This window comes from Bactrocera oleae, chromosome 6, assembly GCF_042242935.1.
Source record: "Bactrocera oleae isolate idBacOlea1 chromosome 6, idBacOlea1, whole genome shotgun sequence".
Taxonomy (NCBI): domain Eukaryota; kingdom Metazoa; phylum Arthropoda; class Insecta; order Diptera; family Tephritidae; genus Bactrocera; species Bactrocera oleae.
The window spans coordinates 35,247,196-35,391,374 of record NC_091540.1 but is presented as its reverse complement, the minus strand read 5'-3'; the positions used below and the strand labels follow the sequence as shown (position 1 = coordinate 35,391,374).

The window sequence follows — 144,179 nt, the reverse complement described above, 5'->3', positions numbered from 1 at the left end:
TCCACGAATTACTCCAGCTCCCATACTCCACATATCGTCAACTAAAATTCAAAACAATTTATCATCAAAAACATGAAAATGAATTTTTCATTGATTACAATTCACTTCATCATATAACATATACATATGTACGAAATTTTGAGCTTCTGCCGTCAGACCAAAATTCATATATTATTTTGATATAAGTAATTTTTATGTTGTGTATATTGTTTTTTTTTTTCTTTATACTGCAAGTTTACGACACAAGAATTGGCGTTATTCCAACGGATTTTATGCCGATTATATCGTTCAATATGTGTGTTATCTTTCCGAAATTTAGTGGAAATATGTTCTTGAGAAAATTTAGTAATGAAGAAAGTGTATATAAAGAATTTCAGCTAACTTTATACCTTTTTGCTTTAATGTTTTTCTTAAACAAAGTGAGGTTTAAAACTGAGTTTGAATAAAATTGCTCTCAACCTCGTATTATGCATACCTCATAAATATTTAGTTATGACATAATTTAGCTCTTTGTTGGCACACAGGTCAACAAACTTTTTTTTTTTGTTTTGCGGATGGGTTTTACTTAATGTATTCTGATTACATAAGCAAATATATATGGGAAGGAACTTTTACTAATAAAATATGTTAGCTTTTTACGCAAAAAAGAGGGAAGAGCACGGGAGATATTGTCGCTTGCATCGCTCGTTGTGTACGACAGTATGTGTTTGCAAATTACAAAGAAATGTGTCATGTAATGCAATCGGATGTATGTATATATCATATATACTTCTACAACATGTTGCTACATAATACTTTTGTTCAAATAATGGTTGTATGCATCACCTAAAACTAGTCGAGATAGATATAGGGCTATAACGGATGAGCCAAGTAGAGGAGCTTTTTTTCAATAGACCTTTCTTGAGAGATCACGCGTGAGTCGTGTCAAGCTGTCATGTTATTTTGGTTCAGTATTGTTTGAGCGTGCTATTCGTAACGCTATTCGCATGTGGTCTGTATCCAGCACGCAGAAGAAAAGATAGCGACTGTAGCTGAGAGTGCACGAAGACCGTGGAGAGTCGATTCGGTACCGTTCGCAGCAACTCGGACTGAAGTATGGACAAGAACTAAAGCCGTTCGACCTTCCCAAGCGACATCGCTTCGCTCTTGAAAAGTATCAAGAAAATCCGACGTTTTCGAGCCAAATTTTGTTCAGCGATGAGGCCCATTACTGGCTCAATGAGTATGTAATCAAACAAAATTGCCGGATTAGGGACGCAGAGCAACCTGAAGAGATTCAAGAGCTGATATTTCATTCAGAAAAAAATAGTGTTTGGTGTGGTTTGTGGGCCGGTGGAATCATCGGTCCAAATTTCTTCAAAAATGAAGCCGATGAGAACGTAACCGTGACTACCGTTATCACACCATGATTACCGATTATTTGATACCTGAAACTGAAGCTCGTGGTCTCAGCGACATTTGGTTTCAACAAGCTGTGCCACTTTCCACACATCGCATCAATCAATGGATTAATTGAGAGAACCCTTCGGTGAGCATATAATTTCACGTTTTTTGCCACCAAGATGAAGTGATATCACACTGCGACTTTTTCCTGTGGGGATATGTACAGTCTAAAGTATATGTGGACAATCCCGCTTCTATTCAGGTCTTGAAGCAAAACATCACGAGTGTCATTGGTACAATGGGTTTTATAGGTTTTAAATTCCATATGATTCTTACACTTTCCAGTATACAAATCAAGTACCGAAGAATACATATATCGTGACGTAAGTTTGCACAAATAGTGCCTTTGATGTATACTATCTCAGGTCTAAAAAATGTAAAAATCGGGCTATAACAGTTACCGATTATAGGGACCCCAGTGACTGATGCCGGAAATAACGATCGATCTATGGGATTTCGAACTTCCGGTTTACTTAATATCGCGTATATTGGCCAATATTTGAGCTATCTTAATGAAATTAAGAGGATATATTTTTCTTATAGTGGTGCATTCTTGTGTCAAAAGTGAGTAAAATCGTGTGAAAACTTGCCTTAGCACCTATATAACTAATCACAGAATTTTCAAATATCCGGTTGCTTTTACTCCATACATATATGTTGGTGATAATATAAGAGGTACCTTATTGAAATTCAGTGATCATTTGATTCTGTTAATAGCATGTTGTATTGCCCCAAATAGATAAAATCGATACCATACTTATATAGGGTGTCTTTTTCGAGGCATAGAACTTTAAGTTGGCATTACTGTTCAAAATGGCGACCGATTTAACAGCTGCCAAGATGTTTTATTTTCATTGGTTTCTTTTGTTTTGGGAATAGAACGAAGTCGCAGGGAGCCAAATCTGGTGGTTTGAGCAAACCCAGATCGTTGTTGACGTCAGTCAACAATTCTTGAGTGACACTAATGCGACATTGCTTTTGCTCAAAATTTAGCAATTTCGGAACAAAATTTTCTGCCACACGTTTCATGCCCAAAACATTCGAGAAAATTAAATGGCATGAGCCGATTAATATGCCAATATCCTCTGCAACTTCTCTAGTAGTGATTCGACGATTTTCAATAACAATTTTTTTCACTGTTTCGATGTTTTCTTCGCTTGTTGACGTGGTCGCACCTCAAGATTGCTCATCGTGATAAACATTTTCTCGGCCTTTTGTAGACCGCTTGTACCACTTATAAACACTTTTTTGAGACAAAGCTAACGCACCGAATGCCACAGTCAACATTTCAAGTGCCTCCATTTTTAACGCAAAATTTAATAAATATTCTTTGCTCCAATTCTTTCAAAAATTTAAGATCGAAGAGCACACAAAAACGGGATTAACCTTTTCTGTTGTCAAAATTAAATTACTAATCGAAGTTGGATCCTAATGCAAGCACATGAGAAACATATGTGCACAATTATAACAAAAACAAAATATCAATAATCGAATGTTCTGTGTTCTTACAGTAATTATAAAATAAAATGGTTAAACAGGACAGCTTTTTGGGAGGGACACCATCTCCTAAGCAGACGAAATCGTTCTTCGAAAAGGGAGGTGCATTGCTTACCGTCGCAAGGGGCGGCAAGACAAGGGGAGTCGGTATGATTCTGCCCACAGAACATAAAGGTAGGGCGAACTAGTATAGGAACCTCTGCTAAGTTCATGGATTGCACGGGGTTCCCAGAGAAGGCTAAGGGTCTTGTGTCTGAATTTAGACCGTCGGTTCGCCACCGCCTAGCTGCGAAGAACGGTCGGCAGCCTTTTATAAATAGGTAAAAGACAATGTGGAGGAAGTAGGAAGGCTCTACCCATCCAAGATGGGAGCGTTATTATGCTAGAGAAAACCGAGGAGATATATTGCAAGCGCTGTTACTGCTTAACAAGAAGTCCCTCGCTCCTCTCAGTGTCGCAAAGGGCGCCATAAGCTCTGGCTTTAAAAGGGCGGTCCTAAGGATACTCTCAACGGAAGTCAGGGCGGATATCCCGCTGCTTTCAGTGGAGTTGGAGGAGAAAGGAGAGGGGAGGAAAATGGAGATCATCTCTATCCTCTTGGGCGCGCTGAGCACTGGGGAGGAATCCATCTTTAATCTCGAGCGTTTGTTCGTAGAGGGTCAGGTCGGTAATGACGATGGTGCAAAACTCGCAGTGCTGGAGAAGAGTTTGGAGAATGAAGATCCTTCAAATTAATCTCCAGCATGCAAAGGCGGCCTCCGCTGATTTGTAACTTTATCGAGACAGCCTATGAGCTAGCCGGATGGGGCGTCCTTGGCCTGCTCATATCGGATTAGGACCGAGGTGAATCTCCATTGGCGTATTGCGTTCTAGCACTAAACCAATGGACTTCACGGGCGCTTAGCATTCGCTGGTCAAAGACTAACTCATGTACGACTTCTTTGCTGATCGTTTAGACTTCACTTGCTTTTTGCGCGCTTTTGCCATTTTATGGTCGTTTTGGTTATGACGAGTGGTGCCTTAAATAAACAACCCTGTCGATTTTGGTGCGAAGAAAATCCCCAAATTATTCATTCACATTCACTCAAATTAATTTATTAATATAAAGTTTTGCCAACATCCGAAGGTATTTCCTCGGTTTGATAATTTCAAGTTGCAACAGTTTGCGCTTCTTACTTGCTTTTTACTTCATTTCTTCAACTTGCTCCTCCTGAGTAGCTGTGTTAATCCACTTTCATTCAATTAATACAGGTCACCCGGCTAATTTTACCATAAATGGTGTTTAAATGAGATAAGCCTCCCCTACATATACACACCACTATACTCGTTAAAAACAGGCGCACCCTAATGAAACACACTACACTTTTAAACACTCAAGGAATTTCACCCCACACGACGACACCAACACACTCAATCTCTGAAGGCACAAACAGTCACCGACGCAAAACCGTGTCCCGAATCAGCTGATACGACCTATCTTATGAGAGCGCAATGTAAATAATCAGTCACTACCGCTTCTACCGTCCGCTTCAACAGACCGTACGGTAGGATATCCGCGAAAATTGGATTTTTCCTGTAGAAACGAATGAGCTGAGAGGGCAATCTCTTGCAACGCAGGGTTGCCAATCTCGATATTTTTTTGTAGAAAAAAAAATAAAATTGAATATATTTGAAATATTCTTGAAATAACTCAAAATCACAGTCGAATACATTTATTTATAAATAGGTAAACGATTTTTAATAGTTGAATTTTAGTTTTGAGCTTTTACATTATGAAGAATTATAACTAAAAAACTAAATGCGTGAGAAATTGTGTATACAAATAGAACAATAGCAACATTGGTGAAATGAAAACACAAGAGAACAACTGATTTCTGCGTTGCAACTACGGGTATAACTTTTGACAAATTTGGTTTGATACGGGCTGTAAGTAAGGAAGGGAAGAATGTCGGTGACTGTTTGGGCACTAAGAACAACACGCACGAAGACACCTAACAAAAAGGACGGGATCATCAATAAATCGACACTTGCTTATTAGACAACTGATACAGCGATCCTACAAATTTGCTTATCACCTACGGGCTTGAGCGGCACTTTCAACTTTCGCAAAAAGTACGCAATTTTATTGACATCGGCCTCCGGATTCTACATTTATAATTTGTACTTGTATTAAATTAATACTAAAAACTAAGTCAAATTGTGCATTCCACAACGCTGGCTTTTTATTTTAAATTTTGAATGCTAAGTTATTCAGATGGAAATGCCTTACAACTGAAATATAATCATCTTCAAGTACTCCAAACTTAAAAACATAGTTGTGTTCCTCTAGCTACAACATATGTACTTACTTATTGTAACGAGACGTCAACAACATCAGCTTATACTGGTAATGATACAGTATGTTTTACGAATCCATACGATCGAATTGAATAACATTTTCAGGATATTAGAAAAATTTTAAGTGATTTTGTCAACTCAAAGAGTTTCGACCTATTAAAAAACTGTTGCATAAAGGATTTTCCGCTTTGTTTTTTCTTTCATATTGAAACAATTTTGACGAAACTTTCAATATGGTATTGATTAATGCTTGATACATATGTTGTAAATCGATTACGATATTTACTAGAAAGATAACTTAAGTCGAATTTGCTTAGTATCAGAAATATGTAAAAACAAAAGCTGAGTAATTACCAAGAATTATATTCGAAGATATTTTTAACGCTACCGTGAATTTTCGTGTACAAAAAAGTTTGCATTTAGGGCTTATTAATAAAAACGATATATACAAAGTAATTCATAAAACCATCCCTGAACTTAATACTTATTGACGTAGCTGATGGGTGCCTTGGTCCTAAGAACGCTGATATTCATACTGTGAACTCAGTCCCATTAAAAGCCGCTAGCGAATTAAAAAGCCTTCACGAATATAACATAAATCTTGCTTGGTGACGTTTATGATTAAAAATTTAACGTCAGTTACGACGGCTTAGTTTCTAGGAAGTGACCCCTTCCCTTTGTCGACGTAAGCAGTTGGATGGAAAAGTAGTGTGGTGTGTCTGTTATATTGTTATAGCTGAAAAATCTTATCAAGTATGGTATAATGTCGATGTATCTTTTAATGGAACACTTTTTCCGTTTGTTGTCTTAATGCGTCTCTTGGCTACACTAAAACCTTAGATATGCTAATTTTATTGCAGCATCACTTTGTCACAAATTGAAATTGCATAAGCAAACATTTATCCTGGTCTGGTGGTGTATACATATTTGTGTATCGAATAAACAACAATATATAGTGACAACGAATTTAAGAATTAGTGGCAAAGTATTGTATGTAGGGTTACATTTGCTGGCCTATTTAAAGAGCGATCTGAAAAGTTCGTGGCGTGAAAATTAAAATTTTAATTATTAAAAAAAGTCGATTATAGTAGATTCCCAACTTTCGGCCTAGTCTATGTGATTTCTTTTTAGCAACGATTCTCTTGAGGTTAAAGAACAAAGGAAAACAAGAAAAAGGTTTATCTTCGGTGCACCGAAGCTTTAATACCCTTCACACATACAAAATATTCCTTACAAGAACTTGAAATAAAATAAAATATAGTAATAAAACTAAGAAAATCTATGACCTTCAAAATAAGGTAATATGATACCAAATTTGATTGTAATCCATTCATCATGTCGTCATACAATGAAGTGGAACCTATGTACATACTTACCAATTTGGTCCAAAAATCATGACCTTATATGGCTATGAGGAAATGTTAAATGGCCGATATTCATTTCTATGCCACATGATTTACCTATAAATTACATATGAATAATTGTCTAAAAAAATCCAGCTTTGGTTGAAAATAGGTAAGGAGGCTAAAGTTCATGTGTAACCGAACATTTCACACTCTCGCAATTTGCAAAGCTCAAATCCGGAGTTTCAGGTTTGGCGAAACTTTACAGTAAACAAGTGAGGAAGGGCTAAGTTCGGGAGTAATTTGCAAGGATCAAGGCCGGGAATATGAGATGTTTGCAAAACTTTATTTTAACAACAGTTGAAAAAGAATTAAAATGCTACATTACAATCAAATTTAGTATATTTTTGAGTTATTATTATTATCGGTCATAGGCTCACTTAGTTCAATTAAAGGAAATATTGTCCAGACTCGGGAAATCACGCCGCCATCTTCTTCCCAGCGGAAGTCACCGCAATTAAAGGAAGCCTTTTTGTACTGACAAGAAGTGTGATATCAACAAGAAATATATTTTTATATTAGGTAAAGTAAAAAGTTCGTTCGGTTTTTTATTGATTTTTCAAAAGATGATAACTTTGTGTACATTTGTCCGATTTAAGTCAAATATGCGCCGTTTTGTTCGTAAACTTGTTGTCAACGAGATGCCAACTTCATTATACCCTTTTCGTAGAAGACTGCGTCCCTATTGCCAAAAAACTCGGAGAGCCAATTTTCACAGGCCTCTCTTGAAGCCAACTTCTCACCATTAAGCGCGTTCGCCATGGACAGGAAAAGATGGTAATCACTTGGTGCCAGATCCCTCCCATCCGAGCTTCTCACGCGTCACCAAAGACGTGTGTAGCCTGGCGTTGTCCTGATGGAACACAATTCGGCCTCTGTTGATCAAAGATGGCCTCTTCTGGATGAGTGCTGCCTTCAAGCGGTCCAGTTGTTAGCAGTAGAGGGCCGAATTGAGCGTTAGGCTATAGGGGAGCAGCTCGTAGTAGATGATTCTTTGTCAATCCCTCCAAACACACAGCAAAACCTTCCTGGCCGTCAATCCGCCGCTTCCCCGAGCTTTGACCACGACCGTTTGCGCTCGATGTTGTCGTAAGTGACCCATTTTTCATCGCCAGTCACAATCCGCTTCAGAAACGGGTCGATTTTGTTGCGATTCAGCAGCGATTCGCAGATGGAAATTCGGTCCATCATGTTTTTTTGCGTTAGTTCGTGTGCCACCCAAACATCGAGCTTCTTTTTGAATCCAAGGTTATGCAAATGGTTCCAAAGGATTTTCTTGCCTATCTTTAGTTTCTCATCAATTAAATAAGTGCTCACGTGATGGTCTGTTTCCACTAATTCCATGATTTTATCGCAATTTTCGACGACAGGCCTCCCGATACGTGGTGCATCTTTGACATCGAAATTACCGGAACGGAACCTAGCAAATCACTTTTGTGCTACACGTTCGTTTACAGTATCGGGCGCATAAACTAAATTAATGGTTTCAGCCGCTTTGGCTGTTTTTTCGCTTTGATCGAAGAAAAATTGTAAAATATAGCGAATTTTCTCTTTGTTGGTGTCCATCTTTGACGAGCGCTCACAACGTACTGAGTAAATCAATCGAAAAACTGTCAAAGACAAATCGTTAGCGCGAATAAACACGTTTTCGGCGCCGTATAGTATGACATGATGCGACACGTAACACTAGTACTATGGACAATAACGCCATCTCTTAGATAAAAACCGAACAAACGTTTTACTTGACCTAATATATAAACAGCGGCTTTGAAATCTCTGATGTCTCATAGGATTTCTTCGAAGACTAGCGGATCTGACATCCTATTTCACGGTAAACCTGCAATGGGTCCCAGGACACAGTGACATCCCCGGGAACTGTGTAGCAGATGAACTAGCCAGAACAGCCACCCTATAATTATATTCTGGTAAGGAGGTCATATAAAATATTTGCCTCTGGCTACTTATAGATACTTAATCGACAAACATGTATTAAAATAGCCGAGTGTCAGTGGAATCAGTCCCTGACTTGCTCAACTAGCAGGCAAACGTGGCATGAATGGAATATGAGCCGCACATGTCGACTGTTAAAATTCAAACGGAATGATATAAGAACTCTAGTAGGAGTACTAACAGCCCACTGTCTAATAGGCAGACATGCAAGTAGACTTGGTACGTCATATAACGACTATTGTAGAAGCTGTTAGAAATTAGAAGAGGACGAGACCTTTAAACATCTTCTATGCGATTGCGCGGCTCTATATAGGGAAAGAATCGCAGCCATCGGACCATAGTCCCGGTGATATCACAATGGGCCTCCTAAAGGCCTAGGTGTGTCGTAAGACAGCCACTCTACCTACCTACCTACCTGTGATACAAACAACCGTTAGGTGAACAAAACTATTATCCTTTGTAGCTACATGATCAGAAAGTTAAAAATTTTTTCGTAAGAATTCAGCAATCAAAGGGCTAAATTTAATATAATATGTTGGGTATTCAGCAAATGGACAACCATAAAACCATTATAGGTTCTTTGACAAGGAAATTTTGTAGGTAGGGTGATACCCACATTTTTATTGTACCTAGAAACATGTGTACCAAGTTTTGTCAAGATATCTCAATTTGTACGAAAGTTATCGCTTGGACAGACGGACGGACAGTCCCTCACTCGGATTTCAACTAGGTAGAAACAAAGTTTCATACTCACACACTGTGGTTTTTGGTTTGGTCTCGAAGTGTCTCCTTCATCCCAAATAATATTATATTTTGTGATATGTCACTATATCATAACGGCGTTTTCTATCAATCAAAATGCTTAAAGTAGTTAGTATAAGAAGCCAATGACCTCTCGCTAAATCGCTTTAAAAGTACTAACATTTTTCCAGGAGTTGAAGCGATTTCTGAGTTAATAACAGTAGCCCCCTAATATTAGCTATGCATTTAAAAAAAAATTATATATTATAAATTTATAGACGGTGTGGGGCTAACTCGGTCACCTGATGATGTCCTTGACATTGTTCTGAAAATGCTTATTTTCTTCACCTTTTAGCGAGATAATCTTTTATAAGAGATTTCGCCGCCCCCTTCAAGCTAGCGCGCTACGTTTTTTAAGTCTCTTGGCGTATTGAGATGTGGCGCATGGGCTTGGAAAAGTAAACAATTTCTTAAACATAGCCTGTCAGTGTCACGTTTAATTTTGGCACCCATGTAAATATTTAAGCGAAAAAGCGACGTATTTCATTGTCAATGAGTTATAACTTAATGCAGTATTCAAAACTTTTTGACTTTTTGTTGTGCTCGAAAATGTTTTGTTAACGATTTGTATAAAACTTTAAACAGGTGGAAAGACGTAAATCATTATATAGGGTACATGGGCACAATGTAAGGGACGGGCTGATTGCATTAATTTTGACATTGCTAAGGTATACTTGAGAATATATTTTTAAACATATCAATACACACTGAACTCCTTGGGTTTTATTAAGGTAACTCACATACCATCACCAATCTATATGGATTAAAGTTAGCCGGGTGTTCGAAAATTCTGGCATTAGTTATGTAGGGGCTAGGTCAAGTTTGCACCCAATTTTAACTCACATATTGACCGATATATGCGGTTTAAAGTTCAAAATCTTTATATTACTTTATATTACCGCGAGAAATTAATAACTAAATGCGCCATTTAAGAGATATCTCCGTTCCTACTCGACCAATTTTAACCAAATTCGGTACATAACATTACCCGGACGATCCTTTGTTACGCTGTGAAAATGGATGCATGAGGACTACAACCACGCCTACTTCCAATACAGCACAATTTTAAATTCCATCTGATTCTTGCACTACCAGTACACAAATCAAGCACCAATAAATATACCATAAAATTGTCAAAATCGGACCACAACTGTTCAAGTCCCCAAATACCGAATATGTGGACCCCAGTGCGTATGGTTGGCATTTTGTCGGTCAATCTGTTATATATGATATTGAAATTCGCGGAAAATGTTTCCTTGAAAATATATACCCTTGAGTCAAAATTGAGATGATTCGGGTCAATACTTTACTTAGCCCCCATACACCTAATAGAAAGATTTTAGGACATGTTTTCTTAAAAGTTACCATATAAGATTATATTTTATCCCTAATATACTGAATTTCGATCCTCTGGTTGACGTTTTCCACATCAATTCAATATATTAATTTTAGCTCCTTCGGTGGAGTTTATATCCCATACAAGTATATCTCATTCGAACAATAAGTGTTGAATTATTTTGCAACATTTGTTAATATACAGTTTTGCCAATACCTGAAGGTATTTCCCCTGCTTCGATCCTTGCAAGTTGCAAGAGTATAAAATAATCGGTTACTCTCGAACTTAGCCCTTCCTTACTTATTCTTCTATAGAAATTTTAATGTCAAGTGCTCACTGGGAGGTCAACTCCTTTTATCCATAACTTTGGTTCCCAGTCACAAGAACGAGTTAACCAAATCAGAAGCCTGTCTTGACGAATCTTAGGCACAAATAATACCATGCCCGCTAAAAAACGATCAAGACGGAGCTCAATACACATGTTAAAATAGCTCAGAACGGACTAATATCTATAACAAATGCAGGATAGCGTAGCAGATATGAACTGACTCCTACCTACCTACCTACCTTAATGTCAATCAAGGAGATTGCTAACGATGGCATAAAGTGGTTTTTTATAATTAATTAAAGAATTCAATCCATATGTTCCCCTAAGCCTTTTAGTTAATTGTGCATCAATGCCAAAAATAGAAGTACATCAATTGGATGACTATCAGATCAGTTGTTGGTTGTATAAATGCATATGGTAACAGCGAAACTTCAATTCACTGACAAAGTTTTTATAATAAAGAACTTCAGTCTTCAGAATTATGAGCACTTAGTCCTTTCTTACTTGTAATGCAATTACTCCTTAAGTTATTTTGCCACTCATCCCTATTCTAGAGTCTAGACAATACATAAATCAAATAGAAGGAAGAGGGATGTCGCGGTGTAAAAATTTTCCTCATATTTAATACAAAAACCATTAAGTTCAGCTGCATCGAAGCTCTAATAGCATTCACGGGTGCATTTCTTATAACAACTATATGAAAACGTAACCGGCAAAGGGCTTATATCTAATGGAAAGCTGGTTGTTTGATATAAACACTTTTTAAGTCGAATCAAGCTTTATCTTGATTTTGATCGATCAGTCTGTATGCCAATTATATCTTATAGTGATCTGATCTGAACACTTTCGGAAAACCGTTGGATCTATGTATACCGAATTTCTTGAGGGTAATATGTCGAATAAAAAAAATAATATCCTATATTGGTCCGACGAAGTGAATAGCTTTTAAGCTAATTTCAGATCAATATATCAAAAACCAAGAGATTACTTCGCGTAGACAGAACGGCGGACATACTAGCTAAATCGACACAGCCCGTCACGATGATTATTTATATGAAAATAATTTCTTTATAGAATTTGCAACGTTTCAATATGGGTGTGTACAATTTTTATTTGTGAAGTATACAAATTTACTAAATTTATCATATGACCAAATTTGACTCGGGCTGAGAGTTAGCAAAGGTTCTCAACATTTTTTATGGAAACTGAAACCGAAAAAACTACGTAATATTCGGTAAAAAAAGGTGATGTGGTTCATCATGAATTCGTTCCACTAGGTCATATAGTCAATAAGTAATACTACTTGGTCCTTTTGAGGCGCCCAGTAAATAAGTTCGTCTTTAATGACTGGGCTGAAAATTCATGGCTTTGGAAATGGTGAAATCTCCGAAAACAATATTCAGATCGGATCCTTACATCATATAGCCAAAATACAAGCTAAACGATCCGAATCAAGTGCTTGTATGGAAAATTTTTTTATTTGATCTTCATCAAATTTAACATGGGGTATTGTTCAAAGTAACTTTGTAATATCCAAAGAAATTGTTTAGATCGAGTCACCATAGCATATACCTAGCTGCCATACAAACTCACGAAATTTGGCATGGGTTGAAATTGTTTAGATCGGATCACTATTGCCTATAGCTGGTGAACATCGTGTTATAACGTTCGCTATTGAAGGTAACGGTAATGATCTGCCTCATTTCGAATGATATAAGGCCCGATAATGCCGGTAAATCACAATCAGCACCAAACGGTAAATTTTTGGGGTTTCCTGAATCACACGAAGATTTGACTCATCCCTCAATATGAGAATATGACTTTTCGATGAACATGAATTTATAAATTTTTCGGAGAACCTGAATTTGCGTAATAGTCTTGCACAATTTTCACACGCGGACAAAATTTGACACAAATTCGTTAACAAACATGCCCGCCACGAGCTGTCAAAATCACGTCATGCCTATTGGTGGACACGGTAGGAGTATATAGAACTGAATGATTACAGCCAGCTTACTTTATTTAGTAGTAGATCTCGAGATATGGGTTTTCACCTAAAGGTGGGCGGGGCCACGCCCGTTTTCTAATTTTTGTATTGCCGTCTATAACCCTTATATCCTATGTGTAAAATTCTAAGTCTCTGACCTGTTTATGTAATGAGTTATCGCAGTTAAAGTAATTGTAATCAAAACCGATATATGGGGAGTGGGCGGGTGATCCATCCATCCATCGGTAAGCGTGCTAAAATGATTTGTTCAGAAGGAATTTGGTGGTTATAGCTTTAGTGGTTTAGGAGATAAGCACATTAAGCCTATTACAGGGCGGGACACTTATTCAAAATTTTTTAAATTGAAGATGCCCCTCCCTATTGCGTTTAGTTGAACCAAATAACAGGAGCTTAGTTATGGCAATTTGTTGGTTTTCGATGAATGGCATTTTGTGGGCGTGGCAGTAGTCCGTTTACGCCCATCTACATTACCAAACTTCTTATGGTGCCAAGAAAGATCCGTACCAAGTCACCCGGATATCAACTCGTCTCTTCATCCTGTTTTTTTGTATATATACATAACAATATATCTGACTCGAGATCGAGTTTGAGGTGATACAAACAACCGTTACGTGAGCAAAAATATTATACTCTGTAGCAACATGTTGCAAGATATATATCGTGGTTAAAATATTATCATACATGCATACATGTTTACACCGGTATAGTGCAGAACTTAAAATCATACTTTTCAAGCTCGGACTCAAAAAATTTTAAACTTTGAAAATAATGAGTTGTGGCTGGTTCGTGAAATTTATTAAAAAAATGGACTTATTTATGAGGAGATGTGCTGTAAACTTACTAAACAGTGCTCAATGAACTAGGGATAGACGGCATACAAATGAATTCATGTAAACATTTACAATAACTGACTCGTAATGAAAAAAATGTATAAAAAAGTAAGAAAAATCCAAACCCATAAGAAGGATTACAGCTTCTTTTTAATTATCGTACTTCTTGTGAACGTTGTAATATTCACTTTGGAGTGCGACGAGGGCAAATGCATTACATAAGTATACGTGGAGAGACAGGACTAAGGTGCGAGGGTGTATGTAACAAAGTACGCTTTGAAATGCGGCGGCGTAGGTCAATGCAACCTAAAATGGCAAAACAAGTAAGGAAGAGCTACGTTCGGGTGTAACCCAACATTTTATACTTTTGTAAGGATCAAATCCGGGAAAATTCCTTCAATTAATTAATTTTATGAATATACAAGTATAACTCACACACCGACCGACATATTGCGCGTTGGGTTTGTTAGAAAAACGAAAATTATTATATGTGTATATAAGGCTTTGGGTAATCTGTACACCAAGATCAAATATTTTCGGTATTAAACTATAGTATGCCCAATATTATCCGTCCAGTAAGTTTTGTTAAGATATCTTACATATCGACCGATATATACGGTATAAAGTCAGTCAGCTGTTTGAAAATCTTATATGTGGTATATGAGATACATTAATATACATATTGTAAAAAAAAACACGGTATTTTAATTTCATTAAGATAACTCGCATATTGACCGATATTTGCGGTATAAATTTAACTGGAATATATATAGAAAATTTTTCTATTAGGTACATGTGGGCTAAAGGAATCATTGATCTGATTCAGCCCATTTTTGCCACACGGGCATATTGATATCAAATAAAGATACTCTTTGAGTTTCTATAATATATCCCACAAATTGACCTATATTTTCGATAAAAAGTTCGCAATAGGAATTGGGGTCCATATATTCTTTATCTGTGGGCTTCAACAGTTTCGTTTCGATATTTCGATCATTAGCTGGCATACTACACTGTCCGCATTCGTGCAAAGTTTTATTCCCATACATTTATTGGTGCTTAATTTGAATACTGAAAAGTGAAAGAATCAGATGCAATTTAGAAATATGTAATATGGGATGTAGGCGATAAAGGCTGTGCCACATGAATCTTCTAATTTTGACCACGGCTTCTATTGAGTAAACTCGTACCATCTCTATCTCTCATCTAAAATTTCATGTCTCTGGCGTATTTATTTTTTGATTTATCATCCGATTTCATCCATTATTAAAGTGTTAGTAGTGGTGCTTAAGCAATGTATACTGAGTAAATTTGGTTATTATAGCAATTTTGGTTAGGGAGATATAAACATTACACCTCTTAGTGAGTGGGGCCACACTCTTTTTTTCAAAATTTTTTGCCCACAGGTGCCTTTGCTTCCGCGATCTCTTGTACCAAATTACAGTTCGATATCTTAATTAAGTGCTTAGTTATGACACTTTATAATTTTTAGATTAATGGCGTTGTGTGCTCGTGGAAGTGGTCCGATTACATCCATCTACGAACTAATTCGCACTCTTTTGCCAAGGAACACGTATACCAAGTTTCATTGCCATATCTTAATTTTTACTCAAGTTACATCTTGAACAAACAGACAAACGGACGGACGGGCAGACAGTCACTATAAATTATACTCGTCTTGTCATCCTGATCCTTTATGTACAAGTATATAATATATATAACCTTATATCTATCTGGATTAATTTTAGGTAGCCGAACATTTATACCTTCGCAAGGTAAAGCGATATACAGGATTTTCGATATTTTTAATTAAAAGTAGGCAGTATTGTATCCATTATTTACTATCATATGCAAGAATATACACTGTTATTATAAAGAGATTCTTTCGGAATTTAAAAAAAATTGCTTGCATATGGACCGATAGATGTGGTATATATATTAAAGTCATCCGCAAGATCGCACATATAAGGTTGTCATATATCTCCCTTCCGCTTTCTTGTCTTTTGAATTTCGCGGCTATGTACAAAGTGCTACAGAGCTCGTATCTGGCAACACTGTACGCTATGCATGATTAGTTTGGATATTGCGTTCAACAGTTATAGACGTGTAAACATGGAGTTCACTAACGCCGAAATTCGCGCTATTTTAAAGTTTTCCTTCGTGAAAGGCAAATCCGCTAGAGAAACGTTCCGTGAGATTAATGGTGTTTTGGGGGATGGTACTCTATCACTTCGAACTGCGGAGGAATGGTTTCGACGATTCAGAGCCGGTGAAAACGAAACCATGGATAAGCCAGCCGGCGGAAGACCTGTGACGACAAATACCGATCAAATCATGGAATACATCGAGTTAGACCGGCATATGGCATCTCGTGACATCGCCCAGGAGATGGGAGTTAGTCACCAAACCATTTTGAACCATCTGCAGAAGGCTGGATACAAAAAAAAGTTTGATGTTTGGGTGCCGCATAATTTGACGCAAAAAAACCTTCTGGACCGAATCAACGCCTGCGATATGCTGCTGAAACGGAACGAACTCGTCCCATTCTTGAAGAGGATGGTGACTGGCGACGAAAAATGGATCACATACGACAATATCAAGCGAAAACGGTCGTGGTCGAAGGCCGGTGAATCGTCCCAAACAGTGGCCAAGCCGGGATTGACGGCCAGGAAGGTTTTGCTGTGTGTTTGGTGGGATTAGAAGGGAATCATCCACTATGAGTTGCTCCCATATGGCCAGACGCTTAATTCTACTATCTACTGCGAACAACTGGACCGCTTGAAGCAGGCGATCGACCAGAAGCGTCCAGAATTGGCCAACAGGAAGGGTGTAGTGTTCCACCAGGACAACGCCAGACCACACACTTCGTTGATGACTCGTCAGAAGCTACGGGAGCTCGGATGGGAGGTTTTATCGCATCCACCATATAGCCCGGTCGTAGCGCCAAGTGGTTATCACCTGTTCCTGTCCATGGCGAATGCCCTTGGTGGTGTGAAGTTGAACTCAAAAGAGGCTTGTGAAAAGTGGCTGTCCGAATTCTTCGCAAATAAGGAGGGGGGCTTCTACGAGGAAGGTATTATGGAGTTTCCGTCTAGATGGAAACAGATCATCGAACAAAACGGCGCATATTTTAACTAAATCCGATCACTGTAACACTTTTTATAAAGCATTGAATGAAGAGCAAAAAGGCGGAAGGGAGATATATGACAACCATATTTATGCTAGGTATATTGAGGCTAAGGATAAGTATTCGTCCGATTTTACACATGGCACAAGGCATGCTGTTGTCACAAAAATATTATTCTTGAATTACAATATAAGAACCAACAGACTGACCGATATGTACGGGAAAAAATCAGCCATATGCATTGCCATATGTGGACATTTCGTGTGTGTGTTCTTGAAAAGATTAAATACTTTGAGGACACTATTTGTGCAAAGTTTTACTCTTATAACTTCATTGATGTTGGATCTTATACTGTAAAGTGAAAGAATCATAAGGAAAGTTTGTTACATGATAAGAAGGCTATTAATTGGATAACCTTATACACCAATTTTGGTTGAAATTCATCATTGTTCAATTTTCAATTTTTACACCTAAAAGCCAGTCCCTGCCGTACTGGGTGGGAAATTGAATGCTTAAGCTCTTTTATTCAGTGAGTTAATGCAATTTTAGTAATTTTCTTTGGTTGAGTTAGCTTTAGTAGTGTAGAAGATATGTACATTTAACTATTCAGAGGGCGGGGCTATGCGCCCACAAGTGCCCCTCACAACTGCGATTCCCTGTACCAAATCACAGTTTTATATCTTAATATAGTGCTTAGTTATGGTACTTTGAAAGTTTACATTTAATGACGTTTTGTGTGCGTGGCATTGGTGCGATAACCCTTCTTTGGTGCCAAGGAACATATGTACCAAGTTTCATCAAGATATCTTAATTTTTACTGAACTTACAGCTTACATGTTCAGACGGATAGTCAATCACCCGGATTTCAGCTCGTCTCTTCATCCTGATCATTTATGTATAATATATACCCGTTTAACCCTATATTTAACTCGATTATTTTTAGGTGATACAAACAACAGTTAGGTGAACAAAACTATTACACTCTGTGCAACATGTTGCGAGATATAAACATGTTGCGAGATATATTATGATTTTAAAAGTCTGAGTATATGGTTATACATCTGAAATTCTGTTTGTACAATATGAAATTCAAATATAAGGATTGCATCATAATCGAAAAATTGAAGAAACGAAATTAAGCATTGTTAAAATTAAATTTGCAAATTGATAACTTGTTGTGAAGTAAAACGTGGAAATAATTTAACGCTTTCTAATACTATGACGAGATAGATGGAGAAACTTTTAGTAAAATTTATTGCGCTGATAAATTAAACATAGGGAAAGATATAGGATATTCGAAGCATTTGGCGTAAGAAGGTGATTCAAATCTTGTGGATACATTTACAAAATATTCGGATTGTTAAGTAATTTGCAAATTGCGGGAGCATTGAATGTTCAGATAAACCCGAGCTCAGCCCTTCCTTACTTGTTTAATATAAAGTTTTGGAACACCTGAAAGTATTTCCCCGCCATTGATCTTTTCAAATTGCGTAAGTATAAAATGATCGGTTACACCCGAACTTATCCATTCTTTATTTGTGCTCTTCTGACTGTCCCGGTTGCTGGCTGGCTTCTTAGTGACTTGAGTGGCCTCCTTAGGGGTCAATGAGAGTGACCCGCAGACGCCATATTATTCCTACTCTCTACTGGAATGACTGTTGTTTTGATAACACCTGTTACTTTTGCAATTTCTCTGGTTATTACCGTTTTCAAATTCTGGGAAATTTTCTTAATTTTTCCAAAATTCAATTCTTACTAAAAATGCCACAGTCAAAATGAGAATCTACGAACTGCACTCTTCGGTATGCCAAACAAAACTAAAAACTCGCTCTATTAATATGTTTCCTTTTCTATTTTTTATACTCTCGCAACTTATTGCTACAGAGTATAATAGTTTTGTTCACCTAACGGTTGTTTGTATCACCTAAAACTAATCGAGTAAGATATAGAGTTATGTATACATAAATGATCAGGATGAAGAGACGAGTTAAAATCCAGGTGACTCTCTGTCCGTCCGTCCGTGCAAGCTGTAACTTGAGTAAAAATTGAGATATCTTTATGAAACTTGGTACATATGTTTCCTGGTACAGTAAGACGGTTGGTATTGCAGATGGGCGTAATCGGACTACTGCCACGCCCACAAAACGCCATTGATCAAAAACAAATAAATTGCCATAACTAAGCTCCGCAATAAGATAAAAGACTGTTATTTGTCACACAGGATCACATTAAGGAGGGGCATCTGTAGTAAAATTTTTTTTTAATGTGGGCGTGGTCCCGCCCCTAATAGGTTTAATGTACATATCTCCTCAACTGCTAAAGGTACCTCTCTCTACAGTGTAAAAATTGCCCGCCCACTCCCAACATAACAGTACTGTTAAACAAGTAAGGAAGGGCTAAGTTCGGATGTAACCGAACATTTTATACTCTCGCAAAGTCAAATAGTATACTCGTTTGAGATTTCTTTGTGGATTGACTGATATTTTCGGTAGAAGGTCAACTATAGGCAATGGGGTCCACATATTTAGTACTTAGGGGCTTAAACAGTTTTGGTTCGATTTAGATAATTTTTGGCCACAAGATGGCATACTTTAATCGCATTATTCACGCAAAGTTTTATCCCGATACAGTCATTGTTGCCTTATTTGCATAGTGGAAAGTGAAAGAATCAGATGGAATTTAAAATGGTGTTATATGGGCAATAGGCGTGGTTGTAGTCCGATTTCGCCCATTTTCGCACTATGACATAGAAACATGAAAAGAACGTTATGCACTGAATTTGGTTGAAATCGGTTAAGCAGATCTCAAGATATGGGTTTTCACCTAAAAGTGGGCTGTGCCACACCCACTGACTAATTTTGAACGCGGTTCCTATAAAGCCAATTTATACCATCTCAGAGATAAAATTTAATGTCTCTAAACCAAGCACTAAACAAGTCAGAGACATTGAATTTTATCTCTAGGATGGTATGAGATGACTTTTTAGGAATCGCGTTCAAAATTAGTCAGTGGGCGTGGCACTGCCCACTTCTAGGTGAAAACCCATATATTGGGATCCACTTAACCGATTTCAACCAAATTTGGTACATAACATTTTTTTGCGAAAATGGGCGAAATGGGACTACAACCACGCCTATTGCCCATATTACACCATTTTAAATTCCATCTGATTCTTTCACTTTCCACTATGCAAATCAAGCAACAATGATTGTATCGGGGTAAAACTTTGCGTGAATGATGCGTTTAAAGTATGACACCTTGTCACCAAAAATTGTCTAAATCGAACCAAAACTGTTCAAGCCCCTAAGTACTAAATATATGGACCCCAGTGCCTATAGTTGACCATCTACCGAAAATATCAGCCAATCCACAAAGAAATTTCAAACGAGTATACCATTTGACTTTGCGAGAATATAAAATGTTCGGTTACATTCGAATTTAGCCCTTCCTTACTTGTTTTCGCTAATTTGATAATTTAATAAATTTAAATGGACAGTGTTTCTTAAAAATAATGTGGTATATCGCCGCATTTGAATGAAACTGGTCTAGACTTTGGTACAACAGCAACCTCATATACCCCACATATTAAATCTAACCCCTTTGGTTCAGTATATATCACATATATTATGCTTGAGTTAAATAGCTTAAAGTTAACATTTCGGAGAAAAAATTAAAATTGACACTAAATAAATCTATGATCAATAACATAAGTTAATAAGATACTAAATAATAATCGAATAATGAATGTTGAACTCTTTCGCAACATTTTTATACTTTCGCAACATGTTGCAACAGAGTATAGTTTGGTTCACCAAACGGTTGTTTGCATCACCTAAAACTAATCGAGATAGATATAGATTTCTATATACATATATCTCTTCTAATATTTGGTAATAATCAGTGGATAAGTATATTTTCTCAGCCATCATGTTGAACTTATAACAAAATATACCAGACAACAATGTAAAAAAGTTTCTTAGAGTGCTGGACTTTGTTAAGAGCAAAAATATCTTTCTAGAAAAAATCCCATGAAATAAATATTAGTAATGTAGTATCAAAAGGGCTAAAGACCCTTTTTATTGGTTATAGATAAACTGCAACCCCATCGGTTTAAGTTCTACTGTCTATTATTATTTTAATATGAAGGTCATGAGGTGAACTGTAAACTCAAGAAAATTACATTAGTACTTTTTAGGATTTACCCAGCGCCGTTGGCAGCTTATGAAAGGTTTAGATATTAAGACAAAAAGAAGAAAATCTAAATACCTGCTCTACATATATGTGTACCATACTTAATTGTATGTAAGGTATTGTTCATTTAGCATTTATGAGCAGACTTTTCCAAATAGGTACCATAGATCCCTGTTTTAAAAAGCGTTAGACAAAAGCAATTTACGGAGGGGTTTTCCGAGCACTTGATTTTAATACAATGAAATAAACTACTAATTTCTAAGATATAAATATAACTAAATATTATGTATTATTACGTTAGTGAATATCTAAGTAATATATAAGTATGCAAAAGTACGTAAGCTGTGTGTACAAAAATATACCATCACAAAACTATTATACTCTGTAGCAACATGTTGGCAAGAGTATAATAAATATCAGTACACTGTGTTTGTAGTTTCAGTTAAACTAGATTTCTTGAACAGCAAAGTGCTGTATTCAAACTAATTTCAGTTTATTAGTTATATAGTGTTTAAAGTATTATTATATACAGCGTCGAGAAAACCCATATACATACATATGTGCACCAGTATACCAGTATACCTATACACCGAACAGGAAAGGAGTCATAGCAAGGACTCAATTACAGTGAAAAAGAGCAGAACCTAGGATCCAACTTTTCAGACCCGGACGGACGGAATTATATAAGTATTATATATAAGTATTTTATACATTAATTCATTTATTATTTATTAATCATGCCTAGATTAAGTAGAAAATCTGTATTACTAAGTGTCTTCAAAATAGAAGACGTATGAGAGCAAATTATCAATACAAATCAACATAGAACCAGGAAAATCGCGAGGTACCGTCTTTTGAACAAAATTTAAATACTGTTTAGGATAAGACGTCTAAATAGGCAAGTCCGCTCTGAAGAGCAAAGCAGAAATACTCGGGGACATAGATTTCGGCGCGAAAATCCCGAGGCATGATATGTTGAGCAAGTTTTAAATACTGTTCAACATAGAACAAGGCGGCAAGATCCCTAAATTCGCTCTGAAGAGCAATTAAGAAATACTCGATCATAGATCTCGTCGAGAATGAACAAAGTAGGAACACTAGGGATCATAGAGAACTTCGCGCAAGAAATCCTGAGTATAGGAGTTTAGAGCGCATTCGTGATCAAATGCAAAGGGAACATGCAAGAAGAAATCCTGAAATAAAAAGAGGGGAGCCTGATAGAGAAACACAACGTCGACAGCTTAGTAGGAGGGTATGAAGGAAGAAATTTTGGATCAGAGACGTCTTAGACAAGGTTAAGTTCGCCTTCGAAGAGATAACCCACTCAATAGGCAAATTGAAAACCAAAGGCAGTCCCAACAAATCCGATTAAAGAGAGAAAATAATGTTATAGAAACTGATAATAGTGGCAATTTAACAGATTTCAAAAACATATATTTCCAAAATTTAAATAAGGGCCCTACTGAAATATGTATTTGCTGCGGCGGCTTATGGTTTTCACACCAAGTTCGCAAATTAAATTTCGAAACTATTGCGCAAGGTCACCCGAATGCTGCATCCGCCTTCTTTTTAATGCAAAAATTTTCTTCAGAAGATGGAAATTACAATTTTTGTGCTACTAGCAAAAATGCGATTGTTAAAAAGAAAGTTCCAAAAATATGTTTGGCTAACGGTCTAGACTTTCCTGAAATAACGGATTGTTTGAAAGGTTTAACCCCAATTGAAGAACGTCTCATAATGCCTAGATTGCCTTTTATGACAATCCGTCCGTTAGGATATCAAGATCAGAGTTTGCTCAAAGGGGCTGTTGTTAATATACCAATTTCTGTTAACAATATTGTGAGATCTCTACCAAGGTCCTTTGATGAGGCTCATGTTATACAAATTCACTTAAGAAGGCGTTTGGAATGCAATCATGATTACATAATCGATACCATACGCCCCGCAAAGATTATGGAAGCTTTGCAGTTCTTAGTGAATACTACAATAATTCAGAATTTAATAACCAAGAAGAAGTTCCGTTTGTTGCATCTGCAGAGGATTCCCGATTGGTTCAATCTTTTCATGCGGCACAAACTTCTCAAGACTAATTGACATAATTCAAGATAATGATTCAGAAGAGTTGTCATTTCGAACAATATACGTTGGGCTGAAACGTACATGCTCTGAAACGTACATGCTCTGAAACGTATAGCATGATAATACATTCTGAAATTCGCCGTTTTGACAGAAGAGCGTGTACTATTCCAAAGTTGTTCTATGATTACAAAAAATTAGAACTGCTACAAATTAAGAATAGTACATCCATTTGCCTTAGAAAGTTTTCAGCTCACAATCGAGTTACGACCCAAAATCTATTAAACGAAAACCTTGTTCAAAACTTGATTCAACACGATGATGGTTACAAGGTTTTGAAAGGCGTTAGATCCTCACCTGCTCACTGGGAAGCTGAGAAGAAAAAGGCAATCGCTATGATTCGCCAATTTGGGCTTCCAACCTTCTTTATCGGCTGCAGAATCTCAGTGGGTTGAGCTTTTGGTCATCCTCTCTGAAACTGTTGATTCTAAAGATATTTCGGAAGAGGAAGCCAACAGTTTAACAACCCAAAATAGATATCGTTTAATTCGGTCAGACGCGGTTAATTGTGCTAGATATTTTGACTACCGCTATCGACAAAGTCTTAAGCTTTTTAAAGATAACGCCGGCATTTTTGGAGAGCATTTTGTTACAAATTTCTACTGGAGAGTGTAGTTTGAACAGAGAGGTTCCCCGCATGTACATGGCATGTATTGGCTTAATAATTCTCCCAGGATCAACCTTCAAGATCCTTAGACATTCCCTGATGTCATTAGTTGTATTGACAATTATATTTCTACCGATGGTTCGATCAGTCACTTAGAAAATTATTTGGGTTATCAAAAGCATAACCACAGTCGGTCTTGTACTAGGGAAATAAGAGGACAACAGTTTTGTCGTTTTGGTATTCCATATCCACCAATGCCTTCAACGCAAATACTGTTACCTCTTACAGAAACAAGTCAAAATTCAGAAAGACACAAGGAAAACTTTTTCAAAATTCAAAACGTTTTAAATTCAAATATGACTACAGAAGACATTTCTAATTTAAACGATTTTGAACACTTCCTGTCTGATAGTAGAATAAATATGTCTTTTGATGACTATTTGTTAGCCCTTAGGTCAAGTTTAACAAAACCCAAAATTTTTCCAAAAAGAAAATTACAGGATCGTTTTATAAACGCTTATAATCCTCCGATTTTGGAACTCCATAGAGCAAATATGGATATCCAATATATACTGGATGCATATGCTTGCTGTTCATATATAATTAATTATATTAACAAGTCTAACAGTGGAATTTCTAGGCCCTTAAATGAAGCTATATCAGAGGTAAATGCTGGAAATTATAATATTAAGCAAAAACATATAGGTCACAAATTTATATCAGGCACAGAAATATCTGCACAAGAAGCAGTATATTGCTGCATTGGGCTCCATCTTTCGGAAGCAAGTAATGCAGAAATATTTATAAATACCTCTCGACCTGAGGAACGTGTTCGAATGGTGAAACCTAGAGCAGAACTTCCGAACCTTTCTTCAGGTTCGACTGAAATATTCGTAGCCGGTATTTTAGACCGTTATGTTCAAAGATTCGATCAGTTAGAAACTCTTTGCTTAGCAGATTTTGCATCTATGTATAAATATGTTAAATCTAATAGAAGAGCACAAGACAGTGATCATGAAGAAGAAGAGAGGGAAGACGATAATTTACCAGTAAGCGGGGTTGTCATGCCTCTTAAAGATGGTAGCGGTTTTGTTTAAAAACGTACCAAACCTTGTATAACTAGGTATAGAAGTTTTAACCCAGATTTGGCCGGAGTTGAGTATTTCCGAAAACGATAATGAGCAGACTTACATAACACATCGTATTCTAATTGAGGAAAATCAAAGAAAATATGATGTTTTAGAGGAAAGAGAACTTGAAAATGTTCTAGAAAGTCTTTATAACAAAATAGACTTAGAGGAAGGTGCTAAAAATGAACTACCTATCGTGGAAAATGAGTTCAGAGTGTTGGCACTTGTTGGTGAAGATTCACCAGATAATGGCACTGAATCTGGTTGCAATATTAGACTTATTAAACTACCTCCTTTAATTCCAGTTGAGAAATTATTTTATTTATAATTTCAATTTACCGTGTGCTTCGTGGAAACCTTTCGATGACTATATCGTGCCGATTTGCAATCGGTCATGTTTTAATGAGTTTTTCGAAAAAATGTCCGAGTTGGGTTTGAACCAAATTAATTTGATTCCGAATAAATTTGGTAAATGCTTAGATTTAGTATACGTTGGTACCTCTGCAAAGTGTTCCGTTATTCAGAGTAATCCTCTTGTTCTACCAGAGGACTAATATCATCCTGCTTTGGAAATATCTGTCGAAATCTCAGGCATTGTACGGGATAATAATCATCAAACTTCGTGCTTCTGTACTCGGTTTAACTTTGCAAAAGCTGATTTAAAAAAATTAAATACAGAACTTTCTACAATAACATGGCCTAATTATAATGGTGACATTGAATTGAGTGTCTCTCATTTTAATAACATTATTATGAAATTATTTGAAAAGTATGTTCCAATAGCAATTGTTAATAAAAGCAAAAGTATAAGTCCGTGGTTTTCGAAAGAGTTATATAAATTGAAAAACAGAAAAACTCGAGCCTTTAAACATTTCAAAAAAACCGGTTCACTTGTCGACTGTTCTAAATATTCTCTATTGCGTCGACAATATTTTGACCTAAACAAAAAATGTTATAATAATTACTTAAATAAAGTAGAAAAGAATGTTGTAAGTAATCCACAATCGTTTTATGCTTTCGTCAACTCCAAACGCAGGATTTCCAAATTCCGTCCGCGATGAAATACAAATCTATTATTTCAAGTGGCAATGATTTTATATCCAATATGTTTGCAGAATTTTTCTAGTCAAACTACTGTAATAATTCTTCCAAAACTTTTTCTTATCAGCAAGTGCTGTGTTCGAATACTTTAATTAACGCTCCAATTATTTCTGAAGAAGACGTCCTACTTAATTTATATAAGTTAAAACCATCTTTTAGTTATGGCCCAGACATGATACCCTCATGCTTCCTAAAAAATAGTGCCAAATATATTTACTTGCCTTTGACAAAGATATTTAATTCCTCTCTTAAACACGGTATATTTCCTTCAATATGGAAACAGTCATTTATAATCCCTTTGCATAAAGTGGATTTAGATCCAACATTGAAAACTATAGAGGTATCGCAAAACTATCAGTTATACCTAAACTTTTTGAAGCTATCATCACTGACCATATTACCTTTTCGATTTCTCCGTTAATTTCCTCATCTCAGCATGGATTTCGTAAAGGGAATTCGACTATAACAAACTTACTTGAATTTGTAAACCATGTATCATTGGGTTTTAGGGAACATAAGCATATGGATGTTATATACACAGACTTTAGCAAAGCTTTCGATAAAGTAAATATCTCGATTCTCATACATAAACTTGATCTGCTGGGCTTTCAGCCAAGATTCCTTCAATGGGTATCTTCCTATCTTTATAACAGAACACAACGAGTGATATTTGAGGATACACCTTCAGATTCAATTAATGTTTCTTCAGGTGTTCCGCAAGGTAGTCATCTTGGCCCGATTCTGTTTGTTTATAAACGATATCCCTTCAGTAATTGAATTCTCAAAAATTTTATTATACGCTGACGACGTAAAGCTTTTTAAATCATACGCTTCAACTGAGGAAAGGTGTCTGTTGCAAACAGACTTAAACAATTTGATTGCATGGTGTGATAGAAATGATTTGCCATTGAATCTCAATAAATGTAAGATGATGTGCTTTTCCCGTAGATCTGTGCACCACTCTTCTTATGTAATAAAACACCATATTCTAGAGCAAGTTTTTAACTATGTTGATTTGGGAGTTAATATGGACCCTAAGCTTAATTTCAGTCTTCATATTGATACCATGGTCTTGAAAGCAAAAGCTGTCCTCAGTTTTGTTAAACGTTGGTCTAAAGAATTTAGAGATCCGTATATTACTAAAACACTTTATACAACTTTGGTTAGACCTATATTGGAATATGGCTCTGTTGTATGGAACCCTAGCTACTAAATCCATTCTGACAAGTTAGAGTCGGTTCAAAAACAATTTTTACTTTTCGCCTTAGCGTAAGTCTACCTCCATACACTAGTCGTTTAAAACTTATTAATCTACCTACACTTTCTAGTCGTAGGGAAATGCTTGGCATAATATTCTTAGTGAAAGTTTTGAATGGAACTGTTTGCAGTTCTTTTCTCCTGTCTGAAATTAAATTTAATATCCCGGTTCGCCTTTCGAGGCAATTTAGACCTTTACTGCTAAAATCCTGTAGATAAAATTTTGAACTAAACGAGCCATTCCGCCGTATAAGTCATGATTTTAATTCTCATTCCAGCACATTTGACTTATCTGACTCACTTTTCAAAATTAAAAAGACTTTATTGTTTTCTCTTAATAAATGAAAATGTAACAATTTATTATATTGTAACTTTAGATCTTAGCTGTTGAAATTTTGGTTTCTGTAGCTGAGCAGTTTTAGATCTCAACACTTAAAAAACTCTCTTGCCTTTTCTGACTCGGCTAATTACGCACGTATGCGGATTGCGCCCCTCGCGTCGGTTGGGCGGGAGGGGGGTAATCGTTGGGTTATTATTATTATTAGTTCAAAGTCTAAATACTAATCAAAGAACCTATTTGACACATTTTATGCATCAGCAAAAACAGATCGCTCATTTTATTTAGTACATTGGCGGCGGTGCAGGTGTAGGAAAGAGTCGTTTGATATCTGCAATATATCAAGCTCTTAACCATCGTTACAATTCTACACCTGGATCCAATCCCAGTTCCTTAAAAGTTCTTCTTTGCGCACCTACGGGTAAAGCAGCATTCGGAATAGGTGGAATGACCCTTCATTCAATATTCTCTTTACCTGTTAATCAGTTGAATAGAGAGTTGAAGCCACTTAGCAATGACACAGTGAATTCATTGTATTCCAGACTTATCGATTTAAAATTAATCATAATTGATGAAATTTCGATGGTATGTGCTCGTATGTTTAGCTCTGTTGATGCGAGATTAAAACAAATTTTCAAAACAGACAGCCCCTTCGTTGGTATACCGATCATCGTGTTTGTTGATTTGAAGCAACTCTCACCTGTTGGAGATAGGTGGATATTCTCTCCTAATCCCAATGATGCATACAGCACTTTAGTTGGTTCCCCTTTGTGGGAGTTATTTAAATACTTCGAATTAACGGAAATAATGAGACAAACAAGAGGATCAGGCCATTGCAATTGCATTAAACCATATGGCATCTGGTACTATGACAAATGAGGACATATCACTCATTGAAACTCGAGTAGTTAATTTCGAAGAAGTTCCCGATGATGCCATACATTTAGTTTAGTCCAATGAAGAGACAAATAAGTGGTTTTGTTTAAATGTTTCTGTATTAATATTCTGGTTCCATACAGAAATTCAGCTTTCTCTATCAGACATTTAATTGTAGAAATTTAGGAAGTCATTACTTCTGAGTTATGCAATCAAAATGCACTAATTGTTGGAGATTTTAACATTTGTTTAATGTCTACAGGGACTGCAATAAGAAATCTGCTCTAAGAAAAAAACTTTAGTTCCGTGCTTGGTGCAGAATATTCAACTACACCTGCCGGTACACAAATTGATTGGGCATTTTCAAACATGGATCCTTCCCGTGTAAATGCAATTACTTTTGAGACAGTACACAGCTATCATGACAGTATTTATGTCTCTATTTCGAACTAAAGTTTTCAGACTTAGTGCAATAGTTCTTCATTTTTTTTCCAAATATAATCGAATTGGAATGGTATAGGAGTTTTGACAGTAGTTTTTAAGACAATTTTAAGAAAAATATGTAAATAATCTGATTAAGAAAATTTAAATTATATATATAATTTGTTATTTTATATGACATTATTGTATAAATATATGATAGAAATTAAATAGTATGAGGAAAAAAGAAATATAATTTGGATATATGTATAAGAATCTCTACAAAAATTTATGTTTAATATTGTAAATATTATATACAAATTAATATAATAATATTATATCATTTTTAAAGTTGTTAATATTTATTATTTTTAAGATGAACATGTATAATAATATTGATATAATAAATAAAAAATGTTATTCATTGTCCAAAAACGATTTCTTTTCATACTTGTCAATACAGTTGTAATGCATTCTATATAAAATCAATTATAAGCGTATACAAAAAGCACAAGAACGATTTCTCATAATTTGAGTAAATTTAGTTTACAAATTGCTCTAATTATTTTCACTGTGAGTGAAAAGTAAATAACTAAGGCAACAATTCCTACTTCTAATTATTAAAATATATAAAGAAGTATCAAACGAATATACCATTTAACTTTGCGAGAGTATAAAATGTTCGGTTACATCCGAACTTAGCCCTTCCTTACTTGTTTTAGTTAGTTTTTTGTCAGTGGACTTGCAGCTTCAATACTCGTACTCCATCTCGTGACAGACACACCATGGTGAGATAATTCCGCTGTTTCTAATCAAATTTTCCACTTGGCTGGATTGAGAGCGAAAATTTGTTGTTATATTGCCAAAAAAGTCTTCGCCTTCATATTTGTTTCCATTGCATGTGCATCACACAAATTTAAAGTGTGTGCACTGCAAGACGTGTAATAACCTTGAGGATTGTCTTGTAAAATAAGTGATTTTACTCCAATTTCCAGCCATATTTGGAGCGTTGTCGTAACCTCGACCTCTGCACAAGTCCATATTATTAGGGTATTAGAATCTCGAAGCACTTCTTTGATTTTCGATGCTATTTCATTTCTTCTGGTTCATAATATCTGGTGTTTCTAACATCATTAAGTAAGTATTTAAGAATGTTATTGCCACACAATTCCAAGAATTCCTTTTGTATTTTCCAAACAGTACAAGACTTTACCCTCTTAGCTCCAAACTATCCAATCTCTTTGGATTTTCTCCTTGTCTCAGGTCTCGGGGAAAACTGGTGGATTTTAAAGAGGCCCTTTAGAAGTTATCAGGTCTCTGTCTGGTCTTCATTGATCGTTATTTAATTGCCAGTAAACTCAAATCAGCAGGACCCAGGAATGGCAGTTCAGTAGTCCAACGTCGACAGTTCTTCTTCCTGATTGATCACAGAGTTCCTTTGTCTTTTTATACTCTCGCCACCTGTTGCTACAGAGTATAATAGTTTTGTTCACCTAACGGTTGTTTGTATCACCAAAACTAATCGAGTTATATATAGGGTTATATTAATATAAATGATCAGGATGAAGAGACGACGAGTTGAAATCCAGGTGACTGTCTGTCCGTCCGTCCGCCCATCTTTATGAAACTTGGTACACATGTTTTTTAATATATAATTGGGTTGGCTAAGTCTTCCATTCAAAATAAGCTAATCATGGTTGCCGTTTAACTTTTTTGTGGACCAAATTGGATAAAAATGTACCAAACGGAATTCGAATCGGAAGAACAGAAGTTGTAGGGGATGGAGGATAAATGTTTTTCGGTGTGTGGTGTGAGTGTAATTAAATACAAATATTACTTTTTTATTTAACATATTTTTATTTCTTTTTTTTTCACAACTAAACAGTAACAGTTAAAAATTATGTTTGCACGCCGCGTAATTTGTCCAGTGTTGCCAGAAAATTTTCATGAAAAATCTGTCATGTAAAGATTAAATCTTCAAAAATCGAACAAATTTAAGAAGAGATAACTTGGAGAACAGTCGGGAAACTATTTTGCAACGCTGCCACTGAATATTATTGTGGCGATAATGGAAAAACCCTGTTCATTAATTGGATAAAGAAAATTTCCTAAATCATTGCATTCAAAATGGACCATTTCACAAAGTGATGGACCAATATCTCAAGAGAAAAAAATGGAAAGGGTCAATTTTTCGCGGTTTTATCGGCTTTTTGCAAATTGAATTCTCGAAGAAAATTTTTCCCGTTCAATTTTTTCAATTGCGCTATTGCTCATTTGGAGTTTATTTCTTTCGTTTTTGGCTTTTCATGTGTCAACGTTAGATGGCAATACGGCAGAGGATGAACGGTGTAGCAAGGCAGACAACGAGTACCCAGTCGAAACGAGACACGACAGGCAACGTAGCGCGAGTTGCGAGGATTATTCAGTTAAATAAAATGTATACTTTGAATAAACAAAATTTAAATAAACAGACTTAAATAAACAAAAGCAATATTTATTTTGGTCATTTACACATGTAAATGGGAATCGACATTTTTTTGTTTTCGTCGATCGATTGCTAATATTTTCAGATTTATTTCGGTTTTCAAAATGTCTCGATTTTTCGTGAAATTTAATTCAAAAAGCTAAAATAAGCAAGCCAAAGCCAACTATCGCCAATCTCTCTCCAAGCAAGGAGTATACAGACTTACAGTCATTAAAGTCTCAAAGGACGGTGGCGAAAAGTAGCATTTTGCGAATAAAAAGCAAGTCGTTTGATCCAATTGAACTGGAGTCGGACGACATATTAAATTCACACAGTGAAAAGTTTATGAAATGCCAATTAAAAATTGAGGAGATTGATGAATATGACATAGAGGACATAATTGTTGAAACTAAATCAGATGAGTTAGTGCCGTTTCACATTGGGACGCAAAAGTCCACATTCTTGTGGATTAGGGAATTCCCGTCTTTAGTATTTCTTTGAAACTATTTAGCGGGTAGGTACTTGTATTATGCATATTGTTCTACCATATTCATGGTAATTCATTGCAATCAAAATGTGTGACCATCATCTCAACATACAAATGAAATACGCAGCACGCAGTGTTGCGCGGTGTTGCGCAGTCGAACCGCACAAATATTTACGAAAATTTTGTGAAAAGGAATGCAGAAAAACTAGACTCGAGTTGCTGGACTCTTTTTGACCGTGTGAATGCACAGAGCGACACCAAAAGAGAATTCGAAAAATATGAGGGTCAAAAGAGTCCCAATGTAAAAGCCGACTAAGAAATTACGAGTATTAAAGCAAACTGCGGAACTGCTCAGCGCAAAAAAAAATTTTTTGTCTTACTCAAAACCAAACCACTCGTTTAACTGGGGGTTCAACTGCTCTTGAAGCCTTTTTATCTTACTTCATCAAGCTCGCGGAAAACAAAAAAACAAGAACCCTTTGGTAATAATAGGCAACTTAATTCGAGAAGCAAAATGGAACAACAAATGACTTTACTTCAAGCCAATTTCTACACTGACGGAAATGCGAAAACAGCAAAAGGAATTCACTCAGCGGCTGACGTCGGTAGAACAACAAAATCTTTAGCAGGTGATTTCAATTATTGGGATCCGAAGGAAGTCGACATAGCACCTCCCCCAGTACAAAATAAAAAAATCAATAAAAATAAATCCCTTTAAATCTTAAACGTTGCATGGCTACTCAGTCATTGATTCTAAAAAAATAATAACTATGTATGGAGCATCATTTAACTTCTTTGAAATTAATGAACTTAATGAATTTGATATACGAAGGGCACCGTTGACCAAGGTAAGCCCAAAAGACGGATGGTTGTGGACTTCCAGAAAATTATCGCACACACAATTACTGGCAGATATCCTATTCCTGATGTTAATAAATATAATTTTACAAAACTTGTTAAAAGCAAAGATTTTTTCCACAAGAGTGCCCCATCCATTTTTCAACGATGCGTCGACGACATCCCTAGAGAATACATTGGCAAATTTTAATGTGTTTATATTGACGACGATTTAATCCATTCCACCACATCCGAAGAACATATGGAATACCTGCGGACTATAATCAACGCATTGCACAATGCCAACATGAAAATTTCGACGAAAAGTAACATTTTTTCCGTTGAATACCTCTGACACATTGTCAAACATAATACTTGTAGGTTAACATTCGATCCTGAGAAAATAGAAACTATTAAAAACTACCCCCAATCTAAAAATTTGAAAGAGTTGAGATGTTTTCTAGGGCTTACCAGCTATTATAGTAAATTCTTCAAAAATTTTGCTAAAATTAGAAAACCACTAACCGTTCATTTAAGAGGAGAATTAATATAATTAATTTGGTTTCAAAACACCAAAGTGCCAAGACAATTGTGCATTTAGACACAGTAGCAATAGAGCTTTAGAAAAAATAAAAAGTACATGTGGCACTCGGGGACTGCCGCGGTAAAGCTATTGCATAGCATTTTTTATCAACTTATGCAATTATAATTATTTCTTTATTTTTGATGCAATATTTTTTTTTCTTTGATATTAATTAAAGTTTTTTCTTTGATATTAATTCAAGTTACCCTTTTTGAGCGTGGTTATCGATAAGAAAACAAATTTTTTCCTTCTATTGAATAAATTAGAAGTTAATATCATTCAAAATATTTTTATTATCTTACAATACATGTAGGTTATTCAGGAATTTTTATCATTGAAACTATAGGTTTATGACAACTGAAATAAGAAACATAAGTTTGAGACTTGATACCCCTAAATATCTGGAAAATACCGCGTCAATGGTTATCCATTTCCAAGATAAGTGGAAATTTATTACCAATGATAATCCGATTGAAATACCTAATTTCAATTGTATTGTTCAATGTTAATGTTACTAATATTATGACTCCGAATATTGAATAATTTATTTTTTATTAATTAAATTTTTATTAATTTCTATATTTATACTCTCGCAACCTGTTGCTACAGAGTATAATAGTTTTGTTCACCTAACAGTTGTTTGTATCATATACAACTAATCGAGTTAGATATAGGGTTATGTATATAAAAATGATCAGGATGAAGAGATGAGTTGAAATCCGGGTGACTGTCTGTCCGTCCGTCCGTCCGTGCAAGCTCTAACTTGAGTAAAAATTTAGATATATTTATGAAACTTGGTAGATCTGTTTCTTGGTACAGTGAGACGGTTGGTATTGCAGATAGGCGTAATCGGATTACTGTCACGCCCACAAAACACCATTATTCAAAAACAAATAAATTGCCATAACTAAGCTCCACACCAAGATACAAGGCTCTTATTTGGTATACAGGATCACAATAGGGTGGGGCATCTGCAGGTAAAATTTTTTGTTTAAACTGAGCGTGGTCCCGCCCCTTATAGGTTTAATGTGCATATCTCCTAAACCGCTAATGCTATAATAACAAAATTCACTAGAAGCAAATGTTTTTAAAACCTCTACCGACAGTGTGAAAATGGATGACATCGGGTGGCAACTCCGCCCACTCCCCATATAACGGTACTGTTAAAAACTACTAAAAGCGCGATAAATCAAGCACGAAACACGCCAGAGACTTTAAATTTTATCTCTGGGATGGTATGAGATGACTTTATAGGAACCACGTTCAAAATATGCAGTGGGCGTGGCACCGCCCACTTTTAGGTAAAAACTCATATCTTGGGACCTGCTTAACCGATTTCAACCAAATTCGGTGCATAACGTTCTTTTCATATTTCTATGTTATACTGCCTATTTCCCATATAACACCATTTTCAATTCCATCTGATTCTTTCACTTTCCAGTATGCATATCAAGCAACAATAATACGTTTAAAGTATGCCACATTGTGACCAAAAATTGTCTAAATCGAACCAAAACTGTTCAAGCCCCTAAGTACTAAATATGTGGACCCCAGTGCCTATAATTGACCTTCTACCGAAAATATCAGTCAATCTACAGAGAAATGTCAAACGAGTATACCAGTTTACTTTGCGAGAGTATAAAATGTTCGGCTACATCCGAACTTAGCTCTTCCTTACTTGCTTTATTTGCCATTAAAAAAATTGTATTTTAAATATCATTATTTTTGGATCACCCTGCTCTTCAATTGATTTGTTCCGCTTGAGATATGTGAAACTACGCCTACAAATATGCAAACATTTTGCGCAAATTTTTTGATCGTGTTAGGTTTATTTTCGTTACGGAATTTCTTGATTCAGTCCCCACACTCAAAGCCCGCGATAGAAGCTATGCCATAGCTTAAAAAACGCTTTGCTATAACCTTTTAGTTTGACAACAGATGCAATTCGATATTGTTGCAGTCCTAGCCCAAAATCGTCAACCAATCACACTTAGTTTACATACATATAAGGTTGTCAAATATATCGCTTTTTTGTCTTTTGAATTTCGCGGCTATGTACAAAGCGCTACAAAACTCGTATCTGGGAACACTATACATAATTTGAAAGGTCTTGACATAACCTACAAAACAACGCTATGCATGATTAGTTTGGATATTGCGTTCAACAGTTATAGACGTGTAAACATTGAGTTCACTAACGCCGAAATTCGCGCTATTTTAAAGTTTTCCTTCGTTAAAGGTAAATCCGCTAGAGAAACGTTCCGTGAGATTAATGGTGTTTTGGGGGATGGTACTCTATCACTTCGAACCGCGGAGGAATGGTTTCGACGATTCAGAGCCGATGAAAACGACACCATGGATAAGCCAGCCGGCGGAAGACCTGTGACGACAAATACCGATCAAATCATGGAATACATCGAGTTAGACCGGCATATGGCATCTCGTGACATCGCCCAGGAGATGGGAGTTAGTCACCAAACCATTTTGAACCATCTGCAGAAGGCTGGATACAAAAAAAAGTTTGATGTTTGGGTGCCGCATAATTTGACGCAAAAAAACCTTCTGGACCGAATCAACGCCTGCGATATGCTGCTGAAACGGAACGAACTCGTCCCATTCTTGAAGCGGATGGTGACTGGCGACGAAAAATGGATCACATACGACAATATCAAGCGAAAACGGTCGTGGTCGAAGGCCGGTGAATCGTCCCAAACAGTGGCCAAGCCGGGATTGACGGCCAGGAAGGTTTTGCTGTGTGTTTGGTGGGATTGGAAGGAAATCATCCACTATGAGCTGCTCCCGAACAACTGGACCGCTTGAAGCAGGCGATCGACCAGAAGCGTCCAGAATTGGCCAACAGGAAGGGTGTAGTGTTCCACCAGGACAACGACAGACCACACACTTCGTTGATGACTCGTCAGAAGCTACGGGAGCTCGGATGGGAGGCTTTATCGCATCCACCATATAGCCCGGACGTAGCGCCAAGTGATTACCACCTGTTCCTGTCCATGGCGAATGCCCTTGGTGGTGTGAAGTTGAACTCAAAAGAGGCTTGTGAAAAGTGGCTGTCCGAATTCTTCGCAAATAAGGAGGGGGGCTTCTACGAGGAAGGTATTATGATGTTGCCGTGTAGATGGAAACAGATCATCGAAAACGGCGCATATTTTAACTAAATCCGATCACTGTAACACTTTTTATAAAGCATTGAATGAAGAGCAAACAAGCGGAAGGGAGAGACAACCTAAGGTTGCCAAACACACAGCAAAACCTTCCTGGCCGTCAATCCCGGCTTGGCCACTGTTTGGGACGATTCACCGGCCTTCGACCACGACCGTTTTCGCTTGATATTGTCGTATGTGATCCATTTTTCGTCGCCAGTCACCATCCTCTTCAAGAATGGGACGAGTTCGTTCCGTTTCAGCAGCATATCGCAGGCGTTGATTCGGTCCAGAAGGTTTTTTTGCGTCAAATTATGCGGCACCCAAACATCAAACTTTTTTTTGTATCCAGCCTTCTGCAGATGGTTCAAAATGGTTTGGTGACTAACTCCCATCTCCTGGGCGATGTCACGAGATGTCATATGCCGGTCTAACTCGATGTATTCCATGATTTGATCGATATTTGTCGTCACAGGTCTTCCGCCGGCTGGCTTATCCATGGTGTCGTTTTCACCGGCTCTGAATCGTCGAAACCATTCCTCCGCGGTTCGAAGTGATAGAGTACCATCCCCCAAAACACCATTAATCTCACGGAACGTTTCTCTAGCGGTTTTGCCTTTAACGAAGGAAAACTTTAAAATAGCGCGAATTTCGGCGTTAGTGAACTCAATGTTTACACGTCTATAACTGTTGAACGCAATATATAACACAATCATGCATAGCGTTGTTTTGTAGGTTATGTCAAGACCTTTCAAATTATGTATAGTGTTGCCAGATACGAGCTCTGTAGCGCTTTGTACATAGCCGCGAAATTCAAAAGAACAAAAAGCGGACAACCTTATATGTAGGAAGGGTGCATACGAGGGGACTGTACAATTTCTGCGGATATTCCATTATTGCCTTAGATAATGATCCGTTCGAAATAAGGTGAAGATATATCGTCAAATTAAAAAGTTTTCCATACAAAAACTTGATTTCGATCGTTCAGTTTGTATGGGAACTATATGCTATAGTGATCCGATCTGAACAATTTCTTCGGAGATTCCATTATTTCTTTAGATAATGATCCGTTCCAAATTTGGTGAAGATGTCTCGTCAAATGAAAAAGGTTTCTAAACAAGAAGTTGATTCTGATTGTTCAGTTCATTCCGACAAATGAGCAGCTTCATGGTGAGATATGGCCATATGCTAAATTTAAGATCGATATCTCAAAAAAGGAAAGACTAGTTCGCGTATATACAGACAGACAGACGGGCATGGCTAAATCAACTCAACTGATCATATATGTGTATACTTTATAGGGTCTTCGACGTTTCCATATGGGTGTTGCAAACTTCCTGGCAAACTTAATATACCCTGTTCAGGGTATAAAAAAAAGTTCAGTTGAATAATAACTGTCGTCGCGAGCGAAGTGCAAGATCTAAAATATTTCTAAGCAACTAAAACTATAAACTAATTGATTCTAAGCTAAAATGAAAATTCTGATATTTTATATAGGGGCTAGGTCAAGTTTTCACTCACTTTTATCCATTTTAGGCACAAAGATACACTGTTATGCGGTATAAAGTCACTCGGAAGTTCAAATATTTATATTAGGTATATGGGGGCTAAGGGAAGTATTGACCCGATTCAAAACATTTTTGACATACAGACATACTATTATCAGGAAAGGATTCTCTCTGAATTTCACTATAGGTACTGGGGTCAACATATTCGGTAGCTATGGTCTTGAAAAGTTTTGGTTCGATTTGGATAATTTTCAGTCACATATTAAGGTGGCTTACTTTAAATGTTCGTGCAAAGTTTTATCCCGATAGATTCATTACTGCTTGATTTACATACTGGAAAGTGAAAGAATCAGATGGAATTTAAAATTGTATTTATTATATGGGAAATAGGCGTAGGTGTAGTCCGATTTCACCCATTTTCACGCTGTAAAATAGGAATATGAGAAAAATGTTATATACCGAATTTGATATATGTATATATACATATATATATCGAGATGTGTGATTTCAACTCAAAGTAGGCGGTGCCACGCCTACCGGCCATTTTTGACTCTGGCTACTATGAAGTCTTCTCATACCATTTCGGGGGTTAAATTTAATGTCTCTGGCGTATTTTATCATTGATTTATCAAGCTTTATCTAATTTATAACCATACCGTTATATTGTGAGAGGGCGGAGCTATTATCAGATTTTATCCATTTTTAGTGTCGGTATCGGTACTTAAGGGATTTTTACTGAGTGAATTTGGTTATTTTAATTTGAATGGTTTGTACATTAAACGTTTTAGAGGGCGGGGCTAAAATTTTTGCCCACAGGTGCCCCTTGCTACTATGATCATCTGGGACAAATTGCAGTTCTAAAGTCGATGTCATTACGTTATTACCAGTTGGAATGTCTACAATATATAAGATATATAGAGTTGGATCTAGCCCACTCCCTTGAGGAACACCAGCCCTTATCGATCGTTCAACTGATATGAAATTAGCCACTTTAACAGTAAATCTCCTATCTTTTAAATAAGGCTCTAATGTTTTATATAATTCGAAAGGGAATCAGTTTTTACATTTAGGCCTTCATGCCACACCTTATCGAATGCCTGAGCTACATCAAGGAATATTGCTGAACTATACTCTCTATACTCGAATGCACTTTGGATAAAATCCGAAACTGAAAATTGTATTAAAAAGCAAGGAGAGCATTACTACAGCAATATTTCATAGCACCATTAGCATTTTTAGAGCGCTTTTGATGAATTTTTTTAATTTTTTTTTGTTATGTTTAATTTCAAAAGTTGAAGTCTTAATAGACAAAATCGGCTTACTACCAGTGTCGGGCAAAGTTGGCAGATTAAAGTTGTTTTGTGGACAATTAGGCTGAAATACCTTCTCTAGGTGGTTTGTAAAGCAAATAGTTTTTTTTCATCATTTCGAGCCCAATTCTCACGTCTCTTATGGGCATATTGGAATCTAGCGGCGGCTTAATGTGTTTTGGGGCTTTTCAAAGGGAGTTTTGCTTGTTGGTTGAATTTGGGCTCAATTTCGTTATATAATTTTTTGTGCTGTATTCTTCCGCGCACTTCAGCACTTTTCTCTGTTTACGTACTGAATCCTTCAATTGCTGCTGAGTAAAAGGAGATCGATTTGCTTGCCATTCACATCTAGCTCGCCTTTTTTTAATTACAAGCTTTTCTATTTCAACATCAGTTATTTTTGCTTGGTGTTGCTAAGACAGCTGCTTTAGCTTTTATTTCATTAAATTCGTTTATGCTTTGATCAATATCTCTTTCTGAGTTTATTCTGTAATCAATATTAATATGGCTACTGATATATTTTTTAAATCTTAACCAGTTCATTTTATGGGATGTTAAACCCACTTTTGGTGATACAATCAATGGTTGTTCTCGTATTATTATTAGAACAGGAGGATGATTAAAAATAATTCAGTACATGTAGCCAGCCTGCACCATTTCTCGCAACACGGTGCTTACAAATGGTCAGCGAGAATAATACAAATAAGTATCCTCTCGGTTCATTTGCCATTAAAAGAGACTTTTTTGTTGATGACTTATTGACAGGATTTGAAAAGTTTTAGTTTCTTGATCTTATAAGAAATTATTTATTTGGATCCAAAAACCAGATTGGGATGAATCAATTCCATTGTGGCTTGACGCTAGCTGGCAGAATTTCAAAGCCAACCTACTGCAGCTCTCATAAAGAAGCAATGCTCGGTACGTAAACTTAGAGTCCAGTTCTGTCTGCCAAATACAAGGCTTCTCCGACGCTTCAATAAGAGCGTACGGATGTTGGGTATGTGGTACATACGATGCAAATCTGCTAGTGGTGTTAAATGAATACTGCTTACTGCAAAGGACCGCTGAGGACCACGTCCTTTCCGCGTCTCAAGCAATCGGCGGTACACCTTCTTTCATAATTATGGTCAAGAGCAGCGCCTATGTTGAGTTGACGATTCAAAAATATTACATTTTGTCAGTCATTGAAATAGTATTGCATTGGATATATTTAAAAATACTTTCACACTAGCTGCAAATGTAAAACAAAATGCGATAATGGACCTTAGCGAAAAATTCTCTTTTCGTCACATATTTATTACGATGGATCAGACGAATACAAATGCCTACTGCGGAAAGGGATCTGACATCAGACGAATTAAACTTGAGTTTTTTGGAAAGTTGTTTAGGTGGTTCAACATTCGGGATTTGCGAATGAAATCCTAAAACTGACTAAAGGCAACATGCTACCTGCAAACTTTCAAAAACTCCACCCGTTCTTGCATGACTACTAGGATATGTCGCTTTCATTCAAATTAATCCGAGTAGGATGTCGCCTTTTAAATGCATCTCTCCCATACAATGCCAAATTACGACGATGCCCATTATTACTAAATAATATTCGCAATTCGTTATCACTTATTTACGGTTCCTGCACATTTGAAATCACCACGCAGAGACAAAAGCGTCGGTTGCGCTTCTTCGAGAACACATATGACTACAAGTAATTAATGCCAGAGAAGCATGCAATAGAACCGTAAGAATGTACAGTCACTGCTAATGGGAAATTTACCAGTGGAAATACTTCCAGCGCTACAACCCTTTCTTATGTATACGTGGCGTACATTGTGGTACAATACTCGTATATACAACTTTAAAATTACGCAGTCCCTACCCGTAAAAACATATATAGCAGCCCGGCGATCTCGTAGTCGTTCAGTTCAATTAACCGCCCTATACATAAATGAGACAAGACCAGTTTCATTTCATATAAAGGGCAGCGAAATGGAAGCTGATTGCATTAGTTTTTGACATTGTTCAGATAAGCGGCCTTTACACGGTCATTTTTGTATGCAAACATGGTATGATGCAAAAAAAACTGGTTTTCGTTTAAACGGTCGAACATGCAATCATACTTTATTTCTCTGTTAGTGCCGTTTCAGACAGGGATGCAAAAGAGTCTGATCTTTTTCAAATTTTCTTTTGGTGTCGCTCTGGGCATTCACACGGTCAAAAAGAGTCCAGCAACTCGAGTCTAGTTTTTCTGCATTCCTTTTCACAAAATGTTCGTAAATATTTGTGCGGTTCGACTGCGCAACACCGCGCAACACTGCGTGCTGCGTATTTCATTTGTATGTTGAGATGATGGTCACACATTTTGCTTGCAATGAATTACCATGAATATGGTAGAACAATATGCATAATACAAGTACCTACCCGCTAAATAGTTTCAAAAAAATACTAAAGACGGGAATTCCCTAATCCACAAGAATGTATTGAATATCCGCAACTAATAGCAATTTCCTAATCTTTAAGTATTAAAAACTCATAATTTCTTTACTGCGTATTAAAAATTCATAATTTCTTTACTCCATAATCTATATCTTAATTTTCTCCTTATTTACAATTTGTCATAATATTTCTATTATTCTATGCATACATATTTGCATATTACATACAAAAATAGATAACAGAACTCAAATTTGCGATCGAATTCATTTGAAACCGAGCGCTCTTGCAACCATTCAAAGGATTTGAAAGTGAAAAGGAATGCTGAGAAGGGTAGCAGCGAGCTGTTACGAACAAGAACACAAAGCGTGCCACCCGAACACGAGTGGCACGGTCCCTTCGTCTTTCCTCGTCGTCCCCTCGCCCACAATAAACTGGTATGAGACTCTTTTGAGTCCCTGTGTGAAACGGCACATACTTGAGAACTTATTGTCAAGCAATTACATATATAACAAGTAAGGAAGTTCTAAGTTCGGGTGTAACCGAACATTTTATACTCTAGCAACTTGCAAGGATCAAAGCCCGGGAAATTACTCCAGGTGTGGCAAAATCTTATATTAAAGAAAGTATTGATCCGATTCAACCCATTTTTGACACAAAAACATACTATTATTGAGAGTTTCGTTTATTTAATTTACTATATGAATTTCAATTATGTGTAAGATATACACTGACCGCTATTTTCGGTAAAAAGTCAACTATAGGTACTGAGGTCCACATATTCAGTACCTAAGGGCTTGAACAGTTTTTGTTCGATTTAGACAATTTTTGGCCACAAGGTGGCGTGCTCCAAATACAATATTCACGCAAAGTTTTACGCCGATACAAACATTGTTGCTTGCTTTGCATAGTGGAAAATGAAAGAATTAGATGGAGTTTAAAATAGTGTTATATAGGAAATAGGTGTGGTTGTATTCCGATTTCGCCCATTTTCGTACTATAACATAGAAATATGAGAAAAATGTTATACACTGAGCTTGCTTGAAATCGGTTAAGCAAATCCCAAGATATGAGTTTTCACCTTAAAGTGGGCGGTACCACGCCCATTGTCTAATTTTGAACGCGCTTACCATAAAGTCATCTCATACCATCCTAGAGATAAAATTTAAAGTCTCTAGCGTGTATAGTGCTTGATTTATCACACTTTTAGTAGTTTTTAACAGTACCGTTGTATGGTAAGTGGGCGGGTTTGTCACCTGATTTAATCTATTTTCACACCGTCGATAGAAGTGCTAAAAATATTTGTTCTATGTGAATTTTGTTATTATTGCTTTAAGGTTTTAGGAGATATGCACATTAAACACTTTAGAGGGCGAGCCACACCCACTTTAAAAAAAAATTAAACTGCAGACTACCCTCCCTAATGTGATTCTGTATACCAAATAACAGTCTTGTATCCTATCGTGTAGCTTAGTTATGGCAAGTTATTTGTTTTTGATTAAAGGCGTTTTGTGGGCGTGGCAGTGGTCCGATTACGCCCATCTGCAATACCAACTGTCTCACGGTACCAAGAAACATGTGTACCAAGTTTCATAAAGATATCTTAATTTTTACTCAAGTTACAGCTTGCACGGGCGGACGGACGGACAGACAGTCGCCCATATTTCAATTCGTTTCTTCATCCTGATCATTTATATAAGTATATATAACCCTATATCTAACTCGATTAGTTTTAGGTGATACAAGCAACCGTTAGGTGAACTAAACTATTATACTCTGTTGCAACATGTTACAAGAGTATAAATACAAGCAAATACATAAATGGAGTAAAGTCATTCGGATGTTTCAAAATGATAAATATCAGTTATATAGGGGCTAAGACAAGATTTTGTCCATTTAAGGCACAAAGATAAATTTCTCCATTTAATTAAAATAACTTCCACATTGGCCAATCTTTTTAGGTATGTTGGGGCTAAGGGAAGTGTTCCGGTTCCATTTGTTTATGACACAAATATTATTCTCAAAGAAACGTTTTCTCCAAATGTCAATAACATATCTTACAGATTGACCGATATTTTCGGCAAAAAGTCAGCCGTATTATTAAGTCCGATTTTAACAATTTTAAGACCTGAGTTGGCATACCTTAAAGGAAATATTAGTACTGCAAATTCTTATTCAAATATATTAATTTGTGCTCGAAATAGAGATACAAATACTGTCATGATAGCTATGTACTGTCTCAAAAGTAATTTCATTAACATGGAAAGGACCGACAGGTGTAGTTGAATATGCTACACCAAGCAGAGAACTAAAGTTTTTTTCTTGGAGCAGATTTCTTATTGTAGCCCCGGTAGACATTAAACAAATGTTAAAATCTCCAACAATTAGTGCATTTTGATTGCATAACTCAGAAGTAATGACTTCCTGAAGTTCTACAATTAAATGTCTGACAGAGAAAGCTGAATTTCTATATAGAACCAGAATATTAATACTAAAACATTTAAACAAGAGCGCTTCTAAAACTTTGCGGCCTGAATAAATTTTCTTTACAGCCTTTGACTCTATAGAGCTAGCAATACTATGCTTTGCATATATTATAATGCCCCGTTTATTTCTGTTGGTTGTTTCCGTGCTATCTATCCTCAGCTCGTTAATTGAAGTAAATCCTGGTATATCAAAATTTTCGCAAAGACAACTTCAAGTTTCTACAAAACATAAAATATCTGAAGATAACATCAAACAGTCGCTTTTTATATCACTAATGTGAGCGTGAAGACTCTGAACATTATGGAATAAAATTTGATGTCCTGATGTTCGGGAAATCATACAATTGAAACTTGTTGTCAGAGCTTTATTTGTGCTTAATTCCCTTAGTTCCCTAAATACAGGATCCGATTCAGAAAATTTGTTAGAAAATAATAAAATTTCCTATGATGAATAGACCGTACGCGGAAATAGTTCAACTACAAGCGACATATATTGAAGCTCTAGGCATTCTTGGTCGAGTATGAACTACAACTTTATTACATCTGGCACCCTGACTTTTATGAATAGTTATTCCCTCAGCCGGAACAACTGGAAACTGATTTTTTTCAATTCAAATTAGTTTATTTCTTTTAAATTTGAAAGATTTTAGAACTTTTTTAATTGGTGTTCAAGAACTTTCTAAAGGATGAGGCTTTTTTGATCGTGCTATCAAACCAACGGAAGGTTCCAAAAATTTAATCCACAGAATTGTTGGAAAAGAACAATGGAAATCAATTTGCATAAATTGTCCAGCTTCCCCATTAACCAAGCCATCACACGTGTTTATGTTCACTGTAATCATATATTTGGCGGAGGTTTTTAGTGTCAATTCATAGGGCAGTCCCTGCGTTTCAGAAGTTTTGAAAAGTTTAACTCTTTCCGAAATATTCTCATTTTCACTTATACCAATTCCTTTAACTAAGTCTTTTGCAGTTGAAAGGATAGCTTCAGTTGGGATTCGACTAAGGTTAAGGGCATTGAAATTATTTGTCTTTTCATTGGAGCAAACTAAATGTATGGCATCATCGGGAGCTTCTTCGAAATTAACTACTCGAGTTTCAATGAGTGATATGTCCTCATTTGTCATAGTACCAGATGCCATATGGTTTAATGCAATTGCAAAGGCCTGATCCTCCCGTTGTCTCCTTATTTCCGTTAATTCGAAGTATTTATATAACTCCCACAAAGGGGAACCAACTAAAATGCTGTATGATTGGGATTAGGAGAGAATAAACACCTATCTCCAATAGGTGAGAGTTGCTTCAAATCAACAAACACGATGACCGGTATACCAACGAAGGGGCTGTCTGTTTTGAAAATTTGTTTTAATCTCGCATCAACAGAGCTAAACATACGAGCACATACCATCGATATTTCATCAATTATGATTAATTTCAAGTCTGGAATACAATGAATTAACTCTGCCATTGCTAAGTGGCTTCAACTCTCTATTCAACTGATTAACAGATTAAGAGAATATTGAATGAAGGGTCATTCCACTTATTCCGAATGCTGCTGTACCCGTAGGTGCGCAAAGAAGAACTTTTAAGGGACTTGGATTGGATCCAGGTGTAGAATTGTAGCGATGGTTAAGACCTTGATATAGGTATTGCAGATATCAAACGACTCTTTCCTACACCTGCACCGCCGCCAATGTACTAAATAAAATGAGCGATTTGTTTTTAGCTGATGCATCAAATGTGTCCAATAGGTTCTTTGCTTAGTATTTAGACTTTGAACTAAATAAAATAATTTCTCAACTGGAATTAAAGGAGGTAGTTTAATAAGTCTAATATTGCAATCAGATTCAGTGCCATTATCTGGTGAATCTTCACCAACAAGTGCCAACACTCTGAACTCATTTTCCACGATAGGTAGTTCATTTTTAGCACCTTCCTGTAAGTCTATTTTGTTATAAAGACTTTCTAGAACATTTTTAAGTTCTCTTTCCTCTAAAACATCATATTTTCTTTGATTTTCCTCAATTAAAATACGATGTGTTATGTAAGTCTGCTCATTATCGTTTTCGGAAATACTCAACTCTGGCCAAATCTGGGTTAAACCTTCTATACCTAGTTATATTATACAAGGTTTGGTACGTTTTTTAACAAAACCGCTACCATCTTTAAAAGGCATGACAACCCCGCTTACTGGTAAATTATCGTCTTCCCTCTCTCCTTCTTCATGATCACTGTCTTGTGCTTTTCTACTAAATTTAAAATATTTATACCTACATGCAAAATCAGCTAAACAAAGAGTTTCTAACTGATCGAAACTTTGAACATAACGGTCTCAAATACCGGCTACGAATATTTCTGTCGAACCTGAACGAAGATTCTGAAGTTCCGCTCTAGGTTTTACCATTCGAGCACGTTCCTCAGGTAGGTATTTATAAATATTTCTGCATTACTTGCTTCCGAAAGATGGAACCCAATGCAGCAGTATACTGCTTCTCGTGCAGATATTTCTATGCCTGATCTAAATTTGTGACTTACATGTTTAAGTTTTTGAAAAATTCTCCTATTAGACTTACTTATATAAATAATTATATACAAGTATGAACAGCAAGCGTATACATGCAGTCTATCCATATTTGCTCTATGGAGTTTCAAAATCAGAGGATTATAAGCGTTTATAAAACGATCAATGGGTAAGATATATAATTGAAAGTCACGTAATAAATAATAAATAGATGAAACTCTCGATAATAGTTTGTCTTTGTGTCAAAACTGGGTTGAATCGGATCAATACTTCTTTTAATATAAAAAGTTGCCAACATCTGAAGTAATTTTTGGGGCTTTGATCCTTGCAAGGAGCGAGGGTATAAAATTTTCGGTTACACCCGAATTTAGAACTTTCTTACTTGTATATTTCTAATTTTTTTTAGAATGAATTTGGGAATTTCGCCGCCTTGTCCTATGTTGAACAGTATTTACAACTTGTTCAACAGATCGTACCTCGGGATTTTCACTCCGAGACCTATGTCCCAGAATATTTCTAATTTACTCTTCAAAGCGAATTTGGGGATGTTGCCGCCTTGTTCTTTGTTGAATAGTATTTAAACTTTGTTCAACTGTTCTACGTAGAACTATGTACATTTTGCTCGGACAGACGTACTTCGGGATCTAATCTACGATTTGCGTGACTTTCAGTGTCTGGTGATTGCTCAATAACTCTATAGAATGAATATGTCCGAGGAATTTGCATACTCGTACGGCTTCTATTTTCTAAACGACTTAGATCAACCTAATTAAGCAAAATTAATTAATAATAAATGACTTACCGAAAGAATTAAAATTATTATTTTATCGGTTTTTATAAAATTTTTTATCTGAATCTTTATTATAGTTGTGATGCTGATATGCTAATTTAATAATTGAATCCTTTTTATAATTCTGCTACAGTTCGGTTAACATATCTTTCAGACGTTTTTCTAACCACAAACAAAATATATTATATATAGTTTGTTCAAAGATAATTGCTTCTTCACTGTTCAAATAATATAGCGTAACTGAAAGTTTAGAAACAATGTACTTGTACATATAATAAAAGGTTGTCAAATATCTCCCTTCCGCTTTTTTGTCTTTTGAATTTCGCGGCTATGTACAAAGCGCTACAGAGCTCGTATCTGGCAACACTATACATAATTTGAAAGGTCTTGACATAACCTACAAAACAACGCTATGCATGATTAGTTTGGATATTGCGTTCAACAGTTATAGACGTGTAAACATGGAGTTTACTAACGCCGAAATTCGCGCTATTTTAAAGTTTTCCTTCGTTAAAGGCAAATCCGCTAGAGAAACGTTCCGTGAGATTAATGGTGTTTTGGGGGATGGTACTCTATCACTTCGAACCGCGGAGGAATGGTTTCGACGATTCAGAGCCGGTGAAAACGACACCATGGATAAGCCAGCCGGCGGAAGACCTGTGACGACAAATATCGATCAAATCATGGAATACATCGAGTTAGACCGGCATATGACATCTCGTGACATCGCCCAGGAGATGGGAGTTAGTCACCAAACCATTTTGAACCATCTGCAGAAGGCTGGATACAAAAAAAAGTTTGATGTTTGGGTGCCGCATAATTTGACGCAAAAAAACCTTCTGGACCGAATCAACGCCTGCGATATGCTGCTGAAACGGAACGAACTCGTCCCATTCTTGAAGAGGATGGTGACTGGCGACGAAAAATGGATCACATACGACAATATCAAGCGAAAACGGTCGTAGTCGAAGGCCGGTGAATCGTCCCAAACAGTGGCCAAGCCGGGATTGACGGCCAGGAAGGTTTTGCTGTGTGTTTGGTGGGATTGGAAGGGAATCATCCACTATGAGCTGCTCCCGAACAACTGGACCGCTTGAAGCAGGCGATCGACCAGAAGCGTCCAGAATTGGCCAACAGGAAGGGTGTAGTGTTCCACCAGGACAACGCCAGACCACACACTTCGTTGATGACTCGTCAGAAGCTACGGGAGCTCGGATGGGAGGTTTTATCGCATCCACCATATAGCCCGGACGTAGCGCCAAGTGATTACCACCTGTTCCTGTCCATGGCGAATGCCCTTGGTGGTGTGAAGTTGAACTCAAAAGAGGCTTGTGAAAACTGGCTGTCCGAATTCTTCGCAAATAAGGAGGGGGGCTTCTACGAGGAAGGTATTATGAAGTTGCCGTCTAGATGGAAACAGATCATCGAATAAAACGGCGCATATTTTAACTAAATCCGATCACTGTAACACTTTTTATAAAGCATTGAATGAAGAGCAAAAAAGCGGAAGGGAAATAACGGCCAACCTTATATATATTTATACACAGAACATTCATACTTAATTTTGAATGTATCATGTAGACATATAATAGTTACATTAGCATAATATATGTAATATTTAATATAATATATATGTATTTCTTAGAAATTAATACTTGATTTATTTATTAGTATTGAAGTTATTTGCTCGGCAAACTCGAGTACTCTGTTTATTCCTTTTTAAAACAATGGGGACTTACTTGGGTTTATGAAAATAGATTTAGTTAGAAAGTTTGCCGTACATACATACACACATAACATTATTTTTAGACCTTTGCGGTAGGTAAATCTCCATTGTTTTAGAGAATATAAAGCAAAAGCAATTTACGGAGAGGTTTTCCGTGTAAATACTTTCAAGATGATTAAACTAATTACTAGTTTCTTACTATGTACATCTGACTGAATACCTAAACCTTTAATGCGCTATTACTAGTACTGGACAACAGCGGCTTTTTCGTAAATCCACAAAAAACTCTATTTATATAGCAGTTTACATAAACCTATTTATAAGTAGGTACTTAAAATTCATTTTGTTGAGGTTACAGTGCTCCTCCTAACGTTCTTAATAAAATGTGTAGCAAAACAGAGATAACTGACACTAGAATTTAAGTGGATGAACGAAGTTTATATATTATCAGATTTTACAATAAGTGCAGGATCTTCATTACTTTTGATACTACACGACTTATAAAGGGTGTCCTAAAATTAACGCAAGATTGGAATTGAATAGAAAACACAGTATTTAGTTTTTCGATTGTAATTTTTTGATTGAATCATAAAGTACATGGGATAGGGCTATTTATGGAACAACATATCGATCAAATGGCCTTCACGATTTTCCATACACATACGCACTCGGTTGTTGAAATTTTCCATTACTATTCTGCATAAATGTGGCTGAGTTTCATTGATGCAAAAAGAAATGTAATGGTGATGGTGATGGGGGCCTATTATGACCACCAAAACTAGAGAGTACACCACCTGGAAATGCTCATGCATTAATTGAAGTGTATCACAGGCTATATGACATGTGGCACCGTCTTGTTGAAACCACATATTGGCCACATCAATATCATCCAATTTTGGCAACAAGAACTGAATCATGTCCCGATATCAGGCACCAGTAACCAGAGATAAATAGATGCCCAACTGATCTCTCAGTGGAAATGAGAGCGCAATTACTAAACGTCAAACCTCCTGAACTCAGGTAACTGTCAAAATTCACCAGGTCTGACGTTTAGCAATTGGAAAAATAGGGACGGCCAGATTGAGATTTGTTGCTGCTGTTGAAGATCACTAACAAAAATTGGAAAACATAAAAATGGAAGAAAAGGCGAAATTGGAATGTATGTGATGAAATCTTTTGTGATGCTATGCTTAGTAGTATTAATTTTCGATTGAAAATTATAAAAAAAACATTTAGTAATTGAGAGCTAATACATTAATTTTTTTGATTAATTATTGAAAGTTCAAAAATCGATTGGATTAATACCTATATAACAAAATCACAATAAAGGGACAGATCACATGTAAAACAGCGATACTAAGAATCCCGCAGAAAAAAATTGCGAATTCAATGGGTTATTTGTGAGATCAGATTTTTTGGTGACTTTTATGTGTGTTTCTAATCTTTATTTAAAGAGATTTAATATAGTTTTGATTTTAAGAAAAAGCGGGTATTTTGTCGCAGAGTATTGTTTTGCTTAGCAGTACCAATTGTCAACGTATATATGTACATATTTTGATTAGAACTCCCAAGTTATACAAACTTTGACTTTCGAATAAATTATGAAAAGATATTTGTTTATTGAGTATATAAAAAATAAGTAATGTTCATGTTTAGGTTATATAAACTTGTAAGTGTTTTGAAATATTAAAATATTTTATAAAGTTAATTTTGAAAATCATTTGTGATTAAAATAAATTTGTACATATATTAAGACCACATATAGGATTTCTAGTTTTTTAAACCAATATTAATTATATATATTTTTCTGTTATGTGAAAACCGAAAAATATCCAAGCAATACATTAAAAAAGCTCAAAATGTATTTCTTTCCTTAGTGGCACCACTGTCACATGTTATAAAAAATGTGCACTTTGACAGCGCTCTCTCGATTCGAAGAGTTTCGTATCATGTCATCCTTGCGTTGTTCTATCGTCTAACGCTCCATTTTGACAGAGCCTGTCACCTGTCGATTTGTTTAGGGTTGTCAACACTGTTTACTACATATATGGCTGAAAATTTTAAAATGCTTTAATTTTGGGACACCCTTAATTTTGCGTTAACATTTCTCAAGCATAAAAGATGTGCTAAGAAAAAAATGTCTACTCTATTTAAAGCGCGGTACACTAAGAAATGTTTTAATACGTGGACTTTATTTTAATAAAATGCTCGATATACGCCACATAAAGTCAGCCAAAAATTCCGAACTATCATGCTATCAACCACTAGAATAGAAAGTAGTATCTTCTTCTTATGGGCGTAGGAAAACATATAACTCGATTTCATTATTAACCGATATATTTCCAACCGCGGAATAAGTCCGGTATTCAAGAAAACACGTTCTATAAATTTTGTTCAGAAATCTTACATATTAAGCTATTTATTCGGCATAAAGTAAAAAGAGTAAACCGTTTTTTTATACTCTTGCAACATGTTGCTACAGATTATAATAGTTTTGTACACCTAACGGTTGTTTGTATCACCCAAAACTAATCGAGTTTGATATAGAGTTATATATTTATGTATATATAAATGATGAGGAAGGCGAGACAAGTTGAAATCCGGATGTCTATTTGTTCGTCCGTCTGTCTGTGCAAACTGTAACTTTAGTAAAAATTGATGATATCTTGATGAAACTTGGTGCACATATTTCTTGGCAAAAAAGTAACGACGAGTTCGTAGATGGGCGTAATCAAACCACTGCCCACTAAATGCCATTAATCGAAAACGTATAAAGTGCTTTAACTAATACGTAAATTAAGATATAGGACTCAAATTTGGTACAATGAATCAAATTAAGGGGGGCACCTGTGATTTGAAATTCTTGAAAAAGTCGGCGTGGCACCGCCCTATAATTATTTTTTTGCAGTGCCAGTTTAGAAAGAAGTTAACACGCGAAAGAGCATGTGCGAAGTGTGTAATTGTTTTAATTGTATGTTAAAATATTTTTTTTTTTTTTTAATTAATAAAAAATAGTAGAATTATTGACAAAATCAACTTTCCGCTCACGGATTAGTAATCTTGGCGTCAAAATGAGAGGATTTAAAAAAATTTAATTTTCTGGGCCTCCTTCGTTGGGGGGCTTAAACTACACATTTACCAAAATTATTGATATATCCAAATGAGCGAAATTGCTCACTTGTTTGTTCGATTAAAAGAAACTGCTGTGATATACCACTTAAATGTGGGTGATGTAATTCCGGTTCTACGGCTTCATCAGCTCGTCCTGCTTGATATACAATTACCAACAAATACTGTCGTTTAGCAAGTAGTATATATGTTTTGCTGGCGTACGTTAGTTTTTGCAACTTCGTGTTACTTTATATCGCGTAAGAAGCATTTTTGTTTTTATTTTCTCCAATTCATAATTTTTTTACATACAATTAATAGTTGTTGCGATTTAATATTATATTCATTTTATCCAAGAATTCAGAATTAAGGATATATAAACGGCACTGCGCACTGGAAAAATGAGACAAAGGCAAATTTGATAAAAACATAAGCGCAGAAATTTTTAAATACCTAATGATGAAAAAGCTTTTTTTGATATATATTATTATTGAAAACTGTGATGTTATAGCTTACATCTGATTTAAATTAGTATCTTCAAATTATTTTTAAGAGAAAAAGATATTTTTCGCGTTGTGCTCGGATATTTAAATTTGAAGTGCTTGTGTTTGTGTACGTTATCTTATTGCTTGTAAATAGTCGGCTGACATGCTGCCGTCTGCTAAAGGCGCTCGTGCCCTATACGCGCACTCACAGCGTGTGCAGCTGGGCAACTACACATGTAACGTAGTTTCGTTTCGTTGCCAAAAAAATTGTTTCGCCGTTTAGTCATTGGTAAAGAGTATGAACATATATATATTTTGCTTTAATTTTCAGGCGGCCACCTACCGATAAGAGCAGGAAAGTCTTGCCTGCATACACAAATATGCTAATATTATACACACGTACATATATTTTTAATAATACTTCTAAGGGGTATTATTGGGTTATCAATTAATATTAAATTTTTTTTTATGTACCCACATAAATGGTTTTATTATATATGTTTGTGTTTTAATATCGTTAATAATACAATTAATTTTTTTCTGATTTTTAGGTGCCTGGTGGCATGCTTATAACCGGCGACATGTTACCCTTTTATCGCACCGTACCTGCCGTTTCATCAATCAGTCATTCAACGCTATAGTCAACTATACAAATTGTAATGCGAATTCACCGACTACAGTCACACAGTTGGGCGTTGCGTATGTGTCGGCGGCTACCTCGGCATTAGTACTGTCAATATTTCAGGTAGTAAACCATTTTTTGTTTCTTTGTTCACTTTACGAAACTGTCTAAACTTGCCTTCTACGTCACAGCGTTTTATGCTGTCAAAGTGAAGGGTGGGAATGGTAACATTGTGGGGCACAGCCGCTTAGCTGCCATAAATATTACTATGGGAGCACCCGGCATGCTGATATTGCCGTTTAATATGCAACGTTTGGAGAAAATACCGGCTTATCGGCGCATACGTTGGATGGACTGCTTGTGAGCATTAATGGCACTTTCTCTTTCTCGATTGCTTCTAATATGACCATTTTTTTCAGTTTGCTGTTCATGGTGCCCACAGCTTGGGCTATTTTCCCACAAAACTGGTAATGTGAACTTCGTATTTACACATTTAAATTGAAAATATTAATTATTTATTGTATTATATTCATTACAGTTCGTTGAAAACGTCCACAATCAAATTACTACAAGACTAAATGTCGCATACCGCAGCATTTCAATAAGGGCTTATAAATGTGTCGCCTAACTCAATTTGATTAAGAACACCAGATAATATTAAGTCAATGGATTGCTGACGCGTGGTGAAAGTGTTTCCACTCACCTGGCACGGCATTTATAAGGAAATCGTATACAATAACCGTGAATTACTGCTGCTGAAAATGCCTCCAGGCTAGAAATATGAATTCAGTATCATTTTTAGTCAAAGTAAATGCGCATTTGTAGATGTGATTTAGTTTTAATTTTATGTTTTCTTTGTTTCTTAAATCTTTGTATATTATTGTATTATGGCACTGGTTTCTTTTTGTTGTAAACTATTAGTGAGTTTGTGATGTTATTAAATTTATCATTGCGGTTCGTCTTCACCCTCAAGCAGTGATTTGTCTACTAAAGTCATGGAATTTCTCCGTTTTGAATAACCGATATTCTACGTGTGCGGTAATTGTTGGAAATATTCCAACAAAAAAAAAACAAAGATCCGGGAGCTTGGTTGGGGCGTTCTTATGCATCCACTTTATTGTGTACGATCCCAAAAAGTGTACCGTTGATACGGTTACCAACTTTCAAAACTGTTGTTCAGCTTTTTGATTTGGTTTGGTAATTATGGCATCTTCACTTTGAACGTTTTCTCGACGTGTCGGGGACTTTTTACTAAACAACTTTAAAAATATTGTAGTTGATAATTGTTTAGTTTTTAATCGTTGGGGTTCTTATTTGATATAGGGTGCGTTCGAGATGGCAATCACTACAGCAGTGTTGCTAATTTGTAATAGTATCACGTTCTACTGTCACTTTATGCACGCAATTTATGCAAATAATCGGCAACACTCAAAAATATGCAACACAATTGCTGTACTGCTGCAATTATTACATAGATCGAATGCACCCATTCATACATATGTATGTAGGTAAACATATCTCACGACCGCTAACTTCTCTTCCCCGCCGTAGGTTTCTTAGTCAATACTCATTGCAACACCACATACTAACCAATACCGTCACAGAACATTATAGCATTCATAGCCGCGAGACAAGTTCAATGATTCTCCGCTATCTTGAACTTGTCACCGTCATACACAAAGTACAAAAAAATTAATAGCTCTCCTATGAGGAGACAGACTTTCCCAACAGCAATGAAAGTACATGTGGAAACTGGGGGAATCATGCATGCATGCATGAATCGGTCTTCAACGTATACCTCGCATAACTGTCGCCTCAGAAACCGACTGTTATCTTTCATATTTTTTTGGATTACGAAGTCATATCAGCTATCATCCATCCCATGTTTAAGCGACCAACAAGCTTGGGAGATGGTACAGAGTTCTGAGTTCACTTGTCATCAACAAGTTATACTTACAACAACTGATCTGCTGAAACTATCAACAAACAGTACATTCAGATATCTGAAATCGCCTATCAGCGAACAATTTTTAGATACCTCCTGAGATATTCTGAATATTTACACAACGAGAACGTAACATCTACTGAAGTTCTACTTTCTTCTATCCGGACAGAAAAAACTAACTATTGGTGACATAACATATTAGGTGTAGTAAAAAGAAATCCATTTTTTGATCAATGTTTAGGTTCTGGACAATCGTAATTGATGTTTGGACTCGGAGATTTCCATTATTGATGATTGATTTTTTCGATAATTGGCTTGCGTTTTCGCCCTTATCGAAGAAATACTGTAAAATATAGCTACTTTCTCTTTGTTACTGTCCATCTGTGACGCGCGCTCAAACAAAACTGAATCAACCAATCACAAAACTGTGAGAAAAGTTTTTTTAGTACGAAATGTCATCTTGCTAACGACATCTAGCCGAACCCGACCTTATACAACGCGATATACAGATATATAAAGCCATCTATTGGAAAAATAATGGACTTTTTTTATTAAACCTAATAATATCAGAGTGCAATTTCGTGATATAGTTCAGTTTATAGACGTAAGTATATAACATACCACTCTATTTGGTTGAATTAAATTGAATTGAATTGATGCAATTCAACTTCAGATCAACCCAATTCCTTTTTGGTATAACGATTGTCACTAAGTCGAAGTTTGTTTGTGTTGCCCACCTAAAAAATGAGTGTTTGACAAATAATTAAACAGCAGAAAGTTTTCACACAAAAAATCAAAGTAATTTAATTTAGTAATTGTTCACAGAAAGAGGAATAATTATTGAAATAGACATTTGGTTTGATATATATTAGATGACAAAATTGGTGTGCTGCGCATAAGAAAAAGCCTTCGTGTCCACTCAAATCCATTCGATCAATGACTGAAGAGCAGCAAAACGCTCCAAAATTTAAATTCCTTGGAGTAGTGTATTCTATCGACTCATAATGTTCGAAACACCTCCCACGGTCCTTTAATAGTGATTTCTTATCAAATTTTATACTCTCGCTACCTGTTGCTACAGAGTATAATAGTTTTGTTCACCTAACGGTTGTTTGTATCACCTAAAACTAATCGAGTTAGATATAGGGTTATGTATATATAAATGATCAGGATGAAGAGACGAGTTGAAATCCGGGTGACTGTCTGTCCGTCCGTCCGTACTTGTATAAACAGATTTGAATAAGTCGTCTTCGATCTTGCCCTTGCTTAATTTTTGCCAAACATTCTTCATTTGAGGGCCATAACAACAATATAGTACAGCAATTTGTGAGAGTTTATATGTATATTATCAAAATGCTTTAATCATTATTGTGTCTCTATATGGTTGTGATTTTCAATTCGCTACTCTCCAATGCTTAATGAGTTGTTGCCACCTATAATCACACTACATTTATCGTCATATATTTTCAGTTCAGTGGACTTTTTAAGAAGAATTTTTGACATTTATACAGCAACTAAATTTGAACTTTTTAAATGAATTTTTATTAATGCTTATACAAGTACACAAATACATATGAAATGAACTCGGTATGCCGTCTTCGTTATCATTTTATTTTTTTGTATTTTGGCTTTTGATGTAATAAATATTAATAAGTCATAGGCGCCTCGTTAATAAGATTGTTTCAGATAAACGTCTTTTATATGAAAATTCATTACAGACAGAACCTTTAAAACTTCGCTTATTTAAATAACACCCCTAGTATGGTTTTCAACTTGAAGCTTTTCATCTTCAGATCAACCCAATTTTTGTTTGTACTACGAACTTCAACTATTTTCAGTTGGAGTTTTATTGATATTGCCAACCAAAAAAAAGATTTGACAGATAATTAAACAGCTAAAAAAAATTAACGAAAAATCAACACAATTCAATTTAGTTACTGCTTACGAAAAGGTGAATAATAATTCGAACTCCCTAACACCATGGAAGCCAACATTTTATTGACAAAGTAAATGGCTTTTGAATAATATTTATTGTTATTTATATTAAATTCATACGTTGATTTCGTCTAAATGAGGATTAATTTTGTTTTTTTACTAAATTAGAGGAAGTCACATAACCACAAACTCAATGGTTCCTTGCTGCCCGTAGTTATCAAGAATGCGATTTAAACCATTATAACTTTGGGCTGAAACCACCTACAATATCTATGGTTGTTACAAACCCTTTTAAATATTAAATAAATATATGAACACCATATTTGTGCGCAGTAGATAAAACACAAATGACTGAAGACGAGCAAAACGCTTAACAAATTTAATTTTACTCAAAAAGAATATTCCTAGAGTAGTATATTGTATCGACTCTTAATGTTTAAAACACTTCCCACGGTCCAAAACTCAACAAAATGTTCACCTTTCTATGTAATAACTTATTAAAATAGTTTAAAATTATAATTAAAATATATTTTTAGCCATATTCTATTAATATGAATATTGACATTTTTATATAGGGGACTGCTACACGTTCAATGTATATTGACAGCGATCCCGAATAGCGATATTTATTGAACGTGTAGCTTGCAATATTGACTGATTGCGGTCCATATCACAAATTATTTAAATATTTTGAAATCCAAATCACGGATCGTGGATCGCGCGTTAAACGTTCAATATTGATCACGCGATCGACGACGTTTTTTTGTAAATTCGCGATACGACGGAACAAAGTATTGTATAGTATATGTAAATAAATGTATTTTTTATTTATATTTATATAAAAAATTTATCAATTTCAAAGATCCGGTGAATTCTTCAAAATGATTGCTAGCATTTTTGTTCCGATGCTTTCTTTGAAACTTTTCTTCAGTTTTCTTTCAATATTTTATAAAAAATATAAACGGACAAAAAAATAATAAAGTTAAACTCTTTTTGAACATATTTCTTTCAAAAACTCGATTTATTTCAAATAAATGAGGACGTGTAGCATTCACTCGGGCTCCATCACTCATCAATCCAAGTATCACAATAAATATTGAACGTGTGACAAGAGCCATACTCTAGTCAACCCCACTGGCACATAGTTGAATACCGTAATATAATAATTTTACTAAATAAATAAATTAATGTTTCACTACAACTGCTTGTTTGCAATTTTTTTTTTTTTTAATTTTTTTATACTTTAGTCAACCCCACTGGAACAGAGTCGAAAACCGTAATACCAAGAAAAGTTAAAGTTTGACAATACTTGATTTTGAGTGGGGGCTTATCCGAAGTAGAATTGCTTCAACTTCCATTCCACCGAGTGGAGTTGAAAACCGTAATAGGGGTATAAATTTGTACTGGACATATCAAAAATCCGTGATTTGTATATATTTGTGCTCATATGTAAGTAGTTATGAGTGTATATATTCATCGTTTTGAATATGAGAAACAGCTTCTCTTTATTAAGTTATTTATCATTGGTTTATAAACAAATTTGGCGATGGACAATTTCAAAACTGCATTACTGCATTATTAGGTACGTCATTACTTACTTATATTATATATATATATTTCTTATTTTTTCCCATTACTTTTTTAGCAATATGAACATTATACTCGTACTCTTAGACTAATAGATATTCTTTTTTAATAATATTTTTTTCGAACTTTTTATATAACGTGATTTTCTATTATGCCAAAAGGGGTTCTTTGAATCAACTTATGATCTGTTTACACGGCGCTTGCTTAGCCGCATGTACATACAACCGTTAGATAAGCATAATTTTCACCGATTAAATTTTTACGTTTTTTAATTATTTTGTTTTTGTTTTTAACGCACAAATTATTTTACGTTTTGTTCAGTAATTACAAAGCATACTAATATAAAAGTATTCTTTATCAAAATTATTTATTAATTTTTATTTGTTTACTCAAACTTCAAGGTAATAAAATTAAAAAATAATATTTTTTTATTATATCTTTTAGTTATTTTTTACTAAGGTTTTTTTTTACATACTCTTTCATAATTGTGTATAAATTACGTATTTAATATTAATTCATTTTTGGAAATTTTTTATTTAATTTTACTTCTGGTTTTTTTATGCACAGCCTTCATTTTCGTTCTACATATATCATTCACCTGAATTATTTGTACGCATCACCTTTAACTCATACCATGCCGCATAAAATCACAAAATTTTAATAAGCATAACCCTTGTGTAAGTAAACACACACACCTAAATCGCATGTGGTTTCGTTAACGGTTCGTGTACTTTTCTCTGTAGTTAATTTCTAATTTGTACACTTTATGATACGAACATGTTATACAAACATACATCTATAATTATAAATGAATGTATATATGGATTAATATATTTTTGTAATATTCTGTCTGTGCAAATGTCAGTACAACGGTATATAGGTATTTTACTTTTTTTTTATATGTTTCTATATATTTTATAAGTAAATTGAATAGAAAATTTGTGAAATAAAGCAAAGAATTGTATAATTAATCCAACTTTTTTGTGGTAGTTTTAGGTTAAAAAAAGTCAAAAATATATTGGTTTAGAAGAAAGTCTTTAATAATAAGGAGTCAAACTGAGCTTAAAGAAAGTATTTAAATTGAATTAACAGCTGACTTAGTATAAGAAATAATTAATAATATATTTCATAAAGTATTAATAACCATATTATGTATGGCTATTAGCGCGAGTATACTGCATTATGCATAGCTATCGGCTACTCAACACAGGCAACTGGCAATACCGTCGCCATTTATATGGTTTTCAACTATTACACCAACCCTTGTGATAGCAGAAATCAGTGGTGAAATCAGTAAATTGCTCAGACCAGTCGATTGTATGAAAAGGCCCTATCAACTGGCCTCATACCTGTCAAAATTTCTATGAGGAGTGATATTTTTTTCATAGCTAATGGTATTAAATGACACTTTCAGGTAATATACATAAATATCAGTTTGAGGATGAAAGAAATTTTATGTTATTGTTTTTTAAATGCCGTGCTCTTATTAAGAATCCTATATGTAGGAATATATGTATTTCTGAGTTTTAATGAACTTTCGGCTCAGATCGAAAGTCATATATTAATGACACATATATGATTCTTAAGACACTTAATACTACCCACTGTGAATATCCCTTACCCTAACAGCACAACGCTATTATAATCTGTACAATATAGCTGACCAAATATTTACTTTTGTATTGACCTTGTAAGACTCTTTAGTATCACTGCTTCGAATTCACTTTTAACAGGGGTTTGTTTTTATATCCATCGGCTCGGTGAAAATCATACCACCCACCTGAGCGAACGCTCCTAAGAATCCCATTGACTATATTTAGGATTTATTAGGTCTTCTTTTAAATAGCAGCAACTTTTTCTTCTCACTAGGAACCCAGTGGCTGACAAGCTGTTAATATTTTATCATAAAATAATAGCTAAGTGAAAACTGAAAAAAAAAAAATTAAACGAAATAAAATTCAATAAATTTATGTGATATTATTTTGGCAAATATTTTGCATTTTCTTTCAAAAAGAATTTTTATTATTTAACAATATTAAATATATGCTTTTATTTGAATCGTTATGTATTAATTAATTATTCAATGAATTAGTTCATTTCACTGCTTACTGCTTGAACTTAAATTACGCACTATTTCATTCGCCTTAGCGCTTTGACTTTATGCTTCATACATTTGTTGAATTGCTTACATATATATAAGTATGTAAGTATGTATAAAATACACTTTACAATATGTAAATTTGTAATTCACTTAACTTGTAATTATTTTGTATGGATATTGGGTAGATTTGTAAGAGTGGTTACATACATATGTGTGTTTGTGTGGTTTTGTATGGATGCAGGTTCTTGTGCTTTGACATAAATCACGAATTCTGTTTTGCTGTAATTTGTAATTTGTAGGTAGTAGCGTTTAATGTGTCTACTTACAAAACTTAACATAACAATACATATACATTACTGGCTTAAACTAGGTTGTGGGATTTGTGTTACAATTCACTTTAATACAAAAATTATTTAAAAAAAAAATAAAAATAATAAACATTTGTAAATTTATGATTGCATGATTTTGTTATAAATTACCTTTTTTTATCTTCGAATATTTGCTTCTTTTGCATTTAACCACCTAAAATTTATGTTTAATATGTTTACGATGATTTTTGTTTGTATAACATATGTTATGTAATGCGTGCGAAGCTGGTATTTTATTGGTGTAGTAAAACAGAAATCCATTATTTTCGCATGAAATTGAATGCTTTAATTATTACTAATTGGTCTTCCAGAGCGTCGTGCATTTTTGACATCGAAATTACCGGAACGAAATTGCACATGATTGGCTGTTACAGTATAAGGACCATAAACGCTATTTAAATTTTCAGCCGCCTGGCTTGCGTTTTCGCCCTTATCGATATATAAATAGAAAAAAAAACTATTTTCTCTTTGCTAGTGTCCATCTTTGACGCGCGCTCAAACAAAACTGAATCCTCTAATCACAAAACTGTCAAAAAAGCTTTTTTAGCACAAAATGTTATCTTGTTAAAGCCATCTAGCCGAATCGGACTTATACAACACGAGATACAAATAAATAACGTCATCTATTGGAAAAATAATGGATTTATTTTTACTACACCTAATATTAATACTTCTACAGCTAAACCCTAAATAGCCGTTATTTGTGCTATTTGCAATGATTTTCATCGAAAAAGTTTACGACTTGCATATAAAAAGGAAGCTAATAAATTTTTAAAATTAATTTCATATTTAATACAAAATGATATTTATTATTTAGACTAATTTTTATAAAAAAAAAGGTTAGCAAACAACATAGACATGTATTAATGTATTTTTTCACAGCTTCACTGAAATTACACGCTTGTTTTCATTCAAATTTGTATGTCGCTGCTTTGTGATATATGTTTGTTTGTATTGTATATGCGTTTAAGCCATCTTCCGTTTTAGCGTTTGTGCTACTTTTGTAGTTTCAGTTGTTGTTATCTCCACCACCAGACTTGTAGGAAAAAAGTTTCGCGTGCCTGCGACACACTACCTCAATCGCCAATCCCAGTGTGTCCACCTCTGTGTCCCTTTCTGCACGCCTCGCCGCTGCCTTTTATCGTTCGTCGACGCTCGGCACCACTTCGACCACCGACACCGCCTCGGCTGTGGTTGTTGTCGATGTGGAGGAAGAGGTAGTCGAAGCTGGTGACACATTGTCGGCGTTGTGCGCCACTGGCGGCTCCACAATGCTCGGCGGCAACACGAAACTTTTTCCCACAAGTTGATCTCATTTCAGGCCCGTATCGCTAGTCGGTGTCCACCGATCGAATTCAATACCCGAATCGGGTGACACACCGGTCGCCGCTTTAGCCAGTTGCGCCATATAGCCGCCAGTCTGCATGCACTTGCAGTCCGTTTCTATGCAATTGCATGTGAATTTCGAACCCATATCGCCAGCACAGCGGCCAGCCATCAAAGTGTTGCCTAAACTCGCCTGTGCAGTGCATGAGGGCACACTAACGCCGCCACCGCCGCCACTCTCGTCCATGGCAGTGCACTCATTGTCGCCACTACCGCCGCTATCGTTGCCAGCTGGACGTAGTTTACGTTCGAATGAATGCAATTGCTCCATGAAATGGAAGTTGGGTGCGACATCTGGTTTGCGATCGCGCACCAGCGTGAATGCGTCGTTCAGGCTGAGTGTGCGCGTCTTCATTAGATAGGCGAGCGTCACAGTGACCGAGCGGGAGACACCGGCTAGGCAGTGTACAAGCACAGCGGCGTTATTGGAGCGTGCTTCCTCTGCAAGAAAAATTAAAGTAATTGTCAAAATATATTTATGAGTAATGCGTCGCGAATACTCACCTATAAACCGGATGGCAGCTGGAAAATGCATGGCCAGATCTTGGGAATAGTGATCAGTTATTGGAATTTGTAAATACTGAATGTCGCCGGAGGACTCGAAGACGTTTGGAAGATCCGGTGTGACGTTTAAAACATACTGAAAAGAAAGTGCCTTTATTATTATTTAAATTAAAACAAAGTGATCGAAAATGGATTATATACACAATACGTTAGAAAAGGCCATCTAAAGAAAGTAGAGTTGCAATAGTACTTTTACGAATTCCGTGATATTCATTGAGACAATGATATTCCCATGATACTGTTTTTTTATTGTATTTTTAATAATCAAAAACTTTTCCAAAAAAAGTCGACTACAGTCTAAAATATATGATCCTTAAGTGAATTGAAATTTTCTTTTTTAATAATTTATACAATTCATATGTGATAATACCGAAACAGGCTGAAGAAATCGTTCATCATTTTATTCATAGATGAAATCTTCAATGTAAACTTACTAAATTACAAATATGTAATTCAAGCCTTATTTAACCTCTTTGGATTATATCTACTCATATACTTATCTTAATAAACCTTTAATATAAAGTTCTACACAGTTTGTAACTTTTTTCACAAATATATTGGACTGTGAGCCCTGACAGCAGGTAAGTGCATTTTGTCATAGTTCTTAAATTTTTCATTAACTTTTGGACAGCTTATATGTTTTGTAATAATTCGTTTATTTTCAAAAACATTTTGAAATGTAAGATCTTGCCGCTCTTTATATTGCTATCCATCTCATGCCTCGGTTTATAACTATTTTACTTAATTTAAAATGTTAAGTAGTTGGCAACCTTTCCAAAAAATAGTTTGAGCTTTAAGTTTTTCTTAATTCTTTAGTTTACTATCTATATCGGGATAATTCTTGTCAAATATATTTTATTAACATTTTTAGATGGTTGGCATCGCTGCCGGAAATTATCATTGCTCACATCACTCTCGCATCTAAAACTTACCTTAATATTGTACTTTTGTAATGCACGTGAATCACAACTATGCGACTCATTGCCGAGAAACAGGCCTGGAATGATCTCCACAGGCGCTTCATTGATATTTTGATGAGTGGTGCTTTCACAATCGGAAGATTCCGCGGAACTACTGCAGGTGGAATCTGAATGCGGTGTTGATATTCGCAATGATCTGTGGAAGAGCAAAACAGAACGCATATTATTGACTTTCACTTGAAAACATTGCGCAATTTCAGCATCAAAATGGCAAAACATACCTCAATCCCATTAATTGATCGGCCTGTGTGCTGTGACTAGATTCCATTTCTTTGTTTTGTGCGCTGTCATCCTCACACCACTCGGGAAATGCCTGACGGAAGCTTGAAAACCCATCTGTTATGGATTATAAGAACAAATAACATAACTAATTAATGAATTTTCAATAGAAACAAATATATAACAAACAATAATAAATTGCGGTTGACATTACAGTTATTTCATGGAACTGAGACAAAATCGATTATACGCGACAACTTAATTTTCACTAAATGCAGCTATATAGCAGTAATAAGCTGTCATTCCGACTGTAATTCGCTGAGTTCCGAAAAATATGTATCGTGCTTAACAATAATTAATTAAGGGAATGAATGCGGTTGACGTCATTGTTGTTCTGTGTGTGTTTTGTTCAACCCACTGAACTTTTGAAATTTTTCATTTGCATTTCCGGCAACGAGAATCTCACTTATTATACGCCTACGACCGAAAACAATGCCCACTTGCTACGAGCGTAGTCAGTTTGTAGCCGTCTGTATGTATGTATGTCAATAAGTATGTATGACCGTAAGTAATATATTTTGTGAATGTTTACCCAGCAACCACTTTCTGCGAGAAATCTAGTTCGGATTAAGATACAAGAAGATAGATAAAATAACAATAGGCTTACTAATTTCAAACTGAAAGTCTTATATTTACATTAGAAGAGGTGTTATCGATCGCTACGTTTACTCAAGCACTAATAAAATAATAAAATGTTTCTTTGATTTGCTAAAATTCTTTTGCTCTTTCTCATAGTGCGAGATGAAAAATATAATCAGAAATCTCAAGAAAGATTATTCTCTCATTTATCACAAATGGGCGAAAAATTTTCCACTTCAAATAACAAATATTTATTTAAATATTTCCACCACAATATTCCTCTAACTCAAATTATAATTTTCCCATTTTAATAACCCTTAAAATAATAGAATATATTCTTAAAGGATTATCTCTCAACTTTTTATTTACCAAAATCTAAACTTACAAGTAAATTATGAAGTAACATAAGGTTTTGCCTTAAATTATCATAATAATGTGTAAGAATCATCTCAATATTCTAGATCTATTAAATAAATAACTACAAGTATATATGAGTTAGAAAAATGGAACAGATCCTTTTAAAGCATTGGCAGACTACGCAAACTATTTTGTTGCGATCATAATAGGCATATTATGACTGACATGTCTAAAATGATGTAGACTTTAAAATGTGTAAATTATATTAAGCGTTGTCAAATTATAAGTTGTTAAAGAAAAACAAAAAAAAATATTTATCAATACAACTTCTTTCCTTTCTCTCTTAAATTTTTAACATATCAGCTGATATAAATATGCATTAGTGTTGGCATTTGGAATGAAAATTAAATCAGTCTATTTTTTCGGCATTAAAGTTTTTCCATTGGAAGAATCCATCAACAACAAGACTGATATCCTCATTGCTATACTTAGGTAAATAATATCGGATGAGAGTTTAATTTATACAAGGTGCGTTCCAAAGTAAACAGTAAATAAGTAATAAAGTAAACTCTAGTGGCGTCATCTATATGTCGACTAGTGCGTTAGAATCTTCATTTCATGACATTTCATCTATTGGGAGTGAAGTTATTGCGTTCTAAGTGTCAGTATGTTTTTGTCATCGGTACGAAAATGAGCTTGGAACAAAGAGCCAACATTAAATTCTGTTTTAAAATTGGTAAAACTTTTACCGAAAGGTTTCAATTGATGAAACAAGTTAATCGCGATGATTGCCTATCCCGTAGCAGAGTGCACGAGTGGTTTAAACGTTTTCAAAGTGGTCGTGAGAACATAAATGAGAAATGAGCCGAAACCGAAGTCAAAAGTGAAGAAAATCCTGATTTGTTTTTATGATTCCAAGGGTATTGTCCACAAAGAATTTGTTCCACCCAGCCAAAACGTTAATGCGGTATTCTACCTTGGAGTTTTGAAGCTTTTACCGCAAAGATGGAAGTTGGCGTTTGTTGCACGATAATGCGCCGTCTCATCGATCGATCGACGCTTGTGGCCGATTATTTGACCAAAAATCACATTTTAACAATCAACCACTCCCCGTATTCACCTGATATGGCACCGTGCGACTTCAATAAACAATTTTTTCAGTATCAAACCTCCAAAACGTCTTTGGTATCATCTTATAAAAATTTACACAAATTATGAATATATCGTCCTCCAAAATAAAAAATCATCCTTTTTCATAAGTTTATAAGAAAAGGAAGAACGGGTACCAAAAAGAGTGATATCTTCCGAAATTTGGTAAAGTTTGAGCTCTTAATATTAATATTAAAGGGTGGTCGTAAATTGATCAAATGCATTCGAATGAAATTATTCCTGTGTTATTTGTGTGATTTTTGATTTCTCATATACGTAAATAATACAGGGAGGTCTGTTTTAACTCTCCAACAATAATCTGCTAATCTCTTCCTGCGCTCCATTTCCCTTAATGGCGCTTCTCCATTAGAGAAATGTCCTGATGGAACCTCTCGCCTTACCGGAAAAAAATCCAGATTAGAGTTCAGCATATGTATTTTTAAGCACATATTACACCACAAAGCTTTATATGACATTAAAGTTAATTTAATTCAATTATTACATTATTAATACACACATAACAAAAACTGTTGGGGTCGATGTAACAAACGTATATATGATATAAGTTTGTCGAATGAAATAGTTATACAGTCGTCCAAATGAAGTTATTTTAAAAATAACAAGTATATGCCAGAAAGTTATATGAAGCTGTCAAAAGAAAACAAACTGGACGTGATTGAAAGATAATTATTATATATTGTTAATGAAGGTACACCAACATAAACAAAAATCATCACAAAGTTTAAGTCCTGCTTTTGGAAATAAAAAATTAAGCGGAAAAGAGAGCTGAAGCGAAGTCATGCACCAATGACCCGAGCTGCATGTTTTGTAAAGGAGCACACTCAGTATTGAGTACGACTTGCCCTAAGTATTTGGTAAACCACTGTTCTGCAGCACCAGATGTGCTCAAACAGACAATATTTGAAGAAAACATTGATGTCGTCTTACTAAGCGAGCAATACTCCCAGCGTTCGGAAAGCACCTGGACCACAGACATATCTGGCAAGGCTGCAATATGGTCATGTAAAGGCCAACCTTTTATATCCTGCTCCAAAGTCCATAAACTGTGTCACATGGGCAAACATACGTGGCATACACTTGTTAGTTGCTATGCTCCCCCAGCGCCTCAATAATAGATTTTGAAAAGGAATTGATGCCGACCTTTTTGAGATAGTTTGGGGCTCAGCAAATACACCAGGCGAAGACACCTTGGTGCGGAAAGAACTGGTCACAGCATGCGATGCAACTATGCGTAGAATAGTACAAAACAAAGACGAAAGCCAGCCTATTGGTGGAATAAAGAGATAGCTACGCTGAGAGAGCTCTGTAATGCAGCTAGACGCCGTCTGTAATGCAGCTAGACGCCGTCTACAGTGTAATCAGAGAAATGTTAAAAACACTAAAGAAGCTTCTAAAGTCAGCCATTGCCTGTAGCAAAAGAAACTGTTTTGAAAAGCTCTTTGAAGAAGCAAACGTAGACCCTTGGGGTACTGCGTACAAAATATGCATGTCAAAGTTTAAAACAACCAAAAAGCGCATCGTTTATGAAGAATATCGTAAAAAGATTATTCCCAAAACCCCAACTGATTTCCTATAATAAACCACGAACAGCAGTTGTAGAGCCTGGTTAGTGAAGAAGAAATATTGGCCATAGCGTGAAAAACTAAAAGCAGCAAAGCGAATGTGTTCGCAAAAATGTACAATGCGTGCTTAAAGGAAGGTATATTCCCCGACACATAGAAAGTTCAGCAATTGGTTCTACTTCCTAAACCAAATCAGCCTCTGGAGGAAGCCTCATCATATCGACCTCTGTGCATGCTTGAGACGATTGGCAAAGTGTACGAAAGCATAGTAAGAAACCGCTTGGAGTTAGCAATCCAAAAAGCCGGCGGATCAGAAAAACAATACGACTTAATGAAAAAGAGGCCCCCTAATGACGCACTAAACAATGTCGTTGACACTGCGAAATACGCAGTAAATGGAAAAAGATGGAAAGGCAGGACTAAAAAATATTGCGCGCTGATCACCCTGGATGTGAAGAATGCCTTTAACTCGGCAGAATGGTTAAACATAATCAAGGCTCTGTATGAAACGCACGCTCCCCAATATCTTGTAAACATTATTACAAGTATAAGTTATTTCGAAAACAGACGATTAAAATTCGACACTGATGAAGGCACCGAGAGCTACTCTATTTCGAGTGGGGTACCGCAAGGCTCGGTTTTAGGCCACATTCTATGAAACGTGATGTATGATGGAGTGCTAAGGATAACTCAACCAGAAGCCGTGAAATTAATCGCATACGCGGAGGACCTTATAGTGGTAGCAGTGGCTTAAAACCTATATGAGCTATGGAATATATGCAATGAATGCGTAAACAGTCTGCGGCAATGGTTCTCCTCAAGGTGCCTAGTACTGTCTGAGCACAAGACAGAAATCCTCCTAATAAATACTAGGAAAGTGGAGAAAAGAATATCTGTCGCCATAGGGGAGTGTGAGATTCAATTACAGTCACAACTAAAGTACCTGGGAGTAATAATAGACTCAAAGCGTAAATTTAAGTAGCACCTAGAATACACCTCGAGTAAAGCATATAAAATCCTCAACGCCTTATCAAGAGCGATGGCAAATAAGTGCTGTGTGCGTTCCAGACGGCGTTTTTTACTCGCAGGGTAACGAATCCAAAAATTCCATCGCGACACCAGTCCGAACTGACCGACGTGTACAGAGTGTATAGAAGACTCTGAACATGTATTATTTTACTGCCCTCGCTTTGTAATTACAAGGGAAAAACTAAAAACGACACTCGGTGGTAGTTTTACGGTGGAAATTTTTACGACACTCATGTGTCAGTCCACTGAGAACTGGAAAGCTGTCAGCGAAGCAGCAGCCTCAATCATGACAAAACTGAGACATATAGAACAGACTAGGCGTCCGTCAGTCCGTACCATAGAGGAAACTTAAGTGTCACTCTTACGAAGTAATACATAAGCAGGTGGTTCCGTGGGAGGGATATGCGATGGTAGTAGGTTAGGTTTAGCGGATTAAAGTTCCGCACTTCGGCTTTCGATGCTTCGCCCTACTTAAAAACAAAAAAAGAAAATGTTCATGTGACAAAAACAGTGTTCACCAGTGTTATTGTATAGTGACAATGAAAACTTATTTTTGTAGGGAATTTAACGATCTAAAAAACAGGTATGATCGTTCAAAAGTTATTCGACATCAAAGTCTAACCTTAAATCGTAAAAGACTTTATAATTTTTTAATATTTTGTTTTTATCTTATTTTTTATAACCAAAATATGTAAGAAAATTTCTTCTTATATTTAAGTAATACCCTAATGTATATGGATAAGCAACAAAATGTTGGTATAAAAATTGCATCTTATGGTACATGAACTGGATTGCCTGCATTTGTTTAATCGCATATATCCAGAATATACTGTTATTGTACTCAATTCGCAACTCTGTGATAACATAAAAGTTACATTTCATTTTAATTAATCCCTAATTATGTACGAGTATGGAATAAATGAGAAATGGCATAATATATTTAATGAAAACATGCTTGGCAATTTTTTTTTTGAAGCTATATAATACATTTGTGGCAGTTCGAGTTACAGAACCATTTCTCATATATTCCATACTCGTACATAATTATGTACATACATTTGGAGCTGCAAACTGTTGGCCAGCGCTCGCCATTGAGACGGCTGCGCTGACATCATTTGCATGTTTTTAAGTGGAACAGGCGGCAGCGAAAAAAACTGCACGCTAGTTTCGTGCCTCAAACATGCACATAAATGAATGCATAAATACATACATACGTACATACATATTTAATTTGAAAATATTTTTTCAGTATTTCCGCGCTTTTTCGCTACTCTGACGCGCTTGTGTGCCGCCGTATTTTTACTAACTTCAAAACCGAATTCCAATAAAATCACGTCAAATGCACAAACAGAGGCGCACATGTATACAAACAGCAACTGAAATGCGATGCTAAATTAGCGTAAATAAAATTGCGAACAATTGTGTTGTTGTTGCTGTTTATTTATTTCATTATATGACGAGTATTGTTTTTGATAATAAAGCGTGCAAATAACGCGTTTGCTCTGAGCCATGAACGCGCCCATTCATTCAAACTCGTGCGCAAGTGCGCTGAAACATGTCTGTCGGTAAGTGTGTATGTGTTCCCGACAAATGCTAGTTCATTCATTGGCACAGTGTAATTTTACCCACAAACCGATGACTGACCGGCATGCGAACCTTCATACATACGTGTGCGAGGGCGGTGCGATAAGTGCATATCTTCACCGCCCGTTGGCGCATGCGGAATTATTATTATCCTGTAGTAAAGTATATTCTCGTCGACGGTTACTGTACAAATTTCAACCGAAACGGACGCGTTTCTCGGTTTTGATCGCATGCGGGACGGGGGTCGTGTGTAGGGATTTTAGAAAAATTTAAAACAATCGATTTCGCTCGGTTATTTGATTTGGTTCTTGATTTTTTAAGGGAAATTCCACGATGAATCCAAAGAGCGCTTGAATGATGCGTATGGCGTATTGACAGAACGCCAATTGAAGGTCCGCGAGATAGTCGCATCAGTATGGATCTCAAAAGAACGCTAGTTTCATATCTTGCATGAAACCTTGAAAATTAGAAAGCTAGATGCCGCGTTTGGCCCCTCCGAACAACAAGCGCAATCACTGCACCGCAGCGTTTGACGCTGTTTATGTTATACGTTTACATTTCCGTTCTCTGGTTTAAGCGCAATCCGAGGGAGTTTCTGCATACTTTCATGTCATTGACGATGACGTGATCAAGTTTTACAAGTGCAGACCTGGGACCAACGAATAGTGGAAACGGTGGACTTTAACCGACGAATCTGCTCCAAAGAAGGCGAAGACTGTTTTATCGGCCAGAAAGGAAATTTTGTATGCTTGGAAAAGTCGCAGTCACAAAGGCCTACTTTGTGACGAATTAAAGGGGTTTAAGTTTTACTAAAATAAGTGTATCAAGTTAAATGGAGAATCTGTCGTGAAATAAATCGTCATTATCGGACCTCTCTCGTGCATAGACAGAATAAGTCGGTAGATCACTTGGTTATCTGATTAGCCACCTGCCATCCAGCTTATTGCGTCAGGCAGTCATTCACAAATCACAAATTGCCGATCACGTTGTAGCGTGAAATTCACAGTTGTTCTGCTGTTTCGCCATGTACACTTTGAATTCATTATATCTCAGCTTTTTTTTACATTGTATCATTTGGCGTTGACATACTCGTACATACGTAATGCGTCATAAGCGTGTTTCTTGAAGAATCGTGTTTTATTCCAGCGCTTCTCCAGCTCACATTTAGCTCGTTTAATGACAGCGCTCTCGTCAACCGTCTATTTGCTTTCGGACAACCATATTTATTTCTATGGCATGGCGGTATAGGGCAAAAATATAGTTTTGCTTTCACTTCCGCTCGGACCGGAAGTGTACGCCACCTGCACAAATGTGTCTAATGGGAATGCACATTGAAAACACGCTACTTTGTTGCGGGTCAGAAACTCATTTGCTATCTATTTGAGTAAATGTACAAATGGACATACACAGGCACAAACAAACAAGTTCATAATGTGAAAAAGATTTAAAAATACTTTTATAGCTTCAAAAATGGCGATTTTCATGTAATTTCATCCGAACATTACTTTATTGGAGCCAGCTGAATTGATTGATTTTATCTACCTATCTATATGTAGGTATATGCTCATTAAGCTAAAAATTATTTTAAATTGGATGTTCTTGTGTAGAATTTCTTCGAAACATTAGTAGTTTTCTTATATCAAGAATATGTGAAGTGTTAACAACTGTCGAAATTCTTCTTCAATATTTATAGAAACTGCTAGTTATGAATTTAGTGTGTTTTAAGACAGTAATGCCAGGAAGGCACAATAGGTCGCGGTCGCGGTGCAAACCTCATACTATTCTAATTCTAAGTCAGTAAGGACTACTTCTGAAAGCCCCTTATCCCACTAATTGTGATACGTCGGCGAAATAAGTCTTTAACATCATTTTATATCCTTTTTGTGAATAGATATTAGCCAAATCAATCAATCAAAATCAATTTTATTCAATTCTATGGTGAAAATTGGACTCATCAGTTTCAGAGTCTCCAACAGATGCATTCGGATTAATACCGATTACTTCTATGCTAGAGAAAAGTTTTTTTCAGTACCTACCCTTCATGACTCCATGATTTTACAGGCACTTATTGAAATTTTAAGCCACGTGTTTAGTTTACAGCTTTTAATACAACGCAAAGTATGTCAGCAGATATTTTGTGGAACCATTTAATAAGGTATATATCCGAATTTTACTGACTTGATTGGTAGGTTTGTTGAAATAAAGATCAAGTCGGAATAATATCTAAGCGCAAGCCACCGCACCCCAGTTAGGCCCGACGAAGCATTATTTAACAATTCACTGGATTTTAATAAAATATATAGTCTCAACAGCTTTACCTAGTTTATGACGGTGAGATTTCTTTAATTATCCCTACCATAATACTCAGTTCCCTCTTTTCTAAAAGTTACTTTGGTCAACCCTCAAACCACACTTTTCCAAAGTAATTTTAAGGTACACGCTTTATTGGTGGTGTTGCAACAGCTGAGCAGTTAGTGTATTCAATATTCCACAAATTCTTTAATTTATCTTTTAGATAACGCCACACCATTATCTAATTTGCATTAAAAGGTGCCCGGCACTCTGTATACAAACAAATAGGTGTTATGTATATAGAGGATGTTCATAAAAGTGTATGTATGCATAATAACAACAAATAAATATAAATACCAACAAAATACATATACATATAATCGAGCCCTGTTCAAAGGAAAAAGTGAATTTCGATTTTTTTTGTTTTGAAGTACTTATTTTATCATCAATATCTAATTTGTCCCCTTCAAAGTAATCCTCTCGGATATAATACACTTATGGCATAGCTTTTTCCAATCCTCGAAGCACTTCTGAAATGCGCTTTTCGATATGGCTATCAGCTCTTTCTTCAATTCTGACTTGATCTCATCAATTGCGGCAAAACGCTGGTGCATTATCTTGATGCTGAATCATATCGCTGTCATATGTTTCATGCCCAAAACATTCGAGAAAATGGAATGGCATGAGCCGATTGGTATGCCAACATCCTCTGCAACTTCCCTAATAGTGATTCCATGATTTTCAAGAACATTTTTTTCACTGTTTCGATGTTTTCTTCGTTTGTTGACGTGGTCGCATCTCCAGGATGCTCATCTTCATCAACATCTTCTCGGCCTTCTGTAAAGCGTTTGTGCCACTTATAAACCCTTTTTTGAGACAAAGTGGACTCGCCGAATGCCACAGTCATCATTTCAAATGCCTTGGAGCACTTAATTCCATTTTTAACGCAGAATTTAATAAATATTCTTTGATCCATTTCCTTCAAAAGTCAAAAATCTAAGAGCACACAAAAACGTGATTAACCTTTTCTGTTGTCAAAAATAAATTACTACCAACTTCGATGGCTGCTAATGCAAGCACATATGAAACATATAAACAAAAAACAAAAAAAAATATCGATAATCGAATGTACAGAGCCCGTAAAAAATTAAAATTCACCTTTTCTTTAAAACACACCAAGTATATATACTTGTACTTAGGCAGATAACAACATTCGGCGGCCCATGTGACTCTTTTGGTAAGCATTTGCAAACTCCAGTCGCAAACACTTTCTGAGTATTGTGACTAAATGTTTAAATGCAAATAAAGTACATACATACATATACATGTATATATATTGTATTTAGTATGTATATATAATTCAATTCATTTATACTTAGTACTGGTATATTGGTGCGTAAGTCATTTTCATAATTGAATTTGGGTTGGCAAATGGGCATTTGCATATCTATGTTTTCCACAAAAGCCAGGACACTCTACCACAGAACAATTAAATAGATTAAGGTTTCTGTTTACTAAACATGTAATATATAATATATATGTATTGTATATATAAGTAAAGGTTCCCTTTTTTGAGGTATTTAATTTCTTATAGGGATAGCTGTCAAACCAGATGTTTTTGACATTTATGTCCTCCAAACTATGGCAAACCGGAAAAACGTCAATATTTATTGTTAAGACAGGACTTCTGTGTGCCAAATTTACAAATCTGGTTTAACGGGTACATAAATAACCTAAATTGTCATATTTGGAATGTGAACTATCCTGAGGAGAACCTCCAGATTCCGTTGTAGTCATAAAAATTTAGTGCCTAGTGTGTTAAAGACATTGTTGGTCTTCAATTTTTTTTTGTTTTTTATTGATTATAGCTAACATTTCTGAGTGCTATTCGTTACGAAATTTTTAGTCTAAAAATGAATGGTTCCAGCAAAACGAAACAACAAGACTAACAGCGCGCTGCAATGACCTTTTGGTAAACGATTCGTGTCAAGAAATGGGCTTATGAACGGGCCACCTAGGTCATGTTATTTAATTCCGTTAGACTATATTTTAGGGGTTACAACATATTAATGTTCTATGCTGATAAGCCAGCTACGATCAAAATTCGGCACGTTCTGGCAGCTAAGACTATTGCCAGCATAGTGCTGGAAAAGAGTACCGCTGACATGAAAGGGAGGCTCGTAATTCTAAAATTTACATAAAACTTTCGAAGAAACAAATTTGAAACATTTGATTAATATTTCTCTATTTGACAGAAAACAAAGTTTCTCTAAAAGCACTTTTTATGAGTATACATATATAATGTCTTCATGTATGGGGGCATAAATCACAAATTGTTGGGCAACTCTCATCTTTTTACGCTCTGACAATTTGGGCCTTTACAATTTGACAATACAAAAAAACTTCATGAGTCCTGGTCATATAAAACGGTTTTAACGATGTTTCAGAGCAGTTCGCTAGGAAACATGTACATATGCATCATTATTGTATTCAAAAAGATATTACAAAAGTTCAAATTTTACTGACATTTGCGATTTTTGCAATGTTTTAAATACATTTTATATAAACAGGTATGTATGTAAGTATCTTAATAGATCGATTTAAAAATTTTGAATTCATAAATACAATCCACGCATACCTCTATATGTATGTTTTTACATGCGTTCGTATTTCGAAATATATCTTTGGTATGTTACTGGTATGCTCGTGTGTTTTTTACACTCCGGTAAATATATTTTTTGCAGCGCTGGCAACGTTGAGCCGCGTGTTTATTTATTTACTGCGGTGTCACTCAAAAAGTCGAAAAATAGAAGTGTAAATACATATATCTGAGAAACGGTGCGAAGACACCTTTGCTTAAAAGTTGCTCGTCATCATAGCTGAACATAATAATATATACTTATGTATGTACATGTTTTATTCGTTTATATTTATGTTTATTTTTAATTGGCGCTTACGCCTTGGTTAGTTGTTTGCTTCTCTTGCTGTTTGTGGTATCCGTCTGGATTTTATTAAAGAAATTAATAATGGATGAATAAAAAAATCATCCGAAGGTGCCAGCAAAAATTTATAAAACTGTTTTCCCATCATTTTTAATAGTGAATAGATTTTGATTTCAATATACTCGCATGATCTCAAAAACGATATCACCACTCAAGAAGATTCAAAAAACAAAATTTTTCACCTAAATCTAAACGAAGGGTCCGTAGAACATATCGTTTTCTTGGAACAAGAGCTGAAAACTAATTGAAATTATAAAATCAACATATACTACTATTATAGAGGTGTAAATATTACACTTATGAAAATTCATCTGAAAAAAAAGAGGTGACGTAATAGAATTTTTGATTTAGCATTCGATAGTTGTATTTTGAACGAGTTTACAAATTTTAAAACGTCACATAAAATATAGGGTTCTCCAACTAGATAGTATATATAATGAAATATACATACATTCAATGGCTAAAGTTTTGGAAAACAAACTAATTTTATTTTATTAGCCCCCTTTTTGTAAGCCAGCGTCAAAAGTTTTTCTGTTTATTAAAGTTTAAATTTCAAAACAAGTTGAGCGATTGTTTGAATTTCTGAATAAATGTTAAGCGAACTTGCCAGCAGATGATATTTAAAAACAAAATAAACCTGGTATTTTTGAAAAGACTACTTTCAAAAAAATTTAAAAAGTAGTAGTGCTGGTATGTTTAAAATGTTTACAGTTTCTGGAGATTACTCTTGAATAAACATTTTTTCTTAAAATACCACTGAGACAAAGTAAGGTATAGGATATAGCTTCTACAATTTTGAGGCCTATAATCGATTTTACTATGCAATTAATCTCGACTTTAAAGTTTTTCCAAAACCGGGATACGAAATTCCTTACGAAGGGTTTGCGATTATTTTGTATAAGAAATTATTGAAATTTGCTCATTGGAATTATATATAATAACATCTCTTACTTAAAATAAACTATAGTTTTTTACACAAATCATAAGGCTGGAAGATAAGAGGTTACTGATATGATTTTAAAGCGTAATGCGTCTTCGACGTTAACACAGGACACAACTGGTACAGATGGATCGATTCTCTAGTCTTCGCCGCTTGACGATTCGAAGACAGTTAGTATAGTTATCATTATTATTAAAAAGTTGCCTAAATCGAACGAGTACACACATAAATTTCTGAAGAAAGTGAAAAACATAAATAAAGTGAACAGCAAGTCAATAATAAAAACAAAATCAATAAGTGAAGAAGAATGAAGTGAAATAACTAAAATAAACACATATGTAAGAGTTATTGAACTTCAATGAGATTCTTGAGAAGTTGCTTCATTTAAACAGCTTACTGAACTAAAAAAACAAAACAGTATCCTCAAAAAACAACAGAACATAACATTTACTAACATCAATAACATTAGCACAATGTCGAAAATAACGGTTGTCTGTGTGTCGCGTAGTGCCAAAATACTCGCTGTCGCGGAGACACGCAGTCACCAAACTGGATTTTCAGTGCAGCGCCAACAAACTTACGCTATAAACAACAAAAAAACGAATAAAAAAAAGAAATATACGATAAACGACAAACAGTAACACCTACAGAACCAACGAAACTTTGACTCCAGATATGTAGAGCCGCAAAAAAAAAGTAATGAAGCACAGAAAACATATAATATTGAAACCCACACTAAATAAAAAGTTGAAAAATAAAATTAAAATGCAAACAAAAACAAAACCAATACGTTAAATATTTTAGTGAACGCTTGACTTCATAAAATTCCAACATTTGTATATGTATATCTGTACATACATATTTATATTTCCATACACACGGGTGATTGCTCATGACAGCGTGTGGGGGTACTGTCAGCTTTATCATTATCTCACTTATATATTATATTTTTTCACTTTTGTGCTCTTTTTATGTTGAACGAGGGCCATTCGCCCCCCAGACAATCACTATGACTCGCCCTACCAGTTAGTGGAGCAGCTGAGCTGCTAGTTATTATATCATTCACACATTTTTGAGCGCTATTGCTAGCGAGAAATTTAATTTCTTTTCCTACGCGAGCTACGAGCTTTTTCGTCATTGTCCCGTTACAATTGTCAGACTAGGTTTCACCGAGTGATTTTCACCACAACTTCTTCAATGAATTGCAAGGCATACACAAATGCACAAAAAATGTACTACAATACTATTACAACACATACAAATACATTTTGTATGTATCTTTCGGCGTCCGCATCCGCGTATGAGTTATCTACTGACGTAAATGCAACAATTGGAAGGAAGTGGGAAGCGACTGATTGCTAGCTATTTCGTTCTGTGACATTTTGTGTTTATGTGTGTGTGTGTGGATATGGGTGTGTAAAACCATAATACAATACGCATCTGCTTGTGAGACAACAAGAGCACAACTGATAAAAACAACAAATACACATATACAGCGGAAATATACACCACTGACATAAGATAGTGTTTTTGTATTAGGAAGAAGTATTTCGTATGATTTTTATTTAATTTTTTAGCTTTCTTAAATACATATGGTATATACATACGTCCAACGTGCACTCTCAGTAATACAATTGCATAATTTTAATTTCACATTACTTCTTATATGTTAGAGTGATTGAACAAACATCATATTTTTTCATTGTGTTGAAAATGTCAAATTTAAAAAAAATTTACGATATTTCTTGTGAGGTGATTATTAAATGTTGACTGTCTGCTTTCAGTCCGAGTTGCGTGGATACTACATTCTTAAAATAGATTTAAAATAAGAAAAACTTCACAGGCGCATTTCTATAGCAATTATGTATATGCATACGTAAACTTGAAAACTTACGGTAAAAGATTTGCATACGTTTTGCCAGTTCTTTCTAGCAACATTGTTTGATATAAACAACCTTCAAGCCGAATATGTCCAATTTAGTGAAGACATTTTGTCAAATAAAAAGTTTTCCACATAACAATTTGATTTCGATCGGTCGATTAGTATGGCATCTATATGATATAGCGGTCTTATATTGATCATTAATATATATACTATATAAGGCCTTCCACGCTTCCTTCTGTTACAAGCTTTTTGGCTATCTTATAGGAGTATAAACTGATATAACTAAGGGACAAATTAAATTAAATTTAATACAGAAGACCGTTGTTGGAAGCGGTATCTGTGGTTTAAAACTAAAAAGCTGGTGGTATCTACATCAATTTCGAACAAATTTAGTATTTATTGTCATTCGACTTTCTATATAACAATATTTTAAAGATTATTTTAAATTAAAACAGACAACTCAAACAACAGTGAATATAAAGAAATAGGACTTGCCATTAGTACTACTTCTATTGTATAACAATACATATTTAAAAATGGTAGAAATCGGACAGAAATCGTCTGAAATTCGTCCCTGAAGTTCTTCAGTTCTGCAGCTGGATGTCATAGATTGGTGTCAAAGGTTGATGAAATTAACTTGCAACCCTTTTAACACATTTTCTTGGAGCCACTATTACCTTGATCACTGTTTTACGCATTCGTACGTAATTCGAGATCAAGTAATATATCGATTAAATGTGTTGGTCATGCATAAGACATTTTACTACCTTAAAAGAACTATAAAAAAATGTTAAATAAAATATAATTCTTAATGATTTCATTCAACAAAACTTCCTTCATTAAAAGTATGGAGTATGGAGAAACATGAAAATATAAACGTGAAGCATGTTCTTTTATACAAAATTAGCAACTGAGTATGCCACTGCCACTTCCGTTAGCTCATCGGTAAATACACATACAATAAAGCTGATCGCTTGGTACGTTGTACGAACGCTTCTACATTGAATATATGTATGTATGTATGTATACATATGTAAGTAGGCACATGTAAATTTATATATATATATATATATTTATATAATATATATAAGTATGTACAACAAAAATAGTATTATTTGTGAATGAATGAATGAGGCGCATTCGATTCGTTTTTGTGCAACACACAAGCACTGGAAGTGAAATGAATGGATACCGAAAAATAAATGAATTCATGAATGATGAAACGTATTATAATACATATGTACATACATATGCAATATCACATATGCATATATATTTTGGTGTACATTTGTATATTTGCGAATTAGTGAGACAATAAAACAGATGGCACGTAAATACAAATACAAATAAAAAAAAAGTAATAAAATGACCGAAATACGAGTGATGCGTGAATTCTACGAAGTATATATGTACGTAAGTATGTATGTCCGCTGTTATAAAAAACGCTAACGGAAGGAAGGAATGAAATTTCTGCTGTTTAAAAAGAAAAGGAGCACTTGGATGTGGGTGAGTGCTTTTGGGTACTTTTAAGTGCTCAATGTCAAGCATGCAAGCGAGAAGCATGTACCTTAGGGTGCCTGCAGAGTGGACGCTGAAAGCCGAGCCGAGCGTAAAACACAGACCAAATAAACACTGTTCATGAGCATTTCAATTAATAAAATCCGATAAATGACATTTCGTAACTATTTTAGGTTAGTAACAAGGGTGGATATGTCATCTACAGAGTCGTTGTTTTTTCTTGAGAGCATTTCTAACACGAAGTAGTTTGAAATTTAGGTGTACGAATTGGACAAAAATCCTGCGAAGGTTTAAGAAAGGGGATAAAATCATTGCATCACGATTTATTTGTACATCCATGTCACGACGAAGATTGTTAGCATAAAGTAAATAAAAGTTGTAAAGTTGCATTTTTATATGGCTGAAGGTGTTTAACATTTATGTATGTACATATGTATATATTTAAGGTATGGATATACTTAAAATTCCAAATAAAGAAAAAAATGGTACACAACACATCCGAAGGAAGAGCTACAGGAGAAGAAGTTATTATTATTATTATTGTCTTATTTCCTATCTACTTAAATTCTCATAATCGTTCAAATATTTCTGCAAAACAACAAATAACAATGTCCGATACAATGGTGCTACTGGGCGTTATCATACTTTCTTAATTTTAATTTAAAATTTCGACAACTTTTTTTGACGTTACGATATACTTAAAGACTACGAATTTAGATAATGATAACAATGACAACAACTTGAAAACAGCAATTTAAACGACAACGACAACGACAACGGGAACAGCGCCGTTAATAGCTTTAAGCATAATAACGGTACCCAAGACAGATTTTCTGTCGTAGAAAACTTCCTTATAAATAAAAATCTAATAGCGTTCGAAAATTAGGACCCTCTTCGAACTTTTGACATGCACAGCTTATGTAGATATATAGCAGAAGCTTAGCCCAATTGTATATAAAACCAGTGTTCAGGAAAATAGTTGCGAAAGTTTTAAATTTTATACGAGATTTAAAATAAATTGACATTATTCAATAATTGGTCCGGAAAACATCAAACCTGAATTTCTCAAAATTAAATTTTTAGGTCATATGGCTTTCGATTAAGCGCTTTCGCATAAAAACAAGAAACAAAAAGGTTAACTTCGGTTTCCATACAAGAACTTCCTTTTGATCAGTCGGTTTGTGTGGCAACTATATGCTATAGTGGTCCGATCTAAAAAGTGTATTCGAATGAACAATAATCCATTTCAAATTTTGTGAAGATATCTTGCCGAATAAAAAAGTTTTCTTTCTGTACAATAACTTTATTTGGATCATTTGTATGATGGCTATGTGATAGGGTGGTCCGAAATCAGCGTCTTCTGCAAATGAACATTTTCTTGGGGAGAAAAGCACGTGAAGATATTTTCATATCGATATCTTAAAAACTGAGGGACATGTTCACATACATGGTATACAGATGGACAGATGAACAAACGAACAGACGGTCATGGTTAAATCGACATACATAGCTAGCCGCGCTGATAATTTATATATATATATTTTATACGGTCTCCGACGTTTCCTTGAGTGTGTTTCTGACTTGAGGGTATATATAAGGGAAGCTGATAAACTCTATTAAGTGGTCTAAATATGCAAACCGAAATCGTTTCTATTTAGCCGGCCAACATATTATATATTAAAAAAACTAGGAAATTGCCTGTTTCTCTGCACTTTCAGTAATTCTCAACCTATGATATTGCGTATGTAAATACGATATAAATATAGTAGAGCAACGCTAAATACTAAAGAAAATGAAAAATAAAGCAATATATTAAAAATAATAACCATTGAAATTTTTATTTCTATTCTAAAAATAATAAGAAAGTTTCCACATATTTTCCTTAAATTCCATTGATTAATTTATCTTTAATTTTGTCGCAATTTTTCCAAGCTGGTTGAAAAGGGCACTCCTTTAACATGCACTTTCGTATTTTTAGACATTATCAGCCGCTTTGAAGGCTGTATTTACGAGTAGAGCTAAATATAAATAATGCTTGTCGAAGCTTTGAATGCGGTTACACTTTACGCCTATCAGCTTAACACTTTCGCCGGCAATGCGCTAATCCAGTGCTATGGATGCATATTTTTATGCACATTTCCTCTGCTATTTTTCATCGCCCTCATATCTATTACTGTTATTTTAGTTTAGCCTTATTGAGGAAATCGTGCAGTTCCGCTGTGGACCTTTCCTCAATTGTAACGGAGCTTGATTGTCATGCATTGCAAAAGGAAAGGGAAGGGGAAAGGAAGTACCTTGGTTTCGAGCAGCGTCCATGACTCACATTTTAAAAAGCCAACTTTATTTCTTTAGTTTGCCCTTTGAGCCATTCAGTTATATGACTTAATGAGGTATCCTCCTACTCTCTTGCTTTTTTTTTCTTCAGAAAACAATAATTATTACCATTGAACTAGAGAATGCGTGAGCGTAAAAATGTCGTCCTGTTTGCTATGTTCGATATGTCATTAAAATCATATAAGCAATACCTAGTTATTTTTCTCAAATTCTTTAGGATAAATTTAGTGGTGTAATAACACTGTTTGATTATGCAAGTTTGTTGTTTCACTTTTCACAATTTCTACATATCACACATATTTTATTTATACCAGTTAAATATTCGTATCAATACTAACTACTATCAACACATTCCTCTCTATTTGATTGCGAAAGGTTATTTAATTTACACCAAATATCTGTTCGCTTCACCATTCTTCAAGTTTCTATTTGATTATTATCCAGTATAATTGATTCATACCAGTTGTTTATTCGATTTGCCACAATCACATTTCTATTTGAATATTCGATTGGCCGCACTCAAACCTCGATTTGATTATGCGGGTCTAATCCATTTATACCACTTGTTTGGATGGATCTTTACTCTCTAAATTGTAACATTATCAACATAGCGCTGAAACATTAAAGTGCCACCTCAAAAAATAAGTAAACAAGTTAGGAAGTTCTAATTTCGGGTGGAGCCGAATATTTTATACTCTCGCCACTTGCAAGGATCAAAGCCCGGGAAATTACTCCAGGTGTTGGTGTTTTATATTAAAGGAAGTATTGATCCGATTCAACCCATTTTTGACACAAAAACATACTATTATCGAGGGTATCATTTATTTATTTCATTATAATAATTTCAATTATATATCATACACATTGACCGATATTTTCGGTAAAAATTTAACTTTAGGCACTGGGATCCACATATTCAGTGCATAGGAGCTTGAACAGTTTTTGTTCGATTTAGACAGTTATTGATCACAAGGTGACATGCTTCAAATGCGTTATTCACGCAAAGTTTTACCCCGATACAATCATTGTTGCTTGATTTGCATAGTGAAAAGTGAAAGATTCAGGTGGAATTTAAAATAGTGTTCTATGGGAAATAGGCGTGGTTGTAATCCGATTTCGCACTGCAACATAGAAATATCAGAATAATGTTATGTACCGAATTTGGTTGAAATCGGTTGGGCAGATTCCAAGACACGGGTTTTCACCTAAAAGTAGGCGGTGCCATGCCGCTCATGCAATTATGAACCAAATAACAGTCTTGTATCTTATCGTGGAGCTTAGTTATGGCAAATTATTATTTTTTGATTAATGTCGTTTTGTGGGCGTGGCAGTGGTCCGATTACGTCCATCTGCAGTACCAACCGTCTTACGATACCCAGAACATGTGTACCAAGTTTCATAAAGATATCTCAATTTTTACTCAAGTTACAGACGGACGGACGGACGGACAGACAGTCACCCGGATTTCAACTCGTCTCTTCATCGTGATCATTTATATAAATATAAATATAAACCCTATATCTAACTCGATTAGTTTTAAGTGATAAAAAACCGTTAGATGAACAAAACTGTTATACTTTCTAGCAACATGTTGCGAGTATAAAAATATGGTAATTTTATAAAATTGCTTGTAAAGCTAAGTGCCAACAGCACTTGATTTGAATGCTTATTTCCTTTGGGGCAGCTATTTATTTTTAGCAGAGGAAATAGTTTATTTTAATAGAAGTAAGGCTTCATCTTGTACGACAAAGGTGGTCTTCGACCGTCATCAAGTGCACAACATGCTCAACAGCGGCGGCTCATACCAGGCAGCTACCACTCGCTCAAGGTATATGGTACATACAAGTATACCATATGTACATGTACATACATATATGTTAGTATATCATCCGAGGCAGCCTGAAAGTCACTCAACACTCTTGACTACTCTGCTCTATGCCTGTCTGCCGGCTATAAATTAATAATTCCAAAGATGTTAGAATTTCATTAAAAACTAATTTGTTGCCACAGAAATAAATACAATACATATGTACATATGTACTCGTACGTAGATAGACAAAAACGTCAAATGTGTTATGAGTAGGTATGTATGTATGTATATACGTATATTCAATAAATATAAAAATTTCATTGTGCTGTAGAATTCGATTGAATAATGTGCTTTCGGTTGTTGTGCGGTTAGTCAGCCACATGTTTCATTTTTGATATCGGTTACTTGCTTTTCCCCGAAAATCCGCAGATAGGGCATGTAGATGAATATACATATATGTAGGTATGTATGTATTAGAAGACTTTTTGATATAACTTATAACTCATAATTTATATATATAGTTTATTTAATATATAATATTTATATTTGGTGTATATCTTTGGTGTATATTGTATATTTTGCATGGACTAATATACCTACAGACTAATAGAGGAATAATATTTGATCTACAGAGATAGTTTAGGTCTAAGCTCTACAAGTTAAAATAGGAAAACTCAAAATTCTTAATAGTTTTCCTTTATGTACGGGTTTTCAAATCTCATAATTGTTATTAAATTTCATTTACTAAACATTCGGCCTCTTTTTAACAGTTTTTAAAATCTCTTCAAATTTTTCAACATCGAGAGGATCCGACTGCATAATTTCTAGAAGTGCATCTACAAGTTAATAAAAAGTATAAAAGGTGGCTAAAGTTATTTCTTGTATCTGAAATCTCTTTTTATGGCTTTCTTAACCATAATCTGGACTCTAGTGCAAGAAAACAAGAGAATTGCAAGTTGAAAAAAACCTAACATAACCAACGTAGAAAATATATGGATACAACTCAGGCTTTCAGAAAACTTAGTTTCAAAAATTATCCAGACGACCGCCAAACAGTCGAATAAGGTTTTTTAAACTTAAAACTAATAAAAATATATAATAAAAAAAATTATAATACTTTTTTGAACTCAAAAAAGAATTTAAATATTGTTTTTTCAAAAGAAAAGTGAATTAGATTATGCAACAAAATAAGTAATAATTGTTCTTAATGTAAATAATATAAGAATAAAAGTTCTATTCTTTAAATAAAAATTTTGGATCGAATCTTCAGAACCTACCGAATTCGGTTTCGCCCTGCCACTAGCTCTGCAATATGCGTGTGCGTATACGTAACATTGATAAGTTCATCGTGCGCATTGCCTTTGCACTATTGTGCTTGTTGTTGGTTTTGCTATTGGCTGCTTTCAACTCGCTTTCCAACCGCGTATCAACAACATAAATGATGCTAACAAATTACAAGTTTTACAACAACAATGCAAAAAGAAATTATGACATGCAAACTTTTGCTCCAAAGAAAACATCAACATATTAAATAATTAGGAACGATTTCTGCGTGTGCCGCTGCGTTGTGGCGGCATCTAATGATATGGCCGCGTAAACATAAATCACACACTCATGCATAAACACGCACATAGGCATAAGTAACACCATGTAAGCCACATATGGAGCTAGGAACATAATTTAACTAGTTGAATGTTGCAAAGTTAATGGGATCGCACTGAGCAAAATTGTATGCAAAAGCGTTATTAATCATTTTCGTTTGTCATCTAAGCCATTACCTTTTTTTCTAAACCCCTTTGGTGGTTAGGTTAACGCCACTTATGCTAACTTAAATTTTTGCTAGAACATTTTATATTTTTTTTATTTCTATATTTCATTTGGTTAGATTTCTCCAGTTTTTCTATGAGTTAAGAAAAGTGTGATGAGATTTTAATTGATTATTTTGCCTTAAAGGAAAAATATGTATATCGAAAAATATAAAGTAGATTCTGATCATATAAACAAGAAATATAGTCAACTTTGGCTAGACTGAAGTTATAATACTCTTCACGGGTGCATTTTTTATATCATAAAAGGTATAACAATCGTAGCGGTGCCTTGGATAATAACCTATACCGAACTTCGTGAAAATGCCTTGTCAAATTAAAAAGATTTCCATACTTGAGTTTGATCGGTCAATTTGTATTACAGCTACTATATGTATACATATGTACATACAGTATTTACTATAGTTACCCGATATCAGCGGTTCCGACAAATGAGCAACTTCTTAGTGAGAAAAGTCCGTGTAAAAATTTTAAATCGATATTTCATAACCTGAAGCACAAGTATGCGTATATACAGAAGAACAGAAAGACGTCATGGCGAAATCGACTCAGCTCGTCAAGCTGAACACTTATACATGGGTAATTCCATCGAAAATTTACATTCAAAAATGGTTTTCGTATGAAACATTTTGTTTTTCTTCTTTGAGGCAAATTATTGGACACGTCCTTTTTTATTTCGACTCAATATGAAACATTTTGGAGTTATGAATTTCAAAATTTAAACTTTTGAACATTTGCGTAAACGAAAAAAAGTGCTTATATATAAAAAATAACTAGCCGGCCTATCCTTACGATTTTCTCAGCTTTCCAATGAGATAATTTATCAAATAAACAAGTTTTCCATATAATGGTCCGATCTGGACCATATATTTCATGTTGCAATGTCTTGGGAAAACATCTATGCAAACTTTTATGAAGATATATTGTAAAGTAACAAAGTTTTCTATACAAGAATTTGATCCGTTTGCTTGGCAGCTATATCCTATAGAGCTCCTATATCAGCAAGTCCGACATACATACATATGTACGAGCAATTACTTGGAGGAAAAAAGATGTATGCAAAAAATTCAGCTCGATCAGAATTTTTTTTCAGTTCGTATGATTCTAAAATTTGTATATTGACCTGTGCTGGTCTCGTGATTTTATTTAAATTACGGATACGGAATTACTGAAACTTTTACACAGGTGTTTTACGGAATCTCTCTAATAAAGAATTAACCTATTTGGGTGGCCTTAAGTATTCAGTGAGGGATTGTAAAAAAAAGTATCTTCCACTTCAGCCATCTAATGTACCAACGATAAAACCAAACAAGTAAGGAAGTGCTAAGTTCGGATGTAACCGAACATTTTATACTCTCGCAAAGCAAATGGTATACTCGTTTAAGATTTCTTTGTGGATTGACCGATATTTTCGGTAGAAGGTCAACTATAAGCACTGGGGTCCACATATTCAGTACCTAGGGGCTTGAACAGTTTTGGTTCGATTTAGACAATGTTTGGTTACAAGGTGGCATACTTTAAACATATTATTCACACAAAGGTTTACCCCGACATAATAATTCTTGCTTGATTTGCATAGTGGAAAGTGAAAGAATCAGATGGAATTGAAAATGGTGTTATATGGGAAATAGGCGTGGTTGTAGTCCGATTTCGCACTTTAACATAGAAATATGAAAAGAATGCTATGTGCCGAATTTAGTTGAAATCGGTTAAGCAGATCTCAAAATATGGGTTTTCGCCTAAAAGTGGGCGGTGCCACGCCCACTGACTAATTTTGAACGCGGTTCCTATAAAGTCATCTCATACCATCTCAGATTAATGTCTCTGGCGTGTTTAGTGCTTAGCTTATCGCACTTTAAGTATTTTTTAACAGTACCGTTATATGGGGAGTGGCGGGGTTGCCACCCGATTGCACCCATTTTCACACTGTCGATAAAGATGCCAGAAGCATTTGTTATAAGGGAATTTTGTTATTATAGCCTTAGCGGTTTAGGAGATATGCACATTAAACCTATTAGGGGCGGGACCACGCACACATTAAAAAAAAATTAACTGCAGATGCCCCTCCCTCATGTGATCCTGTGTACCAAATAACAGTCTTGTATCTTATTGCTGAGCTTAGTTATGGCAATTTATTTGTTTTTGATTAATGGCGTTTTGTGGGCGTGGCAGTGGTCCGATTACGCCCCTCTGCAATACCAACCGTCTCACTGTACCAAGAAACAGGTCTACCAAGTTTCATAAATATATCTCAATTTTTACTCAAGTTAGAGCTTGCACGGACGGACGGACAGACGGTCACCCGGATTTCAACTCGTCTCTTCATCCTGATCATTTATATATATATAACCCTATATCTAACTTGATTAGTTTTAGGTGATACAAACAACCGTTAGGTGAACAAAACTATTATACTCTGTAGCAACAGGTTGCGAGAGTATAAAAATGCGTTTTTAAATCGTGCTCATAACATTAAGGGAGCAGCAGTGGCTCGTCAATTTTTTTTTTCAGCTGGGTTAAACACATTTAGTTGAATACTGTTTGCTTTAGTACATATATGTGTATGTATGTACATATTAGAATGTAGTTAAGATGGAATGTGCTAGAAAGTTATGTATGTATGTTTTTGTTAGTCATTACCTAAGTTGTGTTGCAAGATGTTACAATAAAATTTTAATATCTCACAGTATCGGCAACTTATGTGTAAAAAGCAGCAGTCCATTGTGTTTCGTACACACGTACATATGCATGTATGTGTATGCATTATATCGAGCATTTCGAGATTAAATAATATCCAATATTGCGCGCCGGCTGAAAAGGTGTTGCAGAGCCGTGTTGGCGCAATGCCATACACACGACCAGTCGAAAGTATCTAGCACAAATACCTAAATATGTATGTGTGCATATACATATGTAAAGTTGGCTGTATAAATTAAGTGTGCATCTCTTTCCGGCAAGGGTGCTGATAATTTATACGTGTTTCCTCAGTTCAATTCATTCCACTTTGTTGTTGTTGTTATTGTGCTCCCCCACAATTTTACCGTTGTATTCACATGTTGTAGTAGTAAAATTTTTCTGCTTCTTTGATTTGGATAAATTACGAAATATAAACAAAAATGCTATGATATTTGTTATTATTATCGTTTTTTTTTGTTTGTTGTTTTTCTTATTGCTAGTTCATATCCGTAGGAAAAGAACATGTGTTTGACTTGTTTTTTAAATGAAAATTTCACTTTTTCCGCTGTTTTCTTATGGCTGTGATGTTGTCAGTATTGTCAGCCCTGACGAGGGGGTGAGGTGCGGGGGTATTTCCTTCCGTGCCTGGAGTTCTCGTTTTCAAGATATTAAAAGTATAGTTAAAAATTAGAATGATTTTGATAGGTAATAGGAAAGAAGTTAAAAAACTTGACCTTACGGCAGTAACTCGTCGGGACGTTGATGCAGTTTTGAAATATATGAGCAAATTTGAGTACGTTTCGATGGCTTTCATAAGGATTAAAGCCCTTCACTTAATCAATGGAACAAACTTGGTTCTTCAAGAGATCAATGCCACCATAGACGCTGAAGTTAGAAATATAGAAAACATTCTAATTTCCATTTTCTGAGCGACCAGTGGAAAGAATTTTACTACGAATGCAAAATTCTTGCAGAGAATTTAGAGCATGTCCAGACGATGTTACAGACACGGAAAGGACCTACAAGAAGTGGATGAAAATTGCAGTAAAGAAGAAATTGAATTCAATAGAAACCTTTTTTACGTCATACTTGACAGCGTTATCTGTGGAATGATATTCGCCGCAGTGAGTGACATAAACGAATCGTTCTCATTTCTATAACAGTTCCATGATATGAAAAAAAGATAAACTCAGCGCAGCTGCAAAAAATATTCCGTTGATGTACCTGAAAAGTTGGCCAATAAAGCTCAGACACGTTTACGATACAAATTTTGAAACTCATCTTGCTCCATGCATCTTAATGAATGTCATCAATGCTCGAAAATTAGGAACATTTTTCCCAAATATTTGCATCGCTTTGAGTTGGATTTTCAGAAGCATTCGCTGCCGCCAAAGTTCGAAAAGGAACATCTTAAACTGCCTGTTCAAAAACTTAATCACGATAGTCAAGGGATTTCAAAAGGACCGTTTCCTCATTCAAACATTTGTAGATCGATCTATATTTCTGTCTTTTTATTATCTGATCAACAAGAAAGCAAATTTAATACAGATGTGATGAGCGCAAAAAACACTATGTTGAAGTAGTAAGTGGGAAGATAGTTAATAAGATTTACAAAGTACAGGGTTTTCCAATAAGAGGGATATGATTTTTTTCAAAACAAAAACACACTAATTGTTAAGGAAATTCAAATGTTTTATATTTAATATGAAGTACAATCGATACAATTAAGTTTTGAATATAATATCATTCCAATGGCCTCTACAACTTATATGTACCTAATTTTCGAGTACTTTTTCCACTAGCAAGTTGTATGTCATGAACAGCACGTTCAATATTGACTAATCTAAAGCTTAATAATTATCTAAAGCTTGAAGAGTGTCTAGTTTATAGCAAAAGACCAATGACTTCAAATAACCCCACAAGAAGTAATCAAATGATGTTGAGTCACAACTTCTTGGAGGCCATTCAATGTCGCAATTTCTGGAAATTATCGACTCTCCAAACTTTTCTCGCAATAAATCGGTTGCTGCACGTGCTGGGTGGCATGTAGCCCCGTGTTATTTGAACCAGATGTTGTCAAGACCAACTTCGTCCAATTGCGGCCATAAAAAGTTGGTTATTATTGATCTATACCGCTCTCCATTGATAGTAATGGTGTCACCAGCTTCATTTCGAAAGAACTACGGACCGATAATTCCATCAGAAACCAATTGAAAGAAACCAATTCAATCAAAAACCACACCACACTGTCAATTTACTTGAATGTAATGGTTGTTCATGAATAATTTGTGGATTTGTTTGCACTATGATTTTCCTAAATAAATCGTTATCGTTTTCATGTTGTTCCAATTCAAAATCAGCTAATTCACGACGTTCACGGTGGTCCAATGATTATTCAGTTCTTGAATGAGAACACTTTTATATGGATGCAATCCCAAATCAATTTGACGAATAGCGAGCACAGATGGACGATTATTACGACCATAATATGGCAAAAGCGCACGAAAAGTTAAAATTCGAGCTATAACCAGAAGCACGGTTGTTTAATTTCGAAACAACAACCACAACAATCAAAAAGTGGAATATCAAAATAAACAGTATATTACGCCGCTATTTTTTAGGTTAACTGCAGAGTGCGGTATTTGCCATGGCAACTTTTGGCTGTCGATGCTGGTGAATGGCTAATGATGTACGGATTGGCTGTTGGCGGGCGCACAAGTACAATAAATACAAAAACATGGCTGTGTGTATGTGTTCGTATGTATGTATATAACCTGGTCGACTGTCTGTCCGTTTCAGCGCTTGCAAGATGAGTCATCGGCAAAAAGTAATTGAAAAGCAGCGAAATGCCACATTGTTAAACTTTTTTCGTGGAATTGTTGTTTGTTTTTCTTTTTCGCTGTGCTTTTTCACACACATTTTCACATGAACATATGTATGTGATGCGTGTGTGCCCGAGTTTACTTGTACAAATGTGTAATTATGAATGTAGAAATGTGCATACCTTACGCAGTTCCGCTGCTGTTGTTGCTTGCCGCTTTCATTTTAATTTTTACTGAATGACCGAGGTATCCTTGTGCACATAGTTAGTGCATACATACCATACATACAAATAGGGCATGTGCAATTGCATATACATATATATATATATATTTATATTTATGAAGATTTACAAAGGAAACTACCCTACAAGAAACTGATGATGGGTTCACCAATACACTCACATTTATTTTGTCAGTACTGAGGGTCAATGTCTATGCATTATTCGTGCAGTTTTTTTTCGAAAATTAAGACTTTATTGTGAAAAAATTGTTATACATTTAATGTTCAAAGTATAGCTACGATGTTTGCCCATCTTTCTGGCAGTTTGTGGATCCCATCCCAAAAGAACTTCTCCGGCTTTAAGGTCAAGAAAGAATCAATCCAATTTCTGATACCCTGTTCTGAAGAGAAGCGTACTCCGGTGAGGGCATTCTGCATTAATCTGAACAAGTGGTAATCGGAGGTGCTATGTCTGGGCTATAAGGCGGGTGAGGTAGAACTTCCCACCTACAGTTTTCCAAATAGTTTTTAACTGGCCTTGCACTTGCATGTGGCCGAGCGTTGTCATGATGAAAAATTATTGATTCGTGTCTGGCCGCATATTCTGGTCGTTTTTCCGCGATTGCCTTTTTCAAACGAATCAATTATTTTCGGTAGAAGTCCCCATTGATCGTTTGACCCAATTTCAATAGCTCATAATAGAGCACACCCTTGTGGTCCCACCAAATACATAGCATAACCTTGGCAGCATGGATATTCGGCTTTGGGGGCGATCACATACGATCTCTTGCGCTTTGATATCATAATGAATCCATTTTTCATCGTCAGTGACAATCCGATACAAAAATTACTTCTTTTGGTGGCGTTGAAGCAACATTTCCGACATGCAGAATCGACGTTCGACGTCTCTTGGCTTTAATTCATAAGGTACCCAATTTCCAAGCTTCTGGATGAATCCTAATGATTTTAGTCGTCTGGAAACAGTTGCTTGATCAACTCCTAATAATTTTGCAAGTTCTTCTTGCGTCTGGCATGCATCTGCGTCGAGCAATGTCTCCAATTCTTCGTCCTGAAATTTTTTTGGCTATCCGGGTCGTTCTCCGTCGTCTAAATCGAAGTTACCACTTTTAAACCGTGCAAACTACTTTTGGCACGTTCGTTCGGCTAAAGCATGGTCACCACAAACGTCCAGTAAAATCCGATGGCTTTCGGTAGCACTTTTCTTCATGTTAAAGTAATGAAGAAGAACTCCCCGCAAAAACCCTTTATCTGATACAAATTTCGACATTTTTAAATGAATGAAACAAATTGTTGTTCACGCTAAAACAAAAGGCATCTACTGGAAACGAAGTGAAATAACAGTACATTTGAAATAAATATAGCCACAGATGAACACGACGCGAAATAATACTAGTAAAACCCTCTCTTAGAAAACCGCACGAATTAATGCATACACCCAATATTTACTTCTATTTTTTTGCACTCCTTTCCTCCAAAAGAATTTTTCACTTGTGATAGATTTACAGTCATAATTTAAGACATCAGAAAATTATAGAAACTTTGTTCTGCGCGCTGATAACATTTTTTCAGCTGTGACTGTCACATTACCGGTCAGATGACTGTCACTGTTGTTGCAAGAGGTAAATACTTCTATACATTGATATACACACACATAGTACAAACATTCGCACGTACAAAAAATTACAGTTATTTTCCTCTCCTTATCTGCAGCGCATTCATTGTTCTATGCACCGCTTTTCTTTGCACTTCGTTCCCACTCAGCTTCGCATGTATTGTGCATTGTTTTGCAAAAGTTTGCTTGTTTGTCACGAGATGGCTTCGTCTTGCTTCTAAATATTTTCAATCATTATTACTTTGTATGCTCTTGTATACGCTTACGCTTTTGTCTTTCATCTTTTATAAGCTAGTTGTTTCTCGTATTTTGCATGTTTTTGAATGAAATTTTTAATTGAGCAGCAAATTATGTACATACTCGTATATACACATACACATAAACATAATTGCAGTATAATAACTTTTCATTGAACTTTTTCTAGTTCTACTGACACTTTAGGTAAGTTGGCGATGTACATAACTTGTGAGCTTCGATGTGATACATTACACTGTGCGACGAAAATGTTGGACATCGGAGAGTGGGCTACATCTATTTACAATAAATAAAGCGAAAAATATGTATCAAACCTGTTTTTGCTTAAGGGTTTATACTAGGACATTATCAACGGCATCGAGTTATATCTGGATACTACAAGTCTGGGTACCAGGCCATAGCGGAATCGCAGGCAGTTGTAAAGATGATAAGTTGGCAAAAAAGGTCAGCTCAGCATCGCTGTCGTAACAATGGGCATGTCGGAGTTCCGCTATCATTTTGCGAATTACTACTGGATAGCCGGGACTTGTGGGAATACGGTGAGCACTGGGCAGCTATCAGTGCTTGCACGGTCAGAAGATCCATTTGGCCTAATGTAAATTGCAATAGATTTTCACCCTCAGCTTTAATTTAGGTATAAATATTGTCTTTGTTCCGGAAGGTCTACCTTCTGTACTAGCTTTGCTCTCTGATGACATTATATTGCGATTACAGTGAAAATAAAAGTTGGGATTGCACAGGAGTTTTACAGAAACTATATATTATATAAATATGCTAAATGTATGACACCAGTAACAAAAATCTTAAGAGTTTCAGTTTAAATGTCTTCTAATAACTTATATGGTAAAAACTTATACGAAAAAAAATTCGTACATTAAAATCTTAATAGGGGGTAAAATTAGTATTCTGGGAAATAATTTTAAGTTAATATGTTTGGTAAAACGAGAAGATGCCTGTAATAACGATCCAAAACACCCAAGTGTTGCTTTTCGTGGGTGAAATTATGAAAAAACAAAGTTGGAAGAAGATACCTGAGCTGTCACGCCCGAAGAGAAGACTGGACAATAAATGCAATAAATAATCAGCAATAATGGTTGCCAAGAAAATAGTAAAGGATTTTTACATAAGAATATTTGTTAGCTTTACAAAGCTCGTGTCGTGCACTGTTTCTAATTATAAGACCAAGCTGATTTGCATTTTCTTGCACGGTGATTCATTAATTCTTTTAAATATTTTTTATACTCTGAACAGGGTATATTAAATTTGCCACGAAGTTTGTAACACCCAGAAGGAAACGTCGGAGACCCTATAAAATATATATATAAATGATCAGCATGATGAGCTGAGTTGATTTAGCCATATCCGTCTGTCTGTCTGTCCGTCTGTCTGTATATATACAAACTAGTCCCTCAGTTTTTAAGCTATAGATCTGAAATTTTGCACCTGTCCTTTTCTCACAAAGAAGCTGCTCATTTGTCGGAACGACCGATATCGGACCACTATAGCATATAGCTGCCATACAAACTGAACAATCGGAATGAAGTGTTTGTATGGAAAACTCTTTCATCCGAAGAAATTATTCAGATCGGGTGACTATAGCATATAGCTGCCATACAAATTGAACGTTCGGAATCAAGTTCATGTAAGGGGCCTTTGTATTTGTGAAGGGTATTATAGCTTAGGTGCACCCGAAGTTAACATTTTTTCTTGTTTTTTTCTTTATTTAGTGCGAGTTAGTTGGCGATCATACTTATTTCTTTGTTTTTTACATTTAGAAGATACATATATGCATACATTCAAAAACTCACCAGACATTCAACGCAATTGACGCAAATAAATAAATGCTTACCTGAAAAGAAAATAAAAAATGATTCGATTAAAAATATAAAATTATTATAAATAATGAATTACTCATCCTTTAGTCCAGTCAAATTAGACCAACAAATGATAGTTACATAAATGAGAAGTTACATAAATTCACAACAAGCTGAAAATTGGTAAAATCGTTTAAAATATAATTATAAATAAAATTTCAGAGTTCCGCATTTTTCCCCTGCATGGGAAAAATTCTAATCAAGGTCAAAGGTCAAAAATAAGATTTTTGCAAAACGGTAAGTTTAATCATAAAAATATCTCAGACCAAAATTGTAGATTATAAAATTATCTATTGCATAAAAAAATGTATTCCTACATTTTTTCCTACGAGCCACTATTTCAAAAATTTAGAAAAGTTGTAATCGTTATAATATGCATGAGTACGGCTCGTATATACCTACATCTCCAGAGTTGTAATACAGTAGAACCTCGATAAGTTAGAGTCCAAGGAAAACACAAAATATTTTAAGTTATAGAGGTTTTAAGTTATCAAGGGTCTATGTTAGGTATAAGTTTATATAGAAGTAGGTATGTACATATGTATGTAAAGGATTGGTGTTGTCAAAAGGATTGGTTCAATAAAGTGAATGTTGTTAGTTTTCTTTATGCACTAATTGTAAGCCAGTTTTATCACACAGTAGGTAAGGCGATGTTTCCAGGATACTGATCAAAAACTTATGATTATGATACAAGTAGGTTGTTGCCTTAAGGCTAACCACCACAAAACTTTAAAGAATTTCGAAGAAGCAAGCAATAGGTGATATATATATTGTTTACATTGCACTTAAAATATAAGATATACTTGTACATAAGCTATAATTATAAGAATAACAGGTAGAAAGAAACCCAGTCCCTTAAGTTATACGCCATTGTGACCCTCAGCGAACATCCGTCTCCTGTTCTTTAGTATGCGGGCTATGACAAATGAAATACCGTCAGTCTTGAAAACTACGCTCTAGTGAAAACACGTGTTTATTCTAACCTATACCGTGCTGTTTTGAGTTTTATAATAAAAATATCTGAATATTGTTTTATTTGTGCTAAACTATTAGGTGGAAGTGAAGTTACTACTGTTGAACGGGTATGAAGACATTAATTAATGCAAGTATCGAAAAAGACGATGAATTTTTGCAATATCTTAAAAATCGGAAATCTGTGACAATACATGAAAGTCGCCGTAAAAATTATGCTAGGAAGTCTTCTATTGCTGCCGCTATTAAAAGACAGCGTGAAGAACAAGAAGCCAGTACATCTACAGCAAGTCCACCTCGTACTAGATCATGTGTCCGTGAGCCAGGTTTTTGTTTTAAAAAGCTGAGCTTATTTTGTGGCTAGAAATTGAATGAAGAATGTGACAAAAAAATCCTTAGGTTTTCGCCGTCGAATCAGCCAAGTAAGCACATTTGAATTTAAAAATTCAATTCTGAAAGTAGCTAGGATTCACAACGATGCTGACACAAAATCTGTTCTTGCTCGAGTCGAATTTTAAAATTATTTAGTTGCAGTTGAAACCTAAGCAGCTGCAGCTATCATTCGCGAAGATATTCGAAGCACAGTGTTTGATAATTCTACCTACCATCCACCAGGTCGTCTGTTTGAAGATTTAAACAATGAAACCCCAGAAACGTTGACATATTTTGTGGAACGAGTGATTTTAAAAAATAAACGATTAAATTTAGATCATTTTAATCTAATATGCACAAATATTTGCCATAGTTTTATGTCTAGTGTGCGACCAAGGTCATTTGAATCAAAATTACAATTAGGCCTCGTAGTTTTTTTTCATCGAAGATTCAGATCTAAACGTCTTATATTGTACAAATATTTTCATCTTTTGGTTTTTGCGTCTTATAATGATACAGTAGTGTACGAGGCAGCAGCAGTTTTTCATCGTCCTCCTTATGTCCTACCACCAGAAAGTGGTACACTTATTCAATAAGTTACGTAAAATGCTGATATTAATGTTAATACGCTAGATGGCAATACCACATAATGGGTATTATTTAAATTGTTACTCCAAAATATTCTGTTTTGCAAGAAGAACCTATGCCACGAATGAAAGAAGCTCTTTCAGCAAAAGATTTCAAGGTAAAGGCTCATGTGCCGATACAGATCTATCAAAATAATGATATAATAGTAATACAGTAAGATAAATGTCAAAGAATTTTTTTATGTGACTGAAAATTTATGGGATCATTACGGACAGGTGGAATAGGCCTACTGGAAGAAACCACGTTAAAAAATCGTGCTAAGTACACTGCCTCATAGGTAGCGTGGAAACGTAAGCATATTATAACGATTACCAATTTTTTAAATTTTTGAATCGTTATATCTCCGAAACAGTGGCTAGCAGGAAAACAGTATTGATACATTTTTTATAGATAATTTTATAATCTACAATTTTGGCCTCAGATGTTTTTTGGTAAAGCTTACCGTTTTCAATTTTTTCCATACAGGGGAAGGATGGGGAACTTGTATTTATAATTATATTTTAAACGATCTCGCCAATTTTTAGCTTGTTGTGAATTTATGTAACTTAAAATGTCTAAATTGACCGGATTACTTCATTTTTATACTCTTTCAACATGTTGCTACTGAGTATAATAGTTTTTTCACTTAACGGTTGTTTGTATTACCTAAAAACAATCGAGTTATATATATAATTATATATGTATGTATTCACAAATATTGTATAAATGATCAGGATGATGAGAGGAGCTGAAATCAGAGTGACTGTTTGTCTGTTCATCTTTGAAAGCGATAACTTGAGTAAAAATTTAGATATTTTAATGAAACTCGGTACACGTGTTCAAAATATTTAGAATCAGTTCGTAGATGGGCGTAATTGAACCACTGCCACGCCCACAAAACGTTATTAATCGAAAACTTATAAAACGCCATAACTAAGCACTAAACTAATGCTGGGAACAGTCACCGACGCAAAACCGTAGACCGAATCAGCTGATACGACCTATCTTATGAGAATGTAAATGTAAAGGAACACTCACCACCGCTTCTATAGACCGTACGTAAAAAACGAGTCAGTCTCGGTATTTTGTAGTAATTAAAAAACAATTTTGAATATATTTCAAATATTTTTAAACTAAGTCAAAATCACTCAAAAACATACTTTGGTAAACTATTTTTAAGAGTTGGATTTTAGTTTTGAGCTTTTACACTAAAAAAAATTATAACTAAAACACTAAATATGTGCAAAATCATATATACAAATTGAACAATGGCAACATTGCTCAAATGAAAACTGATTTCTACGTTGTCACTACGGGCATCACTTTTGATAAATTTTGTTTAATACGGGCGCTAAATACGGAAGGGTGGAACGTCGGTGACTGTTTCGAGCAGATATAAAACTATAATTTGGTACAATAATATGAATATAATGTGATTGAAACTATTTTCCTAATTTCAGTAATTCATAATTCTAATCCTCCTCTAAAATATTTCTGAAACCATTAACAAAGAACAAATGTCGTCAGCAGAATCATTATTTCTAGAGTTATTCACATTATGACGTGCCTGATTTCCTTGAATAAGTTTATTTCGACTTCGGAGAAAATTCGCCAAAGTGTTGAAAGCGTGAAAATGTTGGCGTATTGCACTAACCAAACAGAGAGAGCCGCTTTTTATGTTTCTGCGAAAATTTTAGGTCTGCAAACCAATCTGATTGATGGATTAATGATTGATGAATCACCAACAATAAAAGCAAACATTTAAGTGGATGTCTATATATTAGGGTGAGATAAACTTTTTAAATATTGAGCCGAAACATTGTGCAGAAAATGAGGAGCAGAAAAATAGCAAATTGTTTTAAAGAAACTGGATTATAAACAATATTTTTAACTATTTAATTAGAACATCTGAATTTTTCACAGCTTAAAGCTTTTACACCCTGAGATAGATATTTTAGAAAATTTAAACTCAACAAGAATCCGCGATGTCAAAAATTCATCATAAATAGTACAAAAGTTATGGTCGTTTTAATGAAAACATATTTCTTAGGTGTTTATTTACATTGGAAACTTCACCGACACCTTAAATTAAGCTAAACAATTGTCTTTGTGAATATACTTTTTTCTCTGTATATAGGGCATTTTACCCCATGAAATCAATAGGTTAGTTTTTGGCTCGCCTTAATACATCTACACATACACATGTGTACGTACTCGGCGACAGTTTTTGCATACTCAAGTAGTCCAAAGTGTAGGGAATCGGGAAATAGATATTTTTTCACATACATTATAATATATAATATATTTATGTATGCTTGTGTAACAGTGAAAGAGAGGGTTGCCGTGCTTTCGTTGATTACACTGTAACTGTGAAGCGCACTAATGCTGTTTTCTCGAAAGCGAGTAGCCAAAAAATACTGAACTCAGCTAATATTTTCAGAGTTTTATAAATATAATTTTTTATTGATGCACATTACACTTATTTCCTAACCAACCTCCATTTTATTGAATCATATTCGAGTTTTCATTGTTGCATGAAATCTCAGAAAGCTTTATACACTTTTACGCGGCCAAAATTTTATAAGAAGAGTGGAATAACTTGAAACCTTAATATACAAATTTCAAACATTGGCAGCTAATTATTTAGTTTTGATGCCAAACTTTGGTCAGAATATTTTTACTTCGAGAAAAATAGAAAAATTATGTGACTAAATGTAGATTGAAATTTTTCTATGATCTGAGTATGATAACATAACCTAAACAGCTTATTGCATTAAAACTCTTAATATTTAAACAATTCTCAAATTGTTTTCATTTCATTACAATTTATTGCAATGTTGAATTAATTCTAACAATTGTACGAATTAAGCTTTTAACCCAGCGGACACAATATGTAATGTATTTTATAAATTTATTTATAATCTAAGAATTTATTGATCTTAGCAATTTTGTTAAGCTAAAATTTATGAAGAGGTGGCAAACCTGCTTGTAAATAATTTTAAATTGTAAGCTTCTTCAAAGTTCGATATTTTAATTGTTGTTGTTCATTTACCAGTAATACTCAAAGTATTTAACTAAATTGAAGACTTTAAGGGAAATCTTTAATATTTTTTTTTAAATTAATATGTACATCTGAATGTATTTATATACAATATAATTTTGAAATGACATCGCAATTAGAAAAGGCTTGATGCCTCAAAACCAAATTGTATATACAACCATACACACATAGAATTAGTTTAAATTAGTCTAATTAAAATCTGTTTACCTCCACCCATCTAACAGTGGTGCGTTACTACTCACTGAAGCCCACAGCCCAAAGGATAAAATTTGATCCGAAACAAACATGAATCATAGCTTTGTAGCAGAAAAAATGAAGTATTCGGCTTGGATACCAAAGTAATGTGTATTTAATTAGAATTGAGTATCAAGTTTTGCTATATACTATACTTGTGGAATATGTCACGCACACACACACATACATATGTACATAAGCAAAAGTTAGTAGAAAAAAGATATTTCATTAAACTGCCTAGCCTTTTAAGAAGCTGGTGAATCGCGGCCATAGTGTACGACTATATTTTCATTTGAGTCAACGCAGCTTTCAAGGGGAAACAATAACGCAAAGTTTAGTGAAAAATTAAATATTTAAATTTCTGCCTAAATTTTAAAATAGCAAAAAGTTTAAGTTTGAAGCATGCCCAATTTTCGCCCAATCGCTTTAACGCCCAATGTCAAGGCGATGGGATGTTGCTGAATTAAGCAACATATTGTTGTGTTTGTGCATGTAAATATTTCGTGGCTGCAAGCTTTTTGTTTCGACTTTGATTTCTAATTTTATTTTTTTGCCTCCTTTCATTTCAGCTTTTGGAATTCAAAAACTTCCAACACTCTTAAACATAAATATGAAACTTGAAGTACAAAGCGCCAGCGTTTATGGTGCCAATGTTGCGCACTTTGTGGTGCCGTCGTTTGTGGGCGTTTATCAATTTATTTTCATAAGAATAGAATCAGTACATTTCCAGTTAAATTAAAATACATAGTCAGGATGCCAATTGTATTTTCAATGTCAAGTGCGAATACTTTTTTCTTTCTTTCACTTTATTTGATTTGTTTGTTTGTTTGAAAAGTAAAAATATGCAGCATTGAAATTATGAAGCGATGGAAATTTTTTCGCAACGATGAATAATACATTATTGGAGAAATACAGGCGTATCAGCTTTAGGCAGTGAATGTATACTCTTTCCACCTATCCACACAAGCATTATTTTAACCTTCTGTCAAAGAATTCAGATTTGTTTGCAAAAAAATTGGGCAGAATTCAATTGATAAGAGAACATAATTAGAGTTATCACCATTAATATAATAAACAATAATATAAATTCTAAGTATGTGATTAAGTATTTTTTCTATAATTTTTAAATTCCCCAGCGAGCGGTAACTCTCAACCGATTCTGCTATAGCAGCCCTCGTGAGCAATTCAGTAATGGGATGAGAGAGCATTGGATTGAAGAAAATAATATTTATAATATGCTTTAATTAGAGTAAAAGTAACACCTTTAAGTGCTTTTGATGCAACCCATATGTTGTCAATTAACATTACTGCAGTTATTTGACAAAAACCAACACTGTAGTATTTTTATTTAACTAGCACAGACTGACCGAAAAGTTATAAAACAAACCTCCTTACTTTCTTTAAGTTCTCGAAATACTTGTAAACTATTAACCGTTCCATTAATATCAGTCACAACCTTCGTGAAATACAGCTTAAAAATGTTTAAAAGATGTGTTACACTGTAACTTAGAATAATACTGTTTTCTCGCAAGCGAGAAGCAAAATAATTGCTTGATTCAGTATTGTTTTAACATGTGTCAAAGATGGACAACAACCAAGAGAAAATACGCCACATTTTACCATTTTTCTTCGATAAAAGCGAAAACATAAGCCAAGTGGCTCAAAATGTGAATAGGTTTATCATCCTAATACTGTAGGCGTCAATCATGCACAATTTTAGTTTTGTTGATTCCGTTCCGACAATGTTGATGTCAAAAATGCACCACGCTCTGGAAGACCAATTGTCGCAAATACCAATAAAATAATGTAAACACCGCTTCATTTGCCCAGAAGTGGCCAACTTTGGCCAATAGGAGAGGATTTGCGTTCTATCAGGACAACGCCAGTCCACATAGTATAGGCATTCCCCAGATGCTTCGGGACCTTAGTTGGGACAATCTTATGCTATATATCTCTTATAGTTTGGACCAGGTATCAAATGATTACTACCTGTTCAGTGTATGGAGAATAATTTTGCTGGTGAGAAACTCGCCTTTTTTCTTTCCCAATAGGGACGAGGATTTCTATGAGAGGGACAATATAAATTTACCTTTAAAATGTCAGCAAGTTATAGAAGAAAACGGTGCATATTTCACCCAAATCAGATAATTCTACCTACGCTAAATAAAAATTTAATTCAATGCAAAAATAATGAATTTCTTTTTCCTAGGCCTAATATTATATTTCTTTAGTAGTGAATGTTAAATATTGAAAATAGATTTTATTAACAAAATATATACATATATAAGTAAATTTTTAATTATTATAATAATGATGTGATGAAGTTCTGATAGCTGATCGTACGATATAGCCTATTCTTTCATCTTTTCGGTTCAACGTTTTCAACCAAATATATATTTTTAACACAGTGTGTTACTGTATTAAATTAATTTAATCAGTTTGTCCGAAATAACTTTTTAAACCATGTGACAACTCTCCTCAAAAATATGTCCCAGAGAAATTATGCTTAAGCTTGTTTCGTTTAAAACAATATTTAATACATTTTAACAGAATGGATTAAACAGTTGATAACCCTCTTAAATAGCTTTCTAAATATGTATGACCTGAATCTCTGAAGAAGTAAACAACTTCGGATCACTATAGGATATAGCTTGCTATACAAACTGAACGATCGAAATCAAGTGTTTGCATGGAAAACTTGCTCATTTGACGAGATATCTTTACGAAATTCAGCATGTTTTATTCTCTAAGGCAATATGTCTATAATATGGAATTACTGTTACGTAATTTTATAAAGTTTTGCAAAAGTACTCTCCTAAACCTTTTCGGGAACACAACTATTTCATTGGCTTAAGACGTGGAGTAGGAGTCATGAGATCGTGTAAGAGCCAAACTGGAAATTATGTATGTGGTATTAGCGCTAGAAAGATAAAGGGTTTCAACATTCCTTTAAGACTGAGTTAACGCATTTTGGATGCTCGACTTAAAAATTGGAAGGTATGGAACTTTAATACATACATACATATGTATATATTGAAAGCAATAATAAGATGTTTTAAATTAAATACTATGATAATGTTTTTTTATCAATAATACAGAAGAAATTCGACAATGTATCCGTAGAACTAAATTAGTAATAAAGTTAGAGCTTTTCGTGATGAGACTATTGTGTTGTACTTTAAAAAATAAATAACAGATTTGAAAATTGATCAACAGCACAAACTCTGTCTCGTAATGCTCACTTGACAGCCAGAAATCAATTCAGTATGACATTGAACCTTACTTATTTAATAACAACAAATACAAAAACATTAGCGTGGAACGGAAAAGAACGAAAGTGATATTGTTGGCATTGTGGATGCACCATAAGAAAGGATATGTTGGATACACACCCAAAAAGACACCGGTTGCCAGATATTTCGTTCGTTAATCCGCTCATTTATTTATACAACAGCCAACTAAATTTATTGGTCATTTCTGGCTGGCACAGTAATGAAAAAAAGTATTTGGTAAATTCCACACGCACATCCGAACAACAACAATGATTAGGCTAACGAAGGATAAAAAGGCAATGCTTTGTTCGCAGCAGGCTTGTAGCATTCGTAAATGAATAGTCGTTTTATTTTTATTCCATACACAAATACACATACATACATGCATATACAAATATATACCGAAAATCACCGAGAATTCAGGGATATGACTGGCAACACAGAAAGAGAGAGTGAGCAGGCGAGAGTGGGCAGATTCTAAAACTAAACTTGATAGCACAAACAGGATGCATATTATATATATTTATATGCTTGTTTATATATGTATGAATGAATATGTATATGACATCTATGGTATATAAAATAAAATGCACTGCGCATGTTCGGAAACCTTCTATGTTATGCTTTAAGCCAAAAGAGAGCGCCACCCCTTGCGAATTGTAAAATCTAGTAAAGCTGTTTCGCAATGAGCAAACCATTATTGGCTATCAAAATGAAGTTCATTGGAATTCGTTTATGTAATTCGAAAGTTCTATAAGTGTACTAAACTCTGGGTGTTATGTATGCTTTTTTAATAATATTAAGAATGAATTGAAATTTGGTGAATATTTTAAAATTTTTAATAAAGCTTTTGTCGTGCTTTTGCATCGACCACGAGCTTTTCAATTGCAATATTGATATCATTCAAGAATACGTTTGTACATATACATACATTTACACATATGTATGGTATATGCATGTACACGTATATACGTATGTGTGCAAAAATTTCTCTGCGCGTGTGTTTTTGTTTATCTTTTGTGGAAAGTGTCGTATAGAATTCAAATCGATTGAGGTCAAGTTTAACAGTCACCGGCTGATGCCAAAGAAGCGCTGCATGTTTACTGAAATAATAGTGCGAAATGACTGAAATGATTATGTTGAACGTATATAAGCCAGCCCAGCTCTGAAGTGATATGTTTTGTAGTAAACCGAACGCTTCAAACACATAATTTCACACCTTTTGAACAATTGGTTTGTAAGAGATACCATTTTGAGTTAGTTAAAACTATTTTTCAGTAAAAAAATGCTAATGATACGAAAGTAGTTTGAGTTTTATATAGGCTCCACACGCTTGGAATATCATAAAAAACATAAAGGTATTGAAAAATCGATGCTAAATGACTTCCGCGCGAGTTCACAATCGGCAGATTCACCCGTCCCAGAAAACAATGAAAACGATAGCATATTTTTATGAATTGGGGGTCGGGTTTCTTTAACATCCGTCATATTATCCGGATTTGGCTACCAACGACTGTTACCTGTTTTTAGATCTCAACGGAATATCTCCTAGGGTTCGAAAATTGAAGATTGTATGCACTTAGTCTTGCAATAAGTTCTGTTTCAAGTTCCTCAAGTACCCCAATTCTAACCACAAACTGTAGTTCTATGGAGTCAAATCTGAACTCCAGGCGGTCAATCATTTTCAGCTATGAAACTAGGAATGGTTTCCACTGTTGGTTTTTGCATTGTGTGCTGGAGCAAAATCTTGTTGGAAGATCTAATGCTCTAGATCGAAAACAGTATTGCTCTTTGAAAAATAATTAGACTATACCTGTATCTCATATGTCATGCACAGAAGTAATAATTCAGCAGAAAATATATATCCTATAGATTATAGTATAACTATAGCATACACAAGAAAACTGGAAAAACTTACTTATCTTGATCATTAGTGTTGGCGGTGAAGTAACTATGTTCCGAAGAAGAAAGGTAGGAGAAGTACGAGGTGTGTTCAAAGGAAAAGGATAATTTTGATTTTTCGCGGGCTATGTACATTCGATTATCGATATTTTGTTTTTGTTATAATCGGACACATATGTTTATCATGTGCTTGCATTTGGAGCTAATTTCGATTAGTAGTTTGTTTTTGACAACAGAAAAGGTTAGTCACGTTTGTGTGTGCTCTTCGATTTTTAACTTTTGAAAAAATTGGATCAAAGAATATTTATTAAATTTTGCGTTAAATATGGAATAAAGTGCTTCAAGGCACTTGAAATGTTGACTGTGGCATTCGGTGCGTTAGCTTTGTCTCAAAAAAATTGTTCTTGAAAATCATGGAATCACTATTAGGAAAGTTGCAGAGGATGTTGGCATATACATCGGCTCATGCCATTCCATTTTCTCGAGTGTTTTGGGCATGAAATGTGTGGCAGCGAAGTTTGTTCTGAAATTGCCATCATTGATGAGATCAAGTCAGAATCGAAGAAAGAACTGATGGCCATACCAAAGAGCGCACTTCAGAAGTGCTTCGAAGATTGGAAAAAGCGTTGGCACAAGTGTATTTTATCCGAGGGATCTGACAAGGCCGTTAACACGTCAAAAATAAAATGTTCATATTTTAAACAAAACCGGTCGTCTGACTAATTGAGTTTGCGGTTCTTACTAGTTGTAAATTAGCTTATAACTTGTTGGTTTTACTGTAGGGTTGCCAATAAATAAAATATTGAAAAACATTTTAACGGCATATAATATTATAATAATAATAATAATATTTAAAGAAAATAATACAAAAATATTGAAAGCCAACAAAAGAAAACATTGTATAAATTAATTGGTCACGTTAGATCGCGAAATAAATATACGCAAATCTCGTTAATCGTTATGTTAGTCACGTGCTATCAAGTGCAATTCAGCGACAAATGTTACGAATTTCTTATAAATATTTACATATCGCATACAAACATATTATATCATATATAATAGTGCATTTATTTTGTAAGGATGTGTACTAGATATCCATAGATTTATTACATATGTATATATAAGTACATATGTATGTACATACAATATATGAACTTAGTATGTGGTGTAAATTGTTTGCATTTTCGCATGCGCAAATTTTTATTTTGAAACAAAATATAGCAAAATAGAATTGAATTGCAAATAAACGAATGTCAATGTCAATGAGCTCAGGTTTTGGTCATGGCCATTGAAGTGGAGGCGTAGCATCAGTAGAAATTAAAGTAAGCAAAAATTCAGAAAACAAATTAGAAATGCATATGTATTTATGAACATAAATGCTTAAAATTTTAAATAAATAGTCGGAATAGCACTGGGGATTATGTCAATCTGATGCCTCCAAACCTTAAACAAATTTTAAATAATTTGCATTATGGAAAATACTCTTCGACAATTTTATACTTTCATATGACAGTAAGCAAGGTCAAAGATAATCTGCAATTTGTCCGCAAACACGCTTTTTCTTAAGATACACCTTGTTATTGTAGAGCACATTATTTTGGAAGTATCCCGATAGTACAAATTACATTGCGAATGGATCCGTACTTGAGACCTCGCAAGGTGACAAATTAATATAGGCTCATCTGGATGAACTTTATGAAAAGGGTCACTAAAATTATATAAACTTAAAAATACCATTTAAAACAGCGACACGTCTTTCATCTTTATGAAAGTATACAAAATACTATAAAGGACGAATCATGCCTCGAAGCTGATCTGGTAAAATCAGTAAAATGTAGAAAATTCTGATGCTCCAATTTTTGATCGTTTGCATATATTTTCTAATCGACTGAATCAAAGAATCTTCATTTCTATGCCGTATGTTATAATGAGCTAAGCCTTTTGTGGCCGATGATTAAGCGACTGTTGCCTCCATAATATAACATTAAATGGAATCGGAATTTGGTCTTCTAAAAATTGTATCCTCAATGAAACGGTACTCTATGCTTAGTCGATATTTGATTAAATCTGATTATTATTTATTCCTATAATTAAGGAACAACTCCATATAAAATGTCGATTTTTCAGGTCTCGGAGACTGTGCAGGACTGGAGGGAAGGCAACACTTGACTTCCTATCATGTCGATATTTTTATACTCTTACAACATGTTGCTGCAGAGTATAATAGTTTTGTTTGAGATTATTTTAAAGCAAAAAGTGCACAAATAAATTACAGTCGAAGGCAAATATTATGTACCTAAAGGGAAAACGCGAAATTGAAAGTGAACAAGTAAACAGCAAAAAGAAAAAACGAAAGAGATAAAATGTGTTATGTTAGAGAACAAACGACATAAAAACGTGAATGGAATGGATAACAATCAAATTTGGTATCTTATTAAGTTATATTGAAAATTCTTTTAAAATCATCCTCAAATGCGAAATATGTGATATAAACTTTAAAATAAACCAAAGAGGTAAAATTTAATATATTGAGTTATGTAGAAAACGTTACCCAGAGGATCGAAATTCTTTATATTAGGGATATGAGATTTGGATCAATTCCATTAATTTTCAGTGGTAACCCACATAATTTTCAAAGAATCTTGTCCATTTAATTTCAAAAATTATCACACATTTTGAGCAACCTATGGTTGCTTGACGGTTTAAAGGTCAAGTGGAAAATCGGAAATTATTACATTGCTCAGGTATACTTAAGAACATATTTTCAACCAATTTTATAAATACATACATATATAACTTACATACTGAACGACATTTTCATCGTAAGGCTTGTTAGAAAAACGAAAATAGAAGTGGGGATAATTCGTTTGTATGGTATAAAGCCAGCCGGATGTTTAAAAATTGTTTTTAGGTATATTGGTTCCTCTTTGGGTTTCATCGAAGATAGTGAAATAATGTGATGATCTCTTTGCAATGGGTTCCAGGACATAGTTATATATATATAGTATATGGTAACTGTGAAGCAGATGAACTAGCCAGAGATGGCACCGCCCTGCAAATAGACTTCGACCATGTGTATTCCTTTGGATACTTGTGGATATTTAATCGACAAATATGTTATAGAAATGCTTAGGTGGAGACAGTCCCTGACTTGCTCAACAAGAAGACAAACGTGGCATGAATGGAATATGGGCCGCACATTTCGACTATTAAAATTCAAAAGGTATAACATAAGAACTCTTGTAGGAGTGCTAACAGGTCTCATTGGCAGACCTGCCAGCAGATTGACGACTTTTGTAGAAGCTGCGAAGAGGTAGAAGAGAAGAGACATTTTTTTTGCGAATGCAAAGCATCGTATAGGAAAAGAATCGCAACTATCGGTCGAGGGTTCCTTGGCGATGTCTCTAAAGTTGTAGATATCAAACTTTTTTGTATTGATTATAGGACATATGAGGGGATTTTAAAGGCCTATGTGCGTCGTTACATATCAACCTTACCTACTTACCGCCCTCTTCGCGCCGTTTTTCTTCAAATCAGCGTCCGACCCATATTTCGACATAGTATAGCCTTGTGACCAGTTTGTGATAGTCAATGTGGATCACAATTTATGCATCTCAAAAAACGGTGCTCATCACCTTTCCGACCAATAAGACAGTCTTCGTCTTTTTCGCAGCTTGTTTGGCAAGTGAAGTCCACTGCCTTGGCCGCTATCGTACATATGTGCAACTACATAGCACGCATGCAGCTGAATAGCAAGCAGAAGCATGAGACTGGCAACGAATGCAATGCGCTCTTGTTGTTGTTGTAAATTTATATAACAACATCGCATTTTATATTTTATTGCTGATTCCGAGAAAAACAATACTATGCATAGCAACAGCAACAACAAAAACAACGTCAAGTGGAAAAGTAAAGTTTGAACACTTAAAAAAAAATAATAAAAAAAAGCCACAACTAAAAGACAGGCTGAAGGCACAAACACGAATGTACCTACATATATCTGTACATGGCGAAACACCCAAGAGCGTCGGTGCGCGCGCCACAGGAAACGCGAAATGTGCCTGCTAATCAATGCAGTCGCCGCGCGCTCTTACCAGGCTGCATCGGTGTGGTGGGCATAATTTATTTCTTTTTTAGTGCTATTCGATTTTATGATTGAAGTTATACGCATATCAACAGGCGCAAGTGAGTAAATGTGAAATTCTCAAATTTGCGTTCGAAAACAGAGACAACAATTGTGCGCGAGCGCTTCGTTTGAGCGACCGCCGAGGCATAGGACAGATGGGACGCCACATAATCATAAACGCAACGCTATCAATGAAAGCATACATTTCCATATATATGTATACATGTATGTATATATAGCACCGGTGTTGTGTCGCATAAGAATGCGTGACGCGACCACAATGCAGCGACCTCGACACCGGAAATCGTCAACAACATCGTCGATTGTTGCGAATTTCCTGTCTTACTTGTGGCACAACTTGTGCTAAACACTGTATGTGCGAAACAAGTTTAAACATGCCAATGCTCGGAATGTGAATTTTTAATACTTACAGGCATACTAACATAGGAGTATTTTATTTGGTAGAGACGCATGCAAAAGTACAAAATATGAATATGTGGAAGAAATTAAATATACATTTATTAAACAATTGGAGGGTATCTTCATTTGATAATTAACAAAAGCATTATTTAATTAAATTGCCTAGAATAATTGTATAAATATTATTCTATTTCGACTTTTACATTACAACATTAAACAAATTTCTTTTCTTTGATCCTTTACACACCGAGTAAGAGCAGTCTTACTGCGTCTTACCCAAATGCAGTGACCAATATTCGTAAATCGGGCTGCTATAGTCTATTGCAGAGTGTAACTTCAAAGCTACTATATCCTGTTACACCTTATCTACTTGTTAAACTTATGGTTCACATTTTGAAGCCAATATTATAAACCTACAAACAGATTATATTTGATAAACATAGCTGTCTTGGATTCGCCATTTCTTTGCCCGCTTTTGCTCTTTTGTTAGAAAAATTACATGTAAAAGCAACTAAAAAAGTTATCGAGATGAATGCGTACAAAAGAGACCTTCCTTATAGTAGTGGTACAGACGCTATCTCAATGCAACCAAGTTGTATTTTGCATATTTTAGATCAGTTTTACTGTTGTGAATCGTTCAAATGACAAATAAATATACAAATATCTATATTTCTTGCATTTTTAAAACTTAAGACTTAAATCAACTATAGTAATTTATAGAAAACCGAAACCGAAACTACATTTTCCCTACAGGGTATCTGTATGTTGTTTCTAAATTTTTCAAATAAAAATTGTAAATTTTTCAACTCAAAACTTTAATAACCGTAGTAAATGTATATATGAATATTTGAAACACTGATTTTAATACAACATATCAACGCTGACAATTATAATTTAATGTAACAACATTCTAAGGTGTGTTATTCCAAATGAAACGCAATTTTTCGACTCGTTAACCTATTGAAATGTACAAAATCACGACTTGTTGTGCTACGAGGCTCCAAATATGGACGCATTCATTCAGTGTTGGCCCATTAACAGTCAAACAAGCTGACATTTTTCAACCATATCAGTTGAGCTCGTAGAAAAGTAACGCTTTACGAAAACACTCATATTACACGCTGGTACAAGTTAAAGAATTTCTGCGTTTTAGTTCTGCGTCAGTTTTAGATAAGCATTCACTAGTCTTGAACTAGAATCAAACTAATCTGAAAAACATTAGTTTCTAACTAAGATTTTCAACTGAAAATTAACTAGTCCAAAAGTACCCAGGCTTGTTCCGATTATAAAATCAATTTTTGTTAAGTAATTTTTGCTGACTCTAAGTATGTATTTTATTAAGAGGTGTGTGCTATCGAATTTCTCCTGGAGCGGTCTACACCTAGGCAACTGATTCTCACGGATTTGCGCGGGGGCAAGATATTTCTGAACTACAACTCTTACAATATCATAATATCATCATAAACACAGACGACGGGAGATCGTTGATCATACTTGATAGGGTTGCATATCAACTTTCATCTTAATTTATCGCCATTATAATTTATTTAGCAATATTAGGCAACTAGTTAACTGTCCTGGTATACAAATAAGGTAAAACAATTAGTCGTTAAATTATGTACTCAACTCAGAGTCCATTTGAGGTCGGTATTGCATATTTGAATTGCAGTAAATATTTGGAAGGCTACTGCTATAACTATCTATTCAAAAATAATTGTATTCACGTTTTTCCAAGATGCATTGAAATATCGCGTGTTTTCTTCAATCCATCGTTTGCGGCCAATAAAAGCTTGTACTTTCATTAATTCGTTAACTTCGGTTGCACCGAAGCTATAATACCCTTCACGAATACAAAAGATTCCTTACAAGCACTTGATTGCGAACGTTCAGTTTGCATGGCAGCAACTTATATTATATGATATAGTAATCTGAGCTAAATAATTTTTTCGAAGATTGCACCGTTGTTTCAGACAATAACCCATGCCAAATTTCGTTAAGATATCTCCTCAAATGAAAAAGTTGTGCATACAATCAATTTGATTTCGCTTGTCCAGTTTGTACGGCAGCTATATGCTAAAGCAGTCAGATCGATTTCTCTAAAACTGAGAGACTAATTCGAGTAAAAACAGACAGAAAGACATAATTAAATCGACTCAGCTCGTCACGCTGATCTTTAACCACATATACATATGTATGTATGTATATACTTTATAGGCTCTCCGACGTTTCTTTTTGGATGTTACAAACATCGTGGTAAACTTAATCTGCTTTGTTCAGGATATAAATATAGGTATGAGCATATTATATTTTCTTATCAGAACACAAATTTAGTTAGCACGTGTTTTGAGTCATGCAAAATCGTCTTATTCAGCATTATTTTGCGCTTAAGTCCAACATAACTGTATACTCTGTTGAACATACTGGTCAGAAATACAAAATATACTTTTTCAACAATAAGAAACACTCATACATTAATATGTACATATACATTTGTAGGGCATGAGTTTGATAAAACCTCAGGTTTATTATCAAATACATAATTATATAAATAGGCATGTACATATGTATGAACACAAAATATACAAGTAAGGAAGGGCGAAGTTCGGGTGTAACCGAACATTTTGTTAAGTAATATAATTTTATGCCATCCCTATATAGACTTTCCACGAAGGAATTGTTTCAGATTTCTGCAAAGGTAGTAGTTGCCGGAAGCCAAATATGGTTAATACGGTGGATGCTGAAGCAATTCGTTCTTTAATTCGTTGAATTTTGTCATTGTTAAAACACTTTTGTGAGCAGGTGCATTGTCTTGATGAAAAAGTATTTTTTTTTTTGCTGCAAACCAGCTCTTTTCTCACCAATTTTTTCATCCAGCTGATCCAAAAAACTGCAAAAATATTTAAAGTTGATTGTTTTACCTTTCTGTAAACAATTAATCTACATAATTCCTTTTGCATCACAAAAAACGTGTGCCATAACCTTCTTTGGTGATCGTTGTAACTTCACTTGCTTTGGAACTGAACTACCAGATTCAGTCCACTGTAAACGTTTTTGTTTCAATTTAGGATCATGATGGTATCCAAGTCTTATCCATAGTTTTAAAACGACACAAGAAATTGGTTTTATTCTGCTTAAGACGCTTCAAATTATGCTGAGAAATTTGTTTTAGATACAGTTTTTGTTGAATTGTTAACGTGTTCGGCACTAGCTTTACAAACAACTTTTCCATATGTAATTCTCCATATAAATTATTTAGTACTCGTTCATCTGAGATGCCTATGGCATTAGCAATTTCACGTTTAGTCACTAACAATATTATGAACTTGCTCAATGATTTTTGGGGTAGTTGCGGTTTTTGATCGTCCTTCGCGTGGATCGTCTTCAATCCTAGTACGACCTCGTTTAAATTAACCAGCCAAAAATTTAATACTCGGACACGTCAACTTCAAATGGCTAATAAGCTAATAATTAATGACTTGTAACTTTGCATCTGTTCTCACGACAGATGTATCAACTTAAGAAGAAAAAAAAATGGAGCTAGTAAGGCTATTTCTTGGTGAAAGTAGAAACTTTTTAACCAACCTGTATATTGACCGATAGAAGTCAACCGGTTCCAAAATATTTATATTAGGTATATGGGCGCTAAGGGAGGTATTGGCCCGATTTTACCCATTTTTGGCACAAGGTCATGCTGTCATCACAAAACTATTCTCCCCAATTTTCAAAACTAGAACTCACTGACTGACTGATATGTTTGCTAAAACATCAGCCACATGCACTGGGGTCCAGATATTTGGTGTCGGAGTCCTTATATAGTTACAGTCCGATTTTGACAAATTTTGGGCATAAGATTAAATAAGTTAAAGGCACTCCTCGTGCAAAGTTTTATACCGATATATTCATTGGTGTTTGATTTGTAAATTATGAAGTGAAAGAATCAGATGGAATTTAAAGTCGTGTTATATAGGAAGTAGGCGTGGTTGTTGTCCGATTTCGCCCATTTCATCAAGATATCTCAAATTTTATTCAATTATCGTTTGCACAGACATACGGACGGACAGACAGTCACCAGATTTCAACTCGACTCGTCAACCTGATCATTTATATACAGCGAGCGAAAAAATGTTTGTTTTGTTTTTTTGCTTACCCTGGAGGTAAAATCTGTAGATTATAAAAAAAGAAAATTTTTGGACAAAAAAAATTTTTTTTAACATCTAGAGGCGGGGGATTTCTTCGCCCTGAACAAAGTTAATCTTGCCGCTATGGTAGGAGTTCTCATTGGGCGCTGTCCAATGGGAACTCATGCGGTCCGGCTCAGAATACTACTCCACTGTCCGGCTTTTGCTAGGCTGAGACTGAAACATCTCGGCAATCACACTTTCGGCGGACCAGAAGATTTGGCGCAATCTGATATTGGCCGTCTCAACAAGTTTGTCATAGGCACAAAGCGCTTTGTCGACATGTAAGGGTCTATTGATTCAGTCATGGGAGTTTTGGGTACCACAACGGACCGGCGTTTAAGCTGTCTAAGTGTGATCCTTCTTACGATCGACCTCCTAACCTAACCTAACCTAACTTTACTCCGATCGTTTAGTTAATATGGTAGCTATATGATATAGTGATCCGATCTAAACAATATCTCGGAGATTACATTGTTGCTTTAGAAAATAACTCATGCACAATTTCGTGAAGATAATAAGTCAAATGAAAGAGTTTTCGATACAAGCCCTTAATTCCGATTGTTGAGGTTGTATGGCAGCTATAAATTTCAGATCGATAGCTTAAAAACTGAGGGACTAGTTTGTATATATACAGACAGACGGACATGGCTAAATCAACTCAGCTCATCATGCTGATCACTTATGTATATATTTGATAGGGTCTCCGACGTTTCCTTCTGGGTGATACAAACTTCGTGGCAAACTTAATATACCTTGTTTAGGGTATAAAGCAGAAATAAATTAGGTCAGCCTTTTCTCAATTCGTTTCTGAAAATTTTAAAAATTATTAGTTAAACAATTTTGAAACGAGTGTACTCAAGTTCAAAAATGCCGTTTTGAGTAAAACGCGCTTGTTAAATATAACAGAACAAGTAGGAATTACATTTAAATTTGTGCGAACATAATTCTCAATAGTTTTGCGGAGAGTTTAGAAAACCTAAAGGCTGACATTAAAAATAGATCTCTGTAATGAAGTGTTATTGAACAAAAACAAATTAATTTTAGGGATTTGTGAAAGGTTTTAAAAAGGAATATTATCAAAATGCTGTCATAGTATCGTAAAAACTAAGCAATGCAGGTGTGTAGTGGTAATGGTAAGAACCAGATATTATTCCATGCAAGATTTCTTGTTTATTTGTTGTTGGTTTTCAATTTTACAACTGAACTCATATTGAGTATTAATAACATAACAAAGTGGAATATAATATTATTCGGCTTAAGCTATCGCTCAGCTGCCAGATACTTTACTTACATACATACAAGTATATACCGGCAGTCCACAAAATGAAATCTCCCGAAAGCGGCTTACGAAACATAAATGCTTTATTATTAATGCTTTATAATTGATGCTTAGCACGACTTGGGTTGTAGCAACATGTTAAAAATTCTAGTATAGAAATGTTTTGCACACGGCACTACAATACATATGTTACCTACATATGTACTTATAAGTAAAAAAAAATTATTTGAATTTGAAGAATTTTAAGTGTCAAGCGTTTTTTACGGCGTAAAATTGAATTACAAGCAATTAATTTAAAAACATACAAACTTGTTTTCTTCAATGAATTTTTGATTTTAAAAGACTCCGCCATGATTTTTTGGCCGCTTAGAAAGCTGTCTTTTATTTAAAGAAAGACATTAAGACGCCGTAAAAGTACTTCCTCAATATTGGGCCAAATTAAACATTTTTGCTTACAGTCCAAAAAAAAAAATACTTTCTGTTTTTGGCATGCCACAAAAAATATCGCTGCTTACATAAAAGAGTGAATGACAACAAAACGGGGAATGCTAGAAAGAAGTAAATTTGGCTGAAATAGAAATCTACAAGGTGTAAAGAAAGCAAGTCAGAGAAATGTAGTCAATGAAATGTCGTTACCGGATGGAGTTTTGGCGGTAAACAACCGAGCGTTTAGTGGAGCAGCCCGAAATGGCAGCTAAGCGGCGACCAAGTTATCGCCAATAGTATCAACGACTTGACGTAAAAGGTGTTCGGGTTTGCCCCGATAAGGTAAGGCTAATGAAAATGTAGTAACAACAGCAATCAGCGAAATAATGCTGATGAAATCAGCACACAGGCAAACCCACATCCATGCATACATACATACGTGTATAGAAAAATAAATATAAATATGTATGTTAAGTGTTGCCTTGAAGAATCGCGTGAGGCAAAGGCCGCGAAGACGCATATAATTTCAAACGAACACGAGATGCAGGAAGATGAGAAAGAGGCGAGAGAAAAAAACAACAACAAAGAATTAAATGAAGCAGCCGCGTCGGTAATGACTAAAACTAACAGTAACAAAAATGAAACGAGTGGAGACACAAAAAAAAATGCTAATAACAAAGTGAAAAGGGAAGAACCGGAATGAGAAACAGAAGCCAAGAAGTCGCATTGAAATTCCAATGGCCTTTGACGGAGCATGTTGGGTTCAATTTCTGTAAATGGGAGGACGTTGACAACAACAGCCAACAACATTCATGGACGCACCGTTTAAGACACCGAAGACGAGCGCCAAAGAACACATGCACACATATCTACAGATGCATATACACACATGCAGTGTGTGTGAAAGAAGTCAGCAAAGCAATAAAGCTTGAACAAAAGGAAAGCGTCGTTGCACGCGCAACTCAACGCCACAGAACCGAGCAAACGAACACCATTCAGCCGAACGACCCACCAAGCGACCGCGTTTCAAAACTTGAGCTGTTGATGCGTAAACGTCAACTTGATATCCGTTAACTATCCAGCGAGTTTATGTACGTGTGTTACAACTACAACAACAACGACGGCCGACAAATGCCGACAAAACAAAAGTGCAGTGAAAATGTATCAAAAGGCATAGAGCGGAGAGAATATAAGTAAGGAAATGCAGTTCACGCACTGCAGCTTAATGCTCGTGCACAGTGTTGCCGTTGTGTAGGAAATAAAAATTTTAATACTTATTGGACAAAACTTCGGTAATCAATGTCAGAGAAGTTATCCTAAAGGCTTTAAAAGTATCTAAAAATTTTGAAAAGATTGAAGTTATACATATGTATGTATAGCCGCTTCGTTTATACATACCCCATGTTTACCAATCTGACATCGTTTGCATGAGAGGGAGCCACTAAAATTTAACAAACTGTGATATTTTGAAATGAAAAAGCTTCATTGAAAAGTATTCGTGTTTACTTATAATATCAAAAAGTGGCTTGATGAGTTTTATCCAGGTTTTATGTCAGGCGAAGCAAGCATCCGTAAGCGGTCTGAAATATATTTTCTCAAACCTCAAGATCACGGAAAAGTAATCGGCGAGACGTAACGCTGTTTTAAAGCCAAATAATAATCGTACTTAATATTATCGAAAGGTTGGTAGATTGCAAAATTCAGTGCATCACAGTCACCGGCTGCTATGTTCAATAACAAAATTAAATTGTGACAAAAATCTGCTTTCTTTTAAAAGAACACGAACGTTTCAGACTGATATTTTATAGGATACCCGTTTTTTTAAGTTTTAGCGTAACAGTGAATAGTCTTGCGGGAGCAGTTTCCTACTATAGAGGGACAAAATTTTCACCCACTGACATTTATCGATAAAACTTACTCTTATTAAAATTAACTTTACATTCATTTTTGGTTTATATACCATGTATTTCCACTTTAATTTGTTGACATGATATATGTTACTATTCTATATATAAGTTTTTTACCACTATATGAATATATAAATATAACAAAGAGAGAGCATGTCATATGCTTGACATTTCTTGCTTCAGATTTCTAGAAAATTAATCAGCTGCATTTACCTCCTATCATTGTTTAATGAGTGACCTGATTTGATCATGCTAAGATGTTTTATAAACATTTTTTAATAGTTTCTATGTTGGATGCCTTTGCGAAGCTCCTCACAGAAATTGTGTTTGTTTCGGTGTTATAAAGAGGCCGTTTAATTTCTTTTTACCGAATATTTACTAGTACAAGTACATAAAAAGAAAAGTATTTATGCAAAAATGCTTAATTGGTAACACTGTTCTGCGCTGTGCAGCTTTGTCACGAACGTTAGTTATGCGTACCAGGGTGGGGCGCCATTGCACCCGAAGCACAAGGAAGTTCTACTGTGTCGGTTGTTGACTTTTCTGCAATGTGTGACGAAACCAACGGCAGGCAGCCACTTTATCAGCTCTAAGGAATGCCAGAATGGGGTGCGGTATGTGGGTTCTGTAAAATGTTGCTAATTCACTGATGGTCGCTGAGCAATTTTTTAGAACTACATATATAAAACCCGGTTTTTTTTCAATTATGTAGCTGAGAATTATATAGATAAGGTTTATAATGTTTAAGCAAAAAAGGAAAATGCGGCCTTTTTTCGAGAACTTTAGATAAAAAAAAAAAAAGTGTAGTAAATTTAAATCTTTTTTAGGCAGCCTTCAGGATACAATAATATAACACAGTGACGTTGTTTTGGAAATTCCACATCTGGTTAGTGGCATGCATATTTCACATATTTGCGCAAGTTTTGTCGAAATTTTTTTATTATTTATGATTATTTTATTTTTCAATCAAAGGGTATTTATGGTAAATAAGAAATGTATAATAAATGAAAATGTTCTTTTTAAGATAAATAAAAAAAGATTAGAAAAATAATAGTTTATTTTTAACAAATATTTGTAATAACAAGTAAATAAGGGCTAAGTTCGGGGGTAACCGAACATTTCATACTCTTGCAACTTGCACGGATCAAAGGCATTCAGGTGTTGTCAAAACTTAGTTTAAAAATGTTGCGAAATAATTTAGCATTTATTGTTCAACGAAATCGGGAACTGAATTGAAAGGAATTACGATCAAATTTGTTATTTTATTAAGTTATTTTATAGATTATAGACTCATTTACATTTAACAAATCAGTAAAATACTTCCCTTCGTCGAAGATTATATTAAAATCATCCTCCAATGAGATATCTGACATAAACTTAACCGAAGAGCTAAATTTAATATATCGAGTTGATGTGCAAAACGTCAACCAGAAAATCGCAATTGATGATATTAAGGATATGTTGAGCGCTAAAACATTAATACAATAAGGTTTGTTAGAATTATTTATTAGGAATATGGGAGATAGGTGTCGTATTGACACGATTTTATTTACATATTTTTGGAATTATAACATATTATTACCGGATGTTTGAAAATTCTGATATTAGTTACATGGGGGCAAGTTTTCACCCGCTTTTATCCATTTGATATGATCACATAGATGCACCGTTAGGAGAAAAACACGTTCACTCAATTTAATTAAGATAACTCACATATTGGCCGATATATGGGGTATAAACTCAGCCGGAAGTTCCAAAATCTTTCTATTAGGTATATGAAGGCTAAAGGAAATATTGACCTGATTAAACCTGACATTCAGAGATACCAGAAAAGAATTATTTCCTAATTTAAATAATATATCTCACACAGTTACCGATATTTTCGTTAGAAAGTCTGCCATAGGCTCTGGGGTTCACATTTCCGGTATTTAGGGCCTTGAACAGGTATGATCCGATTTTGACAATTTTTAGACCTGAGATGGCATACCTTAAAGGCAATTTTCGTGCAAATTTTTATGCCGATATATTAATTTGCGCTTGATTTGTACCTATACTGCAAAATGAAATAATGAGATGGAATTTAAAATTTTGTCGCTGCCCGATTTCACATCGTAACATGCGAATGACAAAATAATCCTAGGTGGCAAAATTGGTTGAGAGATAGGTAGGCGGCGCCACCACACACAATCTACCGGATTTCAACTCGTCTCGTCATTTATATATACATATATATAACCCTATATCTATCTCAATTAGGTTTAGGTGATACAAGCAATAGTTAGGATAACAAAACAATTATACTCTGTAGCAACATGTTGCAAGAGTATAAAAAAATATTTATAGTAAATAACGAGTGTTTTTTATACGTGTGGTTTTACGTAGTTGGTCTTTTTGACAGCAGTAACTTGATTTATACCAGTGGTCGGCATGAGAGGAACTCCCATTGTGTAGGTGTGCACTTGCCCGAAATTATTTTTAAAACATAATGGCAAACCCTTATCTTTAATTCTTGGCCATTAAATTATGTGTTTTATATCTTCTTGAAAACCACTTGTCTAAAAAAAACCTTTCATTAAATCTTAATAATAATTTATTTATACGTTTTGTTGTTGTCTTTTCCATACAGTATTCTTTTATTTTTGTAATTTTACAGTGCCGAAACATTAATAACTACCAGTTAAACAGAACATAATGTGCGATCAATTAAAAATAATCCCCGTATTTTTATTAGGTGGGCGTGGTTCTAACATATTGTTGTTGTTGAACAAATTTTAATTTAATTCTGCGCAAAAAAAAGCTTTATCCAAAAATGTATCACTCTACCATATATATTATACAATAACATGCATTTTAACCCACACACATACACATATACATGTGTACTGCATTAAGTCAATCAAGCGCTCATTGAGCCACTAGTCACAATTTAATTTATCACTTGCAACGGAAATCATTTATTTAACCGTCAACAGCAATGTGGATTATTTGGTACATACTATACATCAACAAATTTATTTGCATAATCATATATTAAATACACTTAAAAATAACGCGAGTTGTGAGTGGGCATTTTGAAATATGTAATTGCAATTGCAACAGCGACGAGACACAATGCAACTATGGATAACTGTATGTGCGTATGTATGCAGCTTTATGTGTCGTTTGTTTATATTTTTGTAAGGGTAAATTTTAGCATTGAGTGCAACTTCAAATTCAATTGCACACACTCGGAATTGTGTTGTTGTTTTCTCTCACCATTTCGCAAGTCCAGCGAGAAATTTTTGGAGACTTGAAAATTTCTGGGAGATTTTTTGAAAATCCAGTTTTAAGATTATATAAGTATGTACATATATATTTTTATGCTAAAAACTTGGATGTAATAATTGCGGAAGTAAGATGTATGTTTCTAGAAATTTTTAAACAAAAAGTCAGATATTTTGCTCAGAGTTAGGCCTTATTGGGCTTATTCAGTGAATTTATTCAATGTGATCCCCACATTGCAATGCTCGAAGCAAAACAAAAACCTCAAATTTTTCCTACAGAGTTTATACCATATGTGCTACATGCGTGTGTATGTGTGCTTATTATATATTCTTGCATTTTGTGCATTCATATAATTACAGTTGTAGGAGATATTAAATTGTTGTTGCTTGTTGAGACCAGCATGTCACGAATATAAAGTCGAATTTAATAAAAAAAAATGTGTGCAAAAGTTTTGGTATTATTAACATATGGCAGCATTAAGTACCAAATTGTGAGCGTGTGAGGGTTTAGAGGCGTTTGGGTGTGGTAACTTTGCACCAAACAATCATATATATTAATACATATGTACATATATGATAATATTAACGGTTAGGTTAGAAAAATCAAGCAAATTATCGATTTTTATACTAGTTTCATAGGTGAAACGACCGGCGTGGTCCATAACACTCTAATAACAAAACTACTACAAATTTCAACAGAAGCTTAATTATTTTTGAATTACTTAAGCTTGTTAATAAGAAAATAGCAAAAACAGTGTGCGAATTTAATGCAAAAATACTTTAGAAATTTTTCAAACAAAAACAAACTGCAGTTATCAAAATTTATTTGATATACCATATTTATAAAAGAGCAGTATATTTTAAGTTTGCCACGAAGTTAATATATACGCGAACTAGTCCCTCAGTTCTTGAAATATCGATCTGACCACTATTCCATATAGCTGTCATACAGACTGAACGATTAAAATGATGTTCCTGTATGGAAGACTTTAACGAAATTTTACATAGAATATTGTAGAAGACAACGCTACAATCACCAAACATATTATTTCGATTAGACCTCTATAGCATATAGCTGTCTTAAACACACTTATAGTCCACTATTCTGCCTCTCCCTTTTTTTACATGTGAAAACAAAAATTACGCCCTTTTTTTAGTGAATATAACTGAAAGGACTGTTTTTGTTTACAATTACTATGATATTTTTAGAGTTTAATTATGTTGCCTCTTCTTATCTTACACTCTATCTTTCATGAGCTCAATACAATAGAGAGCATTTTTCCTTCCAACGCACTTCCAAAAAGTACCGGAACGAAACTATCGAAATCTCTGCTTCTATAACTCATGGTATAAATTTTAATTCTATGTCTATGTCTAACTATTTATAACAGTCTAAAAGATTTATTAAAATTTTTCGGTGCAACCGAAGTTAACGTTTTTTTATTGTTTGTAAGCGAATGGCAAAAGAACGTCTAGCTCAGGTAAAAGTTTCCTGACGGTATTTAACATATGGTAAAATTCTAATAAATTTAAATGTGAATTTTGGAACACTTTCATTTTATGCTAAAATTCATAGCATTTGGCAACACTCGAATGTAATAAAATTTAGCTTGTTTACGTATCGCTTAAATGAAGTTATGTAAACTACAAAATATTTAATTGAATTTAATTTATTGCAGTAAAGAAAAAAAGGGAAAATACGATATAGGTTGTTAAATAAATATAGTTTTACACATGTGCATATACATAAGTATGTATATATTTATATAAGCATGAATTTGATATAAAATAAGCACTTGTTGAAAACAAATTACATACTTAGCAAAGAACATATAAGAATATCTACCGATGTGCCGCTGTAGTTTTTGTAGATAAAGTACAAAATTTACATATATTATATGTATATATGTAATCGTATGTACGTATGTATGTATATATTAAATTTTCAAAACATATTTTTTTATTTACATGCCTATACTTTTAACTATTTTTGTTTTTGGCCGATGATTATATTTTGGTTACACAGATTTTAATACAGAAATCGTTTCATTCTCTCATTTTCGGACCGGTTTTTGCTCGCTAACTGTGGAGGTTGTCTTGTTAACTAGTTGCTAGCTGCTTAGGCAATTGCTTAGCGTGGGAGGAAAGTCAACTCGTTTCTTTTGCCACTTCACTACTATTAACTAATGAAAATCGTATGTAAAGCAAAAAACTACGTAACAGTAATTAATACAAATCACAAGGTATAAACCGGATTTTATGCAAAATACTTTAGTGGCTATTTATTAAAGCATAACTCATGGTATTTTCAGCGAAGATATTTAGATATTTTTATTGACAGAATGGGAATACTTTCAATTTATATTTATTTCATTAGACTGTATATAATCTGATTTTGTATTTATGCATACACTTATATATATATTACATAAGAAAAAGAGGGCTAAGACCTCAAAATTAGTAAATTAGTAACCCAATAAGTCGTCCTGACTGTACACATCTTTTAATTTCAGCGAAAATTTCCGACGAGCCATAACTTAGTTAGACCAAGACCGCGGACAAAACATTTGTACACCCAGCAAAATAAAACTGGAGCAAAATTAGTCAACATCATATTAACATAACCTCAAATCCTTTTTCGATTCACCGTTTTTATGCTTGAGCTCCACTCTTCTGACTCTCTCTCTCTTTTTACAATTGAAAACAAAAATTACGCACATCTCTCTTTTTTAGTGAATATGACTGAAAAATGCTGAGGCTGCGACATCATGAACTAAATAGACCACAAAGGACTTTTTTTGTTTACAATTACTATGATATTATATTTTGAGAGTTTTAATTCGCTGCCTCTTCTTACCTTACCTTCCTTCCTCCTTCTTGAGCTCTATGCACATAGCATTTTTCCATCCAAAGCACTGCCAAAAAGTACCGGAACGTAACTATTGAAATCTTTGCTTCTACTTGTATAACTCTTGGTATAACTTTAATTCTATGTCTATCTATTTATGATAATCTAATAGATTTATTTATGCCAGCTGTTTGTTCGATTCGCCATATCTCAAAAAAGACAACTATTAATATTTGGGCTCCCAGAATAACTAAACTAAAAAATATTGAATTAGTTTTTGTTTTATGTTTTATTACCGAATATTGTACAAAATATTGTATGACTTAATGAAAAAAACCAATTTTGCCACTAACACTATCATTTAATAGATAGAGAGCACTACCAACTAAAGCTGCTCTCGGGACCTGTTACGAGCACCCGATAAGAATCCCTTTATTAAACAAATTCACTCACTTAAATATATATGTACTCGTATGTACAAGAACATGTGCACAATTTTACAAAATTTTGAGCTACAAAGGTCATTTGCTGATTCCGTCTGCCATTCTGATTGTGATCTGCACTTCCAATGCACAAACGACGCGATTTCGCTACTGTTTCTTTTAAATACTTACCGCTTCGGCTACGTTTTGGCTTGAGCTTCTCTTTTTATTTGTTGTTGTGATTCGTAAATTCAAACCAAAACCTGTTTTGTATTTGTTGTCATGTCACTAAAAGCGGCCACTTGATTATATTATTAAATTTTGTGCTTAGCATTTTACTACCGAACGTTTTCCGATTGATATAAATATTTGTTATATGTATTTATTTTTTATTTGTGTTAAAAAGTTAGTTCATATTTATTTTAATCATTTCGAATTCCTGTTTTGTGTGGGAAAACATAAAAAAGCGCCGACAGTTGTTGTTTATGAACAAATCCAGCATGCTGTCATGTGGGCTGTCATGTTTGACATTCCGTTATTGTTGCCTATATATCTTGCATTGATAACACAGATCAAGCAATTTTTTGTACATGGTTAATATATTCTGGTCATATAAGAAAATATATGTGGGAAAGGAGATTACAAATCGAAAATATTTGCTTTTTAAGAAATTCTATCGATTTGACCATTTTTGATATTAGCGGGCTATTGCCGTCAAAAGAGAGGGAAGAGCACGGGAGATAGTGTCGCTTGTTTCATAATTTTGTTTCTTGTAACAACCAGTACAAAATGTCTTCGAGAAGTTGTAAACGAGACGCTGATTCGTTTTGCTATATTTATTAAAATAAGGGAGAAAAAGTATGATTTAAGTAAATATTTAAAGATTTCCGAAGCATATCAAGTTTACTTCAATCTACCTGTTAAAAATCAGGAAAAATAATGGGATCCACATGTTTCATGTAACTCTTGCAAATGCTTTCTAGATGGTGAGTTTATTTCATATTTTTTTCGTAATAATTATTAACTATTTTGATATTATATTGGGTTATAATATTTTATGTTTTATTGTAGACCAGTACTGAGGTAATAAAAGATCAATGAAGTTTGCAGTGCTGAGAAATTGGAGGGCACCAGGTGATCCATCTTTCAAATGTTTGAAGAATTTTTTTCAAAGCTTTCAGAGGCAAGAGGATTGTTGTATTTTCCCCAAATTACTTAGCAATGAGGAGAAAAAAGCTTGAACCAGCTTTCGACTTATTAAACATAATAAAAATTTTATAAATAATTACCCGTAGTTAGCGTAAACAAGATTTATAAAGCAATCAAATTAATGGTAAGCGGTTTAAAAGGCTGGTTAAAGGAATGCATTGATTTTAGGAAAAGAATTATTTAAGAAGACAGTTTTTCAAAAATATTCTAACCAAAGCTGCCACCTGGCTCAGAAACAAAACTAGCCTTATTATTATTTGTATGGTATGTGGCAATGTGGTAAGAAAAGAAAAATCGAAATTAAATCATCTGCAGCCTTGCATCAAAATTAAGCATAAAATGTGATCTTCAGTATTTCTCAAAGTCGAATTCAGCAGTACTGATATTTCACCATAGAGCTGTTACGCCAGTTTTTTTAGACACTTGTAAATTGTAAACCAACTGATAGGCTGCTTAATCACTTCATTCGCAGTTTAGGGTATCATAAGTAACATAGGCACACATTTGTATGTAGGTTTGTCTGTACGCAAGCATGCTTTATGAGCTTTAATAAGTACAATTAACCGGGTCAAAGGGTTGCGGTTAAATTGCTTATGAAAATAACCAATAAAGCGATTCGCACGCAATAATTAAAGTGTCACTTTATTAGTTTGTCCACGGAAATGCTTATAATTTAAAAATACATGCACATATAAATTTGTTCGTGTGTACATATGTATGTATTTGGTGTGACTGTAGCATTTAAGAGCATAATTTCACAATTTCTTGTGCTTAAAGATTAACGTATCGTTTGTCTTTGTATGCACTGCCATTAAAAGTAAAACAAACAATAAAAATATAACGGTTTTTATTGCTAACAACTCGTATGTAAGTGTAACAGCTGACGTTAGATAGTGCGCGGAAACAAACTTCATTGCGTTGACTTGCGTACTGAAAGCTCGTACCCACTTTCCTTGTAGGAAAAATGCTGAATGAATAGAAGAAAATCGCAGAAGATAAAAAAAAACAAATATAAAATTTAAAAATTATTTTGTTAAATAAAAATTTGCAGATTCATAGCCGGTTTGAATTAAAATTTTATTTACATTTTTTTGTTTTAAAATAGGATTTCCATATATCAAAAAAGTTGGATTTTCTTTTTTGTGGAATAATATAGCTATAAATGTGTTAAAACAGAATTGCCACCTATCAAAAGTAACCAATGTGAAACAATACAAGATAATACGAATAACAGTTATCACTTTTTAAAAAATTTTAAAACTGAATGATAGCTAAAGATAGCGTTAAAAAAAGCTTACAAAAAATTCTTCCTCAAGTTGCAAATTTTTATATACAGTGCGAAAATGGGGGAAATCGGACTACAACAACGCCTACTTCCCATATAACATAATTCTAAATTCCATTTGATTCTTTCACATTCCAGTATACAAACAAAGAACGAAATGATATAACGGAATAAAACTTTGCACAAATAATGCCTTTAAAATTATTGACCAAAAATTGTCCAAATCGAACATAAACTGCTCAAGCCAATATGTGAGTTGTCTCTTTTTGTGCTTAAAATGGATAAAATTGGGCGAAAGATTGACTTATTTATACATAAAATCGCTTTAATATATGTTCTCGTGTATATCTTAAGATTGTCAAAATTAATGCAATCAGTCCTTCCCTTTTTATAGCCCCAATATTCCCCATAAAGCAATTTCCCTCTTTCCACCTGTATTTAAAAAGGTTGGTCAATATGTGTGATATTTTATTGAAATTAAATGGACAAGTTTTCTTAAAAATTATTTGGTTTAGCGCTGAATTAGAATGTAATTGGTCTAAACCAGATATCTCTAATATAATGAATTCCGATCCTCCGGTTGATGTTTTCTTATCAATTAAATATATTAAAATTAACCTCTTCGGTCGAGTTAATATTACATATATATAATTCAGTTGAAGGTGTTTTAATATAATTTTAGCTGACGCGAACTAAAATATAGCAATAAAACTAAGTCTAAGTTTATAGCCTTTTATACAAGTCAAGAAGATACCAAAGTTGATTGCAATTTGTTCATGATTTGCATAATCGAATAATCTAGGTGTAGTTCTTTCGCAACATTTATATACTCTCGCAACCTGTTGCTACAGAGTATAATAGATTTGTTCACCTAACGGTTGTTTGTATCACAAAACTAATCGAGTAAGATATAGGGTTATATATACATAAATGATCAGGATGAAGATACGAGTTGAAATCCGGGTGACTGTCTGTCCGTCCGTCCGTCTGTCCGTCTTCCCGTCTGTCCGTCCGTCTATTCAAGCTGTAACTAGAGTAAAAATTGAGATATCTTTATGAAACTTGGTACACATATTTCTTGGTACCGTAAGACGGTTGGTATTGTAGATGGGCGTAATCGGATCACTGCCACGCCCACAAAACGCCATTAATCAAAAACAAATAAATTGCCATAACTAAGCTACATAATAAGATACAATACTGTTATTTGGTATACAGGATCACATTAGGGAGGGGCATTTGCAGTTAAATTTTTTTTTTAAAGTGGGCGTGGTCCCTTTGATTCTTTCACTTTCCACCATGCAAACCAAGCAACAATGTTTATATGGGGGTAAAACTTTGCGTGAATAATGCGTTTGAAGCATGCCACATTGTGATCAAAAATTGTCTTGATCGAACGAAAACTGTTCAAGCCCCAAGGTGCCAGTGCCTATAGTTGACTTTTTACCGAAAATATCGGTCAATGTGTAAGATATATAATTTAAATTCCTATAATAAAATAAATAAATGAAACTATCGATAATAGTAAGACTTTATGTCAAAAATGGGTTGAATCGGATCAATACTTCCTTTAATACAAAATTTTGCCACCACCTGAAGTTCGGTTGCATCCGAACTTAGAACTTCCTTACTTGTTTAATATAAAATTTTACCAACACTTAAAGGAATTTTCCTGGCTTTGATTCTTCCAAGTTGCAAGAGTATAAAATGTTCGATTACACACGAACTTAGCCCTCCCTTACTTGTTCTATATGTCTATCTGATGATCCATCTTATATCTTATTTTTAGCATTTTGATATAATGTTGTGCTTGGTAGTAGATCACCTGGTACTATTGCATGCCCATCATGTGAAATACAACTCATTGAATTTGTGAAACACTCAATTTGCTGTATAGAAACTAAAATGAGCAACTTAAATAATAATTTAAGGACTTAGAAACTGTAAATAAATGCAAAAAGCGTACATTTAATGTCAATAAAATAATTTAACTTTTTTGCTTTCTAAAACCCATTTTCTTCCTGTGACTTCATAATTAAATTTTTCTTACTGGGTTAGTAGAAATCACACACACTGAAAATTGTGTTGTCAGTGCCAGGGGACTCAAAAGAGTCTCAAACCAGTTTATTGTGGGCGAGGGGACGACGAGGAAAGACGAAGGGACCGTGCTACTCGTGTTCGGGTGGCACGCTTTGTGTTCTTGTTCGTAACAGCTCGCTGCTACCCCTTTCAGCATTCCTTTTCACTTTCAAATCCTTTGAATGGTTGCAAGAGCGCTCGGTTTCAAATGAATTCGATCGCAAATTTGAATTCTGTTATCTATTTTTATACTCTCGCAACCTGTTGCTACAGAGTATAATAGTTTTGTTCACCTAACGGTTGTTTGTATCACCTAAAATTAATCGAGTTAGATATAGGGTTATATATATATAAATGATCAGGATGAAGAGACGAGTTGAAATCCGGGTGACTGTCTGTCCGTCCGTCCGTCTGTCCGTCCGTCCGTGCAAGCTCTAACTTGAGTAAAAATTGAGATATCTTTATGAAACTTGGTAGACATGTTTCATGGTACCGTGAGACGGTTGGTATTGCAGATGGGCGTAATCGGACCACTGCCACGCCCACAAAACGCCATTAATCAAAAACAAATAACTTGCCATAACTAAGCTCCGCAATAAGATACAAGACTGTTATTTGGTACACAGGATCACATTAGGGAGGGGCATCTGCAGTTTAAATTTTTTTTTAAAAAGTGGGCGTGGTCCCGCCTCTAATAGGTTTAATGTGCATATCTCCTAAACCGCTAATGCTATAATAACAAAATTCACTGGAAGCAAATGTTTTTAGCACTTCTATTGACGGTGTGAAAATAGTTGAAATCGGGTGGCAACTCCGCCCACTCCCCATATAACGGTACTGTTAAAAACTACTAAAAGCGCGATAAATCAAGCACTAAACACGCCAGAGACATTAAATTTTATCTCTGGGATGGTATAAGATGACTTTATAGGAACCGCGTTCAAAATTAGACAGTGGGCGTGGCACAGCCCACTTTTAGGTGAAAACCCATATCTTGAGATCTGCTTAACCGATTTCAACCAAATTCGGTGCGTGACGTTCTTTTAATGTTTCTATGTCATAGTGCGAAAATGGGTGAAATCGGATTACAACCACGCCTATTTTCCATATGACACCATTTTAAATACCACTTGATTCTTTCACTTTCCACTATGCAAATCAAGCAACAATGATTATATCGGCGTAAAACTTTGCGTGAATAATACGTTTAAAGTATGCCACCTTGTGACCAAAAATTTTCTAAATCGAACCAAAACGGTTCAAGCCCCTAAGTACTAAATATGTGGACCCCAGTGCCTGTAGTTGACCTTCTACCGAAAATATCAGTCAATCCACAAAGAAATCTCAAACGAGTATACCATTTGACTTTGCGAGAGTATAAAATGTTCGGTTACATCCGAACTTAGCCCTTCCTTACTTGTTTGTATGTAATATGCAAATATGTATGCATAGAATAATAGAAATATTTTCAAAAATTGTAAATAAGGAGAAAATTAAGATATAGATTATGGAGTAAAGAAATTATAAATTTTTAATACGGAGTAAAGAAATTATGAGTTTTTAATACTTAAAGATTAGGAAATTCATGTTATAAATTTGGCCTTGAAAATATTAGTAGCGGATATTCAATACATTCTTGTGGATTAGGGAATTCCCGTCTTTAGTATTTCTTTGAAACTATTTAGCGGGTAGGTACTTGTATTATGCATAATGTGTGACCATCATCTCAACATACAAATGAAATACGCAGCACGCAGTGTTGCGCAGTCGAACCGCATAAATGCACACTCACTTGTGAAAATCTTTGGGTACCAAATCTCTTGCAAACCTACCGAGTTTTTCACATCTGTTTAAATATGTACTTACATACAGATAAACCTTATACTGGAATCAGTCACGGACGCAAAACCGTAGACCGAATCAGCTGATACGATCACCACTCCTACAGACCGTACGGTAGGATATCCGCGAAAATTGGATTTTTCCCGTAGAAACGAGTCAGCTGATTGCTCTCTTGCAACGCAGGGATGCCAATCTCGTAACTTGGTAGTAATACAGTGGAATACATATATTTATAAATAGGTAGACTTTTTTAATGGTTGGATTTTAGTTTTGAGCTTTGACATTATGAAAAATTATAACTATAAAACTAAATGTGTGCAAATTATGTATACAAATTGATCAAGGGCAACATTGGTGAAATGAAAACAAAAGAGAACAACTGCTTTCTATGTTACCACTAGTTCTGACAAATAATGTTTAATACGGGCGGTAAGTACGGAAAGCGGTACCTCGGTGACAGTTTCCAGCATTAAAATTCAAATAAATTTAGCAACAATTGACGCACACTCTTCTTTTTCTTCAAGCAAATCGAATATTTTAACCAATCCATACGAGATGTTCGCTGTGAAGGTCATTCATGATAAGTATGCGTTTATAAGCGAACAAAAATCTTAAGATTAACTTTCATTGTAAATACATCTAATAAAAAATATTGCCACCAAATCCTTTTGCCTACCAACCACACTACCAAAGGCAAGTGAATCTACCAATTTTGGTCCGATCGCATCAAAACGGTAACGTTGTACACATGGGTAACTTTGTTCACATATGTATGGATGCATATAGAATTTGAGAGTCCCATTAATTCTTGGATATTGTATATTTTAACTCGAATTTCAATGCTTTATCGAGTTTGTTAGAAACTGTGTGTATGTGAATGTAGGCATGGTTGTAAATGAATGTATGCATGGTTGTATGCATATGTGTCTCATCGCTTAAAAGTGTTGTTGACACTATTTTCTCCATTCGCATGGAATATGCATAAACTTATTTGATAACCATGTGTTGCGCCCATGTACGGACTCATTGTCTAGTGGAAGTGACACAGTTGACAGACGTGCAGTTTTCAATGAATAGTTTATTGTTCTTATTTTTATAAGCAACTTTTGTGCACTTTGACTTTTACAAAATACACAAAGTAATTTTAATAGAATATTTAGATACAATGTATCTACAAAACTATAACTTTCACATGTAAAAAAAAAATGTAATATAAGAACTTGATTTTGATCGGTCAGTTTGTATGGCAGCTATACCCTATAGTCGTCCGATTAGTGCAATTGGTTTGGTGATTATACCGTTGCTTTGACCAATAATCAGTGCCAAGTTTCGTGAAGATATCACGTCAAATAAAAAAGCTTTCCATAGCAGCTAAATGTTGTAGTGGTCCGATCCGAACAATTTGTTCGAAGGTTGAACCATTGTTTTGGACAATAATCCATGCAAATTTCGTGAGGGTATACCGTGAAATAAAAAAGTTTACAATACAAGGACTTACTTTATGGCAGCTATATGCTATACTATGTATATGTGGTTGCGACAAGTGAGCAGTTTCTTCTGGCGAAAAGGACGTATGGACTCAGCCTGTCAGGCTGAACATTTACATACGATATAAGTATGTATACTTTTTAGGGTCTTCGACGTCTTCTCTTGGGTTTTACACACTTCGTGGCAAACTTAATATACATACTTACATTGTACAGGCTATAAAAACATAGAAAACTGTAAATCTTCAAATTAGTTGGTCTCTGAGTGAATTATTAGGTTTTTTCTCAAATTGGTAAATTAGTGATAGGTTTAGCAAACAGTTGAGGCTCACAAATTGTTCAATAAAGGCCCAATTAGATAACTCGAATGGTCTTATCGTAAAGATATACATTTGTACCGTTAGTCAATTTAGTTAAGACTTTGGATATTTTATGATCAACCATTCATTTTTTAAAAGGTTATAATTATTGTTGTTGTTATAGCGGTTAAAAACCTTCTGCAAATTGACAATGCATACACGAATAAAAATCCGAATAAAATTCTGCTTATTTCCTCTCTAAGACTTTAAAAATTTGTAGAAAATAGATATCTAAAAGTTTATTTTAATCGATATATTAGAAAACAAAGATATGTATTTATGTTCGTGTACATCACAGATTAGGATATGTGGCATATACTCGTATGTATTCAACATTGAATGAATTCTGCTTTTTTCATTCGTATAATCTATAGCTTCTCCGGAAGTTTAACTTTGCGATAATAAATTACTATTTACATATCAACAGTAAACTTCCTCTGTCTGCTGGTGTGCATGAATGCCGTTATCATTCATTTAAGTGGCCTTGAGTGCACCCAATAAACCATTTACGTTGAATGTGACTGTATAAGTAGGTGTGCTTATATACATACATATGAACATACATATGTACATACATATATATATGTGCATATGAGAACACATTGCTAGAGCGCCTGCTAACACCTAGAACTTTTCACTTATCTATTGTACTAATATTTATATAAAGCTTACTCATCAAATCAGCTAGCGAGCGCGGTACAGGGTAGTACTCGGTTACTACTGAATCATAAATTAACCCTGAAGTGTGTGTTTATTTCGGAAAATACGGGTGTGTTATAAACATATAAGCACGTGACACTTTTCCGAAATTTTAAGCGATTTCCGAAACAAACTGGTTTCTATTATACCCTCTATTGAATCCAATCAGGAGTTTTTGATTTCATTTATCAACATGATTGCTTTTACCGGTTGATAATTTATTTAATGAAATTGTGTTAATACCCAATTATTATTCTAGACTTTCGTACACAGGCCGGTTTACGCGGCATTGCAAAGCAGTTAGTTGTTGGCTGCCATCATAAACTCGGCCAAAATGTAATGAAAACCATTAACACCCGGCAAAAAAGTTAATTCATAAACGCTTTAACTATCATATATATAATAAAATAAAATTAAAATAAATTAAAAATGACCGCTAAGAGTTGAGTTACGACTGTTTACTCGTTCACTGTCGTTTATCTTATCGTCAATTGCCATTTCAACACCAACATATTGACTTATACGAGTGGATTTGTTGCCATGCTGTTTGAGTTCGGTTGTTTACCTAATTGCCTTGCATACCTAAAACTTACCTAAACGGTAGAAATAGAGATATAGAAATCCTTTGCAATATATCTATACTTTCTATAGAAATATTAGGTAAATAATTATAATGAAATCATTATAAATATTATTATATTTTTATTAAAACTATCCTTAACAGATCCTTTTATGTAGAACTTTATGCATGTCTAGCCAGTGGTGGAGCATTAATTATAAACTAGTAAAATACGGTAGATACATATGAATATATTATACAAACACTCTTGAGAAAACAAAAGCCTTACATTTATTCCAGATACTTTTTTTGATGAATTTAAAAATCAAATAACTACCAAAAGCATAAAACATCGAGTAAATCTTAGATATTATGTAATGCAATTAAACTTTAGTAAATGTGAACGCATTAGTAGATCTCCTTAAAGACCTGTGTTCATTGCCGTCAGCAAGGGACAAAAAATTACTTAACTCAACTTAAAAACACTGTTTGGATCTAATAGTCCAAATAGTCACCGACATTCCTCCCGTCCGTACTTACCGCCCGTATCAAAAAAAATTTGTCAAAAGTTATGCCCGTAGTTGCAACGCAGAAATCAGTTGTTATCTTTTGTTTTCATTTCACCAATATTGTCATTGTTCTATTTGTATACACGATTTTTCACACATTTAGATTTTGTATATTATAATTTTTCATAATATAAAAGCTTAAAACTAAAATCCAACTATTAAAAATAGTTTACCTATTTATAAATAAATGTATTCGACTGTGATTTTGAGTTATTTCAAGAATATTTCAAATATATTCAAGTTTATTTTTTAATTACTACAAAATATCGAAATTGGCAGCCCTGCATGCTTTCTCACTCTCAGCTCACTCGTTGTTACGGGAAAATCCAATTTTTGCGGATATCCTACCATACGGTCTGTTGAAGCGGTGTGTTGAAGAAGTGTTCATTTACATTGCGTCATAAGAGACGTCGTATTAGCTGTCGAACGGAAGGGAGGAATGTCGGTGACTGTTTGAGCTATAAGCTTCTTAAACATGTCGTCCACTTCATTTATTGTTAGTGCTTTAGAAGGTTGTGTTAAAATTTTCTCACATTTATTTTTTCAAACCGCAATACTGAATTTAAGTCCTATATTATTTTATTTATTTTTATGAGCGAGCAGGCGAAGAATACTGTATGTATCTGTTATTATTTTTATAAATGAACGTCGGTAGGGCTATATGGTTATAACAGTTGACTGCGATTCGAAGAATTTGAAAAGTGGCGAATTGAACACACAACTCGCATAAATGTCATAGACTGGTATATTGAAATAGAGATAGTGTGGAAAAAATTTTAGCAATTTAATAAATATTCTGTGTTTAAGTAAGGTATCTGATTAACGAAATTCTATAGAAGAATTTAAAAGTTGCTTCAGAATTTTTTAACGAGACCATTGAGGGTTTTAGCAAGCCGAGAGGGTGCGAATTGAGTTCCCGTGAAGTAATTCTATTGACTCTTTAAATCAATAATAGAATTTCATTCTGGATTTATGCAGCAAAGTTTTTCACACACATCTGTTAATAAATATTTGTGTAAACGTACGTGTCTATATAAAGATATATCTATGAATGATGCCATATGAATTAAGTCCAATGTCGGTATATGGCTGATAAGACGGAAATGAACAAAAACAAAATACCTATATACTCATACATACATTTAATTTACTCACAGCTACGTGTAGGAACAGTTTGATTGATAGACCTGAAATGAACTGAAAGTGAGACGAAAAAGGGGCGGTGAGTGGTAGATAACAATTTAACAAGTATCACGATTCATTCAGTAGTAATTGTATATAAAGACACCCATAGTTGAAGAAAGAAACATTAAATAAAAAGTATCTTTATTATACAAGACTAATGAACTGTAATTAAGCAAAGTAAATAAGCAACAATAACAGTAAAATTGACAAACAAAGATAATTTAATAATATAGCGTACAAGTATCGAAATAGTAAATAAATTAAAATTTATATTAACAATTATGTATACACATATGTATTGTACATATAGTAATTGTACGCCAATGATATAACAGATAGCTGCATTGTAGTTGTAATATCATATATATACATATATGTATTTATATACTCATAACTTCAATATAGTCAAGTACGTATTCGTCTTATAATTAAATTTATAGGTACATTAAAAACAGTTAAGACCTGAAGTAAACGAATAAAATGTACTGCATCAGAAATTTTCATTACATAGCGGTTATACATATGAATGACGAAATGTTATATTTAACAATCGCAATCCTTCAGTTTTACAATATCATCTTGTATACTGAAAGAAGTTAGTAATTATTAGTACAATAATTCATATTATTTTCAAACTTTCGGGTAGATTTTACTAAAATTCAATATAATGAATATTTAAATTTATTTTCTCTTTGCTTATTGTTCATACAATTATTTATTAATATGGAAAAGCTTTAGAAATTAGCATTACAATTTCAAAGCAGCTGTAGAATAAGACCAGAAAGAAAATAATCTTAAAAATTATTTTAAATTGTAATTTTTTAATGTCTCTGACTACACCTAACCTTAAGTGTCTCCAAAAAAATCAAACAAATTTTTCAAAATATCAGCTCTACTTTTCAAATTATTTTTCGGAAGATGAGCAAAAAATAAAGTTAAAGCCAAAGGTAAATAATAGGAAAAAATGTCTTACGGGAGTTACTAAACGAGTTGGAAAAGAGCATTTTGTTACATTTATTTTATGCTAGAGGTGCTTTGCATAATAAGACAGGTTTTATTTGTGAGTAGTGTTTTGTATATGGATTTTTTTTTTTGTTTATACTGATCAATCGAAATTCTGACTAATCACTGATGCTTTGTTTCGTTTCCAAAAATAGTTCTAATTAGGCAAAGCTTTTATTTATATTTCCATTCGATATAAAAGTTGTATGTATATATATTAAATATATATATATATATATATATATATGTATATATATTAAATATAAAATATATATATATATATATACAGCTATATGGCTAAATATATTATATATACATACATATATAATATATATATGTACCTATCTATAATACCATAGATAAAACTTGGATAGAAAATAGATACCCACTGCATTATCAACCGTTAATATTTGACTTGATCGTACTATCTTCAACAAACCTTTGCCCAACCTGCTACACTTTGGCCTATAAAAACACAACGTATTGGTGTTAATATGTATCTATCGCTGTTTTATTAAACTCTCGCAACATATTGCACAGAGTATAAAAGTTTTGTTCACCTAACGGTTTTTGTATCACCTAAAACTAATCGAGTTAGATATAGGGAATACGGGTGATTGTCTGTCTGTCCGTCCGTCCGTCTGTCCGGGCAAGCGATAACTTGAATAAAAATTGAGATATCTTGATGAAGCTTGGTACATGTGTTACTTCGCACTTCGTGGGCATAATTGGACCATTACCACGCCCACAATAAGTGTGGCGTGACGCCGCCCTCTAAATGGTTAAATGTACATAACTTCCAAACTACTGAAGTTATATCTAAAATTATTAAAAGTGCTACAACTCACTGAATAAAAAAAAGGTACAAGCATTAAATTTCACAACCAGGATAGCAGGGCAGGGCTTTATATGAGCTGGTTTAAAAGATGGACAATGAGCGTGGCCCCGCCCACTTTTAGGGTAATTCCTATATCTCAGGAACTACTTTACCAATTTCCACCAAATTTTGATTGTGAGGTTATCCAACGGTTAATATTGTACACTATATAAATAGCGAAATCGGTTGACAACTCCGTCTACTTTACATATAGCAAATTTTTAAATTAATTATGACTTTTTCGCTTTACAGTATACAGATCAAACATCAATGAAGTTATTAGAGGAAAATTTTGCACAAATGGTGTCCTCAAGGTACTTAATCTTACGCCCAAAAACTGTCGAAATTGGAATATAACCTCTCAAGGACGCAGACACCAAATATGTCAACACCAGTACATATGACTGATTCTTTGCCGATCGTATCGGTCAGTCTGTGAGTTTTAGTATTGAAATTCGGGGATAATATTTTTGTGACAACAGCATGCCTTGTGGTAAATTGGGTAAAAGCGGGTAAATACTTCCCTGATATCGGTCAATATGCAAGAAATATTATTGAAATTCCAAAAGAATTTCTTTCTAATAACAGTTCTTGCATGTGATTGTAAATAATGGATGCAATACTTCCTACTTTTATTTAAAAATATACGAAAATCCGATGTATCACTTTACCTTGCGGGAGTATAAAATATTCCGTTCCACCCGAACTTAGTTCTTCCTTACTTGTTTTTTCTTTTCTTTGTTGTTTCCGTGCTCGTGATTGAATATTGGTTTTCGGCCAAACCCTTCCCTCTGTTTTCCACTGATTACTTATACACACACGCACGCTAAAACTTTTGTGTATTTTTTTTTTTTGGGTGCTGCACTGCATCGTCTGTCCGACGCTACGCATTGACTGAGACAACGTGTTGAGCGGGACGAAATGACGGCGATAAGGTGTGCAGTCGTGTGTCAATAACCTTTTCAGGTATTCCGTAGATGTAAACACAGCAGTGGCAAACAATATTAGTAAATTCTTCTTACATTTCATCAAAGCTGCTAACATATGTTGTTGTTGTTTTTTATTATTATTTTTTGTTTGATATTTGACAAGTTCCACGAGACCATTTCTCAGTGGTGCATGCCCAAGTATTTAATTGTTACCGCGTGAAAAGCTTTTTCTATACGAGATTCATGCTTGTAATAATGTTTTAAGGTGTCTCAAATGCAAATTAGGTCATTCATCTTAAGTGGTCAAGTTGAATAAATCAGTGATTAGTAGAGAGTTACTTTATCACTTATTTGAGATTTTGCATTATTGCCACTTAATATTAACAGCATTATTAAGGTATTCTTTATGAGGCCGTTGTACTGGAGTGGGCTTTGTGAGGATGCAAGTGATGAGTAATGGGTTCTGTTCTAGCTTAGAATTCACTGAGGCAAGATTAGATCACCAAACAACAAACCTTGCACGATTTATGGGACGATTCCGGAAATGTAGAAACGACCGTCGTAGAAATATACTAATTTGATACTAAACACCTCTTTGCATTTCCACTCCTTACTAATCTAACGCTCCTTTTTCTAAGATTAGTTAACTTCGATGACAATTAGCCTACTGATCCTCTAAACAGAAATGTAGATAGCAACAACGCAACCATAGGTTCGGTTCTAAAAAATTAATTTTCAAGGTGGTGATAGGTAAAAGAAAAAGTATGTATGAATAAGTTTCTAATATGAAAATTGTTGTGATAGCAGAAATTATACATTTTTATAAGAATAACGATATTAAGGCAATAACTCTATTAAATATGCTGAGAAACTTAGTACATTAAATTCAATAGCATGCCAATTCCGAAATACTGATTTAATTTAATGGTGATTTATATCTAAGAAAATGATTTTTCAAGACAAAATGTTGTTTAATGAGACAAATCATACTTTAAAAAGTACAAAAATATTATTCCATTGAGTATCAAACTATTAGTTACTGATTACTCATGCAACATTTCATAACGAAACGAGGTAGGTAGATTAGTCAAGCTCGAATCAACTTATGTACTTAAAACCACTGAAATATCCTTCTATCGTTATATAGATTTCTTAAGTTCAAGAGAACTCAGCAGCAACTAATGCAAGACTTGCAGCTGAAATTCTCATTTTCTTGTTCGGAAACACCTAATTAAACTGCTGCGCCGGAAGAGCGAACCAAATACATTGCGGACCACTTAAAAGTCTACGAATTGCTTGCTTACCTTGCAACACCACCACTCGACAACCGTCTTGCTTCAAACGGCGATACAAAATATTCAGAGCATCCGCTGCGACCACTTCACCAACTCCACCACCGGACGACGTTGCGGCCGGGTGCTGCTCCTGTATGCCAGCATCATTGTACAAAATGAATAGACTAACTTTATAACCATTCTGTATGCGCTCTTTCAGATCTGTCGATTTAATTGTTGATAGCAAATCGATTTTGCCATTCGCCAGACGCCGCAGCATAATGCTGGGTATGAAGAAATTCACCGCCGAACGGATATGCGATTCGCTGAATTCGTGCGAGCTGCGACAATCCAAAAGGATTAGCTTTTGCCCCAGCAAGGATGTAATGTGCGGATGGTGGGTGTGGCTGTGGTGTGAGGAAGCGGATATGGCGCGCAATTCAGCCTGCAGGCAGTCCTTTGTAATGCAATCATAATGTGTTTCCGGCATGGTGGCTAATTGTTTTTTTCACTTTATTTGTATAATGGAAATTATTTGTGCCTATTTTAAATACGAGATTGGTCACTTTTCACTGAGCTCTTTGCATAGATATTATTTTTACATTTTTTTTTCGATGCTTCGAGGTTATTAAATTTATCTTGCAATATTCAATGTTAAATTTGCACACACGCGTTCCGTCTGCACGCCGCGCTAATTCTGTTACGTTACTCAAAGCCGCGCACCGCTAAAATAATGACGCATCGCGTGATCGCTCGCTCTTCGTTTTGCTCACTGCACTGCACCGAATGCCAAGAATTTCGCCTGTCGATGTACGCTTGCACGCTTGCTGCACGTTTATGTTATTGTTGTAATTGTTCATACACCCATAAGTTGCGGTTTATTTTGGTAGCCTCGCTATCTCACCGAAATTCATCAGCGATTTGTCATTTTCTAATTTCTAAACAAAAATGAATGCACACTTTGCAATTTGGCTACGAAAACTTCGAAAACAAATCATTCACAAGTACTGGGGTAAAAATAGTTGTTGCTTCTGGACGCACTGCCTATTGTCAACTTATTGAGAACGCATACAATTACTTTTGCAACTCATGTAATGGCTTGGTTAATGCAATAACGATCAGCGAACCACTGAACACTGTTGAACGCTGCGCTACCAGTGCCTCTCAAACTGTGCACAATATGCAGTGTTTGTAATACAAATAGCCTTTGCATTTAATTATAATTAAGAATTATTTTTTACCTTTTCACTACAAAATTTAAGTTTACTTGAATTACTCTTTCAAGCGTTTACGCGTTTCAGCTTTTTGTAAGAATATTTGATATTTGTTTATTGCAAAGTAACTAAAAAAGCGTACATTTTCTCATTTTTCCCCTTGTCGTTCATCTTGGCATTTATTACACTCCTCTTTACCTTTGCTTTGGAGATTTGCCTTTTTATTATGATACTTTTTTTTCATTTGCATCCAAGAAATGTTTGATTGTCATACACTTGTAACTCGCTTGACGTTCATTCCACCTGCATAATTTATGTTGTTATACAGATTTGCCGTTAATTTTATACATTTATTTCAATTTCTATATAATCTAAATATGTTATTATAACTTCAACGAATTATATTGAAGAGAAACACAAAAGTTGAAAAGCAACTACGGAGCGCGACACACGGACACCATTGGCTTTGCTAAGCAAAAAAAACACGACCAGCAACGATGGCTGAAATGTTCCGAATGTGAGCAACGACAAAGCCAACAGCATTCGAAACGCCAAGTGGATTCACGCAGTGGAATAATAAGCAACAAAAACAAAAATAATTAATAAACTCTCCCACTTTTCTGCTTCTTCTTCCATAAATCTCGTTGCGTACGTTCGTATGTATTGGAATACACAAGTGACGTGTGGCGGGAGAAATTGCCTTTTTTCCATTTACCACTTGGGTTCTGAGTTGCTGGTGGGAGCGTCAGAGAGTGTGACATGAGAGCATGCGTTAAATGTGTGAGAAAACACATTGTAGAAGTTAAATCTACGCTAGTGATGTGCTAATACAAAGTTAGAACCATAAAGCAATATATAACTGTAATTTTATTTATAATATATATTTGTGGTTTTATTTTATTATTTTTTAATAATTCAGAAAAAATAAAAATTTTTAGAAGCTGACTGAAGCAATATTATATTATATATAATATCAAAGTACTCTTTTGGGCTCTGATTGTATACACTTATGATAAATAAATCGGCAAACAGCTACAAATATGTTGGCATGTTAAGATAAAAAAAAATCGGAATTTTGCCTGAAAAGTCTTAAAATAAACATCTAACTATCAACTCTGTTTTGAAAATTTGCAACCTACAGCAATTATATATTGTTGGCGTGTGAGTGAATACGTTATGTTTCCCAATATACTAGTATAAGTTAACTTTGAGCGGGAGGAGTGAGATGAGTTTACTGTAAACATGTTTTTAGGTAAACAAATTTGTGGGTATGTACCTTAGGTAAATTAAATTAAAGGAAGAGATGCTGTTAAAGGGAATTGCTTACAATACAAATATACATATCTAATTTTATTATTTTATGGAAGCAGATGTAACATGTATAAAAATTAAATGATATTGATTAGTATAATCAATGTGAATTATATGCATATGTATGTAAATTGAAGCAAATCGCTCTCAAAACGAAAAATATGAGCAATAAGTCCTAAACTTCACTTGGAATATCAAGGTCCTGAACTTACACATACATAAGTACATAACTTGTACTCTGATAATTTACATGCATTTATATCAAATTAAAAAAAAATGTATTACAAAGATGCTTTCTTTTCCAAGTGTTTATTTTGTTTATTCTATTAAGTAAATTACACCTATACATTCACACATCTGTATATACATATATCAGCATCTTTATATAAAACAAATCCATGAAAATTGTAGTTCCACAGATGACTATTATTTTTAAATAGTTACAATTACTTTGGCTCTCAACCACCCACAATAACATATCTACATACACAATTACATATATACATATGTATATAACATATACACATGAAATAAGTAGAATGTTTTGGAAGTTGTTAAATGTACGTTGAATACATAAAAGGTTCATTGATATTTCCACGCCTAGAAATTCAGTTTGATTCATTGAAATTTTTCCGCAAAACTCTTTGTATACACGCACGTGCCTATGTACATGCATACATATACACATATATGTATATAAAGTATCGTGTATGGTGTCTACGGCTGTATGCAAATGTTGTGTGGCTACGGCATATGTAGTTGAGGCAGCACGAAATAGTGTCGGCAAAAACAATGTACTCTACTCGGGCTCTCTGGACCTCAGGCATAGTTGGCGATTGCGAAGCAT

General features: G+C 34.7%; 1 protein-coding gene, 2 long non-coding RNA genes and 1 pseudogene across 6 annotated transcripts; 3 read left to right on the top strand and 1 right to left on the bottom strand.

Annotated features, from left to right (window-relative positions):
- The first annotated feature begins 15,895 nt into the window (after nt 1-15,895).
- On the top strand, nt 15,896-35,651 carry LOC138857844 (uncharacterized). Its single transcript, XR_011397048.1, has 2 exons — nt 15,896-15,989; nt 35,594-35,651. It is a non-coding gene; the product is annotated as an uncharacterized lncRNA (long non-coding RNA).
- Nucleotides 35,652-53,168: 17,517 nt separating this feature from the next.
- LOC118682338 (sideroflexin-2-like) lies at nt 53,169-54,599 on the top strand (annotated as a pseudogene).
- Nucleotides 54,600-61,060: 6,461 nt separating this feature from the next.
- Mkp3 (Mitogen-activated protein kinase phosphatase 3) lies at nt 61,061-142,541 on the bottom strand. Its single transcript, XM_014237344.3, has 5 exons — nt 140,838-142,541; nt 64,715-64,829; nt 64,446-64,629; nt 63,454-63,589; nt 61,061-63,390 (listed from the first exon to the last, which is right to left on the bottom strand). The coding sequence occupies exons 1-5, from the start codon at nt 141,295-141,297 to the stop codon at nt 62,876-62,878; spliced, it is 1,410 nt and encodes a 469-aa protein (XP_014092819.1). The 5' UTR covers nt 141,298-142,541; the 3' UTR covers nt 61,061-62,875.
- LOC106619306 (uncharacterized) lies at nt 97,037-109,380 on the top strand. 4 transcript variants are annotated; one of them, XR_001330791.3, is made up of 4 exons: nt 97,037-98,229; nt 99,572-99,896; nt 101,976-108,615; nt 108,708-109,380. It is a non-coding gene; the product is annotated as an uncharacterized lncRNA (long non-coding RNA). The 4 variants fall into 4 exon arrangements; XR_011397156.1 differs by lacking the exon at nt 108,708-109,380 and adding an exon at nt 101,397-101,510 and having other exon boundaries at nt 97,045-98,229; nt 101,976-102,499; XR_011397157.1 differs by lacking the exon at nt 101,976-108,615 and having other exon boundaries at nt 97,045-98,229.
- Nucleotides 142,542-144,179: the final 1,638 nt, after the last annotated feature.

What these genes read in the sequence shown, in the direction of transcription:
- Mkp3 (XM_014237344.3), bottom strand. Translation starts at nt 141,297, where the DNA reads ATGCCGGAAACACATTATGATTGCATTACAAAGGACTGCCTGCAGGCT. An exon ending in TACAAAAGTACAATATTAAG is followed by an intron (nt 63,590 to 64,445) that starts GTAAGTTTTAGA and finishes CTTTCTTTTCAG; the next exon opens with TATGTTTTAAACGTCACACC. An exon ending in AGCTGCCATCCGGTTTATAG is followed by an intron (nt 63,391 to 63,453) that starts GTGAGTATTCGC and finishes TTTTTCTTGCAG; the next exon opens with AGGAAGCACGCTCCAATAAC.